Source organism: Balaenoptera musculus, chromosome 1 (genome assembly GCF_009873245.2).
Source record: "Balaenoptera musculus isolate JJ_BM4_2016_0621 chromosome 1, mBalMus1.pri.v3, whole genome shotgun sequence".
Lineage (NCBI taxonomy): Eukaryota > Metazoa > Chordata > Mammalia > Artiodactyla > Balaenopteridae > Balaenoptera > Balaenoptera musculus.
Window position 1 is genome coordinate 34,983,517 of NC_045785.1, and position 143,848 is coordinate 35,127,364.

Genomic DNA, 143,848 nt, shown 5'->3' on the forward strand with positions numbered 1-143,848 from the left:
AGCCCTGGTCTGGGAAGATCCCACGTGCCGTGGAGCAGCTGGGCCCGTGAGCCACAATTACTGAGCCTGCGCGTCTGGAGCCTGTGCTCCACAACAAGAGAGGCCGCAATAGTGAGAGGCCCGCGCACCGCAATGAAGAGTGGCCCCCGCTTGCCACAACTAGAGAAAGCCCTCGCACAGAAACGAAGACCCAACACAGCCATAAATAAATAAATAAACAAATACTTAAAAAAAAAAAAAAAAAAAGCACTTCATCCTGCCTCATCCTGCACTCAGGCTTGTAGTCATGAAGTTATGATGACCAGTACTGACTTCTTACTTATCCCGTCAAGAACTGCTTTTCTCCTTTTCTCTGTTCAGGCCTCTAGCCCCCATAGCCAGCTTTTTAAAAGTAAACATGTTTTGGATCACACACTCTTCCTTCTTTCTTCTAGAATATAGGGCAGAAGCCCAGAGGAATAAAAAAAAAAAAAGCCACCCTTTTCTATTTCCTTGATGCTGTTTACAGCATAGTTTGGTGACATTCAGTGCTAATGTACATGTTTTCAAAGCTAACTTGGTGATAACCAGGTATGGGGACTTTAAACGTGGTAGCCGTAATCCTGAAAAACCTCAGGAGCGCAATCAGGAAGCTGGGAGGTATGGCTTCAAACAGAGCAGCTCAGCTGTGTGTGGCCTTGAAAAGGCAGCAGTGGGTTAGGCCATCTGTTGCACTGGCCTTTTTGAATCCCCTCTGGGATTCAGAGAGGTCCAGCTAGAAAAAGTGGCAGTTTTAACCACCAGTGTAGAAGCTTTTGTTCTATAAGACCATAATATTGGAAAACTTGACTATTTGTGAAGCAAACAGCCTCTTAGATCAGAGAGTACTGATCTCACATAGGAAGTTGGTAGACCAGGTGTGAGGATAAAATAATGAACTTGCTTTTTTGGTGTGGGTTTCAGAAAGAAACCTAATCACTCACAAGTCACACCACATATGTGATCTGACCTCTTTGTGGTGATGTAAGCTATCAGTTTGCAGATGGGTACACAGTTCTGCCCAACAGAAAGTGGATCTATCTGGCTGTCAGAAGTTCTCTTAGTGCCTGTATTAGGGTTCTCCAGAGAAACAGAATATATATTTTATATGTGTGTATACAGACACACACACACACATACACACACACACACACACTCACACAGCAGGAAGAATATATATATTTATTTATTATAAGGAATTTGCTCACACCATTATGGAGGCTGGCAAGTCCCAAGATCTGCAGGGTTAGTCAGCAAGTTGGAGGCCCAGGTGAGCCAATGGTTTAGTTCCCATCCAAGTCTGAAGGCCCAAGACCCAGGAGATCCCATGGTGTAATTCCAGTTTAAAGGCTGACAGGCTTAAGACCCAGGAAAAACCAATATTTCAGTTTGAGTCTAAAGTAGGAAAAAGGTTGATGACTCAGTCTGAAGGCTGTCAGGCAGGAAGAATTCTTTCTTACTTGGGGGGTGGTCAGCTATTTGGTTCCATTAGTCCTTCAACTGATTGGATCAGGCCCACCCACATTAGGGAGAGCAATTTGCTTTATTCAATCTACCGATTTAAATGTTAATCTCATCTAAAAACCCCTAAAGAAATACTCAGAATAATGTTTGACCAAATATCTGGGCACCCTATGGCCCAGTAAAATTAACTATCACAGCTCCTGAATGGAATTTTTTGTTTGCTTTTGTACAGTCCTTAAATAAAAGTTTGTTATTCATTGTTTGGCATGCTCTTATTTTCATTGTGAATGAGAAGTTGTGGGGAAAGGCTTTGGGCTGGTAAGAGAAGAGCACGTTATGGGATTGGTTTTGAACAGCCTTGATTCAACCCATGCAAGCTTTAACTACAGTTAAAAATAAAGCCACAGTTTTATTTCTGCGTCTGCCTTCTCCGTATTTCATTTATATCAGTTTATAAAGTAATAGCGTGTATGGGGTATTTACATTTCACTCATCCATATTAAATTTCAAACATACTTTTGTGAATATCCCAGTCTTAAAACTAATTCACATTATTCACATTGGCTGCACCCAAGGAAACTTACCAGCAGGAAAGAGAACTGACATTTATGGAGACAGAAGCATTACATATGTTAACTCTTTTTCTTCTTCTTCTTCTTTTTTTTTTTTGGCTGCAGTGCACTGCATTGCAGGCCAGACCAGGGTTCGAACCCATGCATCCTGCAGTTGAAGCGTGGAGTCTTAACCACTGGACCAGCAGGGAAGTCCTGACTCATTTAATCCTTACAATAAGGAAATAATGCTCTAAATGGCTAGGTAGTAGAACTGGGAGTATAAATCTAGTGTATCTAGCTCTGAAGACAATACCGTTTTCTCTTTGCAGTGAAATACCTCGAAGATATGAGAGGCATGTAGAATTTTAGCATACATATTTGATTAGACTTTTTTTTAAAAGTTAAACCTGAAAAAAAAATCCTAATCCTGGATATGCCTTAGTGGTCTTGTTGTGTCTGAACTGATGAACAACAGTCAGGTTTAATTAAATAGCACTCAGAAAAAACCCTGCGCAGGGGCTTTGGGAAACCGGAGGTGGTTCCTTGGACAGAGAACGTTTAGCTTCTCTGACAAATGTATTGGATTAGTTGATCTTTGAACTCCCTTCCAGGGGGAGGGACAAATTAGGAGTATGGGATTAACAGATACAAACTAGTATCCAAAAAATAGATAAGCAACAGGGATTTACTGTATCATACAGGGAATTATACACAATATCTTATAATAACCTATATAATGGAATATAATCTGCAAACAACTACCCCAAATCACTATGCTGTACACCTGAAACTAACACAATATTGTAAATCAACTATACATCAATATAAATAAATAGACTCCCTTCCAGTTCCACAATCCTTTGGCTTTAAATTATAAACCTCCAGTGAGGCGCGGGACTCTGGCTTCGCGGGATGTCTACAGGACCATCAAGGGTCGCCAACTCAGAGTAAAGAAGCAGCTCTGAATTCATAACCCCTTGGAGGTCATGTGGGTTAGCTCTACATATTCTACAACTTCCCAGACCGGTGGCCCTGCACGTTGGGCTTTTAACGCCAGAGTGCAGAAGGAAATCCGACGACCTTAGAGGGAATCCAGTCTCCACCACTAAATTCTAAACTCGAATTTCTTCTCTGCGGCTACCATCTTCCACAGGACTACAACTCCCAGCAGGCCACGCCCGAGGCCAAAGCTTACTGGCGGCCCTGCCCGGGTTTCTTGCCTTGTGGCAGCCAGTATAGCCAATAGCAAGGAAGGGCAACCCTCAGGAACCAGTCCTGGAGAGGCAGGGCGGATCCTATCAGGGTTCCGGTTCCGACTCCTTCCCCCGGCCTTCCGAGGCGGTGCTGTCCCTGACCGTACGGCTGGAGCTAGGTTGGTCGGCGTCGGGCCCGGGGTGGCGGTTCGGGGGAGGCGCGCATGGCGTCGCGGGGGACTCTAAACGTGGCCCCTTCCCTCTCACCGGGCAGCTGGGGCTGTGGCTTTGCTCCCCGGACCCAGTGGGGAGCAAACGGGGCCCTGTGGTCTCTCCGCCCTAACTCCTGACCCCTTCCCCCGGCCTGCACGACCAGGCTGCTGGCCCCAAGCCCCTACCTTCTCGCCCTTCTGTTGGCCTTTGAGTAGTCCAGCCCCGCTTCCACTGACCACACCTTTGGGGTCAGCTTCTCCTTTTCTCCCACCGCTCCGGCCCCAAGCCCGCCGGCAAGTCTGAACCCAGCTCCTGTGCTCTAGAACGCTCGTGCCCTCAGACTCAGACTCCGCCCCGCTGCACACGACCCAGCCTCTTGGGCCGGGTCCCCTGACCAGTTTCCTCGGACCCTCTGACTCTTTTGGTCCTTCTCTATCTCTCACCCCTTATCCACCTCCCCTGTACAATTCCCAGTTCTTTAACACAGTTTCCCTGATCTTTCCAAGCTCCTCTCTCCCCTTCCTCCCCCCCAGCTCTCGACTTGATCCTAATGACCCCGAACTTCGGCCCTTCAGACCGCTTTCCAGCTTGGCCTCTTCCCTCTAACCCAGGCCTTTGGTCTTCAGCATCTGTGATCAACAACCCCACCTTCTTGGCGCTAACTTCTGAGACCTGGCTCCTATTCCACTGCCTCAGGCCCTTCCACCTTTGGTCCTCCCTGTACGTCTGAGCCTCCTGGGAAGACAAGCCCCATGGGCCCCTTTCTCCTCTGAAATCTCTGAAATGTAATACGTACGAGCCTCTTTACTTTACCTGCCACTGTCTTCTCAGTAGATGGTGGGCTCCCCGTCTCGGTAAGTCCCAACGTTGCTCACCCATCCTGCAAGTCCTAGCTCAAAGACCACCTTTTCCGTCAGGCTGCTCATCCCTGATCTCTTCGGGGAGATATGCCTGTGTCATCAGAACTACCGTGGCCCTGTTCCTTCTTTCCTTCCTTCCTTCCCTCTTTCTCTCCTCTTCCTCCGATACTGGTGTAGTGCTTAAAAGCAGTGGCTTTGGAGTGATGGGCATGGCTCCCAGTTCTGCCCCTCACTTGCTGTGTGCCCTTGGACAGATTACAGTTTCCCTGCTTCCACTGGAACTTAACCTTCTACACTGTATGAGTTTCTGGAGTTCATGGCCTATTTCACTGCACTGTACCATAAACTCTTTTAGGGTGGTGACTATAATCTTAAATCTTTTTGCTCTTTTTTGACCCAGCATTCAGCCCTGGGTAGAGTCAGAGCTTGGTATATTGTGGGTTCTCAGGATAGCAGGATTGGTAGTGACTAGAGGCCACGTAGCTCATTGCATAAAGACAGATGTTGGAGCCCTAGGTGGGATGGGCAGCGGTAGGAAGTAAATTAGATCATATCCATTCACTTGTACTTAAAAAAAGTTTTGAGCACCAGGCCTTGTGCTGGAGAGATTACCAGAATGACCCAGTCCCTGCCCTCAAGTTGCTTATAAACTAATAGTGGAAATAGACATGTAAACAGATAATTGCAAATCACTGTAAAAGCAAGTACAAGATTCTGTGGGTGCATAAAGGAGGAAGTGGGCAGGAATTAGGAGATTGCTAAGGAATAGTGGGTGAGAATAGACACAAGTAGGCATGAAATGGGTTCTGGAGACAGGCCCGGCCTTCATTCAATTCATTCAGCAAATATTTATTAAGGATCTACTAGGTATGACTGCCACTGCTATAGGAGTTGGGGTTATATTAATGAATAAAGCAAAGAACCTGGCCCTCATGGGACTTATGTTTTGCAGGGGGGAGGCCGATACTAAATAATAGACATAAAAAACAGACTGTTAGGAGGCGAAGTGCTGTGGGGCAGGGGGGACTGAGTGAAGGGGAAGGGGTCGTAATTTTTAAATTTATTTTTTTGGAGGGGTTGTAATTTTTAAAAGGATGGTCAGGAGACAGTGAATAAATATCGGAATAAATTGTTTCTGATTTTTTTTTGCATTTTTGAAAGTGAAGCAAGCCTATTATTTTTCACATCACTTATCTAGATTCTTGAAAAAGCACTCTCTAATAGAGATTGGTAAATTATACTTCACCTCCTTTTTTTTTGTTTGTTTGTTTGTTTGTTTTTTTGGTTTTTTTTAATAGATCTTTATTGGAGTATAGTTGCTTCACAATGCTGTGTTAGTTTCTGTTGCACACCACAGTGAATCAGCCATATGCATACACATGTCCTCATATCCCCTCCCTCTTGAGCCTCCCTCCCACCCTCCCTATCCCACCCCTCTAGGTCATTGCAAAGCACCGAGCTGATCTCCCTGTGCTATGCAGCAGCTTCCCACTAGCTAACTATTTTACATTTGGTAGTGTATATATGTCAATGCTACTCTCACTTCGCCCCAGCTTCCTCCTCCCACCCCGTGTCCTCAAGTCCATTCTCTATGTCTACATCTTTATCCCTGCCCTGCTTTTAAATAAAGTTTTATGAAAACAGACACACCCAATCATTTACAGATTTTCTGTGGCTGCTTTTATGATACAATGGCAGAGTTGAGTAGCTGCAACAGAGATCCTATGGCCCCCAAAATTTACTAAATATATACTCTCTGGTCCTTTACAGAAAGTTTGCTGACCCCCCACTCCTTAAAGATTTAAGGTACTGTCCGTATTTCACATTTTAGATTATATGTACTGTACCATTTTTTAATTGAATTTTTTTCTTCCCTAACAAGATCATGTAAGGGATCTTTTTCATTCTTGCGTTCTTTACAGGGCTAGCATGTAGCGTCTTCCACAATTATAGTAGCAGCTGTCATGTACTGAATGACTAGTACTGCCACACTTTACACTGAGCATATTATAGGCATTTTCTCTAACAAAGTCCTGCTGTGTCGGTCGGTGTCACAGTTTTAGTGATGTGGAGGTTGAGGTCAGGGTGGTTGAGTAATTTGCAGAGTTGTAAAGACAGTATGTGTCACTATAGGAATCCAACCCTAAATTTAGTCGGTGTCCCTTCCATTACCAGACCCCACCTGGAGCAGTTATCAAGCTTTCATTTTCTATCATCAATGCCCCATCACAGTCTGTGCTTCCCTCCCTCATCCCTTTGTTCATGTCACTCTGTACAGTATCTGCACCAGCCCACTCTGCCTTTTGAAATGCTGTTATTTCTTCAAGGTTCAGAGGACATACCACTCTCCTCTTATCAGTACTTTCTTCCCCTCATTCCCTGTCCTTGGCTGTCAGAACTCAAAGTAGTCTGTGCAGCTTAGCAAGCATTTGCTGATGTTTGCATAAGTAGGCCCTGTGCTGGGCACTGTGTGTGTGTGGGGGGGGGCAGGGAATGTGTGTCTGGGAGACTGTGTGTGGTGTGTGAGTATAGCTGGATGTGTGTATGGTGTGTAATTGTATAGCCATGAATGTGGCTGTGTGTGTGGGAGGGCTGTATGTGGCATGTACGTGTGTGCCTGTGTATGTGTGACTGCGTGATATGTGTGTGTGTTGTGAGAGTGGCTGAGTGTGTTTGGTATGTGAGTGTGGCTGTGTGTGGTGTGAGTCTCTGTGTCAGACCGTCTGTGTACGCACTGCTGTGTGTGGTGTTTGAGTGGAAGTGGGCACTGACCAATCAGAACAGACACAGCCCAGGCCCTCAGTGGGTCTTGGAGGACCCAGATGTTAAGCCTTTATTGGCTAGACTGTGGTGAGGTCTGGGGAAGGGAAGGAGTGCACACGTAAGAGGATTCACAGCTGGGCCTTGTAAACGAGTAGGAGAGCCTCAAGAATTCGAGATTCTGTTATCTTCATTTTGAAAGCAGGCAAATAGATGGATACTTTTAAGGAAGGCTTTTCAAAAAAGATTAAACATAATGGGAATTTCAGTTAACTTACAGTTAGGCAGAAAAATTGAACTCATCCCCAAATGGAAGCTCCTTTACTTGTAGGTGAATTAGAGTCTAGACTGTCATTGTTTAGTGGTATTAAGAAAAGTGACATTATGCAAATCATACAAATATCTTTTGGGGGTGGACAAAGCTGGGGCCTTCTTTTTGCTCTGGTGGGTGGCTTTAAATATCTGTGGAAGTTTGTCACTTGGAAGTAAGTAAAGGCATTCTATCCAAGTATTCCAGTTAATTGAGGTTATTTCTGACGAATGGTTCCATAGGGATGGTGTATACCCACCCCTTCAACCAGGACGAAAGATTCCCTGGGGTCTGGCCTGACCCAAGGAATAAAGGTGTTGGCCGTTTGTGTTCATTCTCAGGGTTCAGAGATGGGCAGTGAGAAGGAGCAGAGCCCAGAACAGCACCTGCCTGAGGAAGGGGAACGGGGTAATAAGCCCTGGAGAGTGGATGACTCAGAGGGTTCTTGGATCCCAGATGGGGAGAAAGAGCATGGGCGAGCAAGCCTGTCAGAGGGGCCACGAGGGCTCTATCCAGAGAAGCCACCGCAGGATGCCACCGTCCCCGCTGGAGAGCCAGAGGACCTCTCTGCTCATCCGAGGCCTGAGGCCGATGAGAAGCCCTTTATATGTGCCCAGTGTGGCAAAACCTTCAATAATACCTCCAACCTGAGAACACACCAGCGGATCCACACAGGCGAGAAACCCTACAAGTGTTCTGAGTGTGGCAAGAGCTTCTCGAGGAGCTCCAACCGCATCCGGCACGAGCGCATCCACCTGGAGGAGAAGCACTATAAGTGCCCCAACTGCGAGGAGAGCTTCCGGCGGCACTCGGACCTCACCACGCACCAGCAGGACCACCTGGGCAGGCGGCCCTTCCGCTGCGACATCTGCGGCAAGAGCTTCAGCCAGAGCTCGGCGCTGGCCGTGCACTACCGGACCCACCTGGAGCCGGCGCCCTACATCTGCTGTGAGTGCGGGAAGAGCTTCAGCAACAGCTCCAGCTTCGGCGTGCACCACCGCACCCACACGGGTGAGCGGCCCTATGAGTGCGCCGAGTGCGGGCGGACCTTCAGCGACATCTCCAACTTTGGGGCGCACCAGAGGACCCACAGGGGCGAGAAGCCCTACCGGTGCACGCTGTGCGGGAAGCACTTCTCCCGCAGCTCCAATCTCATCCGCCACCAGAAAACTCACCGAGGAGAGCAGGCTGGGAAAGATGCCAGCTGAAGAGGGCAAGGAAGAGAGAGAGCAGAGCGTGGGACCCCAACCTAGTGCAGAAAGATCTGTAGGATCTCCTGCTGCCCCCTTGACCTCAAGCCCTTCCTCCCACTTTGGAGAATGGTTTTCTGTTGCCTCTGAAGCCAGGATCTCCAGGAAGTCCTGAGAAGGGACTCTTGAGTAAAAATCTTCACTTTTTTCCAGGCCGATTTCTTGTGGTAGAAAGTCAGAGGACCCCGTCTTGGCTTCACCTCCTTGGGGTGAAAGAGAAATAAGGTAGGCTTAGGACATGCTCGTATCATTTGGGCAACCGTCCCCTGGCCTTTGAGGAAGTGCCTGTGAGGTGGGCATCCCTGTCTGGAGGTCCTCTGTGTAGTATGTGGACCGCTTAGGGCACACTGCAGTGGGCCACTAGTTCCCACCTGCTGTGCCTCAGCTGGGCTGGGAGGAGCAGGGGAGAAAGGGGCCCCCTTGGCCCAGAGAAGAGGTCTGAGGTCCTACTTTCGGAATGAAAGGGAAGCCCTCAAGGAGCCATGATCCAGGGACCCTCACACTCCCTCATGTTTGTGACTTGTCACCCCCGCCCCAACGTGCATCTGTTTCCCCAGGGTTAGCAGTAAAACCCTTTAATGAAAAGGACCCGTGTACTTATTTGGGGGCATCGAAGAAGTGGGGAGGTGGTTGCACCACAGCCACTCTGGAAGGGAGCTGAATTCCAAGAAAGAACGGGTGGCTGCTCTGAAGAGCAAAAGGAAGCAGCTGACTCTGAGGTCTGTGAGGAGGAAGGGGAAAGGGAAGGCAGGAATATTAACTGCGCATCCACTCTATGCCCTGGATTCTGCAGGTCACTTTCACATTCTCTATCTCATTTAGTTGTCGCAGCAACCGCAAGGGAGTAAGATGAGACAAGTGAGGAAAGGTGAAGTCACTCGCTGTGAAGTCGCACAGCAGGTATGTGGCGGAGCCAGAGTTCAGACCTGGGCCTCCCTTGATTCTGAGCTGATGCTCTTTCACTACATTCACCTTGCTGGCTTCCGAAGGAGGAGCCACGTAGGGGGCTGGCCTGGGACCAAGTGATTCCCTGCAAGTGGGAGTTAGCGTGGCCTCTTGATACAGCCCTGGACCCTCTGCCCTGTGGGATGTCAGTGCCAAGCATGAGAACCTTTTCAACTTTAGATTGATTATTGATTGACACTTATTCGGTGCCTAGGAAAAATGACAGTGACAGGGAATAGGGGGTGAAGGGTGGGACAAGATGAACCTAAGGCCTTTGCCCTTAGTAGCAGTAGTTCAGTTCCTAACGGAACTACTTGTTAGGGATCATGCCTGGCTTTCTGCCCTTCTGAAGGCCTGGCTCCACATGGCAGTGTTCAGTGTTTTCTGCATGGAAGTTTAGTGTTCATCCAAATTTCCTCCAACAAATACAAAAGACCCCTCTCTCTCTCTCTTGCCAGTCTGGAGCCCTGCTCTTCCAGAGTGAGGGGCCCTCCTCATTTGTAGCCAGTTGGCAGAATGTGACTCTGGCACTGCTGATGACCTGACCTATCACACGGGATCTTGCCGCCTCCCCAGGAAGGGATATGCCAGTCATCATCCTATTCTCACAACAACCCTGTCAAGTAAGATTTACCCACATTTGACAGATGCAGAAACAGGCTTACATGGCAAGTCAGTGGCAGGGTCAGGAACCTAACCTACTTCTACCCAAACCCAAAACCTGTATTTTTTCTAACCATAAAAGACGACTTCCCAAACAATTCCCTGACATTTTGTAGGATCCTTTTCAGTTTACAAAACACTTTTATTTCATATACATTTTCCTGCTCCTTGAAAATCTCCATACAAAATATTTTAAACATATAGTCACCCAACTTGCATGTATGAATTGCTCCCTAATAACAGAAGTTGCCAGGGACTTCCCTGGAGGTCCAGTGGTTAAGACTCCATGCTTCCACTGCAGGGGGCACAGGTTCGATCCCTGGTTGAAGAACTAAGATCCCGCATGCCATGTTGCCAAAATAAATAAATAAAAAAAACTTTAAAAAGTTGCCATCTAACAGCTACTGAATGCCAGTTATTATACACCATTATTTCTGATCTCCATGACTAGTCTGCAAAGTAGTAGTATCCCCATTGTCAAGATAAGGAAGTTCTGAGGGGTTAAATGACCTGACCTAATGGCTGAGCTGGGATTCCAATCAGGTGTGTCTGATTCCAAGGCCAGCTCTTCATTTTGCTCATTACCAAGCTAGGTCTGCTGTTCTCCTCTCAGTCTGGGGAGCTTGGTAATCCTTCTAGACCCAGAGCCTTAGTGACACCTGCTGTGATTCTTTTGGAGTCTGCTGCCAGTGAGACCCAGGACCTGCTTTGATCTTGGGACATAACTTGCTGGCCGATCTCATTTGCCCTTTTTTGACCAAGTTCATAGGCTAGGTTTTCTGTGTTGGTCCAGGCTATTGAGTCCTGACTAGTCCATTTATTTGCTCTCTGACTTCCTTTTTTGCTAGCTTCCTTTATTTTCTCCTTCATTCCCTTTTCCTCTTCCCTTTCTTCTCCCTTTCCTCTCCCCTTCTTTCTTCCCTCCCCACTTCCTTCCTCTCTCTCTTCCTCCTAGTTACTAGGAATACTGACAGTGAAGTTGTGGCTCCTGTGTTCTCTGATGTGGAGTGGCTGTCAGGTTTCAACAACAGGCAAACCTGGAAGGGTGGGGCCCTCATCAGCTCCTGGCACTTGATCCTGGTGTGGTGGCCACCCGCAGGCTCCCTGCCCCTAGACTGAATTCACATGAAGCCCTTTCCCTCCCGTCAACCTTATGGCCTTCATGCAATTCAGTTCCATCCACCAACATTTATCAAGCGGCTGTTATGTGTCAGGAAGCAGGGGGTTCTCCCCGCCTCACCTAAGGGAGTTTTAACTGGATGCCTGACAGGGTCCAGAACAGGGAAGGGAGGTTGGGGGTAGGCAGGGAGAAGGGAAAAGCTGTGCACACTTAGCCTATGTTCAGGCCCTCTTTCTTGCCTCAGCACTGGAGGAACTTGACCCCTGAACTCTATCCCCCGTGATAGGAAAGGTACAAGGGACATCAGTACAGCCATAGGCAGAGCCCCTGGACCCCAACTTCTGTTGGAACAGGCAGTCATGCCTGGTCTCTTTCTGCTCTGAAAGTTCTGGGTTCCTTCTGCTATGAGATCCCAGATGAAAGGAGAGACCCACGTGCACTTTTACCCACAGGCCTTGCCACCTACCATCCAATACTCACTCCTTGGAATCAAGGCATTTCCCCAGAGTCTCTAGTCAACAGGGAGACATTAACCCATTACTGTTTGGGTAACAACTTCTTTCCCATTCACGATCACAATACAGTAGTGCAGGCAAATTACAGGATTGCTTTTGTCAGAGCCTGGAAGAGAGGCCTGGAGCCAATCCTACACACGTCTGGGTATTGGAAAATAGTGATTATAACAGCATTTACTATTGAGCCTAATTTCTAAATCTTCACAATTCTGCAAGGTAATTATTGTTTCCATTTTGCAGATGATGAAATTGAGGTTCAGTTAGATCAAGTGACTTGCTCATTTAAGGTCACATGGCTGCTAGGTGGCTCACCTGGGATTTTAACCAACCCAGGTCTCATACTAATGCCTTCTTAATGACTGCATGGTCGTTAAGCCTTGCTCCCTGGACCCCCGCTCCCTGTCAGTTCCCGCTACTCCTTAGAGTGGTCCCATCCCAGAAGGATGTAGTTCTGTCACATCTCTCTCATGGTTGTTTGGCTGGACCTAGGCATTGATGCTCCTGGGAAAGATGGGGTGTACAGAGCCAAGGCAAAGCTGCTGAGGGTAAGGTCTGCTGGGGAGAAGTCTGGACAAGGACAGAGGGATCGGCTGGAGCCCTGTGAAGCTCCTTCTTGTTCTCCCTCCCCATAGGGCATCTCCAGGGCAGTGCAACGTCCTGCTCTTGTCCCCAGGGTGTTTCGGGACCCTAGGACAAACGGGGCTTGCTCTTCTTTCTCCTTATCTCACTCTGAGAAGCTGCAGGACTTTCTCTTCCCCCTGCTCTGGGACACTGTCCAGGGCCTCAGCCTACTGGCCTGAGGCTCCTACCCTGGGTTTAATTTCCACCAATAATGCTCTCAAGTCCTGAGTTGAGACGCCAGACCAGGGTACAGCCCACAGAGCTCCTTCACCTGCAGTAGCGGGCTAGTGACAGGTGGGAGAGGGGGGAGCCTCTCGGCCCCAGGTAGCTGTCCTCCTTGTAGGGGGTGAAAAATAACTGTCCCTTTACCCTTCAGAGTTCTTGGCTGAGACCCCTGTAACAAGAGACAGATTAACAAGAGAAAAACAGAAGTTTATTCATGTGTATACCTCACGTATACCTGGGAGACACCCAGGGAAAATGAGTCAACTTGCCCAGGTGGCCTAAACCATCTTTAGCCAAATATGCAATAAAGAAAGGTGAGGGTGGGAGTGGAAGCCAGTTATGGGAAGTTACCAGGAAAAGCAGGGTAAACAAAGGTCAGATTTGCTATGCAGATTAAGTCTCTGCCTTCTCCATTGATAACATTCTCCTATGATTTAGTCATCTTCTCCTCCAAGTGCGGCGAGGTAGACACCCTTAACAAATGGAGATTTCCTTTTTAAGTATAAATTTCCCTCTCAAAAAAGTAATTTCTACTCTGTTTTCTCGAGTTTCTCCCTTTGAGTGCAGGAGATTGGCACTTAAACCCGGCGTTCCAGGGCAGGATGATAGGTGTCATTACAGTTGTGCCCCGGGGGCTGTGGGAGCCCCGGGGAGGGCACTAACCTGGCCTGTACTAGTCATTGGGCCCCAAAAGTGAGAAAGACACAGTCCTTCCTGCAAGGAACTCAGAGGAAGAGAAACTCCCCTCTGATCAAGGTGTTGGGGGAACACAGGTGGGATGGCTAACTGCAGGGGAGGAGAAGGCTGAGAGAGGGATTGAATTTGGTCTTGGAGAATGAGTAAGTGTTTACTAGGTAAAGAAGAGGAAGCCTATTGCCGATGGAAGGGAAGCCTTAGTGTTTTAGGGAACGGTGAAACATTTGAGATAGTGAAGATTGTCCTGTGTGAGGAGGCGATGAGGCTTGTTAGGTAGTTGGAGGCCGGGTCATGAAGGGTGTTGGATGCCAGGATAAAGAATTTCAAATTGTGGACCGTAGAGAATTTTAAAGCCGAGGGATGGCATGATCGCATTCACCCTCTAGGAGGAACACCAGGCTAGTGTGGAGTATGAACTAAAGGGGGCAAGTAAGTCGGGAACGTGTATATAGAAGCCAGGTGCCAGCTGGGGCCTCCCAACCCACAGAGAGCTCTCTGATTGCCTCAGAGCCTTGCCAAAGCCACAGCACGGGAGAGTCCAAACCCGCCACAATTTCTGCAGATTCCTGGCCCTTAAGCTCTCATGGTCTCTTGCCTGAGGTTCCTGTGGTCTGTGCAGTCCTTCTCTGTGTTGACAAAAAATTAATCAGTCGATCTAAGAAAGAAATGGAAAATTTTATTAGAGCCAAACTGGGTATTATGACCCGGGAACAGCCTCTCAGAAAGCTCTGGGAACTGTTCCACCCGTTAGAGGTCAAAGCTCAGTTATATAAGTTTCTGAGACAGAGGGCTGTACATTAAGTGACGTATTATTGACAGTTGACACAATCCAGATCTACGTGTACAAAGCAAGTAGTGGGTCATGGGTCATCATGGGCCCTTCCAAGATTAAGAAGGAAGGTTATCTCCCAAGGAGTTATGACCCTTAATGAGATTAACAAGGAATGTTATCTCCTAATGAGGTCTGGTTAGTGCAGGTGCACAACACACACTAAAGGGGAGGGAGGAGGAAAAAAGAAAAATGTTATTTTAATTTTTCTTGTCTTACCATAAAATATGAATTTTATTTCATCATCTATTTTGTCCCCATTTGCCTTATCACAGAACTAAGCACCTTCATGGGTTCCCTGAGAAGTTCTGTCATACCAAGCATTTTGTACGTTTAGAATCCCTTGAAGAGATTGGGAATCTTGGGGAGAGGTCACACCATGGTGTGTGACTAACTTGCTCTTCTTTTTTTTAAAAAAAAAAAAGTTTATTTATTTTGGCTGTGCTGGGTCTTAGTTGTGGCATGCAGGGTCTTTGTTGTGGCATGCGAAGGCATGAGAACTCACAGTTGCGACATGCGGACTCAATAGTTGCAGCATGCAGGATCTAGTTCCCCGACCAGGGATTGAACCCGGGTCCCATGCATTGGGAGTGCAGAGTCTTACCCACTGGACCACAAGGGAAGTCCCTGCTCTTCTTTCTTCCCATCGCTGTCCTTACCCCTTCTCCCCCAGATTGCCATGGAAATTCCAGGTTGTTTTACTCTATTATAAAAAGCTGTTTAGCTTTCCTCAGCCTCTGATACTAATTTGTATACAAAAACACATCAAGGGGCTCAGCAGAACAAGGTCTCACCACTTAACGGTGGTACACCCACCCCAAAAAAAGCAGCTGTAAAAAACCCAAACAAATAAATGCCCTTGAAGATTTGCAAAGCATGTAAACATATTAAAGTTCAAGACAGTAGTGTGAGCACAAGTGGTTGTTTCCCCTTCCTTCTGAGACCTTCATTAAAATGACAGAATAGGAATATTAACACATAACAGCAAAGAGAATGGCAGGGAAGAGGGGTGGCAAGTGTAGAGACTTCAACAAATTTCTAGAAGTAAATGACAGTACACTGGTTGCTCAACAGAGTGGAGGAAGCCATAGCCCAGAAGGTAGGCAATGGGAGTGAGAGCCAGTCTTTCTGGCAAGATCCCAGAGAGGCTCTGAACTCATAAGCAGCACATGCTGAGACAGACATGAAAAGTGGGCCTAAAAACAAGGGCGTTTGTAGAAAGTCTGTCTATGCAGAAGCTTGTACCCGTCACCCCCTAACCCCTTTACCTTCAAAATGGAGAGTGATTGGCACTTACTTCCAGACAAGCAAAACACACACACACACACACACACACACACACACACACACACACACACACACACACACACACACACACACACACACACACACAGCAAAACCAAGAAGGCTCATTCTATAGAAATCCAGTAAGTCCCCAGGAGAAATCTAGGGTGTTTAATGTGTTGACATACCAGAATAAAACTTTTGTTATTGTGACATTTGTAAACCCTCCCCCCACCCTTTCCCCCAACAATCACCCACACACTCACCCTACAGTAATGCCTGCCAGAAAACCCTACTGCCAAAAGTCCTTCATGTTCTGTCTCAGGGAAACAGATACAGGGAAACAGAGGAAATATACAGCAACAGAAGACACCAGCTCAGTTACTAAGATTGTTGGTCTGTTATTCCATAAACATGCAACCAGGAGGACCAGAATTTTATAAAGACAACTAAAAGCATAAGAGAGAGACAAGATAAACAGAATAAGTGACTCTAGGCAACAGAAAGTTTTAATGGCACAGTAGAATCTTTTTTTAAAAATTGAGGTATAGTTGATTATAATATTATATGAGTTTCCAGTGTACAACATAGTGATTCAGAATTTTTATAGATTATACTTCATTTAAAGTTATTATAAAACATTAGTTATATTCTCTATGCTGTACAATATATCCTTGTAGCTTATTTACTTTATATGTAGTAGTTAGTAACTTAATCCCCTTATCCCTATCTTGCCCCTCCCTCTCCCCTCTCCCCACTGGTAACCGCTAGTTTGTTTTCTGTATCTGTGACTCTGCTTCTGTTTTGTTATATTCATTCATTTGTGTTATTTTTTTAGATTTCACATATAAGGGATAACATACAGTATTTGATTTACTTCAGTAAGTATAATACTCTCTGAGTCCATCCATGTTGCTGCAAATGGCAAAATTTCATTCTTTATGGCTAATATTCCATAGTATATATATACCACATCTTCTTTATCCATTCATCTGTTGATGGACACTTAACTTGTTTCCACACCTTGGGCATTGTAAATAATGCTGCTACAAACATTGAGGTGCATGTATCTTTTTGAATTAGTGGGTTTTTTTTTTTTTTTCAGCTATATATCAGGAGTGGAATTGCTGGGTCATATGGTAGTTCTATTTTTAGTTTTTTTGAGAAACCTCCATATTGTTTTTCACAGTGGCTGCACGAATTTACATCCCACCAACAGTGTACAGGGTTCCCTGTTCTCCACATCCTCACCAACATTTGTTATCTGTGGTCTTTTTGATGATAGCCTTTCTGACAGGTGTGAGGTGATATCTCATTGTGTTTTAATTTCTTTGATGAGTAATGATGTTGAACATCTTTTCATGTGCCTGTTGGCCATCTGTATATCTTCTTTGGAAAAATGTCTGTTTAGGTCTTCTGGCCATTTTGAAATTGGGTTGTTTGTTTTTTTGATATTGAGTTGTATGAGCTGTTTATATATTTTGTATATTAACCCCTTATTGGTCATATCATTTGCAAATGTCTTCTCCCATTCAGTAGGTTGTCTTTTCATTTTGTTGAGGTTCCCTTTGCTGTGCAAAAGCTTTTAAGTTTAATTAGGTCCCATTTGTTTGTTTTTGCTTTTGTTTCCTTTGCCTTAGGAGATCCAAAAAAATATTGCTATGATTTATATCAAAGAGTGTTCTACTTATGTTTTCTTCTAGTAGTTTTATGGTTTCTAGCCTTAAATTTAGGTCTTTAATCCATTTTGAGTTTATTTTTGTATATGGTGTTAGAGAATGTTCTAATTTCATTCTTTTACATGTAGCTGTCCAGTTTTCCAGCACCACCTATTGAAGAGACTGTCTTTTCCCCATTGTATATTCTCACCTCCTTCGTTGTAGATTAATTGACCATGAAGGTGTGGGTTTATTTCTGGGCTCTCTGGCACAGTAGAATCTTTAAAAACTTTAATGATATCCTCAGGAAGATCTGGGAAGAGACTACCTCCATAGAACAAGAAAGGTTGCTAGTGGAAAGAGACCAATTGGAAAATTAGAAATAACTTTTGGATATTAAGCATATGATAGCTAAAATAAGATATTCAAGAAACCACTTGGGAGATAACATCAAGAAAAGCCCCTAAAATATAAGGCAAAAATACAGAGATAGGGAAAGAAGAAATAAAGGACACAGAAAATCAACTTCTTATGATGAAGACTGCTGGTTGTCCTCCAAAATCCGTTCACCTTTTTTATTGGGGGCACTTAACTAACTAACATTTCCTAGTCTCCTTTGTAGTTAGGTATAATCCTATAATTTAAGTTCTTGCCAATGGAAAATGAGCAGAAATGGTATATGACATTCCTGGGCCTAGACCCTCAGGAAAGCAGGCATGCCTTCACATTATTTTCTTTCCCCTTTTTACCAGCTGTAACCTGCAGGAGCCCAGCTTTGATGGTTGCAGACTATACAATGTCCTAGTGTAGACTTGCCAGATAAAACACAAGGTACCCAGTTAAATTTGAATTTCAGATAAACAATGAATCATTTTTAGTATAAGTATGTCCCAGATATTGCATCTTAGTGGATGGCAGAGCAACAGGATAAAAAGAACTGGGTTTTTGAATTTAGCATGTAGCAATGCTACCCCATTCACTTGGATACACATTTCAAAACTGTTAGTGAGAGAGAAACACACTTTTTTTGTACTCCAAGCCACTGTGTTGTTTGGTCTCTTTATTACAGCACCTTAATCTTTCATCCTAATACTTAGAGGTGAATTTCTGCCATAACAAGACTGTGGCTCATCTTACTATATATGATGTCTTACTCTTGCCATTGGTCATTTTTCCTCCACATTTTAACATCTCCAAAATTAGATGCTGTTTTAGATAAAATACCATATTACAAGAAAGAGATAAGGCAGTGATTTCAGCAAGATAGTGGAATAGGAAGTCCCAAATGTCAGTCCTCAACAGAGATGCCAGCTTAACAACAATGTATGGACCAAAATACCTTTTCGAGAACTCCAGAAACCCACAAGCAGGCACAGCTCAACTTGGGTTGTTTTTCAAGGGGTTGGGGTGAGGGTGGGAAGAAGAGTGGGATATGCATTCAACGTTCTGGCTTTTCAGAGGGTTGCCCGAGGGACTGGTTTCTGTCTCTCTTGATTTGCAGTACTGATGGGGAGCCAAAATACTTCGGATGCCACTAAGCACAACATACTTTGGGATGCTGCTGAGTGAGGTGGCTTGACGCTGTAGCACCAGAGAACTTTCAGTACCACAGACAGACACAAGAGGGAGCAAGAGATTATGAAAAAGAAACCTGAAAAAGAAACAAGCAGACCTCTGTAATTGGAAAATTAGCTGCACAAGCTCAGAGAAGTCACATCCACCAAAAAAGTTTTCAGAGATTCCCCAGAATCTCTAGTCAGGTTAATTATTAAAGGTCTTCCCCTGACAGAAGCCCGTCCAAATGAGGATATCAACGAAGAGACAGAAACTATAAAAAAGAACCAAACAAATTCTGGAGGTGCAGAATACAATAAGTGAATTGAAAACTTATTAGAGGGGTTCAACAGCACACTTGATCAAACAAGAAAGAATCAGCAAACTCAAAGAAGGTCATTTGAAATTATTTAGAGTCATAGGAACAAAAATTAAAAAGAATGAAGAAAAGTGAAGAAAGCCTAAGGGACTTATGGGACACCGTAGAGTAGACCAATATATGCATTATGGGAATTCCAGAAGGAGAAAAGAGAGAGAACAGGACAGAAAGCATATTTAACGAAATAATGGTCAAAAATCTCCCAAAACTGAAGAAGGAATTAGACATCCAAATTCGAATATGCTCAAAGGACTCCAAGTATGATGACTCCAAAGGGGCTTACACCAAGACACATTATAATCAAACTGTCAAAAGTCAAAGATAAAGAGAGAATCTTGAAAGCAGCAATAGAAAAGCAACTTGTTACATACAAGGTAGCTCCCATAAGATTACTGATGTATTTCTAGGAGAAACTGTACAAACCAGAAGTGAGTGGAATAATACATTCAAGGTGCTGAAAGAAAAAAAGAAACCTGCCAACCAATAATACTGTATCTGGAAAAACTGTCTTTCAGAATGAAAGACAAAGACTTTCTTAGATAAACAAAAGCTGTGGAAATTTATCCCTACTAGTCCTGCCTTATCAGAAAAGCTAAAGGGAGTCTGCAAGTTGAAACAAAAAAGCATATAAAAATATACAGCTTGTTGGTAAAGATAAAAATATAGACAAATAGAAAATTCTATAATACTGTAGTGGTGTTATGAAAAGCACTTTTAATTCAGTATAGAATTTAAAAGACAAAAGCATAAAAATAACTGTAACTATAAAACTATGTTAATGGATACAATTTATATAAAGATGTAATTTGACATCAGTATAAAGTAGGGGTGGAGAGATGCAAAGGAGTTTTGTTTTTGTTTTTTTTGAATTTTTATTTTATTTTTTTTTCAGCAGGTTCTTTTTGGTTATCTATTCTATACATATTACTGTATATATGTCAATCCCAACCTCCCAGTTCATCCCACCACCACCACCCCCCCACTTTCCCCCCTTGGTGTCCATACGTTTGTTCTCTACATCTGTGTTGCTACTTCTGCCTTGCAAACCGGTTCATCTGTACCATTTTTCTAGATTCCACATATATGCGTTAATATTCCATATTTGTTTTTCTCTTTCTGACTTACTACACTCTGTATGACAGTCTCTAGGTCCATCCATGAATCTACAAATGACCCAATTTCGTTCCTTTTTATGGCTGAGTAATATTCCTTTGTATATATGTACCACAACTTCTTTATCCATTTGTCTGTCAGTGGGCATTTAGGTTGCTTCCATGACCTGGCTATTGTAAATAGTGCTGCAGTGAACATTGGGGTGCATGTGTCTTTTTGAATTATGGTTTTCTCTGGATGTATATGCCCAGTAGTGGGATTGCTGGGTCATATGGTAATTCTATTTTTAGTTTTTTAAGGAACCTCGATACTGTTCTCCATAGTGGCTGTATCAATTTACATTCCCACCAACAGTGCAAGAGGGTTCCCTTTTCTCCACACCCTCTCCAGCATTTGATGTTTGTAGATTTTCTGATGATGCCCATTCTAACTGGTGTGAGGTGATACCTCATTGTAGTTTTGATTTGCATTTCTCTAAAAATTAGTGATGTTGAGCAGCTTTTCATCTGTATGTCTTCTTTGGAGAAATGTCTATTTAGGTCTTCTGCCCATTTTTTTATTGGATATTTTGTTTTTTTTTAATATTGAGCTGCATGAGCTGTTTATAAATTTTGGAGATTAATCCTTTGTCCATTGATTCGTTTGCAAATATTTTCTCCCATTCTGAGGGTTGTCTTTTCATCTTGTTTATAGTTTCCTTTGCTGTGCAAAAGCTTTTAAGTTTCATTAGGTCCCATTTGTTTATATTTGTTTTTATTTCCATTACTCTAGTAGGTGGGTCAAAAAAGATCTTGCTGTGATTTATGTCAAAGAGTGTTCTTCCTGTGTTTTCCTCTAAGAGTTTCATTGTGTCTGGTCTTACATTTAGGTCTTTAATCCATTTTGAGTTTATTTTTGTGTATGGTGTTAGGGAGTGTTCTAATTTCATTCTTTTACATGTAGCTGTCCAGTTTTCCTAGCACCACTTATTGAAGAGACTGTCTTTTCTCCACTGTATATCCTTGCCTCCTTTGTCGTGGATTAGTTGATAGGTGCATGGGTTTATCTCTGGGCTTTCTATCCTGTTCCATTGATCTGTATTTTTGTTTTTGTGCCAGTACCATATTGTCTTCATTACTGTGGCTTTGTAGTATAGTCTGAAGTTAGGGAGTCTGATTCCTCTAGCTCTGTTTTTTTTCCCCTCAAGATTGCTTTAGCTATTCGGGGTCTTTTGTGTCTCCATACAAATTTAAGATTTTTTTGTTCTAGTTGTGTAAAAAATGCCATTCGTAATTTGACAGGGATTGCATTAAATCTGTAGATTGCTTTGGGTAGTATAGTCATTTTCACAATATTGATTCTTCCAATCCAAGAACATGGTATATCTCTCCATCTGTTTGTGTCATCTTTGATTTCTTTCATCAGTGTCTTATAGTTTTCTCAGTACAGGTCTTTTACCTCCTTAGGAAGGTTTATTCCTAGGTATTTTTTTCTTTTAGTTGCAGTGGTGAATGGGATTGTTTCCTTAATTTCTCTTTCTGATCTTTTGTTGTTAGTGTATAGGAACACAAGAGATTTCTGTGCATTAATTTTGTATCCTGCAACTTTACAATTAACTTTATTGATTAGCTCTAGTTGTTTTCTGGTAGCATCTCTAGGATTATCTATGTATAGTATGTCATCTGCAAACAGTGACAGTTTTACTTCTTCTTTTCCAATTTGTATTCCTTTTATTTCTTTTCCTTCTCTGATTGCCATGGCTAGGACTTCCAAAAATATGTTGAATAATAGTGGTGAGAGTGGACATCCTTGTCTTCTTCCTGATCTTAGAGGAAATGCTTTCAGTTTTTCACCATTGAGAATGATTTTTGCTGTGGGTTTGTCATACATGGCCCTTATTATGTTGAGGTAGGTTCCCTCTATGCCCACTTTCTGGACAGTTTTTATCATAAATGCGTGTTGAATTTTGTCAAAACCTTTTTCTGCATCTATTGAGATGATCATATGGTTTTTATTCTTCAATTTGTTAATATAGTGTATCACATTGATTGATTTGCATATATTGAAGAATCCTTGCATCCCTGGCATAAATCCCACTTGATCATGGTGTATGATCCTTTTAATATGTTGTTGGATTCTGTTTGCTACTATTCTGTTCAGGATTTTTGCATGTGTATTCATCAGTAATACTGGTCTGTAATTTTCTTTTTTTGTAGTATCTTTGTCTGGTTTTGGTATCAGGGTGATGGTGGCCTCGTAGAATGAGTTTGGGAGTGTTCCTTCCTCTGCAATTTTTTGAAGAGTTTGAAAAGGATGGGTGTTAGCTCTTCTCTAAATGTTGATAGAATTCACCTGTGAAGCCATCTGGTCCTGGACTTTTGTTTGTTGGAAGATTTTTAATCGCAGTTTCAATTTCATTACATGTGATTGGTCTGTTCATATTTTCTGTTTCTTCCTGGTTCAGACTTGGAAAGTTATATCTTTCTAAGAATTTGTCCATTTCTTCCAGGTTGTCCATTTTATTGGCATAGAGTTGCTTGTAGTAATCTCTTATGATGCTTTGTATTTCTATGGTGTCCATTGCAACTTCTTCTTTTTCATTTCTAATTTTATTGATTTGAGTCCTCTCCCTCTTTTTCTTGATGAGTCTGGCTAAAGGTTTATCAATTTTGTTTATCTTCTCAAAGAACCAGCTTTTAGTTTTATTGATCTTTGCTATTGTTTTCTTTGTTTTTATTTCATTTATTTCTGCTCTGATCTTTATGATTTCTTTCCTTCTACTAACTTTGGGTTTTGTTTGTTCTTCTTTCTCTCATTCCTTTAGGTGTAAGTTTAGATTGTTTATTTGAGATTTTTCTTGTTTCTTGAGGTAGGATTGTATTGCTATAAACTTCCCTCTTAGAACTGCTTTTGCTACATCCCATCGGTTTTGGATTGTCATGTTTTCGTTTCGTCGTCATTTGTCTCTGTGTATTTTTGATTTCCTCTTTGATTTCTTCAGTGATCTCTTGGTTATTTAGTAATGTACCGTTTAGCCTCCATGTGTTTGTGTTTTTTACGTTTTCTTTCCCTGTAATTGATTTCTAATCTCATAGCGTTGTGGTCAGAAAAGATTCTTGATATGATTTCAATTTTCTTAAATTTACCGAGGCTTGATTTGTGACCCAAGATGTGATCTATCCTGGAGAATGTTCCATATACATTTGAGAAGAAAGTGTAATCTGCTGTTTTTGGATGGAATGTCCTATAAGTATCAATTAAATCTCTCTGGTCTATTGTGTCATTTAAAGCTTGTGTTTCCTTATTAATTTTCTGTCTGGATGATCTTTCCATTGGTGTAAGTGAGGTGTTAAAGTCCCCCACTATTATTGGGTTACTGTCAATTTCCTCTTTATAGCTGTTAACATTTGCCTTATGTATTGAGGTGCTCCTATGCTGGGTGCATATATATTTATAATTGTTATATCTTCTTCTTGGATTGATCCCTTGATCACTATGTAGTGTCCTTCCTTGTCTCTTGTAATGTTCTTTATTTTAAAGTGTATTTTATCTGATATGAGCATTGCTACTCCAGCTTTGTTTTGATTTCCATTTGCATGGAATATCTTTTTCCATCCCCTCACTTTCAGTCTGTATGTGTCCCTAGTTCTGAAGTGGGTCTCTTATAGACAGCATATAGATGCGTCTTGTCTTTGTATCCATTCAGGGAGCCTGTGTCTTCTGGTTGGAGCATTTAATCCATTCACATTTAAGGTAATTATCGATATGTATGTTCCTATTAGTATTTTCTTAATTGTTTTGGGTTTGTTTTTGTAGGTCCTTTTCTTCTCTTGTGTTTCCCACTTAGAGAAGTTCCTTTAGCATTTGTTGTAGAGCTGGTTTGGTAGTGGTGAATCCCCTTAGCTTTTGCTTGTCTGTAAAGCTTTTGATTTCTCTGTTGAATCTGAATGAAATCCTTGCTGGGTAGAGTAATCTTGGTTGTAGGTTCTTCCCTTTCATCACTTTAAATATATTGTGCCACTCCCTTCTGGCTTGTAGAGTTTCTGCTGAGAAATCAGCTGTTAACCTTATGGGAGTTCCCTTGTATGTTATTTGTCATTTTTCCCTTGTTTCTTTTAATAATTTTTCTTTATCTTTAATTTTTGTCAATTTGATTACTATGTGTCTCGGCGTGTTTCTCCTTGGGTTTATCCTGCCTGGGACTCTCTGTGCTTCCTGGACTTGGGTGGCTATTTCCTTTCCCATGTTAGCGAAGTTTTTGACTATAATCTCTTCAAATATTTTCTCGGGTCCTTTCTCTCTCTTCTCCTTCTGGGACCCCTGTAATGCGAATGTTGGTGCATTTAATGTTGTCCCAGAGGTCTCTTAGGCTGTCTTCACTTCTTTTCATTCTTTTTTCTTTATTCTGTTCCATGGCAGTGATTTCCACCATCTGTCTTCCAGGTCACTTATCCATTCTTCTGCCTCAGTTATTCTCCTGTTGATTCCTTCTAGTGTATTTTTCATTTTAGTTATTGTATTGTACATCTCTGTTTGTTTGTTCTTTAATTCTTCTACGTCTTTGTTAAACATTTCTTGCATCTTCTCGATCTTTGCCTCCATTCTTTTTCTGAGGTCCTGGATCATCTTCAGTATCATTACTCGGAATCCTTTTTGTGGAAGGTTGCCTATCTCCACTTCATTTAGTTGTTTTTCTGGGGTTTTATCTTGTTCCTTCATCTGGTACAAAGTCCTCTGCCTTTTTATTTTGTCTGTCTTTCTGTGAGTGTGGTTTTCGTTCCACAGGCTGCAGGATTGTAGTTCTTCTTGCTTCTGCTGTCTGCCCTCTGGTGGATGAGGTTATCTAAGAGGCTTGTGCAAGCTTCCTGATGGGAGGGACTGGTGATGGGTAGAGCTGGGTGTTGCTCTGGTGGGCAGAGCTCAGTAAAACTTTAATCCGCTTGTTTGCTGATGGGTGGGGCTGAGTTCCCTCCCTGTTGGTTGTTTGGCCTGAGGCAACCCAGCACTGGAGGCTACAGGCTCTTTGATGGGGCTGATGGTGGACTCTGGGAGGGCTCCTGCCAAGGAGTACTTCCCAGAACTTCTGCTGCCAATGTCCTTGTCCCCGCGGTGAGCCACAGCCACCCCCTGCCTCTGCAGGAGACCCTCCAACACTAGCAGGTAGGTCTGGTTCAGTCTCCTATGGGGTCACTTCTCCTTCCCCCTGGGTCCTGATGTGCACACTACTTTGTGTGTGCCCTCTAAGAGTGGAGTCTCTGTTTCTCCCAGTCCTATCGAAGTCCTGCAGTCAAATCCTGCTAGCTTTCAAAGTCTGATTCTCTGGTAATTCCTCCTCTCGTTGCCAGACCCCTGGGTTGGGAAGCCTGACGTGGGGCTCAGAACCTTCACTCCAGTGTGGACTTCGTGGTATAATTTTTCTCCAGTTTGTGAGTCACTCACCCAGCGGTTATGGGATTTGATTTTATTGTGATTGCGCCCCTCCTACCATCCCATTGCGGCTTCTCCTTTGTCTTTGGATGTGGGGTTTCTTTTGGTGAGTTCCAGTGTCTTCCTGTTGATGATTGTTCAGCAGTTAGTTGTGATTTCGGTGCTCTCGCAAGAGGGAGTGAGCACACGTCCTTCTACTCCACCATCTTGATCCAATCTCAAAAGAGTTTATATATGCTATTAAAGTTAAATTGTTATCAGCTTAGAACAGGTTATTATAAGATGTTTTGTGTAAGCCCCATGGTAACCACGCACACAAAACATACCTATGGAAGATACACAAAAGAAAATGAGAAAGGAATCAAAGAATGTCAATGCAAAAAATCAACAACACACAAGAAAGGCAGAAAGAGAGTAAAAGAGGACAAAATAGTCACAAGACAGGCAGAAAACAATGAACAAAATGGCAATAGTAAGTCCTTTCCTTTTAGTAATTACTTTAAATGTAAATGGAGGGACTTCTCTGGTTGTGCAGTGGTTAAGAATCCACCTGCCAGTGCAGGGGACACGGGTTCAATCCCTGGTCTGGGAAGATCCCACATGCTGTGGAGCAACTAAGCCCATGTGCCACAACTACTGAGCCTGTGCTTTAGAGCCCATGAGCCACAACTACTGAACCCATGCACTGCAACTACTGAGCCCGTGTGCTGTGACTACTGAAGCCTGCACGCCTAAAGCCCGTGCTCCACAACAAGAGAAGCCACCTCAGTGAGAAGCCCATGCACTGCAACAAAGAGTAGACCCCCTGCTCGTAGCAACTAGAGAAAGCCCACGCGCAGCGACGAAGACCCAGTGCAGCCAAATCAATCAATAAATAAATGTAAATGGATCAACTCCCTAATCAAAAGACATGGAGTGGCTGAATGGATTAAAAAAAAAACAAAACCCTGTACTCATTGTATGCTGTCTACAAGAGATTCATCTTATGTGTAAAGATACACATAGGCTGAAAGTGAAAAGAAGGGAAAATATTCCATGCAAATAGAAACCCAATGAGAGTAGAAGTGGCCATACTATGTCAGACAGAATAGACTTTAGTTAAAAACTGTCACAAGAGACAAAGAAGGACATTATATAATGATAAAAGGGTCAATTCACCAGGAAGATATAACAATTATAAATATACACACAGTTAACATTAGAGCCCTGAAATATATGAACTAAACATTGGCAGATCTGAGGAGAAAAATAGAGAGTAACACAATAATAGTAGGATATTTCAATACTCCACTTTTGATAATGGATAGAACAATCAGAAGATCAATAAGAAAATGGAAGACCTGATCAACACAATAAACCAAACAGACCTAACAAGTATAAACAGAACATTCTATCATGTTCTATCTATTCAACATCAGCAGAATACACATTCTTCTCAAGTACACATGGAACATTCTCCAGCATAGATCATGTTAGGCCACAAAACAATCATACCAAGTATCTTTTCTGATTACAATAAAATAAAACTAGAAATCAGTAACAGAAGGAAAATTGGAAAATTCACAAATATGTGGAAATTAAACAAACCACTCTTGAGCGACAAATTGGTCAAGGAAGAAATCATAAGGGAAATCAGAAAATATCTTGAGGCAAATGAAAATGAAAACACAACATACTAAAATTCATGGGATGAAGAAAAGCAGTACTAAGAGGGAAGTTTATAGCAGAACATGTGTATACTAAGCAAGAAGAAAGAGCTCAAATCAGCAACCTAAATTTATACTCTAAGGAACTAAAAAAAAAAAAGAACTAAACCCAAACTTATCAGAAGGAAGGAACTAATAAAGATTAGAGCAGAAATAAGTGAAATAGAGATTAGAAAACAATAGAAAAAAATCAACAAAACTAAGACTTTTAAAAAATATTTATTTAGTTGTGCTGGGTCTTAGTTGTGGCAGGTGGGCTCCTTAGTTGCAGCACGTGGGCTCCTTAGTTGCACCTCACTGGCTTCTTAGTTGCAGCTTGCGTGCTACTTAGTTGCAGCTTGCTGGCTCCTCAGTTGCAGCACGCAGGCTTCTTAGTTGTGGCATGAGAACTGTTAGTTGCGGCATGCATGTGGGATCTAGTTCCCTGACCAGGGATCAAACTCTGGTCCCCTGCATTGGGAGCGTGGAGTCTCAACCACTGTGCCACTTAGGGGAAGTCCCTAAGAGCTGGTTTTTGAAAAGAGCAACAAAATTTACAAAACCTTATCTAGACTAAGTAAGAAAAAAAGAGAGGACACAAATAACAAAAATCAGAAACGAAAGAGGAGACACTGCAACTTCTGCCACAGAAATAAGAAGACTCATACGAGACTTTTGTGAACAATTATATGCCAACAAATTGGATAACCTAAAAGAAATGGATAAATTCTTGGAGACATACAATGTACCAAGAATGAATCATGAAGAAACAGAAAATCTGAACAGACCAATAACTACTAAGGAGATTAAATCTGTAATCAAAATGCTCCCAACAACAAAAGGTCCAAGACCAGATGGCTTCAAAGGAGAATTCTACCAAATATTTAAAGAAAAATTAACACCAATCTTTCTCAAATTCTTCAAAAACTTGAAGAGGGAGGGACACATCCAAACTCATTTTATGAGGCCAGCATAACCCTGATACCAAAGCCAGACAGGCATTACAAGAAAACTATAGACCAATATCCCTCATGAATTTGCTGCAGGAATACTCAACAAAATACTAGGAAACTGAATTCAACATCACATCAAAAGTATTATACATCTTGACCAAGTGGGATTTATCCCCAGGATACATGATGGTTCAATATATGAAAATCAATAAATGTATATACCACTAATAGACAAAGGACAAGAATCACATGAGCATCTCAGTTGATGCAGAAAAAGCATGTGACAAAATTCTACATCCTATCGTGATAAAAACACTCAACAAACCAGGTATAGAAGGAATGTACCTCAACAGATTAAAGGCCATATATGAAAAGCCCACAGGGAACATCACACTCAGTGATGAAAAACTAAAGCTTTTCCTCTTAAGATTAGGAACAAGGCAAGGACGCCCACTCTGAACACTTTTATTCAACATATTACTTGAAGTCCTAGCCAGAGAAACTGGATAGATAGATAGACAGATGGATAGATAGATAGACAGATATAGATAAAAGGCATCCATTGGAAAGGAAGAAGTAAATTTATCTCTGTTTACAAATGAACTGATCTTATATGTAGAAAACCCTGAAGACCACAAAAAAACTGTTAGAAGTAATAAATTCAGTACAGCTGCAGAATTAAAAAATCAGCATACAAAAATCAGTTGCATTTCTAGAATAATGAACTAACTGAAAAGAAAATTAAGAAATCAATCCCATTTACAATAGCATCAAAAAGAATGAAATACTTAGGAATAAGTTTGACCAAGGAGGCAAAAGACTTATACACTGAAAAAAACAAAACATCACTGAAAGAAATTAGATGCAAATATTGATAAATGAAAGACATCCCATGTTCATATTGGGGAAGACAATATTTTAAAGATGTCTATACTACCCAAAATTATACACAGATTCAGTGCTTTCGCCATCAAAATCCTGACATTTTAAATAGAAATGAAAAAAAAATCCTAAAATTCACATGGAACCACAAAAGATCCCCAAAAGCCAAAGCAATCCTGAGAAAGAGAAACAAAGCTGGAGGCATCACACTTTCTGATTTCAAAATATATTATAAAGCTACAGTAATCAAATAGTAAGGTATTGGTATAAAGACAGACACATGGAACAATGGAACATAATAAAGAGCCTAGAAATAAACCCACACACATACAGTCACCTGATCTTTGACAAGAGAGCCAATAATACCCACAGCCAACATCATACTTAATGGTGAGAAGCCAAAAGCATTCATTCTAAGATCAGAAACAAGACAAGGATGCCCACTCTCACCAATTTTATTTGACAGTTTTGGAAGTCTTAGCCACAGCAATCAGAGGTGAAAATAAAAGGAATCCAAATTGGAAAAGAAGTAAAACTGTCACTCTTTGCAGATGACATGATACTCTACATAGAAAATCCTAAATGCAACTAGAGATTATCATACTAAGTGAAGTAAGTCAGAAAGAGAAAGACAAATACCATATGATACCACTTACATGTGGAATCTAAAATATGGCACAAATGAACCTACTTACGAAACAGAAATAGACATAGAGAACAGACTTGTGGTTACCAAGGGGGAGGGGGGGAGGGAGAGAGATGGACTGGGAGTTTAGGGTTGGTACATGCAAACTATTACATTTAGAATGGATAAACAACAAGGTCCTAATGTATAGCACAGGGAACTATATTCAGTATCCTGTGATAAACCATAATGGAAAAGAATATATAAAAAGCACGTCTCTATGTGTATAACTGAGTCACTTTGCTGTGCAGCAGAGATTGGCACAACATTGTAAATCAACTCTACTTCAATTAAAAAAAAAGGAAAGAAAAGAAAATCCTAAAGATGCCATCAGAAAACTACTAGAACTCATCAGTGAATGAGGTAAATTTGTCAGATACAAAATTAACATACAGAAATCTGTTGCATTTCTATACACTAACAATGAAATATCAGAAAGAGAAATTAAGGAAACAAGTCCATTTACCACTGTATCAAAAAGAATAAAATACCTAGGAATAAACCTACCTAAGTGGGCAAAAGACCTGTACTCCAAAAACTGTAAGACACTGATGAAAGAAATTGAAGACAACACAAACAGATGGAAAGATATACTGTGTTCTTGGATTGGAAGAAACAATATTGTTAAAATGACCATACTACCCAAGGCAATCTATGGATTCAATGCAATCCTATCAAACTACCAATGGCATTTTTCACATAACTAGAACAAATAATTTAAAATTTGTATGGAAACATGAAAGACTCCAAATAGCCAAAACAATCTTGAGAAAGAAGAACAAAGCTGGAGGAATCACTCTCCCTGACTTCTCCCCTATTACAAAACTACAGTAATCAAAGCAGTATGGTACTGGCACAAAAACAGACATATAGATCAATGGAACAGGATAGAAAGCCCAGAAATAAATGCACACACTTATGGTCAATTAACCTATGACAAAGGAAGCAAGAATATCCATTCGAGAAAAGACAGTCTCTTCAGTAAGTGGTGCTGGGAAAACTGGACAGCTACATTAAGAGAATGAAATTAGAACATGCTCTAACACCATATACAAAAATAAACTAAAAATGGATGAAAGACATAAATATAAGACTGGATACTATAAAACTCCTAGAGGAAAACATAAGTAGAACACTCTTTGACATAAACCACAGCAATATTTTTTTGAATCTGTCTCCTAGAGTAATGGAAATAGAAGCAAAAATAAACAAATGGGACCTTATTAAACTGAATAGGTTTTGCACAGCAAAGGAAACTATAAACAAAACGAAAAGACAACCCTCAGAATGGGAGAAAGTATTTGCAAATGATGCAATCGACAAGGGATTAATTTCCAAAATATATAGACAGCTTATATAGCTCAATATCAAAAAACCAAACAATTCAATCAAAAAGTGGGCAGAAGGGACTTCCCTGGTGGTGCAGTGGTTAAGAATCCACATGCCACAGTGGTTAAGAATCTGCCTGCCAATGCAGGGGACGTGGGTTCGAGCCCTGGTCCGGGAAGATCCCACATGCCGTGGAGCAACTAAGTCTGTGTGCCACAACTACTGAGCCTGCGCTCTAGAGCCCATGAGTCACAACTGCTGAGCCTGTGTGCCACAACTACTGAAGCCTGCGTGCCTAGAGCCTGTGCTCCGCAACGAGAAGCCACCACAATGAGAAGCCTGCGCACCGCAACGAAGAGTAGCCCCCACTCACTGCAACTAGAGGAAGCCTGCGCGCAGCAACAAAGACCCAACACAGCCAAAAATAAATACATAAATAAAAATTAAAAAAAAAAATGGGCAGAAGACCTAAATAGATGTTTCTCCAAAGAAGACATACAGATGGCCAATGGGCACATGAAAAGATGCTCAACGTTGCTAATTATTAGAGAAATGCAAATCAAAGCTACAATGAGATATCACCTCACACCAGTCAGAATGGCCATCATCAAAAAGGCTACAAATAATAACTGCTGGAGAGGGTGTGGAGAAAAGGGAACCCTTCTACACTGTTGGTGGGAATGTAAATTGGTGCAGCCACTATGGAAAATAGTATGGAGGTTCCTCAGAAAACTAAAAATAAAGATATCATATGATCTGGCAATCCCACTCCTGGGCATATATCTGGAAAAGACAATTCGAAAAGATACATGCACCCCAATGCTCATAGCAGTATTATTTATAATAGCCAAGACATGGGAGCAACCTAAATGGCCATCAACAGATGAATGGATAGAGAAGATGTGGTATATATACAATGGAATATTACTCAGCCATAAAAAGAATGAAATAAGGCCACTGCATTAATATAGGTGGACCTAGAGATTATCATACCAAGTGAAGTAAGTCAGACAAAGACAAATATCATGTGATATCACTTATATATGGAATCTAAAAGAATGATACAAATGAACTTATTTACAAAACAGAAATAGACTCACAGACATAGAAAACAAATTTATGGTTACCAAAGGGGGCAGAGCGGAGGAGGGAGGGATGAATTGGGAGTTTGAGATTAACAGTTATATACTACTATATATAAAATAGATAAACAACAAGGACCTACTGTATAGCACAGGAAACTATGTACAATATCTTGTAATAACCTATAATGGGAAAAATCTGAAAAATATATGATATGAATATATGTATGAATCACTTTGCTGTACACCTGTAACTAACAACATTGTAAATTAACTCTACTTCAGTAATAATAATAAAAAGAGAGAGAGCTAAGAATACACGATGGGGAAGGATAGTTTCCTCAACAAATTGTTTTGGAAAACTGGGTATCCACATACAAAATAATGAAATTGAACTTTTATGGATTAAAGACTTAAATATAAGACCTGAAACTGTAAACCTCTTAAAATAAAACATAGGGGAAAAGCCTCTTGGCATTGGTCTTCGTAATTTCTTGGATATGACACCAAAATCACAGGCAACAAAAGCAAAAATAGACAACTGTGACCACATCAAACTAAAAAGCTTCTGAACAGCAAAGGGACACAGTCAACAAAATGAAAATGTAACCTACAGATTGGGAGAAAATATTGCAAACATTATACCTGATAAGGGGTTAATATCCACAATATATAAGGAAGCCCTATAGCCCAGTTGCAAAAAACAAAAACTCAATTAAAAAATGGGTATGGACTTGAATAGACATTTCTACAAAGAAGACATACAAATGGCCAACAGGTATATGAAAAGGTGCTCAACAACACAAATCATCAGGGAAATGCAAATCAAAGCCACAATGAGATGTTACCTCACACCTGTTAGAATGGCCACTATAAAAAAAGAAAATGAGGGACTTCCCTGGTGTCAGAGTGGTTAAGAATCCGCCTGCCAATGCAGGGGACACGGGTTCAAGCCCTGGTCCGGGAAGATCCCACATGCCATGGAGCAACTAAGCCCGTGTGCCACAACTACTGAGCCTGCGCTCTAGAGCCTGCAAGCCACAACTACTGAGCCCGCATGCTGCAACTACTGAAGCCCGTGTGCCTAGAGCCCATGCTCCACAACGAGAGAAGCCACCACAATGAGAAGCCTGTGCACCACAATGAAGAGCAGCGCCCGCTCGCCACAACTAGAGAAAGCCCGTGTGCAGCAACAAAGACCCAACGCAGACAAAAATAAATAAATAAAATAATTTACATTTAAAAAAAAGTGAGAATGTGGAGAAATTGGAACCCCTGTACACTGTTGGTGGGAATATAAAAATGGTGCAGCCACTGTGGAAAATAGTACAGAGATTCCTCAAAAAATTAAAAATTGAACTATCATATGATCTAGCACTCCCATTTCTGGGCATATATCTAAAATAATTGAAAGAAAGATCTCAAAGAGATATCTACACTCCTATGTTCATTGCAGCATTTTTCACAATAGCCAAGATGCAGAAACCACTTAAATGTCCATTAATGTAGCCTAGATAAAGAAAATGCAGTATATAATACAGTGAAATATTGATCAGCCTTAAAAAAGAAGAAAATTCTGCCATGTGCAATAATATGGATGAACCTTGAGGACATATGCTAGGTGAAATAAGCCAGTCACAGTAGGACAAATACTGCATGATTCCATTTATCTAAAATAGTCAAGCTCATAGAAACAGAGTAGAATGGTGGTTCCTAGGTGCAAAGGAAATGGGAGGTATTGTTCAATGGGTATAAAGTTTCAATCATGCAAGATGAACAAGTTCTAAAGACAAATATAGTGCCTTAGTAACAACAGTACAACATAGTACCTGTACAACACAGTGCCTATGGTAACAATACAATTTGTAAGCTTAAGATTTAAGAGGGTAAATCTCATGTTAAATGTTCTTACCACAATAAAAAATAAATAAGATGTACAGATACAGAAAGATTGAAAGTAAAGGAATTTAAAAAGATACCCCAGGCAATTACTTACCAAAAGTAAGCCAGTGTGTAGCTACATTAATATGCGAAATCACAGACTATAAGGGAAAAAGTATTATTAGGGTTAAAAAGGACCACATAATGATGAATTATAATTCATCAGAAACATATAATGATCCTGATGCTATGAGAACCTAGTAAAGCCTCAAAAGTTAGGTGTGGCCTTGTTACTTCTGGGTGGAAGCTCTAAGAATTAGTATGTGCTTTGCCACATGCCCTTGTTTTCCTCCACCATGGCAATCAGGACTGTCCAGATGGTACCTTCTCCATCAGCCTGGGTCCTAGAGTGAGGATAATGAAAATACTACTAGCAATTCATGATGCACATGGAGCATGAGTAAGAAATAAATCTTTAATGGGCTGCTTGTTTTTGACAGCTTTATTGAAGTAAAATCAGCACACAATGAACTACACATATTTAAAGTCTACAATTTGTTAAGTTTTGGCACACATAAGCACCTGTAAAGCCATCACCACAGTCAAGATAATGAACACATCCAATATCCCCCAAATTTCTTCAAGTCCTTTGTGATCCTCCCTCTCATCTTCACCCTCTGCTTGCTTCCACGTGACCACTGGATCTGCTGTGGTCATTGTAGATCACTTGCATTTTCTGTAATTTTATATACATGGAATCATACAGTATGTACTCTTGTTTGTCTTTCAATCAGCACAATTATTTTGAGATTCATGCATGCTGTAGGGTTCATAAATAGTTCATCCATACTTATTGTTGAGTTGTATTCTGTCATATAGCTGTACATTTATGTATTTATCCATTCACCCATTGATAGACATTTTGATTGTTTTTGATTGAGAAAGCATAAATAATCCATAAACATTTGAAAAAATTTTCCAGTTCATCTGAAATCAGGGAAATGAAAGTTGAAATCATAATAAAATCCAATTACACAGCCACCAAATGCAAAACTTAGATAATAGTGAATGTTAGCTAGAATATGGACTAAAGGGAACTTTCACGTGTTGCTGATATTGGTGTAAACTGGAAAAGTTCCCTAGGAAAATAGTATGTCGTTACCTTAATAAGTTGAACAGTGCATACACTCTACAAGCTAGGAATTCTACTATGAGGTATATTTCCTAGAGAAACTCTTGCACGTGGGCAGCAAGAGACTTGTAGAAGAATGTTTATAGCTGCATTGCCTATAATAGCAAAACATACAAACAAATGTAACAAAAATGATGGCTTCACCGTTTTGAGATTTATTTATGTTATTGCATGAAGCTGCATTTGATTTTCACCACTCTATTGTATGAATACTGTTGTACTGGGGGAATACCACAACTTATTTACCTATTCCTTTCATTAAAAACACTAAAGCCAGGGCTTCCCTGGTGGCGCAGTGGTTGAGAATCCGCCTGCCAGTGCAGGGGACACAGGTTCGACCCCTGGTCCGGGAAGATCCCGCATGCCATGGAGCAGCTAAGCCCGTGAGCCACAACTACTGAGACTGCGCTCTAGAGCCCATCAGCCTCAACTACTGAAGCCTGTGTGCCTAGAGCCTGTGCTCTGAAACAAGAGAAGCCACCACAATGAGAAGCCTGTGAACCGCAAAGAAGAGTAGCCCCCACTCACCACAACCAGAGAAAAGCCCGCGCGCAGCAATGAAGACCCAACGCAGCCAGAAACAATAAATAAAATAAAATAAAATAATAAAAAAAACCACAAAAAACAAAAAAACACTAAAGCCAGACTGTTTTACTGGTGAATCTTTACTAAACTTTCAAAGGAGCAGATAATTCTTATCTTATACATGTTATTCCAAAGGGGAGAAATTATCCAACTCATTTTTAAGAGGTTAATATAATACTGATACCAAGACCACTTAAGGGCAGTAGAATGGACCTTATTTGTGAACATGGAGAGAAAATTCTAAATAAAATATTAAAATTTAAACCCAGTAGTAAATTTAAAAATAATGTATTACATACAACCAGAGTACAGCTTATTCTAGGAATGTAAGGATTTTTGAAAATTAAAAACTATCGGTGCTTTTGGCTTCCTAGCCTAGTCCCACTACTTCTTTGTAGGCAATAAATAGCACAGGCAAGGAGAACAATCCAAGCAGTAAGCCACTACAGTTACTGTGATCCAGGCCAAATTATATGGAGGACCAGGGAATGAATGTCTGGGGTTCATTCATACAGCAAGGCTAATGATTTCAACATACGGATAAAACAGATGTGCAACTGCATGATTTATTAACTTTAACTAGGTTGAAGTTGACAGGAAAAACAGCTGTCTTATGGATCCAGAACCCAGAAGCTCTCCTGGGTGTAAAGGCTCAAGATAATGTTTTTCTTTCAGGACATCATGTCTTTGTCTTCTGCATAAATCCCTTGTAGGTGCCTCCCCAGATCTTCCCCCAAGGTAGAGTTAACATCTCTAACTTCCACTTATTTCATTTGCAGGTGGTATTATTGCCTTAGAAGATCACAATTTTACAACCATCATGTAATGAATAGATTCAGGTAAGGATCATCAATGTATACTAAAACTATTGGGTGAAAGATTGTTGCAGAACAGGAAACTTACATGGTTTCAAAGTATCATTCCATAGGTTAATTGATTAACTATAAAGAGGAAAAGGTAACTTTAAAGTAGAATTCTGATGGATACCACCTGAAACAAATGATCAAATTTACCATCACCAATAACAAGGCAAACTGACATTATGTGCCTCTTGATGTGATGTGATGGGAAGTACACAACATCACACATATAGTATTTTTGCCAAAAATGATTAACCTAAATCTAATTGTTGGGGGGAAGGTGACCAAATCCAGATTGTGGGACATTCTAAAAGACAACTTCCCTGGACTCTTCCAAAACAGTAGAGTCATGAAAGACCACCTATGTGTGTGTGCATTGCATACATGCATGTGTATGTGTACTGTTCTAGATTAAAGATAAAGATGAAAGGATACTAAAAAGGCTTGACAACCAAATGCACTGTGGGATCCTTAATTGGATCCTATATCAAATAAGAAAAAAGTTATAAAGGAAATTGGTGATAATTGATGAAATTTTACTATGTTATTGTATATTAAATATATTAATGTTAAATTCCTTGGATGTAATAATGGTATTGCAGATATTTAGGAGAATGTTCTTGTTAAAGAGCTACATGCTGAAGTGTTCAGGCATAAAGCGTCGTCATGTCTGGAACTTTCAAATGGTTCAGCAAAAAGAGAAAAAAGTACATATATGGATACCCAGATAAATAAAACGTGGCCAAACGTTAACAACTGGTGAATCTAGGTAATGGATAAGCTATTAATTCATTATACCATAAGTTCACCTTTTCTGGGGATTATTTTTCAAAATAAAAAGTTGGGGGAAAAAGCAAAAAGAAAAAACTAAAAAAAAAAATGCACCTACTACAGTTGGCAAAAGGCAAGGGCAGCAAGGGAGAAAGGATATGCAGTGCAAAATTACAGAAACTTTAATCTTACTTGGTTAATCACCCACTGTGTTCTTGAAACCCTCACTTTTGTGGTCACAAAAATGGAAACATTCCATACTTTTTGTTTTTCTCCTCTCTCTTCATAAGGCCTGACTCATCTGAATAGCTTCTCCTGAATTTACTTAGTGAATTTATTTCTTGGTAGTTAACCTTGATGCTTTTCCCACCTCCTATATAATAAACTCCCCTTCTCAATTTCCCCCCATTGATCAATGCTGTCCTTTCAACAAGTGAAATTCACCTTAATAGCTTAAAGGAGGAAAACTATATGATTGTTGCCCTCAGTGCAAGGAAAGCACACAGTAAAATTCAGTGCCTCTTAAAAAGTGAGAAAAGAATTTCCTTAATATGAAAAGGAGCATCTGTAGCAAAACCTCCATCAAACTTCATACATTAAAGTACAAGTATGCTTATGAACCTTAGAAGCATTTCCTTTAATAGTGGTAATGAAGTAGGCCAATAAGATGCAGGGTACTTCTATCACCACTAATGTTCAGTGTGATATTGGAGGTCCTGACCAATACAATAAGACCAGAAAATGAAAGAGTAACTCTAAGGATTGGAAAGGAAGAGATTTATTTGCAGATTATATGATCATTTGCATAAAAATAATCATAATAAGAATAGCTAATGTGTATTGAGTACTTAATATATGCAGGAGCTGTTCAGTAAGCATTACATGTATAAATGCCACTTAATCCTACTTTAAAACAACCCTAGGAGATAGGTATAACTATTATCCCCATCTTACAGATAGTGACACTAAGGCACAGAGAAGGTAAGAAATTCGCTCAAGATCAACCAAAGCAGTCTAATTCTAGGCCCTTAAGTTTTCATCACTCTTCTATATTATAACTTTACTGTCATCAACACAACTTGCGACAGACAAAGAGAGGTATGAGAGGTAGTCAAGAGCCAATGCAATAAAATTAGTACGTCTTTAGAGCTAGAGGAGAAGGCGTAACAGTGGTTCTCAATGTTGGCTGCATACTGGAATCACTTGGAGAGCTTTGAAAAATCCTGATGCCCAGCCTGCACCCAGACCAATTACATCTGAATCTTGGAAGAAGGGTGGAAAGGCCTCAGTAGTTTTTAAAGAACAGTTGCATTAAAATGTCTTAAGAGAACTCAAGAATCCATTCAAATTGTGGTGTAAGTTTCCTTTCTTGAAAGCTGGGTGAGGTTGCACACTCTGAGCAGATGAATTACAGAGGGTGTAATTTGAACCCAGGAGAAGGATAGGGACTAGAAGTCCCACATTGTGGTGGAGACAGTAAAAAGGTCTCAGTGTATCCACATGTGGCTCAGATAGAGTCATCCTGAAGCCTGCAAAGCTCAGGTGTCAAATCTCTGACTGATAGTGACTTATTGTGCTAATAAACTGTCAACCCAATAGCCTCGACTTGTTTAATGTGTCAATCTCAGCTTTCCTAAGAAGGTAACTATATCACAGCCAGGAACTGTTAAGCTGGTTACCTCAGTGTGGCCTCCCTAGATGGTAACTCTATCATGATTGTGAATTGTTGACCCAGTAATCTGAAATCCCTGGAGATGGTAGAACTTCTTTCTCAGTGCGTAAGTGGCTTTTCAAGTCTGAAAAGGCTTAGAATTAAATACAGAAATGGGGACTTCCCTGGTGGTCCAATGGCTAAGACTCCGTGCTCCCAATGCAGGGGGCCCAGGTTTAATCCCTGGTCAGGGAACTAGATCCCACATGCTGCAACTAAGAGTTCTCATGTCGCAACTAAAGATCCCACATGCCACAAGTAAGACCCAGCGCAGCCAAATAAATAAATAAATGTAGAAATGTTAAATAAATCAAACCTATCATATAAATACTTTTGTGTTTAAAATAATTGTGTGTATGTGTTTGGTACTTAAAATGTAATTTTGAAATAATATGGCATATTGAAGAATCTAAGAGATTAGCCTAGTTTGGTAGATTAGACCTATGAAATGTAAGGAAATTTAATTGTTTGTGAATAATAATATTATTAAAAAAAATTTTTTTTTGGCCATGCCGTGCAGCTTGTGGGATCTTAGCTCCCCGACCAGGGATTGAACCCAGGCCCTTGGTGATGAGAGCACAGAGTCCTAACCACTGGACCGCCAGGGAATTCCCATGTAAATAATATTAGAATACTAGATCTACTAGATCTATATGTTATTTATTTTAAAATTTATTTATTTATTTATTTACTTGTGGCTGCTTTGGGTCTTCGTTTCTGCGTGCAGGCTTTCTCTAGTTGCAGCGAGTGGGGGTTACTCTTCGTTGCGATGTGCGGGCTTCTCATTGCCGTGGCTTCTCTTGTTGTGGAGCACGGGCTCTAGGCGCACGGATTTCAGTAGTTGCAGCACATGGGCTCAGTAGTTGTGGCTCGCGGGCTCTAGAGCGCAGGCTAGTAGTTGTGGCACATGGGCTTAGTTGCTCTGTAGCATGTGGGATCTTCCCGGACCAGGGCTTAAACCTGTGTTTCCTGCATTGGCAGGAGGATTCTTAACCATTGCGCCACCAGAGAAATCCTGATCTATATGTTATTTATATATATGTAACAAATTTTTATTAAGTACTTGGGAAGAATTTGCTCACTAGAGATGAAACTTGATTGAGCATGCATATGATGGGTGTAAAATGAAAAGAGAATACATGAAATTTATATTCAGTTTACAATGTTTAATGAAATTACATTTTATAAATTTAAAAATGGGATTGTTTAACAGAGTTTAATTGTTCTGCCTGAGTTACCCGAACAATAATAAAAGATCCCCTTAAGCCTAATCATTATTTTTATATAAATATAATCAATTTATAAATAGAATAATATATTTGTAAGTTGAACTTTTAAGTTTTAAATAAAGCCAAGGTTTTGAGTTTGTAGATGAAAAAATTTAATATTAATTTAGAACTTAAAATGCTGTAGTCTTTTGTGCTCACAAAAATCTGCCCTCAGACATGAAAAAAAATCACATCAACACTATTATTATCTGCATTTAACTGATGAAGAAATGGAAGCTCAGAAAGGTTAAGAAAACAGGAATCAACTCCATGCGTGTGTGGCTTTTAAAGCCTGTGCTCTTAACCAGTGTGCATGTGGTTTCCCTGATGGATCAACCTCCTGAAAAGTCAAATGACTTCAGAATAATTAAGTAAACTATTTTGAAGTGACTTAATCAATGTCTGCTCATATGCATTATAGGTTGACTTCACAGCTAAGTGGTCAATTTCAGCTCAAGGAAAGAGACTTTACTGGCTCATGTGACAGAAAATTCTGGCTTCAGGCAGGGTTGCTACAGACTCAAACCCTGCTTCTCTCTGTCCATCTGTCTGTGCTGACTCCATTCAGACACGGGCTTTCTTGTGGTGCAAGATGACTGGTGCTATCCCTCTGGGCTCAAGGACAGCTAGAAAATGTGGCTGCCTCTCTCCCAGTGTTCCCACAAAGGAATCATTGCATCTCACTGACTCTGATTAGCTCATGGGTCTATTCTGGAACTAATTACTGTGACCGAGGAAATGTGATGTTTTAAATGGCCATGCCTGGGGTCTCAGGTTGACCCCTAGAGTTGGAGGTGGAGTCAAATCCACCACAAACACGTGGGCTGAGAGTAGGGAGGGAGCAGTCCTAGAGAAGGGTGATTGGATGACAGGCAGCAAAAACAGATGTCCACTACAGTGGGCAAACTTCTCTCTTACTTAAGTACCTCACTATATCATTCACATGTACTGCTGACATAGTCTCTTCCTTTTGGCCAGGAATCACGATACAACACTATAACTTAACTGTGTATCCTTTATTCTTCCCATTATTGCATTTTGAGAGCAGGGATATCTGTCTTTCCTTTCATCAGTGACCAAAATAAAAGCTGTTCAGGCATTCATCTAAATGAATGAAACCCAGATTACAGGAGCCTGGGTTACCTCAGAAGAGAAATAAGGAAGATGGGCAAGTGTTTTTATGTTTTTATGGTATTGTGGGTGGTAGCTATGTAGTATAAGGAGGGTAAGTCAAATTCACCAGACACTTATTGATAACTTCTTTGTGTTAGGCTGATTCCTGTTGGGGACAGTGTTCCAGTGGCCTTCAAGGAGCAACCAGCCTAGAGGAAGAGACAGATAGAAGGTGTTGGTTAATGTGATTTGGTTTCGGCCCAGATCCATGTTAGAATGGGCCACCATAGAGCCCTTGGTAATGGGTTGAGTCCTGGAGAGGCTTGGGGTTATCAAGTGTAATGTTGATTGGGTTTAAGGTTTTTAGTTTCCATTTATTGAGCACCCCTATCAAGTTACTTATACCCAAGGCCTGGGGCTTGGGGAGTAGGCAGGTCAAAAGGCTCCCAGAGTAGGCCCAGGTCCTGGCTCAGGGTTAACACCACCACTTCAGAGTGTGAAGAACCTAGTCACAAACAGACCCAGATACCCACAAAACCACAGACATATGGGGCAAATTGGGACAAAGCAGAGACCATGCTTCCAGACACCCAAAGGAATGGAGCATTGTCCCAGAAACAGCATGTCTACAGACATGGAAAGGGTACTGCTTAGTTCCAGAGGGAGGGTGTGCAGGGTGCCTGAGCTTGAGACTTTGTGAAATAGAGTTGATCACACCTTTTACTTTGGCTGTTCAGAGGAAGGACATCTTTATCAAACTTCACCCATTCTGAAAACCTGACTGTGGTCATTCAGAAGCCAAGGCTTGCATAGGAAGTGTGGGAAAACAGGAGTAGAGCTGGAGAAGGAGCCATTCAGGCTCTATGAGAGAACAGCTCATTCCTTTTCCCTCCTACCTTCCTGGAGGGAGAGGCTAGTGATAGAAGGCAGCCCACCATGATACTCGTTTCTCAGTGTATGTGGGTCTGAGGTAAACATGGAGAGCTTCTTGAGGGTGAAGAGGGAATAGCCTGCCCTCCTGGTCAAATGGTAACCCTGCTGCTGTTACATATGGGCCCAGGACGGCTGCCCATCACTCATCACTCAAGGCCTGCCAGACAGTTCCCTTGACCCAGATGCCCCAGTTAGGGGATGGAAGAGAACCTGAATAGGGAGCTGGCACCCTGTCAGCACAACAGGGGCAGAGTTAGAAAACACAACCCCAAGGGAAGCCAGAGGAATACTAATCTGGACCCTCCAGAAAAGTTGTCTTCAAACTGGGTATGCATACCCCTGGGGGTTCACAAAAACTTTCCAAGAGGTATGTGAGCATATTTAGCTTAAAGGGAATCAATGTAAAGATCCTCAGCTTCCAGGTGTAGTCTTTACAAAAATTAATCTGACTAAGAGGAGTGATGACAGCAAGATGGTAAAATAAGAAGCCCAGATTCCCTTCCCCAACAGAGACATTGACTTAACAATAATATACAGTCCAAAAAGCCTTTATGAGAATTCCAGAAACCAGTTAAGAAACTCACAGTACCCAGGCAAACTAAAAGCCAAGAACAGCTACATTGAAACAGATAAGAGGAACCATTTCATTTCACTCACAATAGCCCTTCTCCCAAGCTGGCACGGCTTGGAGCACTCAGGAGTAGAATAGAAATCATAGAGTGAGTGCTCTCAGACCACAGTGGAATTAAACTAGAAATCAACAACAAAAAAAATGGCTAGACAATCCCAAAATACATGGAATTTAAAGTATTAAATAAACTTTAAATAACACAAAACTTCTAAACAACACACAGGCCAAAGAAGAAATATCAAGAGAAATTTTAAAATGTTTTGAACTAAATGAAAAACACAACTTATCAAAATCTGTGGGATAAAAAAAAAAAAAATTTGTGGGATGTAGCAAAAGAAGGGCTTTGATGGCACTGAATAGCATATATTAGAAAAGAGGAAAGCTGTAAACTCAATAATCTAAGCTCTACCTTTGGAAGTTTAGAAAAAGAAGAGAAAACTAAATCAAAAGTAAGCAGAAGAAAAGAAATAATAAAAATTAGAGCAGAAATCAATGAAATTGAAAACAGGATATCAATAGAGAAAATGATCAAAACCGAAAGCTGGTTCTTTGAAAAGATGAATAAAATTGATAAGCCTGTAGCTAGGCTAACTGAGAAAAAAGAGGACACAAATTACTAATATCAGAAGTGAAAAAGGGGGCATCTGATCCCATGGACATTAAAAGGATAATAAAGGAATATGAGCAACTCTATGCCCACAAATTTAATAATCTAGATGAAATGGGCCAATTCCCTGAAAGGTAAAAACTATCAAAACTCACATAAGAAGAAACAGGCAATCTGAGTAGGCTTATATTTATTAAAGAAATTGATCAATATTTAATAACTTCCCCAAACAGAAAGCACCAGGCCCAGATGGCTTCATTGGTGAATTCTACCAAATATTTAAGGAAGAAATTATATCTATTTTCTACAATTCCTCCAGGAGACAGAATCAAGAAGGACTACTTCCTAACTCATTCTATGATATCAGCATTATGCTAATACCAAAACTAGACAAAGACCTTACAAATACAGAAAACTACAGAAAAATATCTCTCATGAACATAGATGCAAAAATTCTCAACAAAATATTAGTAAATGTAATCCAATGATGTATTCAATATAAAGAATTATAGAGGGAGGATTCTGGGAAGATGGCAGAGTAGAAAGCACCTGGAATCTGTTTCCCCACCAAGACAACAATTGAACTGGCAGAATCTGTCTGATGTAACTATTTTGGAGATCTGGCTGGAGTCTACTGAAGGCCTGCAACTTCCAGGGGAAGGCTTGGATGATAAATAGCAGTTAATTTTGGTCAATTTCAGCTCTTAGCACAGTAGCAGGTATTCATCCTCCACTCCAGCCTCATGGCAGGCAACACACACATTTCTTGGAGTAACCTACACAGAGCTAGTGGGAGCCATGGTGAATAAAAAGGACACTGTCCTCCAGATATTGGGGATCTGTGCTCTGATTGCTGCTGCTTCTTTCTTTTTTTAAAATAATTTTTATTGGAGTATAGTTGATTTATAATGTTGTATTAGTTTCAGGTGAACAGCAAAGTGAATCAGTTATACATATACATATATCCACTCTTTTTTAGATTCTTTTCCCATATAGGTCATTACAGAGCATTGAGTAGAGTTCCCTGTGCTATACAGTAGGTCCTTATTAGTTATCTATTTTATATATAATAATGTATATAGGGGCTTCCCTGCTGGCGCAGTGGTTAAGAATCCGCCTGCCAATGCAGGGGACACGGGTTCGAGCCCTGGTCCAGGAAGATCCCACATGCCGCAGAGCAACTACTGAGCCTGTGCTCTAGAGCCCGTGAGCCACAACTACTGAGCCCGCGTGCCACGACTAGTGAAGCCCACGCATCTAGAGCCCGTGCTCTGCAATAAGAGAACCACTGCAATGAGAAGGCTGCGTACCAGGACAAAGAGTAGCCTCCGCTTGCTGCAACTAGAGAAAGCCTGTGCACAGCAACGAAGACCCAACGCAGCCAAAAATAAATAATAATAAATAAAATAAATATTTTAAAAATCTTAAAAAAAATACTGTGTATATGTCAATCCCAATCTCCCAGTTTATCCCTTCTCCCCTTTTCCCCCTGGTAACCATACATTTATTTTCTATGTCTGTGACTCTATTTCTGTTTTGTAAATAAGTTTATTTGTACCATTTTTTTTAGATTCCACATATAAGCAATATCATATTTGTCTTTCTTTGTCTGACTTACTTCACTCAGTATGACAGCCTCTAGTTCCATCCATGTTGCTGTAAATGGCATTTGATTGCTGCTTCTGATCACAGAGGTGCAAACAAAGAGAAGGGCAGCTATTGTTGTATCTTCCCCCACTGTCACAAGCCACTCCCCCTCTCGTTCAAGTGACTTCCAGGTGACTTAAAGGACCAGCACCCTTTTCCTGCCCTTCATTTTTCTTTTTCTCCTTTTGGAGCCCAGACATTAAAGACTAGGAGATTCAAAAACAACTGCATATATGGGGAAAATTAGAATGTGACTGTACATACCCTGGGAAAGATGCAGGTCCAGAAAAGACCTGAGGAGACCTTAAGTTTACATCTCAGGCTGATCACTGGCACAGAGACAGCCTACAAGAATAAAACAAAAAAAACAAACAAATCCATCAAGTCCTGGGGATGGGAGAGAATATGATTTCCAAAGTTACCACATTATTAGATTCAAATGTCCAGTTTTCAACAACAATAAAAAAAATCACAAGGCATACAAAGAAACAAGAAATCATGGCCCATTCAAAAAATAAAAATAAAAAAAATTTTAAAACCAACAAAAACTGTCCCTGAAAAAAGCCTGATGGCAAATCTACTAGAAAAGACTTAAAACATTTGTCTTAAAGATGCTTAAAGAACTAAAGGGAGATGTAGAGAAAGTCAAGAAAGTAATCTATGAACAAAATGGAAATATCAATGAAGAGATAGAAAACCTAAAAAGAAGCCAAAAAGAAATTCTGGAGCCAGAAGGTATAATAACTGAAATGAAAAATTCACTAGAGAGATTCAAAGGCACATTTGAGCAGGCAGAAGAAAGAATCAGTGAACTTGAAGATAGGACAATAGAAATTGTTGAGTCCGAGGAACAGAAAGAAAAAAGATTAAAGAAAAGTAAACAGAGCTCAAGGGAACTGTGGGACAACATCAAGCAGACTGATTATATGCATTGCAGGAGACCCAGCATGACAAGAGAGAGAAAGGGACAGAGAGAATATTTGAAGAAACAATGTTTGAAAACTTCCCAAATTTGATGAAAAATATGAATATAAACATCTAACAAGCTCAATGAACTCCAGGTAAGATGAACTCAGAGACTCATACTGAGATATAAAAGCAGCGGAACAGAAGCAAATCATCACACAAAAGTGAGCCTCAATAAGATTTCTGGCAGATTTCTCATGAGAAACTTTGGAGGCTAGAAGGCAGTGGGCCAGCATATTCGAAGTGTTCAAGGGAAAAAACTGTGAACCAGAATCCTATATCTGGCAAAACTGGCCTTCAAAAGTGAGGGAGAAATTAAGACATTCCCCAATAAACAAAAGCTGAAGAAATCAATCTCTATACTTGATCTGCAAGAGATGCTCAAGGGAGTCCTGCAATGTGAAATGCAAGGACATTAAACAGTAATTTGGAGCCATATAGAGAAATAGAAATCTCAACAGAAGTAAATACGTGGGCAATTACAAAAGCTAGTATTATTGTAACAATGGTTTGTAACTGCATATTTTGCTTTCAACATGATTTAAGAGACTAATACATTTAAAGAAAAAAATCCAATTAGTCTAAAAGCTAGTATTCTTGTAACTTTGGTTTGAAACTCCAAATTTCGTTTTTGACATAATTTAAGAGACTAATGAATTTAAAAGAATTATTAGTTTATGTTTTGGGGCACACAGTATATAAAGATGTAATTCTGTGGCATCAACCATCAAAAGGGGTGGGGATGGAGATGTAAAGGAGCAGAGTTTTTGTATCTTATTGAAGTTAAGTTGTTATAAATTAAAATTAGAATGTTATAAGTTAAGGATGTTAAATGTAGTTCCCATGATAATCACAGAGAAAAGAACTATAGAATATAAACAAAAGAAAATGAGAAAGGAATGCAAATGTTTTGCTACAAATAAATCAACTAAACACAAAAGAAGACAGTAACACAGGAAATGAGGGACAAAAAGCTATGGGGCATATAGAAAACAAGTAGCAAAATGACAGAAGTAAGTCCTTCCTTATCAGGAATTACTTTAAATGTAAATGGATTAAGTTCTCTAATCAAAAGACAGAGACTGGCAGAATGGATAGAAAACACATAATCCAACTATATGCTGTCTACAAAAGACTCACTTTATTTATTTTTTATTTTTTTAAACTTTTTATTTTATATTGGAGTACACATATACATGTATCCATTCTCCCCCAAACTCCCCTCCCATCCAGGCTGCCACATAACATTGAGCAGAGTTCCCTGTGCTATACAGTAAGGTCCTTGTTGGTTATCCATTTTAAATATAGCAGTGTGTACATGTTGATCCCAAACTCCCTAACTATCCCTCCCCCCCCCCGTTTCCCCTTTGGTAACCATAAGTTTGTTTTCTATGTCTGTGAGTCTGTTTCCATTTTGTAAGTAAGTTCATTTGTATCATTTCTTTTTAGATTCTGCATATAAGGGATGTCATACAATATTTCTCTTTCTCTGTTTGACTTACTTCACTCAGTATGACAATCTCTAGGTCCATCCATGTTGTTGCAAATGGCATTATTTCATTCTTTTTAATGGCTGAGTAATATTCCGCTGTACATATGTACCACACCTTCTTTATCCATTCCTCTGACTCACTTTAGATCCAAGGACACAAATACAGTAGATTGAAAGTGAAAGGATGGAAAAAGATATTCCATGGAAATAGTAAGCAAAAGAGAGCAAAAAGACAAAATAGACTTTAAATTTAAAAAGGTTACAGATTACTAGGGGTATTAGCAGAGGTAAGGGTGTAAGAAAAAGCAGGCCAGAGAGTACAGAGTTTTAAATGGCAGGCTAGGTATTCTTTCTGCAGTGTGCAGTCATCAAGGCCATCCAGCAGGGAGGAGCCATAATCCCAGACCTGCGTGTGAAGGATGAAATGAGAAGAGTGTGGAGGAAGTCAACTTGGTTGAGGAGTTATTTCAGTTTACTCAGAGAACAATACACCTTTTTCCATAAATGTCCTGATATAAAATACCCCTAATAGGGCCTGCCTCTGAAAATATGTCTCAAAGAGTTAGACATGATTTTTTTCTTATTTTTAATTAATTAATTTATTTTTAGCTGTGTTGGGTCTTCGTTTCTGTGCGAGGGCTTTCTCTAGTTGCGGCGAGCAGGGGCCACTCTTCATTGCGGTGCGCGGGCCTCTCACTATCGCGGCCTCTCTTGTTGCAGAGCACAGGCTCCAGACGCGCAGGCTCAGTAGTTGTGGCTCACGGGCCCAGTTGCTCCGCGGCACGTGGGATCTTCCCAGACCAGGGCTCGAACCTGTGTCCCCTGCATTGGCAGGCAGATTCTCAACCACTGCGCCACCAGGGAAGCCCTAGACATGATTTTTGAAAGTATAAAATGAAAGGCTAAAGCTTGCCCAAGCTCTAGCACCTATTACCCCCAAATAAAAGAACAAATGTACAGATTTTGACCAAGTTGCTTTTGTTCTAATTGGTTTTTAAGAGAGCCAGCATAGGTTGGCTGTATAATAATACTATAATAATAAAACTAACACAACATTGTAAATCAATTATACTTCAATTAAAAAAAGAATTAAAAACAAATAAACAAACAAAATGATTATAGTAACCATTGAATGAGCACTTGCTATGAGCCAGGTACTGTACGTCTTTCCTCATTCAATACTCACAAACCTGTGATGTAGATTCACTTATTATCATCATTTCATAGATAAAGAAACTGAGTCTAAGAGAGGTCAGAGTCAATATGCAGCATTACTTAGATTAAAATGCTGTGCTTTCTATTTCAAAATCATGTCTTTACCCATTGCACTTCATGTGCTTAAGCAGTTGTGCTTGGCAGACAGCATATAGCATTGCCCCTGGGGATGATGATGTGACAAGAAAAGAACTGCTTGACTTCTTTGTGTCTTGATTTGTTCAGCAATAAGTGGAAATAATAACTGCCTTTTTATCAGGCAGAGTAACGGGAGATAAGACTGTTTTTCTCTCTTGGTTTGATTGCAAAAGAGGCCATGTCCACCCATAGGTGTGAATGGAAATAAGAGGCCACTTACAGAGTGTGGTTTGTGTTGGTGGCCCAAGTGCAGCTGCCTCATCTATACAATGGGTATAATAGTGTCCACCTCCTAGGGTGTTTGTAAGGATCCAATGTATTCATACATGTCACAGATTTAGGACAGTGCTTGACAAATAGCACTCACTATCTAAATACTAGCCATTACTGGTATTAAAGATAGAAACTTGGCTACCAGGGATCACTGTGGCCATAAATATATGTAACCTCCAAGCAGAGATAGGGGAGAAGCCTCACTCACCCTGGCTTTTTCCTAGTAGGCATTTAGTTAGGAAGATTAGCTAGCTATAATCTTGGCCAATAGTAAACAGAGCTCAAAGAATGTGACAGGGATGGAGAAATAACATTATCAGAAAATAAAAATAGCTCCTAATTTTTACCATTTCTATAATCAAGCACCACATTAAGAGTATACCAACTTGGTCTTGCCTAATCCTCACAGTTCTGTGGGGTAGGTGTTATTAACTGTGCCCTCTGTCAGCCTCCACTCCCACCTCTGTAAAAAGACAATAGAAGGTGATGGGAGAGGTGGGGTGGAGGGTGGTCCTGCTGGGCTCCTGGCCGCGCAGCTTCTCTTGGCTCTCTCCGAGGCAGGAAGCGCCTCTTCCACAGGACATCAGTGTAAGCCTGAATAAGAAAAAGAATTTCTCCCTCCTAAGCCATGGCACATCAGTTGTACAGAAATACCACTTTGGGAAACAGTCTTCAGGAGAGCCTCGATGAGCTCATACAATCTCAACAGATTACCCCCCAACTTGCCCTTCAAGTTTTACTTCGGTTTGATAAGGCTATATATTCAGTGTTGGTACAGAAGGTCAGGAACAGAGTCAATTCCAGGCCTATGTATGTTTGGCTACCTTCCCTAAAGAGTTACTGAGATTTCAAATGTCTGAAACATTATCTGCAGGATTGAAGGGCTCTCTAAATACGTACAGATTCTGCGATAATGTGTGGACTTTTGTATTGAACGATGTTGAATTCAGAGAGGTGACAGAACTTGATAAAGTGAAAATTGTAGCCTGTGAGTGGGACCTCTCTGGTGGACAAGTGGCTAAGACTCTGTGCTCCCAATGCAGGGGGTCTGGGTTCGATCCCTGGTCAGGGAACTAGATCCCACATGCCGCAACTAAGAGTTGCGCATGCTGCAACTAAAGTTTCCGCACGCCGCAACCAAAATAGATCCTGCAGGCTGCAACTAAGGATCCTGCATGCCGCAACGAAGATACTGCACGCGGCAATGAAGATCCCATGTGCTGCAACTAAGACCCGGCGCAGCCAAATAAATAAATAATTTTAAAAAGTGTAGGCTGTGATGGTAAAAATACTGGCTCCAATACTACAGAATGAATAGAAAAAAATTGGCTTTTTAATGCCATCCTGTTATTGTTCATCTCTTTTCGAAGAGAAGCATAGGAGACTTTTTAAAAAATTTATTCTAGCATTGCAGAAATGACTACACTGTGCCGTACTATCAGAGAATTCCAGTAGAAAGAAGCTTATAACTCTGTACCCTCTTACATTACATTTATTATACATCATGAAGAAACAGAGCTTTCTTTTTAATGACAAATCAAACACTGTTGCCTTCCTAAGACTATTCTTTAATAGATTCATTTTAAAACAAACAAACAAAAAGTGATGGGGATTCTTGCCTGAGCAATATGACCCCAGAGCCCACACTTCTAACCTCTACCCTCAGCTTCTTTGAGGGTTTACCACTGGGAACCAGACGTCAAGGTGGGGGGTCAACAGGCTGGGGTGGAGGTGGGGGAACTAAGACACGCCATAATTACACCACAGTCTGCAGTAGGGTTTAAGGAAATAAATTATAGGCCCCGAGTACTTTGAGTTTCCTCGTTTAAAGTTAGATTTTAAACTCTAGGCCACGAGTATCAATGGTACTTTCTGAGAAACTCTGAGTGAAGCCTGTTGACACAAGTGCTTTTGAAAGTTCAAAACACCAATAGATCTTGTACCCTCTGCTTAGAAAGAAAGGAGGGAGGAGAGAGAATATCTACGTCCCAGTTCTTATAAAGGTTAGGTTAAATTTATACTTATTCTTGTTTTTTGGGGTTTTTTTTTTTGCTTTTTAATTGCTTTATTAACTTCACATTTTCCATGCAAATGGGTGAAACTCTACTGTTGACAGAAACTTAGATTGGGTGCCAAGGCAATCTCCAATTAGAAGCTGGTAACACAGAACCCACCTGACATGGAAATTACGTAAGGTTCACAGCAAATGGATCAGAAAAGGCGTATCAGGAAAATGCAAGAAAAAAGAGAACAACAGTGGGAATCACAGTATTAATCTCATGGAAAATGGCAGGAGTCAATGCATAAGGCAAAATTCATCATGATGGTCATGGTGATTAGAGAGCTCCCCCATAAGGATATGTAGACAATTCCTCAACTGCAGCTCCCTAAGTTTTCTCCTGATTTCGCTCATCTCTTCATGAACATTTCCATATAATCTCCATCTCCACCCATCCCATCTTTGACCTGCCTATTGGGTATGGCCCATCAGAAATTAGGGGCAAGTTGGCGAGCCTGTCCCCGTCTATTACTTCCTGCTGGCTGGTGGCCTTCGCCCCCTCCCAAAGGGCGGTTTTCCTTTCCTTTTTGCACAAGCTGCTCCATTTCTTCGTTTTCGTGGGCCTATCCTTGCTGTCTCCTGCTCCTCCCGATTCCCGCCACAAGTGCGCCGCTGTGAAACTTAGTACTTATTCTTTATACTTATTTCTATCTTGCAGAGCAGTAGAAATTTCCAAGACTCGTTACTGGGAAAGGCAATGAAATTTCTGTAAGAGTCAGAGGTTAGTTTTCATAATTATCTTCCGTGGGTTGTTTTCACCTTACAACTATATTTTCATTATAGAAAACTATATGTGTTGCAATATAGGTCCCCTCCAAGTTGTAAAGTATGTCATAGGAGGGTGGATTTGCTCACTAACTCTATGATAACTAACCTGCTGAGCATAACTGCATATTATAATGAACACAAACAAAATATCAAAACTGGGAAGTTTCTTCTTACATTAAAAAAAAACCCAAAACAAAACCCAAAGTCCTCATGTGATATATGAGGCCCTACATGATCTAGCATCCTGCCACCTCTCTGCCCTCATCTCCCTGTCGCCCTGGTCCAGCCATCCTGGCCTCCTTGCTTGTCCTTCAACACACCAGACATGGTCCTGCCTTTGTACCTTTGGACTTGCTGTTCTCTTGGCTTAGAAAAGCCTTTCCCCCAGATTATGTGTACGATTTGCTCCCTTACTTCATTCACATTTGTTCAAATATCACTCCCTCAGGGAGACCTTCAAATTATCTCATCTAAAATCAAGCCACCCACCCCACCCTCACATCCATCATCTTCTATTCTTTGGTTTGCCTTTTCTTCCCCATAACACAAATCACCATCTCATACTTTATTTTACATTTGTTGATTGTTGATTGCTGGGTTTTCCCCACCAGAATGTAAGCTCCATGAAGGCAAATCTCTGTTTTGTTTGCTGCTGTATCCCCAGCCCTAGAACAATGCCTGGCGCCCAGCAGGTGCTCAGTAAATGAATGAAGTGAAACTAATGAAAAGATATGGGTTCCATGACAGGAAAGAGCTTGCACTGGGAACCCTGCACCAGGCGGTTTAGGAGATGCCGACCATCAGAGCCAGAGATGACCTTGAGAAGGGAAGAGATCCCTGGGAATTCACAGAAACCTGGGGGGTGAGTACCAGACTTTATGAAGGGGGTGGAAGGGGGAATATGGAGTAACTCTGACACCTGCATCACACACACATTATCTTATTTCATCTTAATATCACAACAGATGAGGAAATTGAAGATCAGAAAGGTGAAGTGACTTACCCATGGTTATTCAGCTAAGTAGCAGAGCCTCGATCTGAAATCAACTCTGTCTGACTCTAGAAACCGTGTTCTTTTCAAGACACCACACAGCTGAGGAGAAAGTTTGGCAAAGAGTGTGTGTTCAGTTAAGTAACAGTTGAAGGAATGAACAAATGCTTCATAGAGAAAGTGACTGTTAATTTGGTCTTTTTTGAGATCAAACAGCCTTATGGAGAGACCAAAGGCAGACCTGGAGAAAGAAGGAGATTGAACAAAAAGTTTTAAGATTAGATAGTTAGGTGAGGAGCTGTCCAGGGACCGCTGAGTACATCAGCTTAGCTGGATCTTAGGGTGTTAAAGGAGCATTTTGGGAGATAAGGTCTCCAAGGACCCAAATGTGAAAGATCTTGACTGCTTGGTTATGGAATTTGGACTTTACCATGAGACAGTGGGGAGCATTAAGCTGTAGAGTAATGTGCTCAGACACTGCTTTAGGAAGTCATTCTGGGGTGCTGGGGATGGGATTACCAAATGGATTTATTGTAATAGTCCCAGTGAAGGGTTATCGCCAAAGCAGTCAATTCTCTCTGAACCCATGAAAGGTTGAGTTTAAACCAGCCCTGACCTAAACATTCACACAACAGCCACTAGTTGGCAGCAATGTCCCAAGAAACAGGTGGGCCAGCCCCCAAGTAGGAGCTTCCTCAGCCAACTCCTTGGGCTGTGATGGGGTATGGTCACCTGGTGGAACGCAAGAGTAGCTGGGAGAACAGCCTGTGCGGAGGGAACCCCAAAGACCCACAGGGGAAGGAGTATGTGGAGGTCAGAGGACAGGGTGATCAATGCCTGGAGGATGGTTGCGGTGGGGTGGGGGGCAGGGCTGAGAGGGGAGGCTGCATCTGAGAGCTAGAAACTGATTGCAAATGGCCTTGAATTTCCAGGCTAAGAAAGCTGGACATTATCCTGAGGGAAATGGGGACCCAGGAAACTCATGTTTAAGTAGAAGAAAAACATGACTAGACTTGCCTTTTAGAAAGATCACCAAGATTGCAGTGTGGAGAATGAGGGGAAAGAGACAAGAAGCAGAGAGAACAGTGAGGAGGTGCTGCAGTGATCCCCAGAGAGATGATGAGTGGTCTGAACTAGGGTCAGCGATTGCAGTGGACAGAAGGGGTCAGATTTGTAGGAGACTTAAGAAATAAAAATCATAGAATGAGAAAGAGGGCATTAAAATGTAGTTTTCACAGAAGAGAATGAATATTCTCTCTCCATTATTAAGAACACTTACTGAATTGTTGGATATTCTCCCTAAAACTGCAGTGGAAGAGCTCAGATCGTGGAACTTCTTTAGGTCTAAATTCACTCAACAATCCTATCAGTCTGTGGTGGGAACTGGCGACAAAGGAATGACTTAGCAGTTGCCTCCCCACTCTGGTGGAATAACAGTCAACTGTACAGTGTGGAGAGGGCTTTGATGGAGGAAATACAGGACAGTGTGGGGTCCAGCGGGGGAACCTGATGCAGGTTTCTAGGGAGAGGAGACTTTTGAGCCCAAGATATGCAAAGGATCTCACAGAACTGTCAGTGAGCTAAGCACTGGAAAAGAAGGGAGTCTGGGAGCAGCCCCGTTACCTATTTACCCCTTTTCGTCACAAACCGTAGACGTCACCTTATGCGCGATAAGGTGTCCCAGGTGAGCTACATTCCCCAGGATGAAAGCGCTAACCCAGCCACGGTCGCCAGCTCCTGGAGCAAACGCACTTCCCAGAAGACAGACATGCTTAGTGTGCCTCAGAGGCTCCTGGACCGCCGCCCAGGGCAGACAGGCTGTGATTGGTGGGAGCCTGGGGCCCGCCCCTCACCAGCCCAACACTGCGGTTCTGATTGGTGGAGACACCGCGTGGCCCCGCCCCTCCCGCCAGTCGGCAAAGGAGGCTAACCAGGTGGGTGCGCGACTGCTGAGGGGGCCCTGGAGCACCGCTGTTACGGTCTGGGGGAGCTGGAAGGTCGCCCCGGCCCCAAATCTTCTATACCCGCGATGGACTGCAGTCCCTAGAGAAAAGGCGTCAAGGGACCGGAAGCTGTACTTCCCGGAGCATTGTGGGCCCAGGCTGGGGTGGGCCGGGTCTTCCGGCGCCTGCGTGCACCTAGCAGTTTGGGAAATGGTGGCCCCCGGCATGTTGGTGCAAGCCCTGTGAGGGGCGGGAACCCGGGAGTGGGTTCTCGGGCATTTTCAGACCAGGGTGTGGAGCCCAGGGCTGGGGTGGGGCCGGGATGCTTCCGGTCTCCGCCCCGCTTTGGGGCCTCGGGCGCCATCTGCTTTGCATCCTTAAGCTCTGGCCTCTAGCGTGCCCCTTCCGCCCCAACCCCACCCCTAGTCCTTTACCTTACATCCGGAGGGAACAGCAGCCAGAGTGCCACCATAGGATTTTAAGAGCCCTGAGTGCACACCTGGCATCCTGGGCCCCTGACTCCTCTTTGCATTACCCCTCCCGGGGCCCCTGCGAAGCTTAAAGAGCTAACTCCTTTCAACAGAAGCCTGCTGGGGTCATGTGATAAGGCCTCCTCCATCGCACCTGGTCCCAGCCCTTCATCGGTTAACCACCCTGCCCCCAGGCTCAGGAGAGGCACAACCCTTCTCCGAGCCTCACTCCTGATTTGTGAGATGGGGATGGTTAACTCCTCAGATTCTCTGTACCTAATGATAATACACACAGGCGCTGCCAATTACGATGTACCCGTTTTCCCTTCTCATCCTCTCCGTACAACCCCGCTTCATGGCAAGCAGATTGTAGAGTTTAACCTGTGTGCAGTTATGAAGGCTTCGACAGGCATATCCACCCCCACCCCCCCGATTTTGTCAGCTGAGCCTCTAGGGACAAATATCCTTGGTGCTTTTATTTCAACTGTTTTCTGAGTGCCTGCTCTGTGCCAAGCACTGTATTTAGTACTGAAGACCCAGATGAACCAAATTGACTTCTTTCCATGAAATTGAGACTAGTGGGGGAAATAGGAACTTGTGATAAAGGTGGTCATAAAAGACGTGATAAATCTACAGTGCCACAGGAAAGGAACAAATGAAGTGCTCTTGAAATTCAGGGATTGGGAGAAGGGGGTTAGAAGTCTTTAGAGAGTGTGCAGTAGCCTATAAGCTGGATCAGAGGGGGCATTCTGAATTAAATAGATGGGAGAAGGCAGCTTGACAGCTCACTCTGCCCATGCAGTGAACATGGTTCATTTTGCTTTGGATGGGCTGGGGGTTTGGGGGGAGGAGTCGGGTATAGGGTGGGGGGTGTGCAGTATAATTTTTTTTTTTTTTTGGCCATGTGGCTTGCGGGATCTTAGTTCCCTGACGAGGGACTGAACCTGGGCCACCACAGTGAAAGCGCCGAGTCCTAACCACTGGACCGCCAGGGAATTCCTGCAGTATAATTGTTAAAAGCAGGGGTTTTAGCATATTTGCTGTGAGGCTTCAGGCACATTAACCTCTTTGAGCCTGTCAGATGTACAGAGATAGTACCTACCTCACATTCAAGATAATGCATATCAAGGCCTGAGCATCAAGGTCAGCACATAGCTATCATTTTTTTGAATACCAGCTATCATACGTGAAGGAAAATGGGAATGCCTCGAATACCAAGATTTTTAGATTTTTCTCTAGGTACTAGAGATCAAACAGATTTTTAAGCAGTAGAGGGTGTTGATCAAAGGTGCTTGGAAGTGACTGAATCTTGGCATCAAAAAGTCTGAAGCCGCTCTAATAGTTGCTTCTTTCCCATTCCCATCCAAATCTGCCTACCCTCAACCCATATGCATTTCAGAACAATGTTTCTAAAAACCAGCCATTTATATCTGCTTAGGTAAGTTACAGAGGGAGTAAGGTGGTGTATTTACAAGTTGGTTTGTCCAGATATACTATAACTTAGTGTCTGTATTTAATATTGACAACCAAAAAATATATATAAATATCTTCCAACTATACACAGCAGGGCAGGAGTGTTCACGTCTTCTTGAATAGTGAGTTCTCAGTTTCCCATGGCCCTCCTCTCTTGGTGATCGTCTGGCCCTCAGTGCAAAGGAGACTAGCACCTGGCAGCCCAGTCTGGCCCTTCCCCTCTCCTCCCTGTACTCCAGTGCTCCCAACTGGTCTCAGGCAAGGGAAGATGAATTTGAGTGGTTGGGTAGGAAGAGACAGGAATGGGCGAATCCTAATGGAGCCTGATCCCTAGGTGGGGAGACCCAGGCCCACAGAAGGAGTGGCCAGAGCCACCTCTTGGGGTAGAAGACTCATGGTTCGAAGTTCGATTAGTGTGTCCTTGGGTCATAGGTCCGGCCCTACAGATTAGCTTGGCAAAGAAGGCAAGTGTCTAGGCAGGGCTTGGTCCCCACCCTCAGGCACTGAGCCACTCAGGGTGAAGCCAGGGATGTGGATAAAGGAGACTCTGGCTGATAAAAAAATAATAACAAAATCAGTAATAAAAAAATTATAAAACCTGTTGCTTGTCTGAATAGACCTGAGCAACAGTCTTTTGTTAAAATCCTGGAGCCGTTAAAAGTCCTGAATATTCTTCTGGACATCACTACTGGCTGAAGGAAGGAGCCCCAGGCCCAGCTCTGCTGAGATCTTGTCAGTTTGAAAGTCTCCTCCAGCTGCCTGTGCTCCGAGAGATCCTTGGGCTGCTGGGAGCAGACCGGGCTGGTGGTGTGGGGCACCTCACACTTGTGAATCAGCTCCCAGGGGGTGGAACAGCTCCTCGGGTGTCTTGTCACTTTGGCTCGCTCCCCCCTGCCGGAAGCCGGAAGCAATCTCATCGAAGGTCCTGCCTTTCGTCTCGGGAACTTTGAAGTAGGTGAAGATGAAGAACAGAACCAGGAGCACGGTGAAGATGATGAAGACATAGGGACCACACAGTTGCTGAAAGATACACAGAAACACTTGGTTGGAGACCTGACCCTACATCGGGCCGTAGGACCTTGGATAAGTCACTTTACCTCTGGGCCTTTGATCTGAAAAAGGGAACACCCACCTACAACCCAGGAGCACTGGGATGTTAATGTTAGACTCTGCGGCACCTGGCATGTGATAGGAGCAGGTTCCCACGGCAGAGCAGAACAGAAAATTCAAAGATAAGGAAAGAACCCTGTGTGACTTGGGCTTCTGAGCCTGTTTCCTCCCCAGCATGATTCCCGTAAGAACGGCAGGGACAGCATTTTGCACAGTACTATAGGGTCCTGCATGCAGGAGAGAAACGCTGAGTGTGGGGACTCTGGGAGTTCTCACCTCCACATACTGGAAGCACATGCCCACAATGAAATTTGAGGTCCAGTTGGAGAAGCCAGCGACAGCAATGGCAGCTGGGCGAGGGCCCTGGCTGAAGAGTTCAGCCACAATGAACCATGGGATGGGGCCGGGGCCCACTTCAAAGAAGGCCACGAAGCCAAAGATGGCCACGATGCTCAGGTAGGACATCCAGGGCAGCTGCTCCTGTTGAGGACGAGAGAGGGGAGGAAAGTTAGATTGGGCTGTGCTGGATCCTCAGAAGAAACAAACTGCATAGGCAGCCCAGGGCAGGCCTAAGAGCTGTAGGCTGGAAAGCAGGAGGCCAGGGTTGATCCTGGATTTGCCGTGTGACTTAGCTACCCTGTGCCGGGTCTTGGATTCCTCATCTGAACAAAACAGTTTAAGTCCTGCATGGTCTGCCCTCCCAGAATGGTCATGTAGTTGCATGTGGAAGGTGCTAAGAAGAGGTCCCTGAGGTCCCCTGGCTCTGGCTGCGGAGCAGTCTGCTTACAGTAGGAGGATGTGGAAGAACATTCCTGGGGGTGGGTGTTAGAGGGCTTGTAAGGTGCCCTACTCAGGACTGGCACAGAGCAGGCATGTGGTTTTACGTATAATCATTCTCGAGGAGGCTGCAGTAGAAAAGTTATATGGGCTTTGTTCCAGATCCCAGATCCGCTGCTCATTGCCTATGTATTGCCAGGCCTCTCGGCCATCACCGCGCTCTCTAAGCCTTGGTTCAACTGTAAAATGAGTGTACTGGTGCTTTCCTTGCCCAGATGTTGGATAATCAAGTGTTGTGTGTGAAGTGCCTGGGACAGGATTATCACAGAGATTACAGTCACGGGCTTGGGGCCAGCAGACTTGAGGTTGATTCCTGGCTTCGTCCTTTATCTGCTACATTACTAACCTCACTGGGGGAGGTTTCCTCACCTGAGAAATGGGAATATTGACTGAACTACACCTGTGCGTCGTGAGGACTGAGTGAGATGAGGCTTGTTTCCACGCCTCTGTGATGAGGAGGGCATTACTTTCTAGGGCTGTTCCGAAGATGAAATGAAGATGCAGAGGAAGACTTTGAAAACTTTAGTATCGGGCAAAGTAGCTCCTGGGGGGAGGGAACTTGAAGTCTGGGGCTGGAGGTGCGGTGGTGAGAAAGCACCAAGCAGCGAGGAGCCGGCTGAAGACAGGACGGGAGTGGGATGGAAGGAGCCAGCCTAAAGAGGCAGAAGGTCAGGCCCAAGCCCGGGATTCTGAGGGGTGCAGAACCAGGGCGAGGGCAGCCCCCCCACCCCACCTGGCCTCCAGTGCTGCTCGCCAGCCTGGGGCTGAGACAGGCACTTTGGGGTCTGATGCCCATGTGAGCTCCCCCCACCTGCCGCCTCGCCCCCAGAGTGTGGCAACTCACCAGCAGCGCCAGCGCGATGGTCATGAGCACCGCACAGCCTGCCATACCGGCCAGGCCTATGAGGTGCAGGGTCCGCCGGCCAGCTCGTTCCACCACAAACAGCTGTGGGCAGAGAGGATGTCAGTGCAGCCCGCCTGGTGCCGCTCTGAACACACCCCTTCCTCCAGGAGGGTGGCCCCCAGTGCTGGGAAAGCCACGTGGCACTGCAGAGATGGATGCCTCCTCCCTGGGGCTCAGCTTGGGGACTACATAGGATCTGAGGGAACGAGAGCTGGCCCCCGAGAGCCAGACAGCTGAGCATTCTGGCGGTGGCCTTGGGCCAGCCATTGCACTTCTCTGAGGTCAGTGTCATCAGCTGTTTGATAGAGTAATGAACTTGACAAGTTGTCGAAGATGAAATGAGAGAGCGCTTAGGGAGCCCGTGATGCGTGCCTGGCTCGCAGTAAAGGCTGCTGTTTGGTCATGAGGCCCTGAGGCCCCAAGCTGGACCCCAGCTGCCACCTGGCTGTGAGCAACGATGCAGAAGACTCACCGACACGACAGTGAAGGCTGTGTTGACGATGCCGGAGCCGATGGTGGCATACACTGGCTGCTGCACCCCCGCCTTCTCGAAGATGCTTGTGGAGTAATAGAAAACCTACGGGACACAGAAGTCGCGGGGCTCGGCCAGGTGCGGTGGCTCTTCCCCGGCCTCTGTCCCAGTGGGGGCAGGACACACGGTCAGTAAAGAATGAAGGGAACACTGCACCAGTGCCCTCATGGGTTTTGGTTCTAAAGGAGAGCTGCTCCTCTGGCAGGGGTTCGTCTGTTGTTTTAAGTGTGGGACCTGTCCACAGCACACACTTGACCGCAGGGTTTGGCTAGGGCCACAGGAAAGGGTGGGTGAGGGCACTCACAGCATTGATGCCAGACAGCTGCTGGGACAGCTGCAGCACCACGGCAATGAGGATGGGCTGACGGTAGGCGGCCGAGCGGAACAGCTCCAGGATGGTGACCTTCTTCTCCCGCATCATCTGCCGGCTCTCCTCCTTCATCTCCTGCAGGTCGCGGGTCACATCCGAGGTCCCGCGCAGCTTCTTCAGCACTGGGGGGGCCGGAGGGAAGGCGGGGGTGGCTCAGAGCAGGGAGGAGGCCGGGGCCGGGGGCGGGGAGGGGCAGGGCCCGCCGTACCGCTCTTGGCCCGGTTCTCCTCGTTGCGGTTGATGAGCAGGAAGCGGGGGCTCTCAGGGCAGAAGGGCAGCAGGATGCACTGCAGCAGGGCTGGGATGAAGATGACGCTCAGCAGCAGGGGCCACAGCTCCTGGTTGCCCATGATGGAGTCCAGGCCAAACACCTGGGGGAGGCAGGGCCAGAGCAGCGGCTGTGAGCACCTTGCCCTGGGCCCGCTCGCGGCCCCAATCCACCCAGGGGCCTTCTTCGCCTGCTTTGTGGCAGCTGCTGCTTTCGAGAGAGGGCTCTAGTTCTCAGTCTAGTTCTGCCACTAACGTGAGGCTTAACTTCTCTGAATCTCAGTTTCCTCATCTGTGACAAGGGGGAAGTAGGACCTACCTCATGGCATTAGTGGGGGATAAGATGGCAGGGCTACAGACATGTCTGGCAGGGGGATGGGGGCTGCTACTTTGCCACAGGACGATTTAGGGATGGGGCAGGGAGAGCCTCGAGAGAGGGGAGTGCATATATATATATACAGGCATCAAGGTGTGGAGGTGTGAGAGAGTCGGCATGTTGAGGAACCAGTGGGCTGCCCTGTGGTTGGATCCCCACGGTGAGAAGAAAGGACGCAAGGCTGAGTGGGCTGGGATGAGAAGGGTCAAGGCCTCTGGACTTGCTCTCCCACCGGGGGGCCCCGGGAGAATGGTGAGCAGTGTTGTTCTCGGGACCTGCGCCTAGGATGTGTCTACGAGGCTGTCCTTTGCAGGGTTGTGGAAGGCCAGGTGAGGAGTTGAATCTGGACACACACCTGAGGCACTGGAGCCATGGGTGGGGGCTTACCTGGGCGATGAGGATGCCGATGACGATGCCCAGCTGGTGCAGGGTACCCAGGGCCCCACGAAGGTCCGTGGGAGACACCTCCCCCACGTACATGGGCACAAAGCCAGTGGTCAGGCCGCAGTACACACCAATGACGAAGCGACCCAGGATCAGCATCTCAAAGGACTTGCCCAGTTTTGAGAAGCCCATGAGCACAGCGGACACAAAGGTCAGCAGGTTCATCATCAGCATTGAATTCCGCCTGGGGGGCAGGACGGGGAGGAGGTCACAGGTCAGGCAGGTCCCTGGACCCCCCTGGAGGCCCCAGGGGCTGGGTCATAGGTAGGCCCTAGGACAGCCAGGGAAGGCCCCCCACCTCCCACTCCCTGGGCAGGGCCAAGACCCCTTCTGCTCACCGGCCAAAACGGTTAACGAAAAGGCCCACAGAGAAGGAGCCAATCATGCCCCCCACGGAGAAGATGGCCACAGAGAGGGACCAGAGCGTGGTCAGTGTGGCGGGCAAGATGCCCTCCTTATAGCGGTGGATCCACGTCTGGTTGTAGAACTCCTCAATCACCTGCAGGAGGAGAAGCAGCCTGATGGGCAAGGCCAGGACCCAGTCATCCTTCTCCCTTGCACTCCCCGCCTCAAAGAGGACCATTTTATCACGGGATGCTAGAGGGGGCCCAGGGGCCCAGCACCAGGCCCAACCCCAAACTCGCTGCTTTCTTACGCCGGGTGCCGCCCCTTTTGTGGGCCTCAGCCACCCACACCACCGAGGGAGAGTGGTGCCGGCTCTCATACCTCCCCCAGGGGTGGTTTCCAGTGCCCTGTAGTTTCAGGCGCTCAACAGGACTTTCTGGGGATGATGGCAAGTGAATAGTGGTGGAAGTTCAGGCATAGCAGAGGGGCTCAGAGAGAGAGTGCTTCTTCCCGCATGCCCCTCCCCAATCCCCCTTGCTGGGGAGGAAATACAGCTGGACAGAGGCCCTGCGAGGGAGGGAAGGGCAGGCTCACTTTGCACTCAGGCCTGGTGTGAGCAACTTGCACACAAATGCTTGTGAGACCCATGCTGCCACTTTCTATCCCCCAGGCCCAGCCCCTCCTGGCTGGCCTGGGAGTTCCCCTCTGAAGGACCCATGGCCTCGTCCCCTCTCCCAGGTGCCCAGTTGGGCGGTACAGGGAAAGCTACAGACAAGGAAGCAGTTCCAGGAACTGGAGACACCTGTCCTAGAACAGGCCTCCCGCTAGCCCTGCCCCCACCAAAGGGAGGGTCTGGCTGGCCCAGGCCCAGGAATGTGGCAGGCGGGCAGCACCGGTTCTGCCTGCTCACACTCAACCCCTCCTCTCAGGCGACGCAGATACATGCCCAGTGCCTCGGGACAAGCCAGACCCACCCAGCCACATGCGTAGCCACAGGCCCAACGTACCCAGAAACAGCTTCCTGTGTACACATGCCATCACACACACGTACTCGCGCTCATGTAATCTGAATAGTCTCGGCTTCAACCAGTCACAAACCTGCATGCCCCTCTTCCCCTACCCACTTGCAGCTCGAACTCAAATCCACGCACCCATCTGGCACCCCTCCCCACTGCAAGTTTGTGTGCACCGGGCAATATGCAGCCTCTCATACAGTACGATCTCCAATGGCACTGCTCTTGGCCCCCCGTAAAACCCTCCCAAGCTCCAGGGGTCTAGCAGAAGAGGAGGCTGCGGGTAGCCACAACAGCCAAAGGGGGAATCAAGGCCCACAGTCCCAGGAATGCCCACTGAGGTATCTACTTGTCTGTCCCAGGGAAGCTGGACAGCTCAGGGGTGAGGAACCTGGACGCAACCAAGTTCAGACCCAGCTCCACCACTCCTCTCCAGTGTGACCGAGGACAAATGATTTCATCTCGAATGACATTAGCAATATCCACTTCATAGTGTTGCGGGGAGTTAATGAAGTACCCTTGGCAGTGCTCACATGGTGCTTGGTACCACCACTGAGCTGAGGGACCCCACCACGTTCCGGTACTGACCCAAGGGCAGTGCAGGCCACTGACAAAGGCTAACAGAGCCTGCGTCCCATAATTCAAAGTCAAGGCTCCTGCCAGATATCAGTCCCACCTCCCCACCTCCCAGCATCTCTACCTTTGCCCTATGCACCCTTTCCCCCACTTCCACGGTTACTCCTCCTGGAGGGCCCACCTGCCTTACCACGCTGAAACCTTTTGAGATCCAGCTCAGAGGGTCCCAAGAGTCTGTCCTCCCTGAGGGCAGGGACCCCAGTGGATTCACCCCAGGGCCCGTCCCAGAGCTGCTGCAGGGGTGCCTAGCAAGTGGATGGAGGAGGCAATGAAAGGGGCTTAGGCTTCCCTCCTAGCCGCCCTTGCTTCTGCCATGGGCAGAGAAGGCAGATTTCAACAAAACAAACACAAAGTGCTTGTGTTCTTCACGGGACAAAACCAACCCCAGAGGAGGACTGGCTGGGAACAGTAATGCTCCACTTATCAGGCTCTGCAGAGAGCAAGCTGTCCTGGATAAGGGAACTGCCCAGATAAATGGCCCTCACCCCTTGGAGGGCCCATCATCTGGCTGGAAATCTTTCTCCCTCCTGTGCCTCACACTGCCGCTCTGAGCAACCAGACCTACAAGCAGGGCTCCGGGGCACTGATGTCCTTGGGGCTCTCTGCAGGGGCAAGGAGAGGTGTTTGCCCCAGATGACACTTAATTTTTGCATGCTGTAGTTCTCAGGCTCACCCCCTGCCCCTTGTGTTTCAGATGCTTGTCTCACAGAACTCTCCACATCTCGTTTTAAAATTTGCCAAGTCAGCTAATGGAACTTGTCTGAATTGTACGCAGAGCCAATACGTGTAGTATTTAGGTAGTAAGTGCTTACTACCTAAATGGGTTTAAGGGTGTGAGGCTGAGGTCTTTAACCCTCTCCTTGGGATCCGGCTGGAGATGTTGAAGAACCATGTGTAAGTGAGGTGTTACCAGATCCTCCCCAGTTAAGTCTCCTGCATGTGGTAACAAGTCAGAGGGGCCAAACCCTGGCCACGGCTAGCTCCTTTATGGCTCCTGAGCCCCTTGCTGCTTAGACCACTTTATGGGGTTGAGGGACGGTGAGCAGCCAGCACCCTCCACCTTGGCCCCAGGCTCATCCTCTTCACCCCGCAGCAGCACTTCCTGGCCAAGCCGAGGTTGCCCGCTGGGTTCCTCCCTCTTGATCTGGTGCTTGAGATTTGTGGGAAGAAGCTAAGCGTGGTTTTCCTTTCCTGCGGGCGGTGTGTGGGCTCTCTGTCCTCTCCCCTCGGGTCCATGCCCTATGTGGGGGGTGAAGCTGGCCCTTGGCCCAGGAAAGGCGGTGGGTCCCTGGAGAACAGGAGAACCCTGCGTGGGGAGAAGTTCTGGGGTCACTTCTTCCACCCAGCCGCCGCCTTGAGCATCATCCAGCAGCGGCTGGGTGCCTGTCATGGAAGAAGAGCCGCCTTACTGCTCTGCTCCTTTAACAGGATCCCACAGGCCCAGTCTCCACAGCGAGCTTCCTGGCAGCCTCCGCAGCCCCGGCTCATGTTTGAGGCGAGGCCTCACACATGCTTCTTCTGAATGCTCTTTCCTCACATTCTGGTTACAAGCCTGGGAGCTACCCTTGATCCTGCCACTGCCCCACATGCAGTCACTCACCAGGTCCTGTCCATAAAATTCTACCTCCTAATCAGTCCTCCTCTCTACTCACGCAGCACCTGCCCGAGGTCTCACCTGGATTCTGCTCCGGACTCCTCCCATCCACCGAAGCCAGATTCCCATTCCCACCATTATTCCCTGACTTGGCAGTCGAGCCCTGGACATCGAGTGGACCAGGCTCAGCCCTCCGTTTGTCTCTGCTTCCTTCCCAGCCCATTCCCAACCCCTCTCCCTGCCAAGGGTCGGTGTGAGTGCATGCATGCTGGGGCAGGTCCTGGTCAGCCATGGCATCAGGCTGTTGGAAGTTGAGGGGCTATTAGAGCTCTCTGTCCAAGCATCCCCTCATTGAACCTAGAGGGCAGAGGCTCACTTGACGACACTGTAGGGGCCAGCATGGAGAAGCAGGATGGCCCTGGGCAGCTGCCATCCCTTGGACTGACTGGTTTCCAGTAAAAAACCATTCCTCATCCCAGCAGTTCTCCTGCGGGTGAGGGTGGGGAGAGGCTTGGGTCATGTCTGTCATCCCCCCTCCCTTCCCTGCCTGGGTAACTGTGGCTGAAGGACCACACGTCTGCCTGTCTAGAGCGGAAGTTCTGACTTCCTCTGTGTCAGGGCAGCGTCTGTAGTGAGGCTCTGGGTGTGAGGCGGAGCCCACTGCCTGGCACATGGAGTAAGCTGTTCCTTGTGTCACTGTTCTCTCAAGAAGAGAAGCCATCTCCTTGAGAGGAACATTAAGGACAGAGTTTTCCATTTTTTTTTTTTTTTAAACTTATATAACTGTGCCTTGATTTCTTCTTCTTTTTTTAAAATTTATTTATTTATGGCCGTGTTGGGTCTTCGTTTCTGTGCGAGGGCTTTCTTCTAGTTGTGGCAAGCGGGGGCCACTCTTCATCGCGGTGCGCGGGCCCCTCACTGTCGCGGCCTCTCCTGTTGCGGAGCACAGCCTCCAGACGCGCAGGCTCAGTAATTGTGGCTCACGGGCCCAGTTGCTCCGCGGCATGTGGGATCTTCCCAGACCAGGGCGCGAACCCGTGTCCCCTGCATTGGCAGGCAGACTCTCAACCACTGCGCCACCAGGGAAGCCCAGAGTTTTCCATTTTTAAATTACTGCAAGACAAAGCATTAACCTAGGAATGTATAGTACAAGAAAGAACCTGAAGGAACTAGAGGCTTGCCTTGGGGAGTAAAGCTCTATCTTCAGACCGTGCTGGCTGCCCCAGGCTGAGGGACCCAGCAGGTCTGCAGAGCCCCAGGGCACAGACTTCAGCTCAGGGGAAAGAAGAGCTTTCTAGGCGTCAGAGGATGAGATGACCCATGTTACAGGTAGTGAGTCCCCTGTCAGCAGGGAGCATACAAGTCAAAGTTTGGATCAGGGATTGATATAAACAATTTATGTAAAAGGCTAGATAGAAAATATTAGAGTTTGCTGACGACATATGGCCTCTGTTGCTTATTTTTCTTCCCTTCCCTCCCCCAACCACCCTTTTAAACACGTAAAAGCCATTCTTGGCTCATAGGCCATACAAAAACAGGCTGCTGGCTAGATTTGGTCCCCCTGCCAACCCGTGTTCTAGAATTCCAGACCACTGCCAAGAGAAGGGGTATATGTTTTCAAATTTCTGGCTGCTCTCCACATCTTCCCTGGAGAGGCCTGGTCTCCTAGATCAGCTGTCCCCAACCTTTTTGGCACCAGGGGCCGGTTTCGTGGAAGACGGTTTTTCCACGGACCGGGCGTGGCGGCGGGCGTGGTTCAGGCGGCAACGCGAGCGGTGGGGAGCGGCTGATGAAACGTCGCCCAGTACCGGTCCCTGGCCCAGGGGTTGGGGCCCCCTGTTCTAGATCATCCTGAGAGGGAATCAGCTCTCTCTCAACCCTTTCTTCTCTCTCTTAGATATACTGTGGGGATGAAGGGGTTAAACAGCCGCCCAAGCTTTGAGGTCCAGTCGGGAGGAAGTAAGGGCTAGCTTATCCAGTTCAGCCCCTCAGCCTGGCTTTGACCCCTATTTCCTGTTCCCTACCTACCCCTCCCCCACAGCTGGGGCTGCCCCCGCCCCTCAGCCCAGATGGTATGTCTCCATAGCAACTCAGCCACGCCCCAGGGTCAGCTGGGAGTTCAGAGACAGATGCTACAGGTGGGGCTGGACAGATAACTTCTGGGTTCCTCAGGGCCTCTCCCTGGGGCCTGGTGAAGAGGCCCAGGCAGCCAGATGGAGCTAGAAGCTGGGCCCCAACCCCAGAGCAGATGATCGGACCACCCTGGCTGCTTTGGCTGCTTTTCTGGAAGAGCCCTGATATGGCTTCTCTCCAAGCCTTTGCTCTGACCTTCTCACTGGTCCCTGGCCTCTGGGGTCTCCCCTGCAAACAGAAGAATCTTCATTTCCCCTGCTCACAGCTTTTCTTGTCTCCCCACCACCCTCAGGATGAAGTGTCTCTTCCCACCCCACATGGCGACGCCCCCACGCTGCCTGGGCACCCCACACCTCTGCACCTTCGCTTTGCTGCTGCTTCGCCACCTGCCTGGTGAGCTGTTGGTCGCTTTCCAGAGCCATCCCTCCTCTGGAGAGCCTTCATAACCTCCTCTTCATTACTGCAGTGGTTCCCAAACGGGGACAATTTGCTCCCCCCCCGTGTCTGGAGGCATTTTTGGTCATTACACTGGCAGGGGTAGAGGCCAGGGATGCTGCTAAACATCCTACAATGCATGGGACAGCCTCCGTAATGCCAAGGAACTATCTGTCCACAAATGTCTATGGTGTTGGAAAAAACCCTCCTCTATGGGCCAGGTACCCTCTCCCTCCCCCTCGTGGGCTTACACCAGCCTGTCTGTGTTTCCATCACCGCCCCGGACAGCTAACTATGAGGCACTGTGTGCTCCCTCTAGACTAAACTCCAACAGGGGGACAGTCTGGTTCATCTGGGTCCCAGCACAGGGCTGGAGGCAGAAAGCTTTGTCACTAATTGATAAACAGGCCATGAACCGGAAAGGCTTAAGAGATGACAGAGCTGTGGCAGGGTGTTGTGGTGTAAGAGGCTGTGCAACTGTGTGTGGGAAACTGAGATGTCTGTGCGTGACTCAGCTTGAAGTAAGAGCAGGAGAGAGCAGCAGGGTAGCAGTTGTTGGCATGTAAAAGGGTGTTTCGGTGCCTGTAAGTGTAACTGCCATTTCTTCTGTGGTGGTCAAGGACGCAGACTGGAGCCAGACTCCCTGGATTTAAATCCCAGCTCTGCCACTTACTAGCTGTGTGTCCTTGGTTTAATTGCTTAACATCTCTGTGCCCTAGTTTCTTATAAAACAGGGATTATAGTGTCTCCCTAATGGGGTTATATTATATGGAACAATTGAATTATTGTTTCTGATGCATTTGGAACAATGCCTGGCACGTGACAAGTGAGCTGTAAGCTGTGAGAGTCCGTATAAGCGGAGATGGGCGAAGGGGAGAGGGGGCCCAGAGCTCTTTGGATCTAGGCAGAGATAAGGAGAGGCTGCCTGGAGCCTGGGCTGGGAAGCCCGTCTTGCCTCCAGTACTTTCACTCACCAAGCAGGTCGTCCTGGGCAGACCTCGCCTGCTCTCTAGACCAAGTTCTTCCTTTGGCAAACAAGGAACGTTGAGCCAGCGGACTGTCAGGCCCCTTCCAGCCCAAGCGGTCTGGTTTCTGAGGATCCCTCAGACATGCCTGACACTGTCCCTTGGCCAGTAACTCATGGTTCCTCAATGGCCTTTAGTCACCTCTGTTGGCAGCTCAGCCATTTGGGGAGGGGAGAGGTAGTTCTCTCCACTCAGTATGATGGTCAGGATGCCCTTGCTCATTTATGTGCTCTCTGTGTGGCTGGGCTCCCCTCCTCCCCTGGAGAGGCCGGAGGCCTGGCAGGGATGTCGTCATCAGGCGTGACGTCCATCAGGCCTGGCGTCCATCTGTAACTAAGCCTCTCTCTCCAGGTGACCTTTCCCAGCCTCGGTGCCTCCTTTATGAGGGGGAAGATAACCCCGGCCCTACCCACCTTGTGGGGCTGCTGTGAGGAGGTAACTTATTAGGAGGTGCTTTGTAAACATTTAAGATAATGTTATGATTAATTAACCACTTCCAAGAGGAAGCCCTTTGGGGCCTGTTTTATGGAGGAGACCAAGTTTCCGGTAATTAACAGCAGTACTGGCACCCTCACCTCTAGTGGGGCAAAGTCTCCATTGGCAAGCAGGCCAACGTGGCCAGTGCAGTGCAGTTTCCTAAGGGAAGTGCCTCTAGACAGACAAGGGGGGTCGGCCTGGTCGGTGTGGGCCGTTAGCAATTCCCCATCAGTGGAACACTTCATGCCACCGCATCTCTGCACAAGCCTTTCCTATTGCCTGGGATACCTGCCCCTCCTTCCCTCTGGGACTGATTTGCCCTCGAAGGTCTAGCACAGCTGCTAACTCCTTCGCAAAGCCCTTTCTGTCTCTCCCATCAGCCCTACCTCCAGCATTAGTCATTCCTTTCTCTTCGTTCCCATAGCACCGGGAAGCCCTCCGTTAATAATACTGTGGCTTTTCCCAAGGGGTCTCCCCTCCCCACCCCGCCCCTGCACTCTGGATGGTTGAATCTCTGGAGGGCAGGGACAGGGCCCAGCTCTGACCATGTGTCAGGCAGCTCCCTGAGGGCCAGGGTGAGCCTGCTGCGTTCTCGGCTCTATCCCTCTCCACCATCTAGGGCAGTGCCTGGCACAGTCCACGATGAGTGAAGGTGTTGGCACAATCACTGGGCCGTCCCAGGACAATGGCTTTGGTGCCTCCTGAGGCACGGCCGTTGGCTCTGAGACCCGCTTTCATCTCTTCCTCTAGTGTTGTCCTCTCCCCTCTTCACATGTTAAGTTTATCACGTTTTTTCCCGGTTGGAAAAACTACGGCCAGGCTTATGAGAAGTGTCTGTAAAGTACAAGAGTAAACAGGCGGAGTGCCTGAGCGCGCGCCCCCGGAAATGCCACGCAGGTCTCTCGCCTCAGTCCTCAGAGGCCGGCTGCCCAGGTGACCTTTGGACAGGTGCCCGCAAATGCTCCTATAAATGTTTACCGCTGGGCCCTCTGTGCTGCCCGGAACCGCTGCCCGCTGCCCCGCCCATCTTCCGCTGTAATTCTCACCTTTCGCCTGTTTCTGATTAGATGGGAGGTCCCAAGAATTAGAGAACACTCTGGGTTTGTCCACATCTGCACCCTTGGAAGTGTCTTAGTCCCTTCCGGCCAAATGCAACCCCTTTGCCTCTGCTCCACCACCACTGGCCTCCTGAAGGACCACCCCCACTCCTTATCTTCACCCTCTCCTCCTCTGCTGATTCCTTACAACCCATTTAAAAATGAAGTCTTCAAAAAAAAAAAAAAAAAAAATGAAGTCTTCGTATTAAAAAAAACCTTAGCCAGACAACCCCTCTGGCGACCACCCTTCTTTCTTCCTTTTCTACCGAGTCCCTTGGAAGGGCTGTCTTTGCTCTCCCCCATCTCCCTGTTCAACCCACTGCAGGGAGGTCTCTACCCACAGGACTCCACTTGGACAGCCTTTGCCACGGCAGGGTCACCGGAGGGTCTTTTGCCTTCGGCAGTATGGAGCTGATCTGCCCAGGTCAGCCTCCGGAGCACCGGATAGCATCGCTTCACTCCGTCCACATCCGAGTGCCTGTTCCTATGGGCGGGCACTGCTCTAGGGACGAAGGACATGGCCATGGACGCTCATCCTCAGGCGCTTCCATTCTTCCTCTGGCTCAGAAGGGTCTTGTCTCCTGGCGTAGAGATGCCAGCTCTCCTCCTCCTTCCCAGGATCTTCTGTCAGTGGGTGTGCTCTCCAGGGCTTGACCCTTACTTCTCTTTTTACTACTCTGCAGTTCCTCTGGGAGATCCTTCTCTATCACTATGGATACCGGTGACCAACCTATCGGTCTTCTCCCGCTGACTACCCTCCAAAGAAACAGACCCCCGTGTCCAAGTGCTTATCCGCTGTGTCACCAAACCTCAGTTCCTGCATATCCCATGGCACCTCCCTGCTCCTCCTCCAGACCCCACGTCGCCCAAGCCAGAAACCTAGAAGCCAGTTTTAAACCCTGCTCTCTCATCCTCAGGCTGAACTGATGACCAGCTCCTGCCCATTCTTCCTACTCAGTGTTGGTTTTTCTACCCCTATTACAACAGCAGCCTTCTCACTATTTCCCTGTCTCTAGTTTCACATTCTCAGACCCATCCCACTGCACCAGACGCCTGAATCATTTCCCCAAAATGCAAATCTGATCCTATCTATCCTCTTCGACGGGGCCCTACTGTCCTCATTCTGAAGTCCACACTCCCCAGCTCGGCCTACGCATTGGTGCCCACGTGCCCATTCTCGCCGTGCCATGCCCTGCCAGTGGCTGGAGATTCTGCAGATGAAACTACCGACCACAAGAGCCCTTTGTGGGCAGCTTCTGGCTTACCTCGTCGCCCTTCCTTCTCCCTCCTCCCATTTACCCTAGTGACACACAGACTTTCTTTCCTCTGGGCATTTTATCCCCACCTGTGGGCCCCTGCTTACCACAACCCCGTTCTGTTTCTGGAAAACACCTCTATTCTGTTCTTAGAGTCCTAGTTCTGTCACCGTGCGTAACTCACTATGTGATCACAGTCAAGTGATCACCCCTGACTGTGATCACTTAATCCAGTGCTTCTCATCTTTTGACTGCACATTAGAATCAATTGGGGAGCTTTAAAAATTTGATGCCCAGACAGCATCCCAGACCAATGAGGTCAGATTCTGTAAGTGTCAGGGGACACTTACTGACGTGCAATCAAGTGGAGAACTCAACCTCTCTCTAAGACTGTACACACTTTGCATCTGTAAGGATTCCCAAAGGGAGCCAGCTCCAAGGCACACACCTTGGCAAGATCTGCTCAGAGCACTTAGCGAAAGCAGGGCTTGGAACTGTTTCAAGCATGGGCCCACGGTCGCCATTTCCCACAAGCTTGGAAAAGCCCCGTCACGTCCGCTGCAGCTGAGCATGACTCAGCAGGCCTGGCCGCTCTGGTGACCTGCTCCCCAGCATTGGGCGTGGCCCCCACGGCCACCCTCCGCCTATTTGGAGGAGGCCCAGCTCCCCCAGACAGGCCCCAATCCTCGGAAAGCAGCCACACTCACTTCCTGGCCTCACCTGTCTGGACCATGAATGTGGCCTTGACAGGACGGTCCACTCTCATTTTGTCCTGCCCGGGAAGGTACAGACTTTTAAAATGACCAGGTGGCTGGTCCGGAAGACAGCCTGAGGTTGTGTAAACAACAGAGTTTGGCTTCTGACTCCACCATCCCCTAGCTATGTGACCTTGAGCCCATTGGTCATTTCACCTGCCCTGGGCCTCGGTTTTCGGGTGTATAAAATGGAAATCACCGCCCGACCTTATGAATGTACACAACAGGCCTGGCGTAGAGGAGGGACTCGTTACAGTCTCCTTTCCTGCCCCCGTCCTCTTCTCTCCTCCCCAGAGCTGTGGGCTGGCTACGCTGGAGGCACTCACCGGGACCCCTCCCAGTCCCGACACTCAGGTGAACACGTGAGGACAGATCTGGGTTGTGCTGTGGGGGGAAGGGAATAAGCGCACACTTGCACCCCTCCAGTTCCCTAGGGCAAGACGCTGTTTTTGCTTTGCCTGGCCCGGGGCCTCCAGGGAGACAGGCAGTTTCAGCCTAGAATGGGCTCCCTTACAAGGGAGTGTGCTGCGTGTGGATGGGTGAGAGCACGGGCTCGGGGACCACCTGGCAGGGAGGGCGCCAAGGCAGACTGCTGTCGCATACCAGCTCCATCCCTGACTAGCTGGTCATGCTGGGCAGGTTCTGGCCATTCCCCGCACCTGCAGGGTAGGAGTGGGCACAGCTGCCTGCCTGCCTTAGGGCTCGGTGTGAGCAGCAGGTGAGAAAAGCACCACGGAAGCCCTCTGTAGCCCCAGAGGGCCGCACGAATGCAGCATCACTACACCGAACACGGCTTCAATTTTTACAAATGTTTGTGTCGGGTGGGAGGTTGGTCGAGATGACCTATAAAGATCCCATGGTTCTGTGGGCCCCAAGATTCCAAGGCCAAAGCTAAGAGTCTCTAACCCGTTCAGGGCCAGAATATTGGCTGGTAAGGCAGATGGTGAGTTGATGTAAATGACTGCAACATCCAAGAGGCAGGGTGAGCGTGTGTGTGTGTGTGTGTGTGTGTGTGTGTGTGTGTGTGATGGGGGCAGGGGTGCACAGCAGAGCCCTCTGGTCTCGAGAAGCCTAGGACGGCACAGCACTCACCTTCTGGGGGGCATTGATGACTCCAGTGTTGTAGCCAAACTGCAGGGAGCCGAGCACTGCCCCTCCCACAGCCAGCATGAGGCGGCCCGTCAGCTTCTGCAGAGAGAAAACCCCACACTGTTAGAGGCACGTCAGGCCCAGGTTACTAGAGGGCAGGGCCTGGGCTGGCAGGTTCCCTTGTTCAGATAGCTTGCCTGACTCCTGGCACCACACCAGCCCTTCTCTGAAGAAACCTGGCCACTTCCCGACCTCAGGTGCCCAAACCAGCCCTGCCAACTTCTAGACACTGGGCTGGCCAGACTCATTCCTGGGGAGAGAGGGTAATTAGGGTCTTCCCCCTCTCTGTAGCCAGGGCTTGGCAGTCTCTGGGGTCTCATTCCCCTGTTGAAGCCGTGCCTGGGGTTGAGGTGGCTCCAGACTCTCTGACTGGGAGGCCCAGGAACCAATGCAAGGGGGGCCAAATTACGTGGGAGGAGCGGCATAGATGGGCGAAGTGCCCTGGATTTGGAGCCCAAGATGCTGGCTTCTAATTCCAGCCCATCTGCCTCCTTGCTCTGTGAATTCCAGCAGGTGAGTCCCCTTCCCCACTCCTCCCGGACCGTCTGTTTGCTTGTCTGCAAACCCTCGCCTCCATTCACAGGGCAGATACTGAGGCAGAGACAAGTTCCAGCTCACTCAGGGGTCTGCAGAGAGCCAGGCTGAAGCTCGGGGCAACCATCCCCAGACCACGAGCTTCCCAGGGTTGTCAGGACACAGATGACATAGCAGCCAGGAATGTGCTTTGGAAAAGTACACGACACAAGGCGAGTAAGAGTGCTGGGTCAAGGTGTTTCCAATGGGCAAAGGGCTGGGGGAGAAAAAGGGCAGTGGGATTCTGTCTCCTGGAAGCCAAGGGCCGGAGGCAGCAGGAAGGGAGGAGGCCAGCAGGCAGGAGGGCCCAGGGAGAGCAACGTGCCTTGCTAGGGAGAGGACTTTTGTTTTCTTTTAAAATGAAGAAGCCAAGATGTATGACAGTTAAGGCAGGCCCTTAACTGACCGAAAGAACGGGGCCTGGGGGGAGGGATGCCAGAGAAATGACGGGCGGGCATTCACCAGGTGCACCACACCGGGCTGGGCACTGGAGGGGAGGGGTGTAGGCACAGATCCTGAGCTGCACCTACCTGTGGAGGGGAGAGCCTCAGCTTGGTGATGGCCTTGGTCTCCCCCCCACCCCCACCCCCACCCCTGGAACCCAGAAGCAGCCCTGACTTCAAGATCCTCACAGATAGCGCTGGGCTTAGCTGTTAATCAGACACATTCCTAGTATGGTCTTTTCATTCTCTAGAAGCCTCAGGCCAACGATTGCGAAAGCTAAGGTTCTCACTTCAGAGGCTAAGAGGAAGGTTTCAGCCAGCAGGAGTTCAGAGCCCATTCCTTGTCAAGGGAGAGCTGGATCCTCCCTTCCCATGGGCTCCTTCCTGGCCAAACTCTGGACATTCATCCTAGACGCTGCGGCTTTCCTCCCAGCGGGCTGCACTCCCTGTAAATCCTGTCTGTCCCGGCCCACCCTGCCCAGCACCCCTCAGAGCCTCCCTCTCAACTCCTTAGGGAGCCTTCAGACCCAACGCTGTTGGTTCCGAGTGGGTGGTGAGCACCTGACAGACCTCCTCTGGTGGGCCCCGGCCAAGCCCAACTCCTCGGGTGACCACTGGGATTAAGTAAGAGGATGTCACAAGGACGGCACGACAGCGGCTGTTGAACCCCCATGTGGGGGCTTTCTGCCTGGTGAGTCACAGGCGTCACAGCTCAGGGTTGGCTTTGAGGTTGGCCATCGTCTGATACTAATGGTATACAAGGTATATATTTTTCTAGTACACACTCGAATAAATATAAAACTAGCAATGCAAACCTATGATTTGAAAAAATGTGGCATAACTATACAATGGAGTACTTAACAAAGAAAGCTCTTTAGGTACTGATTTGGCATACTCCCCAAGTTATATTAAGTAAAAAGCAAAGCTTCAGAACAGTGTGTTGTATGCTACCTTTTGTGTGGGGGGAAAAAAAAAGCTAGGATGGGGGGAGAATATACACATCTACTTCCTTAAAAGAATGCACAAGAAAGGTAACAGTGTACCTTGGGGATCTGGGTGGCAGAGGCAGGGTAGAAGGGAGAATTTTAATTTTATATCCCTTTGTACATTTTTGAATTTTGAACCACATGAATGTATCACCTATTCAAAATATTTTTTACAAGCCCTGTGGTTTCATATTATTTAGAACACAGCAATTTAAATAAAAATAGAAGTGAAAAATGATACAGATGATATGCGGATCTGGTAAAAATCGTGCCCTTGCATGAATGCCCTCGCAGAAAGGGCTCTGCTGGGGGGCAGTACTATTACTACAGTCCTGTCTCCAGTCTGGCTCTGGTGTGCCAGGGGTCTCTGGGCCTCTGAAGTCAGTCTTGGGGCCCTGCTGAGCAGCTGTGCCTCTGAGAGCAGGGGCTGCTGGGACCCAAGGACAAAGCCCTCTGCTGGACTTTGCCACTTGGCAGGTCAAGGTCAAACTCTGCTTTAGAAAACCTGCCTACCCACCCGCTGGGTTATATCCACATCCACCCAGGCAGGCTGCTGCATCAGGACCTACTAAAAGGCTCAGTGACTCGTGCCCCGGGCCCCGGTCCTGATATCAAGGAAGAGGCATCAGGTCCATTGGGAAGGGGAGGCTAGGTGTGGTCTGAGCTTCAACCGGGGCACTGCGGGAGCCCTGCAGGGACAGACTTGTAATTTTGCCTGGGACAGTCAATCAAAGGTGGGTTCCTGGGAGTTGATACTGGAGTTGGGCCGTGAAGGACATGCAGGGAGTCTGCCAAGTGGAGAAGCGGTGGCAAGACTGCATTCCAGGTAGACAGAACAGTACGTGCAGGGGGAAGAAGGGGGGGGCCCTGCAAGGCCGGATCTAACGGGGTGCTCAGTGTGGCTGGATGCTAGATCCAGGGGAGGAGCATGGCCCCCGCTCCTGGGTAGGCAAGCGGCACCCACCACCTCTCGCCCCCACCGCACCCACCGCACCCAGCATGCTCACGACAGGACTTGGAATCAGGAGGCCCAGGCTGAAAGGCATCGAGCTGCTTCCCTCACCTTGGAGTTGGGATATGTGGTAGCCCTGACTCTGGGTCTCAGTTTCTTCACATAAGAAATGGGGATAAGAGTGCCTTCCCTTAAGGCTTGCTGTCAAGCTCTGCGTCATGGAGCCGGCAGGGTTCACTCGAGAGGTGTTCGCTGAATCAAGGAGGGATGGGAAGTCCCCATGGCGCCATCTGCCCCCACCAGTCCCATGGCTGGAACTGAAAGGCGGTGATGAAGTCCATTCACTCAACATGTATATATGTAGGTGCCAAGCTGATGGACTAGTTGGTGATGCCTTAAAGAAGGGGTACAAGCCCCACAGCTCACGGCTTTCTTGTGGAAGCCTTTTATAGGGGTGGAGGAGCAAGGGAGAGTCCAGAATCTGGGACCACGGCCGCCCATCACCACCCCTGGGGATGGGGCTACCTCCTAGAACATCCCTTGCTGTTCCAGGCCTTTGCCCTTGCTGTGTGCTCTACAGTCTCCAGCTTCTGCTCCAAGCAGTTGGGAATACCCATCTGCTGTCTACCCACCACACTGGGAACTCCTTAAGAATGGCACCTAGGGTGCCCAGAGTAGGGTGCAGCGCTGAATATTTGTACAAAGCAAACGTGTCACTTCTGAAATTAGCTTTTTGGGCAGAACTGGCTCTGCGTGTATCTGTTCTCTGAGAACAGTGTCCATCCTAACAGATTCGAACTCGGCCATGTAGCAAAGCCACGAGGAGTACTGGGACATCAGCTCTGAGAGCTGGAGACAGCCTAAAAGTCACTCTCCAGGCCCCCACCCCAACCCACAGGGCTGTGGAGGAAAGACCTCTGACCCGAGTTCAAATCCTGATTCTCCTAGGGGTGCCCCAGGCTTCACAATTCAGCAAGTGCTTGGGCTCAGGGTCCTGCACAAGGAGGCTCTCACGCCCTCACCCCTCACCACCCCATCCCAATTCTGGGGGTCCTGAGGCCCACTTAGAGCTCTCCTTCTCCCAGGAAGCCACTGATGAGGTGTTGGCTTCAGAACCTCTCCTCCCACACACGGGGATGCTGGGTGGCCTAGCCAGGTCATGTAACTTGCCAAGCACCGTGTGTGGCCTTTCGACCTGCGTCCGTGGGCCGGGCCTCTCCCTGGCACGCACTCCGGCTCCGGGCTCTCCCAGTCAGTACTGGCGGAGGGAGGGCATGTGGCCACGCCACTCAGAGGTAGGTCACTCCCAGTGGGAGGAGGGTCCGGGAGGAGGGTCCTGGAGGCGGGATGAGCCAGATGTCACTCACATCCTTTCCTCCTCCCACAGCTCCTGAGTAGCCCTGGGTGCACTGGAGCATGGGACAAGGACCTTGTAACTGCGTGGTCCCCAGTTCTAAGCAGGGTGGAGCAGGGGTTTATGGGATCCATGACAGCTCCCTTTTTATTTATTTATTTATTTATTTTTTACTTTAATTTTCTAAGATTTCATTTGAACAAAATTCTGGGAGATGAAAAAAGAAGCCCAAGAAACTGCAGAATTGCTGTAATACCCTCATGCGATTGATGGGGAGCCTAAGGTCAGAGGGTAGGGGCCCAGGATACTCGGCAAACAAAAGCCAGTTCTGGGACTTGAGTTCTTTGGATTCCTGGACAAGGCGTTTTACCCTCTGAACTCTTCCAGCCTGTCAGGTCTTTTCAAGAAGAAGAGTAATAACCATGTGAAGCCTGACCTTCAGGTGACCTCAGGCATTTACTCCTCTCAGCCATCTTCTTCAAGTCCTCCAGTGATGTCAGGACTTCTGCATGGCTGAGCCTCCCCTGCACCCCGCAGTGGCCCTGGAGGCAGAAGGTGCTCATCAGTCTTCAAAAGCAGAGAGGAGAGGGAGCTGCCGCTTTTATCAGCACCAGCAGCACCGGGCAGGCCCTAGGCAACGTGCCAGGGGCTGCATCCACATCCTGATTTAATCACCATCACCAGGCTCTGGGGGAGAGATGGCTCCCACTTCACGGATGAGAAAACGGGAGACTCAGAGAGGAAAAGGCGGATGATCAGGAGGCCTTCGGCTGCTGGAAGCTTCAAGCTGAGGGGTCTCTGCTGCCAAACCCTTCCTGCTCACGTCCTCCCCCTGCTTCCGGGTACTGGTCCCCAAAGGAAGCACGGTTTCTATCTGCTCCTTCCTTCCTATGTAGGTCAAATTCCATTCCAGCAACTCGCTGGGCCTTGCCCAGTTTGAGCCAGGACAGCCCAGGCCCAAGCTCAGAAACCTCTCGGTCGCTTGGGTAGATTTTGCTCTAAGCCCAGGTTGGTCAACTATGGTCCGTGGCCAAATCCAGCCTGCCAGCTAAGAATGGGTTTTACATTTTTAAGTGGCTGGGAAAAAAAAAAAAGGAAGACTAATATATTGTGATACATGAAAATTGTATTAAACTCAAATTTCAGGGGAGTTCCCTGGCAGTCCAGTGGTTAGGACTCAGTGCTTTCACTGCTGTGGGCCTGAGGTTCAATCCCTGGTTGGGGAACTAAGACCCCACAAGCCGTGTGGCTCGGAAAAAAAAAAAAAAAAAAAAAATTCAAATTTCAGTTACCATTAATAACATTTGATTGGAACACAGCCATACTTGTTTGTGAAGACTATATTGTTTATGGCTGCCTTTGTGCTACAACAGCAGACCATATGGCCCACAGAGCCCATGATATTTACTTACAATTTAGCCCATTACAGAAAAAATTTGCCCATCTCTGCACTCCCAGGTGCTCTGAATTGCCAAGTGCAAACCCAACACACGAGCTGCACAGGACTTTTCAAAGCCTTCCAGGCAAAACCAAATCATCTTCCAAAAAGGTGTTAAATGCAAACAAATGACTCCCTGAGTCAGCACCCGGGCATCTGGAGAAGCTGACACCCCAGAGAGGTACCCATTCAGTGGAGAGGTGGGCACCAATTTGACTATGATAAGAGTAATTTGATAAGAACATGGGAATATGTAAAGGTCCCCAACACTCTCAGCAGACAAGTTGAAGTACCCCACTTGTGTGACCTTGAAAAATCCTCTTCCCCTAAGACCTCCTGTTCTCCATAAGAGAGGTTTCCTAAGAATAAGAAATTATATTACTAAGGAAAGACAATACCTGAGTGCATGTTCCCAACACTATTCTAGTCAATGGGGATTCAGCAATAAACTCAACCGAATCCCTGCTTCATGGAACTTGATATTTTAGTTGGGGGCTGGCAGCAGGGGGTAGGGTGGAAGAGTAGAAAATAAGTACCTAAAATACATCAGGTGGTGAGTGGTATGAAGAAAGAAAGTGATGAGGACAATCACTTAATTCTTAATCACGGTGGGACATCTTGTAATGGAATATATGCAGCTATTGGAAAGAATGCAACACATCTGTATGTACTTGATATGAAAAGAGTGCCAGGTAAAAAAGCAAAGTACTAAACAACGTATAGAATGTACATTTTGTGTAAGGAAGGAGGAGATAATGAACTTGTATAATGGCACTTCCTCATATGTGCAGAGAGAAACACTGCAAGTATTGGTAGGTGACCAGCATGGGCTGCACTGGGCTGCACAGAACTATGTAGAAAGTGTGATCCAATTACACTAAATTCCATTTACAGGCACACAAATACACATGCACAAAAAGAGGTCTGTGAGGGTAAACACCAAACCATTGCAACTGGGAGAAGATGTTTACTCTCTTACTTTGCATGCTTCTCTATAGTTGGCTCCATTACAGTACTTCTGTAATTAAAAAAAAAAAAAACCCTGCAACCTGACCTAGAGAGGTAGGTATTATCCTTGTTACAGTTGAGGAAATTAGCTCCAACAGGAGCTGTGGCTGGTCTGAGGTCAAATGGTAGAGCTGTTTCTGGTGGAGCCCTTTCCTCCTCACTCCCCAGTGCCAAAATAGTGGGGGTGAACTCTGGGCTAGGCGCTCTGGGCAGATGACCTGTCCAGCAGAGCCCTCAGTAGCCAAAGGCTCGATAAGCTGGGGTCTGGCGACAGCTCTCTCCCCTTCCAGGGTACCAAGGCCCTGGGGAGGCAAAAGCCAGCAAGGTGGTGGTGCTGAAGTCTTAGAAAGGGTGAACACTGCCCTCATTCTGCACGAGTTCAAGGTCTGGGAGCCCTGCTCCGTTACTGCAAAACCCCAATGTTTATGCATTAGCTATTGAGCTACTCCCTCCCTGGCCTGGAGGCTGGATGGCAGAGCCTTAGGCTCCACTCCATGCCTCCCACGGAGGAGGCCGGAGGCCGGTAACAACTGGAGGTTTGTTTTGGTGACCAGGCCTAGACACAGCCTCTCTGAGCCCGTAGGTCCAACCAGGAGCCTTCTCAACCTCTACCATTCTGGGACGCAGGTTACCAAACTGAGTGGCTTTGTCACCTCTCTGCCCAGGAGTGAGGTGGGGGAGGGGTGAGGTTGCAGGTCCCAAGCCAATGCTGCACACCTCCCCTTTGTCCCAGGCCTCCCCAGCTCTGCCAGCTAGGGTGGGAGGGGAAGACAACTGGATGCCTGTACCGTTGGAGCTGGAGCAGAGCTCTAGGCCCTGACATCCTGTGACCAGGAGGCACTGAGTAAAGCTGAGCTCCTTGAAGTCACAAGCTGATTACAGGGGGATTGGGGGTTGACCCAGCTCCAGGCCAGGTAGGGTTGGTCCCGGAACGGCTCAGCATGGGACAGGGATCATCATGGAGATGTTTACGATGTCCGTACACCCAAACTGGACGTGCAAAGGGTCCTTCCACTGAAAATAGCCGCCACCCTGCTTGAGGGCACTGGGCAGTCTCGCCACAACCACCATGCGGAGTGAACCTCCATTTTACAGGGAAGAAAACCGAGGCTCTGAGGAAGGCCACTTCCCCAAGGTCATAGTTTTATGAGGATGTGTTTTGTTTCCATTCACAGAAGGCTTTCAGTTGTCAAATTATATCTAATCCAACTATTAGACTGCACCCAGAAAGAGGCTGGAAAGTCTGGGAGTCTGGGAACTCCTGCTCATTTGGGGTGAGTGGAAGGTGGCACATAGGACAGGGGTGTGCAGAAAAGAACATGTTTTTTAAAAAAATACTGAAGAACATCTCAAATTTTTTGTGACAGCCTTATCTTGGCTAAGCCTTTTTCCTTCTCTGGCCTCAGTTTCCTATTTGTCAAACAGAGGGCTGGGCCATGCACAGGAAGGTCCCTTCCTGCTGGGGACTTTTCCTTTATCCTCTTATGCCATCCTAGAAAGGCTGGCAGGTGTTTTGTGGTGGGAGGCTAGTATGTGACCTTGGAAAAGTCATTTTCCATTGGACTGTGACATCATCATGACTTGTTATCACCCTCACAGGGGAGGCAGGGCAGCCACATCGGTTGACCCATCTCTGGGCCTGGCACTCTCACCCACGGGCTACTCTGCAAACCAGCTTCCTGACAAAACCCCTACTGGAGAACTAGCCAGCGGGAACTTTAATGATTTACCCAACCAAGCGATACAGCCCGGGCATCCTGGGACTCCCCAAAAGCTCATGTTGCCCGAATGCCAGACTTCTGGACAGAGGCTGCAACCCAGGTAGCAGGTCACCTGGGGCCCAGGTAGGTGCAATGCATCCTGGGAATCCAGAGAAACAAGGGATATCTATGGAGCATCCATGGGGACAGACACATTTATTTCTGAATTCTTACAGACACTCTAATGACGAAAATGACATCATTCTGCAGACGTGGCAACTGAGCTAAGCTGGAATTCAAAACCACAAATGCAGGACTTCAAAAGCCTATGCTCTTCCGTACCACTGAGGGGCTGAGGAACCCCACGGGTTTCTCATTTCTCCTTTGTCTGGAGGGCGGAGCGGCAGAGTCCTGGGGCACCACTGGGGCGCCAGGAGGGACTAGTTGGGAGTTCTTCACAAAGGGCTGGGTGAGACATCTGGGGGCAGGGCTCACCCTCATCTGCTGCCCAGGACGGAGCATGAGCAAAGCGCTGGCTGGGACAGGAGGGTCTTCAACCTGTCTCCTCCCTACTTCCTACTCAGTTAAACTCAGCACAGTGAGCCGCAGAGGAGCACGACAGAACGCAGGAAAGTCAGCTGAGTCAACTGAGAAGATGAGGAGGAACATAGCCGAAGGAACTTCAGAACTAGACACACCTGGTTTTAAGACCTTGGGCAAGTGATATAACTTCTCCAGGCCTCAGTTTAACCTCTTGCACAAAAGGGCTGGGCTTGCTGAGTGAATCAGCAGCTCCAAAGGGAAGGGCTTTTTTCTAGAATGTATACAGGATGATTCATAGAAAGTTTAGCAAAAAAATAAAATAAAATAAAAAATAAAAATTTTTTACTGTAACTGTTATCTGTATTTGTCTTTTGAAATTTCTACTTTATGTAGACATATAATCTATTATTATAACAGTGCACATACATGAATTTATAAATACAGGTAAACCACTGGGAAGGAGGTGCTCCAAAATTATTTATTGATGGAGCCGGCAATCAAAAGTTTGGAGGGTACTGCATGAAAAACACCTACCTGCTACAGAAATGGCTGGCACATGGGCACCCTGGAAGTTAGGCAAACTCTCTCCCCTCGGCTCAAAATTCAAGAAAGTCTGTGGTGAAAAGGGATAGTGTAGACTGAAAGCCCTTTCTGATTGGCCTGGGTTCAAATCCAGTTCAGCCACTTACTAGCTGTGTGACTTCAGGTAAGTTACTTCCCTTCTCCGAGCTCTAGGCCCCCGAACTAGCAGAGCTATATATGGAGGGTCAGTGACACTGAAAAGCATTTGAGCCCAGAGCCTAGTGAACTACAAGTGACTGTTGACTTTCTCCTCCACTTTTCTGTCTCCTCTCAGAATATTCACTTATCCACTCAACAGATGAACACCCAGGTCCTGCATCACATGCTGAACAGACATTTCTTACCCTTGAAGGAGTGAAAAAAGTTTTCCCTCTCTTACAGTGAAACTGAGGCCCAGAGAGGTTAAGTGACCTGCCAGAGCCCTGAGGTAACACAGCAAATATTTAAGCTTTGCAGTGGCAACGTTCTTACCACTGGCTAAAATAGCTTCTCATCTTATTTTTATTTTGTTATATCCCAGCATAATGGCTCACCTATGACTGTCAGGAAATGTGTTCTGGGCTCAGGGTCTCCCTTCAGGCCAGGGCGGGGTGGTGAAGCAAGTTGTTTGGATTCATCAGGCATAAAGGAGCCTTTTCCCGCTGAGGGTACAGCCTGGCGTCACTGTCACGCACCTCACCGCCCAGCCAAGACCTTGCTCAGTTCCACCGGACACCTCCACAGCCCATAGAAAGGGCAGTGCAGAGTTCAGCGCTAACCCCCCATGCCAGGTGGAAAAACGGACATCCTCGTGCCTTCCCTGCCGAATTTCAAAGAAAAAAGTCACTTGAAAATATTCTATAGAAAGGGGAGGAAGGGAGGGAGGAAAGAAACAATGCCCTACAACACACAAGGTGGGGTCCAATAAATATTTGTTGGAAAGGAACCGTTCTGGGAAACTCACAAAGATCCCCTGTAGGACAAGTCCGTTTACAGATGAAAAAATGGGATCGTATCTAGGCAGTTGTTTGCTCCCGGGGGAAGGAAGAGTCCTCATATATTCAGTCCCGCGTCCCTCAGCTCCCTGGCCCGCGCTACTCCCACTCCACTCCAGCAGGGGCCCCATCCCGACCCTCCGCCCCCCCGGGATCGCGTCTGCGGCCCCTGGGGTCCTCTCTCCGTCAGGCCCTCACCAGCTCCGCCCGAGCAGGGAAACGTGCCACCTCAGAGCACATCTCCCCGGGTCTTGGCAAAAGCTCTGGGGCCTGCACTACGCGGAAAGAAGGGCCTCGGAAGTCAGGCTTTTCGCCTCAACCCTGTAGCCAGGCACCCTGGGGTTGGAGCCCGGGCCTTAAGAGAGTGCCCTCCGCCTTGGAACCCCGGAGGACCGGCGCGGGGACTGCGCGAGGCCGCGGAAAACGCCCAACACCAGGCCGCGCGCCCAGTGTGGCGCCCAGGAAAAGGGAGCATCTGTTCCGAGCCGGCCGAGCGGGGGCGGGTCCCTCCTCCTCAGAGCGCCCGGGCCGGGGCCCGGCCGGGGGCTCGGCCGGCTCAGCCAATGGGCGCCGCGCTCGGGCCCCCTCCCCCGCCCCGGGAGAAGTCGGAGCTGGGCCGCTGCTGAGGAGATCGTGAGCGACGTGCCGCGCCCGGGCCCTGGGTCCCCCGGCCCTGCGGGGCCGCCTGGACGGCGCGGCGCCCCCGGAAGGAAGCCAGCTACTCAGTGCGGGCGCCAACAACGCACGCGGCGCCCACGCGCCGGCCAGATCCCTACCCCATCCCCGCCCGCGTCCCCGGCAGCGGCAGGGCGCTGCGCTCCAGGCCCGCGCAAAGCATGGCTCTGAGAGGCGCGCCGCCGGCGCCGGGCGCACAGAGCGTCCGGGCCGCCGGGGAGGCCCGGGGAGGCCTAGGCCGGCGGAGGGGTGACCGGGGGTCCGCGCCTTTGTTCCAGGCGGGGAGGGCCCGCGGGCGCGCGACTCACCTTGCTGCTGGGCTCCATGGCCGCGCTGTGCCGGTGGCTCTGGCAGCGCTGGGTGCGCGGGCGGCGACAGGCGGGCGGGCTGCACTCTGCGGATCAGGCTCCGGCTCCGGTCCCGAGGCTCCGACTCCGACTCTGACTCCGACTCTGGTCGCTTGGCCTCCCGCTCCCTAGCGAGCTAGCTCCTCGGACCTGCGGCCCACGATCTGAACGCTCGCTGGGGTTACCTCTGAGCGTTGGGACGTTCGCGTTTATAGGACCCCAGCCATTGGCTGGCGCGGCTGGGGTGCGCGGGGGAGGAGGGTTGGGTAGAGCCTTGGGGGCGGGGACTGGGGCACGTCCGGGGCGGGGCTCCGCGGGGAGGGGGCCAGGGCCGGGGTAGGGGGGCGGGAGGGCAGGGAGGAGGGCGTCCCGCGGGGACCTGTCTGTGGCTGAGCGTCTCCCCTGCTCTCTGGGTCCCGGGAGTTCCCTCGCTGTGTGACCCTCAGCAAGTGTGCGCACCTCTCTGAGCCTCGGCGGCCTGTAGCAAAATGGAGGAGCTCGTACCGGCTGTGAGACAAAATAGGAGCGGCATAAGGTAGCGCTTAAGAGCAAGAACTGGAGTCCTCACTCCGCCACCGGATAACTTCGGGAAACTAGCTGTAATGATAGAACCACCTCATAGGTTTGTTATGAAGATTAAGTGAGTTAATATTTGTGAAGTGTTTAGAACAGCTTCTGTTACGTGGTAAGTGGTATTTAAGTATTTGTTAGACTACGGGAGGTCTCGCTCCGCGATTTTCTCCCTTCCCCTCTCCATCCCCACATTCCTGTTTGTAAGCCAAGCCTTGCTTTAGCACAGGCTGGGCCCTCTGCCTGGAAATCTATGCCCACCTCTTCTTTGCACTTTAATATCACCCCCTTTGTGAAGCCTTTCTCCACTCCTGACAGTACATGTGACTCTATGGTGACAGGTACGTGTGAAAAATATGAATGGTAGGAACATAGGAGAACTTGGGTTTGAACCAGCTCCACTGTAGACCACCCCTCAAGTGATCCTAGGCAAGGTGCTGGCCTATGAGGCTCAGCTTTCTTCTGGGTTAAACGGAATGAACATGACCACCAACTTCATGTGCTATCATGAGAGATACAATGTCCAGATAAGCTCATGAAATACGTAGCACATGCTTACTCACGGTAAGTCCCCCTTTAGTGGTAGTGGTATTATTTCACCTTATTTCATCTGATTTCACCTCTTTTCTTCTTCTAGACCCCTTTAGTGGTAGTGGTATTATTTCACCTTATTTCATCTGATTTCACCTCGTTTCTTCTTCTAGACCCGTGTCTTACTTGAGATACAGTGAAAGGAAAGACCCCCCAGTCCAAAGGTCTGGACAAAATCCTGAGGTTGGTTTGAGGGTCCCTTTCCGTATGGAGGGGCCCAGGGAGGGGCTACTTTCTGTTGGGAAGGAGGAGCCTGAGCTGACCCCATGACCCCTGGAGTCCTCTGTCTGGGCTGTGGGTCCAGTTCTGGCCTTGGGAGGGGGCACCCTGGCTGACCAAGAAGCCCTGGAAGGGAAAGCCTGCCCCTTCTGGGCACACCCCTGCCCATGGCTCCTATTTCTGTGGTCTCCCAGCTGCTCAGCCTGGAAAGCTGAGGTCCACCTCTCTCCTCATCTGGTGCCAAGGGCCCCTAAGTCCTGTTGATTTCACCTTCTGTACCACCTCATCCTCCTTCCCTTCCTTCTGTCTGCAGGGCCTCCAGCGCCTCTGGCCTCGTGTCCTCTAGTGCTGACCCTCACTCTCCTGTTCGTATGTCCCACGTTGCCATAGAGGCAGCAGGGTCCAGCCTGGCTAGCAAGGCCCTCAGGGCAGCAGTTTACAGGCTCAGCCTCACCCCTCACACCAGCACTTTCTACATCTGTACCTTTGCTCAGATTGTTTCTTCTGCCTGACTCCCTCCACCTCACCAAGCCAAAATGCTTCTGATGGCACAAAGCACCCCTAGAATGGGGCCCCTTCCGGGAAGTGTCCCTGAGTCCTCCAAGAGCTTGTTCTCTCCTTTACCCTTTGATGCTTCTTAGTGTGCTGCAGTCCTTTCTGTCTCCCTCCAGGCAGAGCATCTTGAGGATGGCTTCTGTAGCTGAGACACAGGGGTGAAGGAGTGAAGGAAGAAGGCAGGAATGAATGAACATATGAGCAGCTAGTCTGCCTGTTTCCTGCCAAGACCAGTGTTCCCTTAAGTACCTTTTGGGTTTTGCCACGTCCCTGCTCAAAGTCTCTCCATCGCTCCCTGTTTCCGAACACATCCAGTCTACTGCGTATGCCTCCTCCCAGCTGTGGGTACACCCCACCCAGCTCATGGGGCACACTCACCATCAGGCTCCCTTTCCTTCTCCAGGCCAGCCCTGTGCTGGCCACTTCCCCAGGGACAGAGGCAGGCAAGCCTATTGCTAGCCTTATGGAGCCCCCAAACTGGAGAGGATGAAGCGGCGAGATGCACAGCAACAGTACCAAGTTGGGTGTGCATGGTTAAGAATGTGTATGGGAGAGAACTTGTACTACAAAGGAAGGAGAGGGAGTGGAGAGAGCTTCAGGAAAGGGAGAGGGCAGGCTGAGCAGGGTTTAGAAGGCTGAATATGAGTTCACCAGGTGGGTCAGAGGGAAGGCCATCCTTGGCAAGGGGAAGAACATGTGCGAAGACAGTAGACGGGCAGAGAGTGACTGCTGAAGGGGAGAAAGAATCTCTAGACCACACTCAGAGACTGATGGTGGAGCCCTGGATTTGGACTCCTGAGTCCCAGCTCTGCTATTTACTTGTCAAACATCACCAAGCAAATCCTTTCTCTTTTCTGAGCCTCAAGACTCACATCTGTAAAATGGGTGTAATAGTCCCCTCCTGACTTGGCCAGAGGAAAAATGGATTGCGTATAAAAGTTTATCCAAATAAACAGTACTAATTCATGATGTCAGTAGTTCAATCAAACCCCCTTCCTATGGTCAGGGTGGGACTTGAAGACAGAGCAGAGTGGCTAGAAAAACAGCTTTACCTTCGCCCTACCCCATCATACCTGCCCCAATAGACTCCCATTATCTGCTTGAAATTGCATTTCTAGATGTTCTTTGTGTAAAAGCTTTATGATCCCTGGAAGGCACAGTATAGAGGTAAATTCATCAGAAGTTATTGACACTGATCAGATATTAGATTCACAAATGGGCTAGTTTAGTTTTTGGATGGCTGAATCCTGGGCAACCGGATTTAACTGCAACCAGAGAAGGAACACCAGAGAAAGCCTAAGGAAGTGAGCCTGGAAGTTTGGGATGCCTGGGAAGAGAGAGCAAATGCCCAGAGCGGGCTCATGGAGGTGCAGCTTAAGCCAGAGAGCCAGACTAAGTAGCCCCTGCGGTGGGAGTGCAGGGGATTGGGAGCAAGAAGAGATGAAGTTAGGGGGAATTTGATGGGAGAAGAAGCTGAGGAGGGGTCCAATGCCAGGTATAGGAGTTAGGGCTTTATTCAGTGGGCAGTGGGGAGTCATGGAGCGTTTTTGAGCAGGGAAGGACCTGAGGAAGTGTCAGCCTCCTCTCAAGCCTTCCCTACCCCGAGGCTTTAAAGGGGAGTGTGAGGAGGCTGGGGTGGAGCCCTCGGGCTCCGCTTGGAAGGACCAAGTGCCCACCTCGCCAAGCTGCTCTCACACTGGCAGCTTTGTTCCCTGGAGGCTGCCTTTAGCCCAGGAAGGAACTCGGACTTTTGGATTCCAAGCAGTTCTAGCCCTAGCCAGTCGGAGGAAAAGAGCTCCCTGGGACTGGCGGGGCGGTGCCAGGTGGCCAGGCGGATGCCGGCAGCCTGGTGCGTGCCTGCACGCACGCTCGCACGCTCCGGGTCCCCAGCCGTGCTGGGCTCGCTGTGCGCGCTGGGGGCGGGGCGGGGTGAGGGGGGTAGGGGGTGGTAGCAGCAGCTCCCGAGTCTGGAGTGAGTAAGGGCTGCCGGGGGAAAGGCGCTTTTTTTTTTTTTTTTTGCCTTTAAAGGCAAGCGTCTCTGGCAGCCAGGAGAAAAGGCTTTGCTGAGTCAGCTGCCGCTGATGCAAGTGGGGCTGGCAGGGACTGGGGCGGGAGAGCCCCTGATCCGCAGGATATTCTGCAACCCTCACAGGCTGCAGGTACACCCTGTGTTGGACTCCTGGAAGTCCTGATGGGCCAGGGAGGACAGTTTTGTATGTTTAATATTTTCATTCTGATCTGTGCACCAGATCACACCACCTGCTCTCAGAGAACTTTTCAGCTTCCCTCCTTTATCCTTTCACAAGCTCCTCCCCGGCCCTCTGCACACGCTCTCATCAGGGCCACCACCTGCTCGCCCAATGCTGGGGGATATTGAGGGAACACTTCCTTCCCCCCATTCTCTCCCGCACCAGGCTTGTCTGTCCAGCTGCCTCCAGGACAGCCCTCTGAATGCCCCACAGGTACCTGGCCTTCACCATGTTTAAGTCTAAACTCATTATCCTCTCCCATCCCTCCTGGTTCCCACTGCGGAGACGGTTCCTCTATCCACCAAATAGCCCAAGCCAGAGATCTGGCATCTTCCTTGACTCTTCTCTCTCCCTCATCCCCAATATCCAGTCAATCCTGTGGACTCTGCCCTTCCAAAATAGCACTGGACTCCATCCCCTTCTCTCCGTTCCACTGGTCCTGTGCTAGCTCTGCTCATTCATCCTCCCACCTGCCACCTCCATGGTCTCTCTCAAACATCCAGCCAGCACATTGTCATTTCCTTGTTTAAGCATCTTTCCCTGGCACACAACAACGTGGCTACAGCTCACAGACACAATGTTGCGTGAAAGAAGCCATATGCAAAGGAGTGTGATTTCATGTATGCAAAGTTCAAAAACAGGCAAAACTTATTTATAGGATTAGAAGTCTGGGTATTAGTTACCCTTGGAGGGATGAATGACCCTCAGGAGGTCTGGTAATCAGGGCTGGGACTAGGGTGAGGCAGATGAGGCAGGATCAATATTACTGATATTTCCCTTTTGCCCTGAGCTTTAATGTGACTCAACACAGCATTGTTCCTAATCCTGTCTTTATCTAAAAGTTTAATATTTTGTCATCATGGATTTTCTTGCATTAGTTTTGATTTTTAAAAAATATTGCATTAAAACGTTATTTATCTTGATGGCTGAGCTTTTCGGTACCCCCTTAAATTTTACTCAGGAGGTGAGTGTCTCACTTGCCATGTCCTAGTCCTGACCCTGCTGGTGATGTTTTGTTATCAGAGTGCTGGTTACATGTGTGTGTTCAGTTTGTGAAAACTCATTGGGCTGGACAATTCCTGTTTTTACACTTCCCTGTGTGCATGTTATGCTTCAATTAAAAAAATTTTTTTTTACTTAAAAAATTCTTTCTGCGGTTCCAAGGGAATGACTGCTGTCTGCTTCTTCCAGCATCCCCAGCACCCAAAATGGTACCTGGCTTCTTCCAGTTAATTTAATCCCCACAACACCTCAGTGAGATGAGTCTTTTTCTCTCCATTTTCTAAAAGAGAAAACTGAGATTTAGGGAAGTGAAGTGATTTGCCCAAGATCACACAGGTAGTAGGTATGAGTTCCAGCACCTTGATTAAAAAAAATAAACAAGCAAAAACTCTGACCTGCAGCACCTGGTTAGGCACCTGGCCCAGCACCAGCACCAGCAGTGCACCAGGGCCTGGCCCTTTACCGCTGAGATTACAGTTATTTGAGCCGTATCTTTCTCCCGATAATGACCTCCTTGGGATAGGGGCTCAGGCATCTCTGTCTTCCCTCTGTCCAGCTAGTTACTTATAGCACAGAGAAGAGGCTCTAAATGTTTAATAAATGAATGAAGCAAAGAACGAACGAGTGAGGAGGCCGGCAGTGATATACGGTGGGTGGAACACAGGCTGGGGAGGCAGATCTGCTAGCTGTGTGTCTTTGGGCTTATTGCTCAGCCTTTCTGAGTCTCAATTTCCCCAACTGTAAAATGCGAATAATATCAGTACTTACCTCAAAGATTTAGTGAGAATATGAAGTGAGAAGATGACTGTCAGGTGACTGGCATATAATAAATTCTTGAAAAATGGTAACTATTGTTATTCTTTCCAGTGTTTCACATTCTCAAAGCCTGATTTACTTTAGGGTGGCAGGGATCTACCTCTTTCGATTTCCGTGTATTGTTGGAAGGAGGGGACCTGATGCAGACCCCGGGAGCTTTCCTCCTTGAACCCACAGAGAGGACCAGTGCCGGAATAGTCTGCAAGTCTGGCTTTAGGGCCCAGCTCTACCCTTCCGGTGGTACCATCTTTGATGAGTTGCTTCTTCTTTGTGAGCCTCACTTTTCTCTCTGTAAAATGGGGCTCAGAATAATCTTGACCTTGTGGGGCTCTGGGGAGGGTTCAGTGGCTTGTCCCTGGGCCTAGTCCACAGTATGCCCTCCATTAAGGTTGGCGCCCTGGGGAAGAGCAAGGAGACCAGAGGCTCTCAGACCCTAAGAAGTCCAAGGACTGATGGGAAAAGCAAATAAATAGCCTGGCTGGGCTCTGTTTTGTTCTTAGAACTTTATTTCTCCCGAGAAGTGAAATAACAATGCCGTTTATGCTGGTGCAACTTTTTAACTGTGCAAAACACCTTCTCAGTGTCATTCCTTGGGTCCTCCCCACACCTTGTGCGGAGGTCAAGACCAGATTTATTCATGTGCCCATTGGACAGGTGAGGAGACTGAGGCACACCAAGGTTAAAGCCATTTGCTTGAGGTCACACCAAAGGAGGAATTGGGTAGCAAATGGAAGGTGTGAGACCTGGACCTCTCAACCTCCAGATACCACCATGCAGCAATTTGGAGCCAAAAGAAAGCACAGACCTCACCTCCTGAGTGAGCGGCCATGGCCCAGCCGGCATCCGGCTGTGCCCACTTCCCCCACTCCCAGCCCCACCTGGTTGCCACCTGGCAGTCACATGTACATTCATCACGGAGGAGCCGGCTGACTCACCGCATTGTACCGGAGCTGACTCACGCTTTAGAAGATGGAAAGTGAGACACTGAAAGCCTGTAGAAGGCCTCCCTTCCTCACTGAGGCTTGAAATTAATGCCCCAATCCCACAGCAGTTTAGTCCTTAAGAAAGGGAAAGCACTGGAGGCGGACATCCCTGGACTCAGACGGCAGTGGTTCTACTCCACTCTGGGCGGTTACCGGTTTGCTGGGTGACTTCAGGCAGGTCACTGTCCCTTTCTAAGCCTCAGTCTCTTCAGTTTCGTAATGAAGGGGTTGCAACAGGTGACTTCCAAGACCTTTCTAGCTCTGGGTTGAGAAGCCTTGTCATAATAAGTGCTAGACCTTTATCCTGCTAGACCTCAGCGTCCTCATTTTAAAAAACTGGGATAAAATACACATAACATGAAATTTACCATTTTAACCATTTTTAAGTGTATAGTAGTTCAGTGGCATTACATATATTCACACTGTTGTGCAACCATCACCACCATCCATTTCTGGAACTTTTTCATCTTTCCAAACCGAAAGTCCTTACCCATTAAGCAATAACTCTCCACTCCCCCTGTCCCCAGCCCCTGGCGGCCACCATTCTACTTTCTGTCTCTTTGAATTTGACTACTCTAGGTGCCTCATTTAAACTGTCCTTGTCTTTAAACTGTGATAACAACAACAACAAAACTGTGATAACCAATGTCGAGGGTAATTTGATCCTTCTCCCAGTGGGCAGTTGGCTCAGACTTGGATTTAAGTTTCAGTTCTTCCTTTCAACAGCTGTGTACCCTCAGGCAGGTTGCTTAACCTCTCTGTCTCTCCCATTTCCACATCCCTAAGATTGGCCTAATGAGTCCGGCCTTGCAGAGCTGTTGGCAGGCTCACAGGAGACAGTGGATAGGGAGGTGTTTGGAAAGTCCAATGCCCCTTCTAGAGCTTGTTATATATGCCCTCTTCCTGGCATGCTGGGGCTGGGACCCTGGCTTAGACTTGTAGGTGTGAGAGCTGGAAAGACGTTAGAATTGTGCTTTTCAACACATTTACAGATGAGAAGACTGAGGCCTGGAGAGGCGGATATGACTTGCCTAAAGTCACACATGGAACTTTATACATCGTGTGCATCTATGCCTCTCGCACAGTGCCCTGCATGTGGCAGGTGCCCAACAGACGTTTGCTGCTGAGGCTGGAAGGCGGGGGCCGTGTCATCGAGGGAGGGCCCTGACTGCTTGGCTCTAGAGCCCTCCCCTCAAGCAGCTGGCATTCCAGCCTGTGTACCCAGTATTGGAAAGTGGCTTATAGAAGGTGCTGGGGCACTAGTCTTCTATCTTGGGTGTTCATTTTATTGGTTCCCAGAGGCCTGGCCTTGTGGCTGAGAGTCCCATCTGTCTTATTTCCTTAATGTAATCATTGCTAGGAATTTTTTGGTTGCCAGTGTCAATATATTTAAGCCAACTTCAGCCAATAAAGGAGACTTCATTAAAGGCAACAGAGGTGTCCGGCAAACAGTGGCAGGGGTGCAGTCAGATGCTGACTAAGCTTGGGACTTAGTAGAGTGCCACCAGGATGGTCTACATCCCTCATCCTTGCTTTATTTCTCTTTCTCTTCACAGACAGGCATGTTCTGCTCCACGTGGTAGGCTATAACCACCACACAATGCCAGAATTTACCTGGGACCACTTCAAGGCTGACTTGACTCTCTCCTGGTCTGGATACCAAGTTTCTAGACGAGAGAAGCGGATTGGCCCAGTTTGGGTGAGATGTTTGTCCTGGGTCCTATTGGCTGTGGTTGGGCGGTGGGGTCATAGAAAACGAACAAGGCTGGCAGGGCTTACATCTGTTGTGAGGTTGGGGTGGAGGAGGGGTGTGTGACTCCCCGATGGAGTCACACAGGCAAACACTGCATGCGTTAAAAATGTGGAACAGAGATATATGTTCATTGACATGGAAAGAGAGTCAAGATATTTTTGAATTGAAAAAATGGGTTACAAAACAGTATGTTTATCACATTTAAAAAAGTAAATATGCATATGTAATGTAACTGAATTTCCATACATAGATGCTAAATGTTAATTGAAATTACGGGTAGTAGAATTAGGGGTAATTTTTCATTTCTTCTTTTGTAATGCCTGCATTTTTCTGATTTTTCTCTAATGAATGTCAGTTGAGTAATAATAAAATGATCACTTTTACCACACAGGGCTGCAGTGTGTGTTAACTAAGACATTTATTCACTTATTCAATAAATATTTATTAAGCATCTAGTACGTGATGGTGCTTGTGAAAGCTGCACAATGACTGGCCAGCAGTAGAGGTTCAGCCATTGGGGTCACCCAAGGCTCTCCCTCCAAGGTTTGCACAGCGGGCTGGGTGCTCAGACACGGGTGCTTCTGCTCTAATGGTCTGTATGCGTTCTGAAAATCTAGGAACTGAAAAACGGGGTGTTTCAGCTATCTACTGCTGCCGAATAACCACTCCAAAACTTAGTGGCTTTAAACAGCAATGATGTATTTCTCTTGATTTGGGGGATTGGGCAGTTCTGTTCCCCGTGATGCAGCTGAGGTTATTTATGCAGTTGCATTCGATGGGGTACTTGGCTGGGGCCATTCTCCACACATGGTGTTGCATCCTCCTCTGTCTCCAGCAGGATAGCCTGGACTTCCTTACAACATGGTGGCTGGGGCCAAGAGGGAGAATTTCTCAAGAACAAGCCCAGGTGTGGAAAATCTTATCAAGCCTGCTCATATCAATGCAAATCATTCTGGATATGACTTGCTTTGTCTCTTAATCTATAATGAGCATTTTCTCTTTGAGTAAATATTCTTCCCAGCCTGATTTTTAATGGCTGACTGATAGCCCATCATTGATTTAACCAATCCCCTACTGACGAATATTTAGGTGGCTTTCATTTGGGAGCAGTTATAAACAACACCGTGAAGATCAACTTTGTACCAAAAACTAGGTACAAATCCTTGTAGGAGAGGGATTACAGGGTCAAAGGAGACAGGAATTTTAAAAACTTTGCCAAATCGCCCTTCAAAAACATAGTATTTACTTGTTGCATTTCTACCGGCTGTAAAGGGACCTGCCCTTTTCACAATCCTCTGGCCAATCCTGGGTGTGGTTTATCTTTTTAGTCTTTGTCAGTTGGATGGGTGAGAAATGGTATCTCATCTTTGTCTTCAAAGGGTGAAAATTAAAAGTAAGTTGCCCAGAGCCAGATGCTTAAGAAGAGTTTTTATCTTTCTCTGGGAAAGCGCCCTAATAAATCAGCAGGGAGAAGGCAGTGCTCTGCGGTGTGTCTCTGCACGCTGACTCAGGCTGTTAAAAGGAACACAGGGCTGACAGCGAGCTCCTGGCTGTGGAGATGAGGTCACTGTGTCCTCACAGTGTGGATCAATTGGGACAAGCCCGCTGCTTTCATTTCCTGTGTCTGCGGGTCTTCCGGTGTGCACAGGGCACACGGCCCCACCTGCCATGCCCGCCAAGTCCATCTTGACTCTGACCCTGTCCACTCTGACCCACTCTGGAGGGCCTGATGCTGAGGTCTGGAACCTGGCCAGCTATGACTAATGACGGTTGTAAGGTGAGGTGTATAAAGCAGGACCCTGAGATCGGTCCTTGGCCTTGAGCATCCAGAGCCATACCTCCTGGCCTCACAAATTCATGAACTGGGGGACACCTTCCTGTGTGGAAGCAGGGGTCCTGGACTCAGAGTCAGCCCTGCTTCTTACTAGCTGTGGAACAAACAATAGAGCTTTTCTGAGCCTCAGTTTCTTCATCTAGAACATGGGGGTAGTAGAGCTATAAGGATTATTACGTATTTCCTCTGTGCCTGATCCTTGTAACTCTCACAGCACCCTCAAAGGTTGGGAGTATTGTGCCCACTTTGCAGACGAGGCAGAGTGAGGCTCAGAGAAGAGAAATAACTTTCCCAAGATCATGCAGCAAATAAGTGGCAGAGCTGGAAATGAGCTCAGGTCAGCCTGGAACCAAAGCCCACGCCAGCTCCTTTTACAGGCTTTGTAAAGGATTGGAGGAGAAAAGGGCATGTGAAAGAGTTCTGCAACGTGTGTCCAAAACAGCTGCAGTTACAACCTGCCGTCACCCTCTGGATGGTTAGAGTCATGCTTAGTGGGTGGGATGGCTGCGCTGGGGACCGACCTTGGAGAGCCAAGTTTCCCATCGAGTTCTCCAGAAAGGTGCCTGACTGCACAGCTATGCTTCGGCTTTAGTCTGCTCTCTCCACAGAGAGAGGCAAGGCCCTTCATTTAATAACTGCTGCTATTTACTTATGGAGCTATTACTCTGTGAAGTACCCTTTACATGCTTTGGTTGTGATCCTGTTCTTTAGCAGGGGCACGGGGACGTTAGGAGGGCAGGTAACTGCCAGGGCGGCGGAGGTGGATTCCAGGCCAACAGGGGATGCCACCCTCCTATCCAGGACTCAAGAGTGAGGCAGTCAGGGCTGGACCACCAGTGTTTACCAAGCCTTTTACCCCAAGATCATCAGAGCCTCCTTTCAGCCCTGCTATTTTCTGCCCAACAGATGGAGAAACTGAGGCCCAGGGAGAGGAGGGGCCTTGCTCATCCTACCGCCTCAGCCTGCTCCATCTGGAATGCGGATGGGGAAGTTGCAGGGAAAAGCTTGCCAGCAGGGCTGGACCTTTGCCTGCCAGCTGAGTCGTGACCTCCGCAAGGGCTGGGTGTTCCTTCCAGGGAACTCAAGGTGGGGCAGGCTGGGTAGAAGTGAGATCAGAGGGCAGGCCAGTCTGGGAAGAGGAGAGGACAGATCTCTGGGGGGTTGTGGGAAGAGGAAGGGAGCCTGGAACAGGCCAGGAATGGGGCATGGTCTGGGGATTGCTTAGCAGAAGGTTTAAACAGGGGCCATGTGGGAATGTGGAGCTCTGGGTCAAAGGCTCCTGGGTGCAAATTATGATTGTGCTGCTTATGAGGATGGTGTGTTGGGCAAATATTTCCCTGAGCATCAGTGTCTTTATCTGTAAAAGGGCTGGAACATTCCCTGAGTTAGATCCTGGCTCTACCACTTATCAGTGTGACCCAGGGCAAATGAATTCACCTCTCTGGGCCTCAGTTTCCTCATGTGTAAGATGGGCCTAATAATAATGGTACCTACCTCACCCAGTTATTGTGAAGGTTTATGGGTCTAGCAGCATTTGTAGGCTTCCAAGCTTTTCACCTAATCAATCTTTGCTATCATCGTCATCATCCTCTACCTCAAAGGATTCCTGGGAGGCTTAAACAAGGCTGCTGATGCAAACTGTCTGGCAGACGCATTATTAGGTACATCGCCCCTTGGTATCCGCAGGGGACTGGTTCCTGGACCCCTGTGGATACCAAAATCGGAGGATGCTCAAGTCCCTTATACAAAATGGCATAGTATTTGCATATGACTTACACACATCTTACCACATGTTGTAAATCATCTCTAGATTACTTATAATACCTAACACAATATAAATGCTATGTAAATAGTCGCTAGCATGTGGCAAATTCAAATTTTGCTCTTTGGAACTTTCTGCCATTTTTTTTCCGGAATATTTTTGATCCACTATTGGTTGAGCCATGGATGTGGAGCCCATGGATTGGAGGGCCGACTGTAATTACGGGGCAGAGTGACAGGTGCTACGATGTAGATGGTCGGAGGTGCTGTGAGACTCAGGAAGAAGAAGAAAGTTCTGCCTGGCTGGAAGATAGGTGTGGAAGGCTTCCTGGGAGAAGTGGCATTTTCTGGGACTCGAAGAAAGGACGTGTAGAAGTTCTCAGGTGGAGGAGGGGAAAGGCAGAGAGATGAACTTGAGTGAAAGCTTGGTGGTGAGAGAGCCTGAGCATGTCTGGGAACGTGGAGCCTTTTCATTAGGCTTCGTGTCTGGGGTGAGGGGCAAGGCATGAGGCTGCCCGGGGGAGGGGGTAGGTGCTGGGTGCAGAATGCCTTGCCTGGGGGTTTAAACTCAGTCCAGTAGGTGGGGAGTTCCTATGACTGTCTACATGGCAGAATCACCTGAGACATTTAAAAAGCACAGAATCCGGGAATTCCCTGGAGGTCCAGTGGTTAGGACTCCGCACTTTCACTGCTGAGGGCCCCGGGGTTCTATTCCTGGTCGGGGAACTAAGATCCCGCAAGCCAGGTGGCGTGGCCAAACAAAACGAAACAAAAAACAAACACAGAATCCATGGTCCCACCTGGCAATATTCTAAGTAGCAGGCCTCATCTGGGACCCAGGAGTCTATACTGTTTAAAGCTCCCCAGGAGATTCTGATGCCCACCCACGTATGGGGACAGGGTGTCTTTATGCAGGGAGGGGCCCAATTGGAATACCAGATTTGAGCAGAGAGCTTGAGAAGATGCGGAGGGGGTGTGAGAGACCCCTGACTCTGACCCCCAGCCTCCCACCCCTCCCCAAGGAAGTCCACACTCTGATGGTCACATTTGCCACCAGGGATGGACCCTAGAGATGCTACTGCCCTATAGCCCTCTAGCTCCAGGAAGGACACCCTTCTTTCTCTCTGCCCATCTGTCCATCTGTCCATCCATCCATCTGTCCATCCATTCAATACTGTTTTTGAGTTCCCCACCCTGCCATTTTCCAGGCATGGTGCTGGGTCATGGAGGTACAGGGTGAATGAAGTGGACACTCCGTGCCCCCCTAGAGAACCTCCCATCAGTCCTGACTCCCTCAGCTGGCTAGCCTGGAGTGCACTGGGAATGTGGCTGAGCACGAGAGAGCTGGGACAGGAAACCCACCCGGGGGCTCAGACAGTAGCAGCAGTGGTCCATCCTCCAGGCCCCTTGGCTTCCTGGTTCCCCTCGTCTCACAGGCCCAGTCTCCTCTCCCAGGTGGCTCAGGCCTTGCCTACCCAACTCCCAGGCCATCCCTGGGATACCCCCTGCCAGGAGGGTCCTGGTGGTCGGGAGAAGGGGTGATCTGTGCAGTCCTCACCTCACCCCCCCCCCCCCCCGCCCACAGAGAAGGCAACAGCCTTGGGTAAGGCCTGAGCAACTCACGGAGCATTTCCTCACAGGGGCAGCAGAAATAACAAACAGGAGGAAATGACAGGGATTCCCAGGATTTCAGAGCACGCAGCTCCGGTACAGGATGGACCCATGCAGAGAGATGGAGTTAGAACCGTGTTGCAGCAACTTCCTTGCCTCCGTCTTGGGGCCGTCTCCTTGTGGCTTCATGCTTTTGTTCTGTTCTTCTGTTTCATCATCATCCCTTGCCCACCCCAGCCCCACCCTCACCGTCCCCAGTGTGGGTGCTGCGGATGTCACTGTCACTCACTGCCATCCGTTCATTTCTTCCCTCATTCGTTCAGCACGTAGGTACCACGTGCCAGACAGTGAGGATGAAGCTGCAGGCACAATCGGGCCTCACATGGAACTCCCACCGGGTAGGGAAACAAACACAGTCCAAGAGCTCTAATACTGATACAAGGTGATTATGGCCACTGTGGAGCTGTGCGCAGGCTGCTATAAACCCAGGGAGGAACGAAGGCAAGACTGATCCTTGAAGAATGAGCAGGAACTTAAGGAGAGCGTGCCAAGCAGTGAGAATGGCACGTGTAAAGGAGGAGTGATGTTTGCAATGACTCCGGCACCGGGAAGGGTCAAGGGACAGAGGAAGTGGAGGCTGGAGAGCTCAGAGGGGCGGTCCATGAAGGGCCCTGAATGCTGGGCTAAGGAACTAGAACTTTCTGCCGTAGGCAATGGGGAGCCATTGGAAGATTGTGAGCGGGGGAGGGACACGGTCAGACGTGCATCTCAGAACGTGGTGTGGAAGCCAATTTGGGTGAATGGGCTGGAGAAGAAGAGGCCGGGCGGGGCAGCCAGTGAAGAGGACCGGACATAGTCCAGGGAGGAGCAGCCCAGGCAAGGGCAGGTGGCTCAGCAGGCGTGAGCACCTCTGGGTGGAAGAACTGAGGTGGGCATGGGGCAGATGGGCTGCAGAGCTGGCCCCACTCAGGGCAGCTGGGCATTGCCAGGGCTCGAGGTCAAAGAGAGGCTGAGGCAGGCAGGAACTCCAAGAGCTCCTGGGCTTTGGGCTTGAGCAGGCTCAAGGTCAGCAGATGCAGCTGGGTTGTGTCTAGAGACTTAAGAGGTCCACAGCAGGACCCCAGTCCACACATAGGAGTCAGGGCCAGGTCCAGCCCTAGAGAAGCGTTCCCATGAGCCAGGCTGGGTGTCAGATGGTGCCCTGGTCCTGAAGGGAGAAGAAGCTACAAGTCAGAGCAGCAGAGGATGCCTGGCTCCAGCACCTTTATTTCCTGGACCACCTCCCTTCTCTGGCTACCTGTGAAGATGGACTATGGGGGCACCTGGGGCTGTCTTCCTGCCCATGCCTGGCCCCCTCACATAAGGCTCCCCTCAGACTCCTCATCTTGATTCCAGTTACCATCTACTCCTGGCCTAGGGACCCGAAGTCTTCACGGATCTGGCCTACCCCTGGTTCCAAGGTTCTTTGAGGATGAATTCCGGCTTGGCTTCACCTGCTCAGGTGCCTTTGGGAGTGTGCCCACCTCGCCAGCCCCCCATCAGGATACAATCACAGGATGATGATCTCAGGGTGTATGGCCGGAGGAGCTCACTACCTAGAGCCCGCTTGGCCAATTAGTCACTTGTATTTTAGGCATTTATTTAAGCACCCACAGTGTACCAGTCCCTGGACTGAATCAGATCCAGTCTTTGTCCTGGCAAAGTATAATGGAGGCAGACAAACACACTAAACACAACACAACCTATTGTAACATAACAACACAACTCAACAGAACCCAGCTCAACTCAACCCATCTCAGATCTCAGGTCTGTTTTCCAGATCTCTGGGGCCTGAGCTGGAAAAACGCTCAGCTCATAGGCAAAAGGGTTGTGAGGGACAAAGATACTTGAAGGAATGCCAGCAGTAGAGGGCACAGGTAAGGAGCCTCCACGGTCAGAATACCTGGCTTCAGTCCTGCCTTTGTGATCTGGGACTGATGACTTAACTCTCCGTGCCTCAGTTTCCACATCTGCAAAATGGAGAGAATAATGTGTATCTCATAGATTTTGAGGATTAACTGAGATAATACAGGTAAAGTGCCTGGCACAGTGCCTGGCATGTGGTAACACAGTAGCATTGGCTGTGGTGGTAGTGGTTGTTGCCTTAGAATTATAAAACTGTGTTATACTCTTAGATTCTTGGAGTCATAGAACCCTAGGATCTTACAGCCTTAAGAATAGAACCTAAAGAAAACTTGGAGCCTGAATATTAGCTGGGTGGGTCTCCTTGTTCCTTCAGATGGAGGTGAAATTTCCTCTAATGCCTCAGGCCAGGGCTGTCACATTCAGTTGCTCAGGTCGCGCACTATATGCCTCTAGAGAGAGCCATCCACATAGACTTTGATAGGAATGGAGTCCCCTAGATGCCGTTTGACCCCTAGATGCCTGCCCCACCACACAGGGAGGCCCCACTTTCTCCAGAGAAGCCTGCTAAATGTCAGGGGGTTCACACTAACCCCTGTACTCTCTTCCCCCAGCAAACCATGCTGGCTTTGTCCTGAACCACACTGACTTGAATGTGATAAAACTCACACTTTTATTTGGATTTCATATAAAAAACAAAATCATTCCTCCCAAGCATTCCTGAGAGTAGACTTTACAGAGGTTTTGGAATGCTCCAGAGAAGGAGCACATCTTACGGAGCACAGCCTACTGGCATCTAGAGAGTACGATGGGTCATGTGCTCCCTTTCCCCACCTTACATCTCCCCCCCACCCCACTCCCTCTCTCCCTTCCAGTTCATTCCTCAGGAGTCCAGGCGCTCTATGGGGTCTCTACCCTTATCACATCATTGCCCCCACAAAGATAGTTCCTCCTCTTCCCAAAAGGACTTCTGGGCCATGTGTTAGGTAATAATTTTTGTATACCTCATCACATTTAATACCCCTTATGAAACCCAAGACTCAGAGAACTTTAAAATCAAATAATCTTAGAAGAAGAATCTTGGAATAATCTAACCTAAGGATTGTAAATTCTGAGACTCATGGAGAATTTTAGAATCCGCCACATCTTGCAGTTGGAAGGAACCATAGAGGGTCCTGGAGTCCACACCTTATTCGGTGCAGGCATCTCCTCTATAACAGCGTGGCTGGCAGCTGTTCTGACCGCCCGGCCGGCTCTACTGAAACACAGCTCGCACTCTCTAACCAGGTGGCCCATTCCATTGTTAGATTACGACATCAGCTGCCTGTAGAAATGCTTGCAATGAGGAGGTCCCTAATTAACTTCCTTCTGTACCTGTGATAACACAGGTGGACTCCAGCTCAAGGTGTGCCGAGTTTTTAGAGCAATGACAATTGGGAAGACCAAGATGCAGTAAACTAGCTAGAGCCGAGAGCTGGGACCTGAGTGATCCAAGGCGTGATAATCATGGTGAGCTCAGCTACGATTGGGGCAGGGCTGCAACCAGAGAATGAGGATAATGGTGATGGCTCACGTGTATTGATAAGTTGTATTTTCATTTATTTCAAAATATTTTTAAATTTCTCTTAAGATTTCTTGTTTGACCCATGTGTTATTTAGAAGTGTGTTGTTTAATCCCCAAGTAATTTGGGACTTCCCTCCCAGCTTTCTGTTACTGATTGCTAGTTTAATCCCATTGTGGTCTGAGAGCAGATCTTGTATGACTTCTATTGTTTTAAATTTGTGAAGGTATGTTTTATGGGGTAGGATGTGGTCTATCTTGGTGAATTTTCCATGTGAGTTTGGGAAGAATGTGTATTCTGTGTATTCTTCTCTTGTTGGATGAAGTAGTTGATAGATGTCAATTATATCCGGCTGATTGATGGTGCTATTGAGTTCAACTGTGTCCTTACTGGTTCTCTGCCTGCTGGATCCATCCATTTCTGATGGAGGGATGTTAAATCTCCAGCTGTAATAGTGGATTCATCTATTCCTCTTTGCAGTGCTATCAGTTTTTGCCTCATGTATTTTGATGCTCTGTTGTTAGGTGCATACACATTAAGGATTATTATGTTTTCTTGGAGAGTTGACTCCTTTGTCACAATGTAATGCCCCTCTTTATCCCTGATAACTTTCCTTGCTCTAAAGTTAGCTCTGTCTGAAATCAATATAGCTGCTCGAGCTTACTTTTGATTAGGGTGAGCATGGAATATCTTCCTCTATCCATTTACTTTTTTTAAAAAATTTATTTATTTTTCATTTTTGGCTGCGTTGGGTTTTCGTTGCTGCACACGGGCTTTCTCTAGTTGTGGCGAGCGGGGGCTACTCTTCGTTGCAGTGCGCGGGCTTCTCATTGCTGTGGCCTCTCGTTGCGGAGCACAGGCTCTAGGCACACAGGCGTCAGTAGTTGTAGCTCATGGGCTCTAGAGCACAGGCTCAGCAGTTGTGGCACATGGGCTTAGTTGCTCTGTGGCATGTGGGATCTTCCCGGACCGGGGCTCGAACCTGTGTCCCCTGCATTGGCAGGTGGATTCTTAACCACTGTGCCACCAGGGAAGCATATCCATTTACTTTTTTTTTTTTAATAGGAATTATTTATTTACTTATTTATTTATTTATATTTTTGGCTGTGTTGGGTCTTAGTTTCTGTGCGAGGGCTTTCTCTAGTTGTGGCAAGTGAGGGCCACTCTTCATCGCGGTGCACGGGCCTCTCACCATCACGGCCTCTCTTGTTGCGGAGCACAGGCTCCAGACGCACAGGCTCAGTAGTTGTGGCTCACGGGCCCAGTTGCTCCGCGGCATGTGGGATCCTCCCAGACCAGGGCTCGAACCCGTGTGCCCTGCATTGGCAGGCAGACTCTCAACCACTGCGCCACCAGGGAAGCCCCCATTTACTTTTAATCTATGTGTATCTTTATATTTAAAGTGGGTTTCTTGAAGGCAACATATAGTTGGGTCTTGTTTTTTGATCTACTCTCACAATCTCTGTCTCTTAATTGGTATAGTTAGACCATTGATGTTAAAGTGACTACTGATATAGTTGGATTAATATCTACCATATTTGTTACTATTTTTTATTCATTGCCCTGTTCTTTGTTCCTATTTTTGTCTTCCACTCTTTTTCTGCCTTTTATTGTTTCAGATGAACATTTTATATGATTCCATTTTTTTCTACTTTCTTAGCATATCAATTATAATTTTTAAAAATATTCTTAGTGGTTGCCCTAGAGTTTGCAATGTACATTTACAACTAATCCAGGTCTACTTTCAAATAATATTATTCTGCTTTACAGTAGTGCAAGTACCTTATAATAACAAATATTCCTAATTCTTCCTTCCCATCCCTTGCATCATTGCCATCATTCATTTCATATACACGTTATCATCATCAGACACATTGTTGCTGCTATTATTTTGAAACTGTTATCTGTTAAGATCAATTTAAAAACATTAAATTTATTATTATTTTACCATCACTTATTCCTTCTCTGATACTCTTCCTTTTTTAATGCAGACCCAAATTTCTGACCTATCGTCATTTTCCATTTCTCTGAAGTTCTTCTAATATTTCTTGCAAGGCAGGTCTACTGGTAACAAAGTCTGTCAATTTTTGTTTGTCTAAGAAAGTCGTTATTTCTCCTTCACTTTGAAGGAAATTTCACAGGATACAGATTCTAGTTTGTGTTTTTTTTCTCTCAGCACTCAGTTTCACCTCATTCTCTTCTTGCTTGCCTGGTTTCTGGGAGAATTTGGATGTAATTCTTATCTTTGCTCCCCTACAGATGAGGTGTTGTTTTCCTCTGGCTTCTTTCAAGGTTTTTTCTTTATCTTTGATTTTCTGTGGTTTGAACATAATCGGTGCAGGGTTGTTGTTTTTTGGGTGGGGGGGTGTTATTCTGCTTGGTGTTCTCTGAGCTTCCTGGATCTGTGGTTTCGTGTCTGACCTTAATTTGGGAAAATTCTCAGTCATTATTCCTTCACATATAGCTTCTGCTTCTTTCCCTTCTTCTCCTTCAGGTATTCCCAGTACATGTATGTTACACCTTTTGTAGTTGTCTCATAGTTCTTGGCTATTCTGTCCCATTTTTTCCCCAGTCTTTTCAGTTTTGAAAGTTTCTATTGAAATATCCTCAAGCTCAGAGATTCTTTCCTCAGCTGTGCCTGGTCTACTAATGAGCCCATCAAAGGCATTCTTCATTTTTGTTACAGTGTTTTTGATTTCTAGCATTGCTTTTTGTTCCTAGGAATTCCAATTCTGTGTACATTGCCCATCTGGTTGTTTTTTTTTTTTTTTTTGGCCATGCTGTGGGAGCTTAGTTCCCCAACCAGGGGTTGAACCCAGGCCCTGGGCAGTGAGAGCGTGGAGTCCTAACCACTGGACCACCATGGAATTCCCTGCCCATCTGTTCTTGTATGCTGTCTACTTTTTCCATTAGAGCTCTTAACCTATTGACCATAGTTGTTTTAAATTTCCAGTCTGATAATTCCAACATCCCTGCCATGTCTGAGTCTGGTTTTGATGCTTGCTCTTCAAACTGTGTTTGCCCTTTAGTATGCCTCGTAATTATTTGTTGAAAGCCGGATATGATGTACTGGGTAGAGGGCACTCCAGTAAATAGACCTTTAGTGATATGGTGGTAAAGGTATGGGGGATGAGAGGCATTCTGTAGCCCTATGGCTAGGTCTCTGTCTTTTAGAGAACCTGCACCCCTAGACTGTGAACTTCATAAGTGCTTCTGTTTTCTGCCCTTAGGTGGGACAGGATAGGATGGCTGGAGGGGCCTGGAGTTGGGTATTGCCCTTCCATGCAGGTTAGGCTCTGATAAAACTCCAATAGGTTAGGCACTGGTAAAATAGTTTCTCCTGAGGGCAGGTCTTGTTAAGGAGAGCAGGATGTTCATTTTCCCTTGCCCTTGCCAGAAGCAGGAGGGGCAGAGCTCCGGAGGTAAAATTCACAAACACGTGGGGTCCCCCTGTGTTTCGGCACCCCCCCTGGGCTTTTAAACGCTCCATGTCTGCACGGAGTCTTCAGCAGTTCTTCAATGACAGCTTAGCTTTTCCCATCCAGTGCTAGTTTTGTGGAAGTGTCTACACATGGGTTTCTACTGGGGCAGATTGTGAATCTCTGCATTCACCTGTCTGTCTCTCCAATTTTCAGTGTATTGGTTTGCCCTGTGACCTCACTTCTCTGACAAGTCTAAGAAGAGTTGTTGATTTTTCAAAGTTTATCCAGCTTTTTAACTTGTTTTTAGTATGGAGCGATGACTTCCAAGCTCTTTGCACGCTGGACTGGAAACTTTTTTTTTGGCCATGCCCCCTGGCTTGCGGGGTCTCAGTTCCCTGACCAGGGTTTGAACCCGGGCCACAGCAGTGAAAGCACCGAATCCTAACCACTAGACCACCAGGGAACTCCAGTAAGTACTTTTCAGAAATATCTCATTTAATCCTCACCTCAATACTGTGAAGTAATACCATTATTTGATTTTGTAGTGGCGATTCCTGTGGCTTAGCAAGAGTACGTGACTTCCTCAAGTTCACACCATTAGAAAGTAGGATTTGAACTTGGGTCTGTTTGATTACAAAGCCAGTGTGTGTCCCACCCATCTCCCCCCATGTCACCTCCCATAACTAAGCAGGTTCCAGATAGGGCTTCAGGCCCAGAGGCAGACACAAGTCAGAACTAGACACAGGAGCCCAGGCCAATATGGAGGCTCTTTCCTGGAAGGCAAGACACCAGGTCTCTGGAGGTAAGTGCTAAACCGTGATTCTGCCCCTTCCAGCTATGTGACCTTAGGGGAGTCACTTTATATCCTCCAGCCTCAGGTTCTTACTAAGTAGCCCAGGGTCAGGAAAATGGCAGTTGCTTTAAAGAAGGAAATTCTTACTGTTGTTGCTAGGTAGTAGTTAATGTTGCCAGCTGGGAGGCTGCAGGTGCCAACCCCTTCCAGCCCTGGCCAGTAACCAGAGAAGAGGTCAGAGTTGTCAGAGACTCCAGCTGGGATGGCAGAAGGAGGGGAAGGCATTGGAACCTCAGTGCGGAATCATTTTGTTGACAAAGTTATAATGAAATACCCCAGCTCGACTTCCCATGGGGCATACTGGTTACCTCCTCTTCCTGGCTACTGCTCTGGTTGGCACCCAGTGCCTGAGAGCTTGAGAGCACAGTAAGATCAGCCCTTCCCTGGGGCCAGCTGTGCCACCTGGTGTAAGAGAGGAAAAACCTCCTAGATCCAGCTCAGAGCCAACCCTGACCAATTCCAGTACCAACTCTGATGACAGGAATTTCTGCTTCTGATTAAGATGGAGTAACAGAGACTAGATTTACCTTCCCATCTGAAATAACAACAACAAAAGACCCCCACACACACATACACACAAAATGGCACTCAAGACAATGCACATCAGGCAATGACAAACAGTGATCATACTGCTTGGAGAAAGTTGCCAGGCCATGGCACAGGGGTAGGGGAATTCAGGCAGAGCCTGACAGTCTCCTGAATTAAGGAGACATAACTGGGAACCTGGGGGATGCCAGAGAGGCTAGAGTTTGTAGGGAGAGAGCCTGCAAGAGTGAGGGCCCTGGAGATCTGCAGCGGGTACCCCTCCACCCTTTAGCGGAGTATTAATCAACTAGAAATTATCTGAGGCTGCAGAGAGACCCACCCAAAAGGATAAGAGGGAATAGTGCTCAGGGCTCACACAAGCCTGAGAAATAGATCCTGTTCCTCATAGCCTGATAGCCAGAGTGGAAAGTCTCATAATTCAAGGGGCATCAATTAGAGTACTAAGAAGGGTCTTGGCTGAGTACTGGGGAGTAACCCTAACGAAACACATTTCTGGTCCCACCTATCAAAAAGATGAAATTGTTTCCCAGTAACTTAATTACTTCCAAGAACAAAACTCAAGATTATTTATAGAAATACAAAACTATACAGAACCCAAAAAGGTAAGATTCTGGCATCCAATCAATAATTACTAGGCATGCAAAGAAGCAGGAAAACACCACCCATAATGAACAGATAATCAATCAATTGATATTGACCCAGAAGCAACACTGATGGTAGAATTAATAGATAATAACATTAAAATAGTTATTACAGATGTATTTCACATGTTTTTTTTTTAAATTAATTAATTTATTTATTTATTTTTGGCTGTGTTGGGTCTTCGTTGCTGCGTGGGCTTTCTCTAGTTGCGGAGAGCAGGGGCTACTCTTCGCTGTGGTGCGCGGGCTCCTTCTCATTGCTGTGACTTCTCTTGTTGCAGAGCACCGGCTCTAGGCGCGCAGGCCCAGTAGTTGTGGCGTATGGGCTTAGTTGCTCCGCGGCATGTGGGATCTTCCCGGACCAGGGCTCGAACCCGTGTCCCCTGCATTGACAGGCGGATTCTTAACCACTGCGCCACCGGGGAAGCTGCCCATTTCATATGTTTAACCAGAAGAAAGGTTGCCTATGTAGAGACATAAATCAACTTAAAAACAAAAACAAAAAAGTGGCACTTCTAATTTTAAATTAAAAACTTTTTTTTTAATTTTAAAAAAGATCCAAATAAAACTTCTAGAGATGGAAACTACAATGTCTGAGATACATAATACAGTGGATGGAAATAATGGCAGATCAGTCGTTGCAGAAGAAAAGATCGGTAAACTCGAAGACATAGTTATAGAAACTATGCAAAATGAGACACAGAGAGAAAAAATACTTTAAAAAAAACCCCAAGATTTTAGTGAACTGTGGGACAACTTTGAACCGCCAAATAGCTATACAATAATATTAAAAAAAAAAAAAGGCAACTAAGATTGGAAAGGAAGAAGTGAAACTATCTTTACAGACAATATGATTACGTTTGTAGAAAATCCTATGGAATCTACAAAAAAAGGCAGTAGAACTAATAAGTGAGTTTAGCAAGAATGTAGGCTATAAGATCAATATATGAAACAATTATATTTCTACACATTAGCAACGAATAGTCTGAAATTGAAATTTAAAAAATTTCAGTGGCATCAAAAATATGAAATATTTAGGGAGAAACCTGACAAAATATATGTAAGATCTATACACTAAAAATGATAAACTATCGCTGAGATAAATTAGCACCATCCATAAAAAAATTGACAAATTTGACTTTATCAAAATTAAAACTTACCACTTGAAAGACATTGTTAAGAAAATGAAAGGTAAGCCGCAAACTGGGAGAACAAAGACTACATATCTGGCAAAAGACTTGTTTGCAGAATACATAGAGAACTCTCACAAATCAGCACTAAGAAAACAAAAACTAAAATACGGGCGAAGATTTGAACAGACACTTCACCAAAGAAAATATATGGTTGCTAATAAATACGTGGAAAGAAACTCAATATCACAGTCATTAGGAAAATGCAAATTAAAGTACAATATGATACCACTACAGAGCTTTTAGAATGGCTAGAATCAAAAAGACTGACCATACCAGGTGTTGGTGAAGATGTGGAGCAACTGGAACTCTCAGATGTTGTTGGTGGGAGTGTGGAATGGTTTGACCACTTTGGAAAAACAGTTTCTTAAAAAATTAAATGTATACCTACCATATGATTCAGCCATTCCTCTTCCAATTATTTACCCAAGAGAAATGAAAGCATTATAAAAACTTGTGCATGAATATTCATAACAACCCTATTTGTAATAGTCCCAAACTGGAAACAATCCTTGTCCCAGGACCAGGAAGAAAGAAGGGCTAGGCCTGTGGATTACTAAGTAGAAGTTTTAAACAGGGGCCTTGTGGGATCAGCGGCTCCTGGGTGCAAATTATGACTGTGCTACTTAAGAAAATGTTGAATTTGGGCAAATTATTTCCCTGAGTGTCAGTGTCCTTATCTGTAAAAGGGCTGGAGCATTTCTTTTTTTTTTTTTTTTTAATGTTTCCAGGTATTTCTTTTCTTTTTTTAAAATTATTTATTTATTTATTTATTTATTTATTTATTTATTTATTTATGGCTGTGTTGGGTCTTCGTTTCTGTGCGAGGGCTTTCTCCAGTTGCAGCAAGCGGGGACCACTCTTCATCGTGGTGCGCGGGCCTCTCACTATCGCGGCCTCTCTTGTTGCAGAGCACAGGCTCCAGACGCGCAGGCTCAGTAATTGTGGCTCACGGGCCCAGCTGCTCCGCGGCATTTGGGATCTTCCCAGCCCAGGGCTCGAACCGGTGTCCCCTGCATTAGCAGGCAGATTCTCAACCACTGCGCCACCAGGGAAGCCCTGGAGCATTTCTTGAGTTAGATCCTGGCTCTACCACTTACCTCTCTGGGCCTCAGTTTCCTCATTTGTAACATGGGCCTGATAATAACAGTACCTACCTCATCTGTCTGTTGTGAGGATTTAAGGGTCCAGCAGCACATGCAGAAGGACTGTAGCAGGCTTTTCACCTAATCAGTCTTTGCATCATCGTCACCATGACCTACCTCAAAGGTTTCTTAGAAAGCTTAAACAAGGCTGCTGATGCAAACTGTCTGGCAGAGGCATTATTAGGTACATCGCCCCTTGGTATCTGCAGGAGATTGGTTCCAGGACCCCTGCGGATACCAAAATCAGAGGATGCTCAAGTCCCTTATACAAAATGGCACAGTATTTGCACATAACCTATTCGCAATCCTCCCGTATACTTTAAATCATCTCTAGGTTATTTATAATACCTAATACAATGTAAATGCTATGTAAATAGTTGCCAGCATATGACAAATTCAAGTTTTGCCTTTTGGAGTTTTCTGGAATTTTTATGTTCTAATATTTTTGATCCGCTGTAGGTTGAGCTGTGGATGCAGAGTCCGGGGACAGGAGGGCTGACAGTAATTTCAGGGCAGAGTGAGTGACAGATGCTATGATATAGGTGGGGTGGTGCTGTGAGACTCAGGAGGAAGACAAAATTTCTGCCTGGCTGGGGGATGGGTGTGGAAGGCTTGGGGTAGTGGGGAGTGGCCTTTTCTGGGTCTCAAAGGACTTGTAGAAGTTCCCTGGGTAGAGAAGGGGGAAGGTAGAGAGATGAGTGAAAGCTTGGTGGTGAGAGAGCCTGAGCATGTCTGGGAATGTGGAGCCTTTTCATTAGGCTGCATGTCTGGGGTGAGGGGCAAGGCATGAGGCTTTGGGGGTGCAGAATGCTTTGCCTGGGGGTTTAAACTCATTCCAGTAGGTGGGGAGCTCCTTTGCCAGTTTACGTGGCAGAATCACCTGAGACATTTTAAAAAAACACAGATACCTGGCCTCACCACGCAATATTTTCAGTAGTAGGTTTCAGGTGGGACCATGTTTAAAGCTCCCCAGGGGATTCTGATGCCCACCCACATATGGGGACAGGGTGTCATTATGCAGGGAGGGGCCCTATTGGAATACCAGATTTGAGCAGAGAGCTTGAGAAGGTGGGGAGGGGGTGTGAGAGACCCCTGACTCTGACTCCCAGCCTCCCAACCCTCTCCAAGGGAACTCCACACTTGGAACACCACATTTACTGCCAGGAAGTTTCTTGTAAAGATATATACTAACATTACACCTCAGCAATCCCACTCGTCGGTATTTCCCCAAGACGTATGAAAGCAAATGTCCACCCAAACACTGGTAAATGAAAGCTCTATTTGTAATAACCCAAACTTGGAAACGATCCTTATGTCCACCAACAGGTGACTGGATAAACACATTGTGATATATCTATATAACAGGGTACTTCTCAGCAGTGAAAAAGAAGGAACTGTTCATATATGCAACAACATAGATAGATCTCAAAATAAGGTGAATGAAAGAAGTCAGACCAAAAAAACAAGCAAAAAAGAGAGAGTACATAATGTGTGTGACTCCATTCATATGAAATTCTAGGAAATGCAAACTAATCTCCAGTGACAGAAAGCAGACGAAGGGTTCCCTGGGATGGAGGGTGGTAGAGGGATGAGAGGGCACTTTTGGGGGTGACAGATATGTTTGTTATCTTGGTGGCGGTGGCAATGGTTTCAAGTGTGTATACGTGTGATAAAACTTGTCAGATTGTATAATTTAAACATGTGCTCTTTATTGAATATTAATTATACCTCAATGAAACTGTTTAAAAAATCTGATGCCAGTTCTGAGCAGTCACGGCCAGTCTGGTCTTTACACAGCATCCCTGCCCCTGTATCTTCATCCTGACTGCCAGTGTGCATTGAGTGGGTTATTATGCACAAGGTACTGTGTGCTAACCACTATGTGGGATTTTAAATTTTACCCTCACAGTAGTCTTGTGAGGTGATGCTATATTATTAACTCTGTTTTATATATGAGGAAACTGAAGCTCAGAGCAGTTAAATTACTTCTCCAAGGAAATGTCATCTGACTGAGTCCTCGCCCCAGCATTTACCCCTAATCTAATTCAAAGTCTGTTCTGATTGGTTCTTATGATTATACAAACATTGTGATATTTGTGGAAGACAAAATTAAAAAATTTAAATTGCTTTCAATCAACCCCTGTACATTATTGACTCTCCTTCCATGTTTTTTATCCTTATGAAAAAGTATTATTACCACCATAATTCAATAATGTACATAAAAATTTGTTTTCCCTTTCCCTGATCCCAATCTTAAATCTTTACATGTGGTCTTATATTCTTCTTCTACATAAGAAACACCACTAAGAACAGCTCTTAGGTGATGTTTTGTTTTTAGGCAAAGTCTGAAGAGTAGGCTGCAGGGTGCAAAGTGTAACATTTTTTTTCCTACTTATCTTGATCTAAAAAAACACAACCTTTTCACTGCTTTAGCGTAAGCCGGAGCCTTCCTGGAACTCCAGTCAGACCCTGAAATTCCTTGTGACATTTATCATTTTTGACCACCAAGCACCCATTCTCCCTATGTCTCTAGGAAGCAGTTCACTCCCCAGCACCAAGGATAATACGTTCTGATTGGTTTTAGCCAATCCGTATATCCACAGCAATTGTCCAGGGTTGGCCCCGAACCAAGTCAGAGACAATGAAAAACAAGGAGACTTTTTCTGATTCTTGAGAAAGTGCTACCAGGGAGACTCCCTTTTATAGAACAGTACAGGGAGGGACAAGGGGGCTTTTAGTAGAATGATGGTGGGTGGTAGGAAGGCTTTGACTGACACTGCAGAGCAGAGAGAGGGAGAGACCCCTTCCTCATTCTTGATGATATTATTTGAGCCACCTGAAGCCAACTAACAGATTCCTTTTGTTTAAACCAGTTTTCATGCATTTATTTATGTGACCAATTTATACTGACACTGTGTGTTAGACACAGTTTTAGGAGCGATATCTACTAGGTTTTCCATGAGCATAATCCTCAATTTAACCTTAACCTAATCCTCAGTCATAAACTAGAACTCTGGCCCTTTTCTAGTGAAAAGCTTTAGTGTCAAGAAACAAAGGACAAAGGGGGCATTTGTATAAGAGTATGTAAGGTGCAGTAAGTGAAATCCCCTGACTATTACAAAGACTCTATAGCATGGGCTTCAGGAGGTCTACGTGGAGGTTGGCCCCTAAAAATGAGGAATGCAGCCCCCGTCTCATCAGCAGAACTCCATGTCAGGTGCTAAACGTCAGAAATCTCAATGAATGAAGAGATTCTTAAATGACTTATTCCCTGGACAAGCTATGTGACCCCCTTTATAGATCTTTGATAGGTAATCTTCACTGGGCAAATACTATAACCCATATATATTTTACTGGAAAAAAACAGTAAACTCTTTCAAATGTACAGTATATTAGAACTCCTTTCAGATTTAAAATTTTTGATAATTAGAGTGCTAAGTGCACTTTCCTCTTCTTGGTTAAATTCCCCAAGTTGTCATTTTTCCTACCTTGGTGTTATAAGGCTCCTCCTCCACTGCTGACCCCAAGGTGAATCTTGGAGGTGGTATAAAAAGAAGCCTGTAGTTTTTAAAAAATAGTCTTTGTTTAGGTACAACTTATAGAAATAAAAATTCCTCAGTTTCAAGTATAAAATATCATGAGTCTTGACAAATGTATGTAGTTGTGTAACCCCTTCCGCAATTGAGATATAGAACATTTCTGTCACCCCAAAATATTCCTGTGCCCCTTTGAAGTCAGCCCCCTCTTTATCCTCCCAGCCCCTGGCAACTACTAATCTATCACTGTAATTTTGAATTTCCTGGAATTTCTTATAAATGGAATCATACCATATGCATTCTTCTGTGTCTGTCTTCCTTCACCCCGCATAATGATTTTGAGATTCATCCATATTCTTGAGCAGTTTGTTTCTTTTCATTGCTGAGTAAATTCCATTGTATGGATGTACCACAGATTGTTAACCCATTTACCTCTTAATTGGCATTTAGGTTACTTTCAGTTTTTGGCTATTATGAATAAAGATGCTATGAACATTCACTTGTAAGTCTTTAGGTAAATACCTCTCTTGGTAAGTATGTCTTGGGTAAATACCTAGGAATGGGATTACTGGGTTGTAAGTGTATATTTATCTTTACTAGCAACTATTTTCCAAAGTTGTGCCATTTTACATCTCCACCAGCAGCTTATGAGACTTCCAGTTTCTCCACATCCTTGCCAACACTGGTATGGTCAGTTTTTAAAATTTTTTAGTCATTCTAATGGATGTGCAATGGCATTTCATTGTGATCTAAGTTTGCATTTCTCTAATGACTTGTATCTTTCTGTGTGCTTACTGGCCATTCATATATCTTCTTTGGTGAAGTATCTGTTCAAATCTTCTCCCATTAAAAAAACTGGTCATCTTCTTACTTTGAGTTGTAAGAGTTCTTTATATATTCTGGATAAAAGTCCTTTATCAGAAATATGTTTTGCAAATGCTTTCACCCATCTGTGAGTTGCCTTTTGCTTTTTTAATGGTGTCTTTCAAAGAGCAGAAATTATTTTTTTTGGTAAAGTTTAATCTTTGCATTTTTCAAATTCTATGGTTTCTGACTTTTGTGCCTTATCTAAGAAATCTTTGCTTAGCCCAGGGTTTCTCAGTTTCGGTACTGTTGTTATTTTACGCTAGAAAATGTTTTGTTGTAGGAGGCTGTCCTGTGTATTGTAGAATGTTTAGCAGCATTCCTGGCCTTTTCCCACTAACTCAGTGGCATCACCCCTCCAGCTGTGACAATTGAAAGTGTCTCCAGACATTGCCAAATGTTCCCTGGGGAAAATTGCCCCAAGTTAAGAAACAGTGGCCTAAACTAAGATAAAACTAATTTTCTCCTACATTTCTTCTAGAAACTTTTTATAGTGTTAACTCCTATGATTTTTTGGACATATTTTGAGTTAATTTTTGTATTTGATGTGATGGTTGAGATTTGTTTTGTTGAATATGGATACCTAATTGTTTCAGGCCATTTGTTGAAAAGACTATCCTTTCCCCATTGAATTCTCTTGGTCCCTTTATAAAAAATGAATTGACTACGTATGTGTGGGTTTGTTTCTGGACTCTGTTTTAGTCCGTTGATTTATACATCTATCCCTATATCACATCAATATCCATCCCTACATCAAAGTGATTACTGTGGCTTTATATTGTCTTGAAATCAGGTAGCGTAATCCTCAAACTTTGTTCTTCCTTTACAAAATTGTTTTGGTTATGTTAGGACCTTCACATTTTCCTATAAATTTGGCAATTAGCTTGTTAATCTCTGTAAAAGTATTCTGCTGGTGTTTTATTGAGATTGTAGTGAATCTATAGATCAATCTGAGAAGTGATTTCTCAACAATATTGAGTCATCCCATCCATGAACATGCCTTATCTTTCTTTTTTATTTATCATCAGTTTTTGTTTTTTAATTTATTTATTTTTTATTTATTTTATTTTTGGCTGCGTTGGTTCTTCATTGCTGCGCGTGCGCTTTCTCTAGTTGCAGCGAGTGGGGGCTACTCTTCGTTGTGGTGCATGGGCTTCTCACTGCGGTGGCTTCTCTTGTTGCAGAGCATGGGCTCTAGGCACGCGGGCTTCAGTAGTTGCAGCACGTGGGCTCAGTAGTTGTGGCTCGTGAGCTCTACAGCGCAGGCTCAGTAGTTGTGGCGCATGGGCTTAGTTGCTCTGCGGCATGTGGAATCTTCCTGGGCCGGGGCTCGAACCCGTGTCCCCTGAATTGGCAGACAGATTCTTAACCACTGTGCCACCAGGGAAGCCCAGCATGCCTTATCTTTCCATTTAAAAATTTCTCTCAGCAATGTTTTATTGTTTCCAGTGTACTGATTATGGTGATTTTAAAAGTAAGTCCACAGATTATTTGATACACCTCCTTTCCAGAGGTGGAGATGAATTTCCCTCTCTTGGAGTATGGGCTGGACTTAGTGATTTGACTTGCTCTAACAGAATAAAGCAGAAGGGACAGTGTGGGACTTCAGTGACTAGGTCATGAAAAGCACTGTGGCTTTCTAACTGGGTTGCCCTTTCTCTCCTGGATCATTCATTCTGGGAGAAGTCAGCTGTCATGTTGTGAGCAGTCCTATGGAGCATTTCATGTGATGCAAAACTGAGGCCTCCTGCTAAAAGCCACATCAAGCCTTCAGATGACTGCAGTTCTGGCCAACATCTGGGTTGCAACCTCATGAGAGACCCTGAGCCAGACCATCTAGCAGCTAAGCTGCTCCTAAATTCCTGATCCCTGGACACTGAGATAGGAAATGTCTGTTGTTTTAAACCACTAAGTTTGGGATAATTTGTAATGTGGCAATAGATAACTAATATACATATCTTGCATCTATCTTGATAAATGTGTCAACTAGTCTTTGATGGTTTTTTGATACTATTTAAAAAGATGTTTTAAAAATTTCAGTTTCCAATTGCTTATTGGCAGTAGATAGAAATATAACTGAACTTAGAGTGTTGATGTTATATCCTGTGACCTTGCTGAACTCAGTCCTAGTAGCTTAGAAGTCTGTAGATTTGATATGTTAAGAAACTAGCGTGGTTGGGAATTCCCTGGTGGTCCAGTGGTTAGAACTCCGAGGTTTCACTGCCGCCCGGTTCAATCCCTAGTCGTGGAACTAAGATCCTGCAAAAGAAAAAAAAAAAACAAAGAAAAGAAAAGAAACTAGCGTGGTAGTCCTCAGTTCTGGTTGGTGAGCATTTCTTCCTTCTTCCCTGCAGTGCACTTTGAATAAATAGAGTTCTTACTAATTCTAAGTCTGAGGCCTTTCTCCTCCAATGCTAGAACCCTTTAGGACAGCCAGCTGTAGGAGTGCATGGCCTTTTACTTTCACAGCTCAACATTAACACATCCCAGTGTGTTAATGGGACTTAACATTAACTTGACTTGACTACCACCCCAGTTTGCTTCACCTCATTCTGCTGGCTACTAACTCACTTCGTTTAATTTCTCTTTTCAGTCACTGGCTTGACCAGGCTCGGATCTCTGCACTTCTCTATAGTGTGACGTCTTTGTCTCCATTTTCCTATCACGTTTTCCCATGTTTCCCAGTTCAAGTTCCCAAGTACGATAATGTGGTGGCCCATCTCATCTTTTCCCTCCATGTCATTGGTTGCCGGGCAGCCCCCTCCTCAGGTGCCCCCTTCTTCCAGTTGGTTCTGTCCACAGGAGACAAAGTTCCATGGTCCGAATGTAGCCACTTGGGCTGCGGGGGTTGGAGACCGAGCAACCTCCCTGGAAAGGGGTGTGACAGGGTGGGCCTTTGATGGACACCTCTCATGCAGACCTCTAACCCCAAGCGCTCCTTCCTTCCAAGCCTTGAATCCCTGTGTGACACTGCTTCTCATCCAATCCACGAGAGAAACCCAAACCCCGCTTATAGAATTGAACACGTTTACGCTCGGCACTGATTATCTTCCTCCTCCCCCAAACCCTCCCACCCCTTTCTCTGCTCATTCACAGTCAGAGCTGCACGTGCCCAGGAAAATCACGCACTTCAATCCAGGCATCGGCAGATGAGAAAACTGTGGCCCGGAGAGCTCAAGTGACTTGCTCAAGTTCATAGAGAGGCAAAATTTAAATACAGACCCCCTGACTTTCCCAAGTTAGTGGTTTTTCCCCACTAACCCATACTTGGCCCCAGGAGGCACACCACCTCCCACTCCTACTGGGGTCTGATGGCGCAGAGAACTGGTGCTGAGTCCAGTGGGTTCAGGTGGCAGCTGTGACTCAGTCTACGCTCTGGGTGGCAGATGTCCCATCCCACTTAGGATTGGGCTTTAGGGCTTAGTGGGTGAGTGCCTGGGGGGTCCAGGTCCAGGTGTGGCTAGGAGATGAAAGGTACAGAGGCAGGGGGCTGGCTGAGTTGGAGGCAGGACCAATAACCCTATCTTAGTTACCTGTGGCTGCTGTATCATAAGCTGGTTAGCCTACAACAATAGACATGTATTCTCACGGTTTTGGAGACCAGAAGTCTGAAAGCAAGGTGTTGGCAGGGCCCCACGACCTCCCGAGACGCTGGGGAAGAATCTGCTCCTGGCCTCTTCCAGCCTCTGGTGGTCGCAGGCGTTCCTTGACTTGTGACCACATGGCTCCAATCTCCCACTGTCCTCATGCTTCCTTCTCTGTGTATGTATGTCTTCTCCTCTCTCTGTCCCTCTGCCTCTCCCTTATAAGAACAGTTGGGATGATATTGAGGGCCCACCTGGACAATTCAGGATAAGCTCCACTTCCCAAGATCCTTAACTTAATCACATCTTTTGCCCAATAAGAGAACACTCACAGGTTCCAGGGATTTGATGTGGATATCTTTGGGGTACCACTTTCACCACCCGACAGCACTACCTTCCTTCCAGTGGCCTCTGAACTGTGGGGGAAGGAGCAGCAGGTTCTTTCCTTATTCCATCCTGAGAGTAGAGGGGAAACTGGAGATGTCAAGAGGGAGAACAATTATGGCCTCCTACTTATTTAGTCATTGTATTAGATTGGGCTGCCATAACAAAATACCGCAGACTCTTTGGTTTAAACCACAGAAATTAATTTTCTCACTGTTCTGAAGGCTGCAACTCTGAGGTCAGGGTGCCAGTGTAGTTGGTTTCTGGTGAGAGCTCTCTTCCTGGGTTGTAGACAGCGGCCTTGTTGCCATGTCACCCGCCACATAGCCTTTCTTCTGTTTGTACTTGGGGCGGGGGGTGGCGGGGAGGCTCTCTAGTGTCTTTTCTTTTGGCCGCACAGGCACGGCTTGTGGGATTTTAGTTCCCTGACCAGGGATTGAAACTTGGGCCCTCGGCAGTGAGAGCACGGAGTCCAAACCACAGGACTGCCAGGGAATTCCCTAATGTCTTTTCTTTTAAGGACACTGATCCTTATCAGATCAGGGCCACCTTATGTCATCTCAACTATATTGTCAGGTAGATATTAGTATTCCTATATGACAGGTGAGGGGAACTGAGGCTCATGGATGAAGTAACTTGCCAAGTCACCCCCCAGCTGAGCGTCAGAGTCAGGAGTCAAAACCAGGCTGGCCTGGCTCTGGAGTCCATGCTGATTCCACTGCCCCGGGCTCTACTGGGAACTTCCGAGCTAAGGCTCCAGTTTTCCCCTCCACACGCTGCTGTCACTGCCGCTGCCTTCCACTGAAGTGCAAACTCAGACTTCACAGCTTCTTTACAGCAGGACCTCGTCTTCAGCCCTCAAGAACCCCAGATACACTCATGACTCTCAGGTATCTGGAAGAAGGCAGTCACTGGAGGAAGGAAGACTGGGCCCTTCCTTCTGGGCTTCCCTGTGTCTGTGCTGGCTTGAGCCCAGCAGGGGAGGGGGCGTGGTCTGAGGAGAATGACCTGGCAGTCTTTTCTGGATCTCGGTTTCCTCATCTGTCTAACGGGAGGATTCAGTTAACCTGTAAGATATGTTCATGTCCTGAACCTCTATGATTTAAATTACTGTCATAATGACCAAAGCCCTCATATTTGCACAGCCCTGTCTGGTTAACAAAATGCTTTCGCTCATCACTTAACCATTCAAGGAGCCTTTTCTTCCACTCACTGTCACGTGCTTCACCATGTGTTGGGCATTGCTGGGCAATAGAGGGCCCAGAGAGACAGAGGGAGCCCCAATTCCTGTCTTCAGGGAACTGCTAGTGCAGGTACAAAGGCAGATATAAAGGGAGCGGTGGGTAAGAGGTGTGTAGGTGAACAAAGAACGCTGGGCGCTGAGTGAGGGCACTCAGAGAGGGGTGGTGCTGCAGGTGACCCCGCATCCTGTAAAGCAAAGCAAAGAAGGCCTTTTTTTATTTTCCAAAGAAGGCATCTTGTCTCCATTCTTCAGACAGGGAAATTAAGGCTCGCAGAGAGAAATGACTACCTAAGGCCACCCAGCCAGGAAGTGGCCAGGCCTGCCTTCATTCCAGGTCCTTCTCTTTTGGCACAGTTGGCCCTTCACTGTAGGGGACACTGGGGTGGAGGATGGGAAGGAACTTGAGCCGGATACTGAAGACTCCTGTGAAGAGTTCTCAGTCTGGTGGGGAGGTGGACACATCAACACCCACTCTTGATTGGCGGTGAGCACTGCTTGGCCACCTTATGAATGTCTGGCCTTAGGCTGGGGCTCAAACAAAGGGTTTTCTGGCCCCCGGGGGAGCTGTAGCCTGCTGGGGTGATGACACATACTAGGGCAAGACCAGTGACACAAACACAAAAAGTCCCAGCTTGGGCATGCCGAGGGTTCTCCACCCAAATAAATTAATGGCCTCGGACATTCATTCATTTAGCCACTGAATTCACCCACTCATTTGTTCTTTCATTCAGTCACCAGATAGTATTGAGGGTACCTGTGGACCCAGCCCTGTGCCTGTTTGGGTGGGGGGCGGTCTTCCCTCCCTCTCTGAACACTGGTCCTGAGCCCTCAGCACCTGGGTTGCAGCCCCGAGCCTGCATGTGTGTACGTGCCTGTTATTCATGGTCTAAACACCCGCAGGGCAGGGGCCTGGTCTCACTCCTCTCTAGCTGACAAAGGGGAGACTATACCAGGCTGTTTGGCGCCTTGCCTCAGAGCTTCTGTCTGCTGCTCCCAGGGTTCCTCCTCCAGGAATGGGGGCTCTAGGCCAGGTTGCAAGGGTGGGGGGAGTGTGTGTGTGTGTGTGTGTGTGTGTATGTGGGCACAAGGGCCGCACTCCCTGGGTCTGCTGATCAGCTCCAAAGCAGAAGGGCAGAAGTGGAGGGGCCCCAATCACAGGGAACAGCCCTCACCCCACTGTAATGATTAGAAAAGTGAGGCAGCCACTCCCTCCCCTCCCCTACAACTGGAAGGGGGCCTAGTCTCTTAGCTCCCTGTTCTTCTGTGGCTTTCACACCTATCCTGGGTGGTCCTCTGGCCTGCTTTGATGGGGGATGGGAGGTCCCTCTGCACTGGGCTGGTGTGGTGGGGGAGGGCAGCCGCTCCCATCCAGGGGACATTCCCTCCCAAAGTGCTTTTGATCTCCAACTAGCCTGGCCCAATTCTCCTCTCCCATCTGCCCCAGGATTGCCTTGCATGGAGGACAAAGTGAGGGTCCGGGGAGTGAACAGGAGGGATAATCCCAAAGGATCATTCTAGGGTTCATTCTCCAGCCCTCCTTGACTTTCAGAACCTGGGTGGCTCCTGGGGAGCCCGAACGTACGCGTGCATGTGTGAAATCAGATGGGAACACGGGTCTGTGGGGACAACACACAGGCGCATGCGCGGGCGGGGCTACCTGTGTGTGTGCGGGATTGTGAGCGCCCACGAGGGAGGGCATCCTCTGGGCATGGGTACGTGCAGAGGTGGAGCCACGGATGGCTTGAGAAGGCTTTGGTCTCCCTCTAACCTCTATCGGCGCCTCTCCCTTCCTTTGATGTGGACTGGACGATCTTGCGTAAAGAGCTGCTTGGAGACAGATCCATCTGGGTTGACTCCTAGATAAGACATTCCGGAGCGCAGACTTGTGTACTTGAGTGCTCTTGTACATCAAATTCCGCGTAGAGGGCCTGGGGCACAGTCCCCGTCCTCACACGGGGGGTGGGGGTGAGGTCGGGGCAAGTACAAAGGGGGCCCTGGCCTCGCTTCTCTCCTGCAAAAGACACGATCGTGCCTTTCACTAGTCGCCTCGCCCCCACCCCTGTGGGACCGGGGCAGTCCCTTTGTCTGGGCCTCAGACATCCAGTCGGCCACACAAGGACCCCGCCTCCTTCCCGGGCCGTAGGGGCCCTGGGGAGGCCGCGGGAGGGTAAGCTGCGGGTGGAGGAGACCAGCCTGGCCCGGACGGTGTGCTCTTGGGCCCCTGCCCACCCCGCCCCCCACTTCGTTCCGTGGGGCACCCCCAACCCTGGCGGGGATGGGGGTGGGGGTGGGGCGGCGCGGCAGGTAGCGGGCAGGCCCCGCTCCGCCGCAACTCCTCCTTTGTACCTGCCGGGACACGCAGCAGACCAGCGACGAGAGCTACGTGCGGCAGCCCTCGGGGACGGGGCGGGGGACGTCGGCCTCCCTCCATCTCCCCTCCCTCCATCTCCCCTCCCCCGACCGCTCCCTCCTCCCCGCCGGCCCGGGGCCTCCCGGGCGTCTCTGGGCACCTGCTGCATCCCGCCCCTCCCCCGCGCACCACCCTCGTGGTGCTCGCAGACCATGCCCGGAGCCAGGCTTGGCCGGCCAGTCGGGGTTCAGGCGGCCCTTCTGCACGCGGTGCCCGCCTTGCCTCCCCCTCCCAGCGCCTGACCAACTCGCACCCCCAGGCCTGGCTCAAAGGCTGCTTCTGGGAAGCTCTCTCAGTTTTAGTCACTCTCCTCGGGGTGTCCTCTGGGCCCTGATCACTCAGGTCGAGGCTCGTCTGACTTCAAGATCCAGGGTGGGGCCCGGCCCAGGCCCGACCGCCGTACATACAAGTGTCTTCCCGAGGGGAGTGAAGGAGTGAAGTTGGAGACGGGCAGGAAGGAAAACCGAGGTTTCCCGAGCCAGGCGTGGCCTTCTCCACTGCCCGAGCTGAGGTCTGAGCTTCCCTGTGAGCCCCGACTACTGACCCTGGGGCCTCCTCGGTGCCCTGAGACCCTCCACTTACATGACCTACTCAGCCCCACCTCTGGCCTCCCAGCCTTTGTTCAAGCTGTTCCTTCTGCCTGATACGCTCCCTCTCCAGCCGCAAGTGCAAACTGGACCCTTCCAAGGCCCGTCTCTCCCGGAGCAGCAGTACCTGATCCTTGGGGTTTGTCATCAGCGCAACCGACTTTTGTGCCTGGTGCTGTACACATCATGTTGCATTTTCCCCTCGTTGTGACCCTGCAAGATAGTGAGTTGACAGACTTCAAGTGGCCGACCTGGGGTTTGAGTTCTGTGCTGGAATGACATGGAACACCAAAAGACATCCAAAGCATGCTTTCTCCCACCCCACACCGTTGCTTTGCTCTCCCAGGCCTTCCCCTGGGGACAACTGTTCCTCTGAACCGCTCACCATCTCCTTGTGTTCAGGCCAGAGCAGAGCAGGGCTGGGATGCTTGTTCTAGGGCTAAGTCAGTCTGGATGCCCTGTGGTTTTGGGCCTCCTTGGGGAATTTCAGGGGTGAACGCGCTGGGCTGCTGGACATGGTGAGAGGTGAGCTGGGAACCGAAGGCATGTGGGGCTTGGGGGGTGGGGGAAGGCAGCAAAAGGTGGTGGAGATGCTTTCCCAGGGAAAGCAAGGGCTAGTTTGAATGACAGAGGTTCCCTGGGGAGCAGAGGAAAGCTCTGAGGATGGGAATGTGGGAAGAGGAGGGTGAGAAGGGCGGGGAGGAAACTGCTCGTGGGGCCCCATCTGCAGCAGCCCTTTCAAGTCCTGCTAAACCCATAACAATGAAAGGAACTGACCTGGGACACCACAAGCAAAGGATGATTAACGTAATTCACCGAGGAAATACAAAAACCTTATGAAAATGTTAGAAATCCCGAAGTAGAAATGAAAAGGAGATTCCGGCTTTTCTTACCTATAGAATTGGTCAAGACAAAAAAATAATGAAAACACCAGATGTTGGTAAAGCGTGGGGAAGTCAGTGCCTTTTTCTCTGCTGAGGAGATAAATTATACAGCGTTTCTGCGGGAACTTATGCACATTTTTTTATATACAAAAGCTTTTTAAAAGAGTTATGCTTTGACTTAGCAATTCTACTTCCAGGATGTACCCTAAAATCAAAGCTTTTTTTCATCCCAGTCTTATTTATAACTGGGGAAAATGGGAAATTCCTGAAATGTTCAATGAGAGGGAATTGGGTAAATAGGTGATGCCACATTCACAGGTGGGAGGCTGTGCAGAAATTAAATATCATGCTCTTGAAGGACATTAAAGATACGAGGAAACACTCAAGATGTGCTGGTAGGTGACAAGGGGAAGTTATAAAACAGCATGAATCCAATTTCATCCAATGTCTATATAAATATGCACAATATGTACCGTTGATAGTGCTGGACTGGGTGCTCTACCCTGTGCTAAGAACTTTACCCAGTCTCTCAGTCAAGCATCACAGCAGCCTTGCAAGGGAGATTCTAGTAACTGCAAGGGGGGAAAAAAGAGACTAAAAGGAAATTCACTAAAATGTTAACAGTAAAATAAGAGGGCATGTGTATACCCCCCCCCCCAAGAATTCACTTCCAAAGAGAGCATGTGGTTTTAATTTTCTTCTTTATACTGTCTGATCCTTTCTAAATTTTCTTCAATAGAAATATAGAATAATAATTAAAACATTAGCAATTTAAAAAATCACAACAATCATGTGTTCCAAAATTTCTTCAGGATCTCTTCTTTTTGGGGTGGGTAGCAGTTTTCTCTTAGTGTTCATTTCCTGGGGCTGCTGTAATGAAGTACCACAAACAGTGGCTTAAAAAAACAAACAAGCAAAACAAACCCCAAATCTTTTGTTTCACAGGTCTGGAAGTTAGAAGTCTGAAATCAAGGTGTTGGCAGGGTTGACGGCTTCTCAGGGTTGTGAGAGCAGGATCTGTTCCAGGCCTGTCTCTTAGCTTCTGGTAGCCTCTGGTGTTCCTTGTCTAGTTTCTCCTTGTGTGACTTCACATCATCTTCTCTCTTGGTATATCTGTCTCTGTGTCCAAGTTTCTCCTTTTTATAAGGACAACCAATCATATTGGATTAGGACCCACCCTAATGACCTCATTAAAGTTGATTACCTCTTTGAAGAACCTACCTCCAAATAAGGTCACATTCTAAGGTACGAGGGGTTAGGACTTGAACATATGAATGTGGTGGGAACACAATTCAACCTATCACACTGTTCAGCTGGCATTGCTCCCTCTGAGATGAGTGTGGTAGGGAAGTGGGGGTGGGGAGCCCTCCCTAGGAGGGAGAGTCTATGTTCCTGGACATTCTGGGTCCCACTGGACTTGCCCCACTGTGTGACCTTGGAAAGGTCATTGTTGGGTTTCAGTTTCCTCTTTTGTAGACTCTGGCTGGTATTTCTTACCTTGCAGGGCTGTTGTGAATGGAGTGATAGTTGAGAAGCGGCTTCCATGGGGCCTGGCACATAGTCTTTCCAGGAAGTGTCCTCTTTCTCCCTTCTCAGTGAAGGTAGCTGGGTGAGCAGGGGCCCAGGGACAATCATATAGGGCTTGGTTCAAATTCTAGTCCCGTCCCTCACTAGCTGCATGGTCCCTGTGAACCTCAGTTTCCTCATTTGTGAGATGGGAAAAATATCTATTCCCATTGAGCTGTTGTACTTTGCTGTCTCTGGACATGGGAGCCTCATGGCAGGAGATGAATGAAGACTGGTGGAGAGAAGATTGGGAAAGCCAAAGCAGGTCAGGATGTTGTGGAAGGCAAGGTGAGAGGAAACGTCAACTGGTTGGGTCCAAGTTGGGTGTCATCTCCTTTAGAAAGTTTTCCTTGAACCTCACCGCCTGGATTAGACCTCACCTCCACTCCATCTAGGCTCCCACAGTCTCCTTGGCTGCCTTCTGTCATGGCATGATAGCTGCCTCTCTAGGACTAGAGAAGGCTCCTTGAAGGAAGAGACCATCACCAATCATACCTGTTAAAGTAGTAAATATGAATGAAAATAGTAAAACCCAGTGCTGGCAGTGTTTCAGGGATCCATGCACACACTTAGTAGTGATATATATCAACACAATCTTTCTAGAGAACTATCTGGCAATGCCTATTAAAAGCCACACCCTTAAGTATAACCTTTGGCCAAGTAAAAGCAGTTTGGGGAATATATTCCAAGTAAATAATGGAAAGGGAAAAAAACCTGTATCTGTCTAAAGATGTTTTGAGCTGACTATGCGTCGTGGGGAAAAGTGGCAATAACAGAGCAATGAGTAAGTGAACGACAAAGTATGGTAGATCGGTATACACTGTGACAATCAACACAGTCCAGCCAATGGTAACTGAGCACGAGCATGCTTCAGGTCCTGAACTCTCCCCTGGCCACCTGGGAATCTCTGTCACATCTGATGGGTAGACAGGCAGGGAAACAATCACTGTATAGTGTGAGAGTGTGACAAGAGGAGTGGGGAAAAGTGCACGTAGAGGGGTTAACCCCATGGGATGGAGGGTCAGGAGAGCTTCTTACGGGAGTAGATACCTGAGCTGGCTTTAGGCAGATGGTGGTGGGAAGGAGGATCTTCCAGGAAGTAGAAATAACCTAGACAATGGTGTGGAACATTTGAAAAATGGCAAGTTGTAGGTGTGGCTGGAGGGTGGGATGTGTTCAGAGTTGATGAGGCTGGAGAATCTGGCAGGGGCCAGATCATAAAGGGCTTTGAATGCTAGTTTGTGCTCTACCCAACAGAGGTAGGAAGCCGGCAGAGATCCTTAAATGCCTGAGCAAGAACCTCATTATTGTGATTTAGGAGGCTCAGGCTGTAGCAGTCTGGAGGATGGACTGGGGAGGCCAAGAGTCAGGGCTCAGGCAAGACAGGGCGAAAAGGCCTGGGGATGGAGAGAGCGGGCAGGCTCAAAAGGTATTTAGGAGGCAGAAGACACAGCGATTGGTGATTGGCAGGATGTTGGGGAGAGGCAGAGGCAGATTTGTGGCTGGTGGTGCCAACCACCAAGTAGGGAACACGGAAGGAGGAGTCTGGGGTGGAATAAGGTGAATGCAGTTCTGGATCTGTAAATGGTTGGAGGGAGAAGCGGTACTCTGCAAAGTCTCTTGAGAAAGATCCAAGAGGTAGAAAACCAGGAAGACTATCTCAGAAGCCCAGGGAGGAGGGTGGAAAAAGGGCAACTGTATAAAAGAGTGCCCACTTCTGGGCGGGGCCTCAAGGGCGTCTCTTCATGTGTCCAGATAGATGATGCCCCAGGCCCTCCCTGGGCTCCCTGCCTCCTCACCCGGGGGCTCTGTGTGTCCTTTGGTAACCTCAGTCACCTGTGTGTCATTCAGTAACCCTAAGGCCTTTCTGGATCTCAGTTTCTTCCTCCACGCAAGGCGCATCATAATTCTGCCTGTCCCCCAGCAGCAGTCAGAGCTTCAGATGAGAAGCTGCAGAAAGTGCCTCGTCAGCTGCCCAACGGATGATGTCTGACTCAGCCCTTTTAAGTCTCAGGCTCTTCCAGAGGCTTGTTGGTTATGTTTTCTCTTGTCTTTGGTGGTTCCTTGGCTCAGCCTTTTCTCCTCCAACGATGTATCTGTTCTGACTTGTTCTGTGACTGCTGTCAGTCTGTGGCTGACCCATCCCTGGATTTACTGAGTCATCCGTTTAGCCTTGATGTGTTGAAGGTGACCCTGTTCTGGGGCCTGCTCCTTGCTCCACTGTCCCTCCCCTCTCTTCCCTGTGTCTTCAAGGTCTTCCCCTTTCTCTGTTACCCTTCCCTCTCCCCCCACCTCGACTCAAGTTTCTACCACATTTTAAAATAGGAACAAAAATTCCTCTTCTACTTAGCCCCCCTCCAGCTCCCTCTCTATTTGTATTTTTTCTTTGCCAAATCTCTGTCAATAATTATCTACATTTCTTTACCCCCCACTCTGTCTTGTTTTTTTTTTAACTTTTTATTTTATATTGAAAAACAGTTGATTAACAATGTTGTGTTAGTTTCAGCTGTACAGCAAAGTGATTCAGTTATATATATACATGTATCTATTCTTTCTCAAATTCTTCTCCTGTTTAGGTTGTTATGTAATATTGAACAGAGTTCCCTGTGCTGTACAGTAGGTCCTTGTTGGTTACCCATTTGATTTATTTATTTATTTATTTTTAACATCTTTTTTGGAGTATAATTGCTTTACAATGGTGTTTAGTTTCTGCTGTATAACAAAGTGAAACAGTTATACATATACGTGCATCCCCATATCTCCTCCCTCTTGCATCTCCCTCCCACTTTCCCTGTCCCACCCCTCTAGGTGGACACAAAGCACTGACCTGATCTCCCTGTGCTATGCGGCTGCTTCCCACTAGCTATCTAGTTTACGTTTGGTAGTGTATGTATGTCCAGGCCACTCTCTAACTTTGTCCCAGCTTACCTTTCCCCCTCCCCGTGTCCTCAAGTCCATTCTCTACATCTGTGTCTTTACTCCTGTCCTGCCCCTAGGTTCTTCAGAATCGTTTTTTTTTTAGATTCCATATATATCTGTTAGCATACGGTGTTTGTTTTTCTCTTTCTGACTTACTTCACTCTGTATGACAGTCTCTAGGTCCATCCATCTCACTACAAATAACTCAATTTTGTTTCTTTTTATGGCTGAGTAATATTCCATTGGATATATGTGCCACATCTTCTTTATCCATTCATCTGTTGATGGACACTTAGGTTGCTTCCATGTCCTGGCTATTGTAAATAGAGCTGCAATGAACACTGTGGTGCATGACTCTTTTTGAATTATGGTTTTCTCAGGGTATATGCCCAGTAGTGGGATTGCTGGGTCATATGGTAGTTCTATTTTTAGTTTTTTGAGGAACCTCCATACTGTTCTCCATAGTGCCTGTATCAATTTACATTCCCACCAACAGTGTAAGAGGATTCCCTTTTCTGCACACCCTCTCCAGCATTTATTGTTTGTAGATTTTTTGATTATGACCATTCTGACCAGTGTGAGGTGATACCTCATTGTAGTTTTGATTTGCATTTCTCTAATGATTAGTGATGTTGAGCATCCTTTCATGTGTTTGTTGGCAATCTGTATATCTCCTTTGGAGAAATGTCTATTTAGGTCTTCTGCCCATTTTTGGATTGGGTTGTTTGTTTTTTGATATTGAGCTGCATGAGCTGTATATTTTGGAGATTAATCCTTTGCCAGTTGCTTCATTTCCAAATATTTTCTCCCATTCTGAGGGTTGTCTTTTCGTCTTGTTTATGGTTTCCTTTGCTGTACAAAAGTTTTAAAGTTTCATTAGGTTCCATTTGTTTATTTTTGTTTTTATTTCCATTTCTCTAGGAGGTGGGTCAAAAAGGATCTTGCTGTGATTTATGTCAGAGAGTGTTCTGCCTATGTTTTCCTCTAAGAATTTTATAGTGTCTGGCCTTACATTTAGGTCTTTAATCCATTTTGAGTTTATTTTTGTGTATGGTGTTAGGGAGTGTTCTAATTTCATTCTTTTACATGTAGCTGTCCAGTTTTCGCAGCACCACTTATTGGAGAGGCTGTCTTTTCTCCAGTGTATATTCTTGCCTCCTTTATCAAAGATAAGGTGACCATATGTGCGTGGGTTTATCTCTGGGCTTTCTATCCTGTTCCATTGATCTATATTTCTGTTTTTGTGCCAGTACCATACTGTCGTGATTATTGTAGCTTTGTAGTAGAGTCTGAAGTCAGGGACTTGTTTACTCCAGCTCCATTTTTCTTTCTCAAGATTGCTTTGGCTATTTGGGGTCTTTCGTGTTTCCATACAAATTGTGAAATTTTTTGTTCTAGTTCTGTGAAAAATGTCATTGGTAGTTGGATAGGGATTGCATTGAATCTGTAGATTGCTTTAGGTAGTGTAGTCCCTTTGTCTTTTTAAGAAAAATCTGTTTTCTCTTCTCTCCCTTTCCCCTTTGTCTCATTTCTTTGCAATCTGGCTTCCACTCCCACCCCTCCCCTGGAACTCTTTGTAATGATCATTGTGGAAGGTTGAATGCTGGCCCCTGAAACGATATGTCCAAGTCCTAAACTGTGGAGCCTGTGAAAGTGAACATATTTGGAAAAAAGGGTCTTTGCAGATGTAATTAAGTTAAGGCCCTCAAGATGAGATCAGCCTGGATTTAGGGTGGCCCTTACATACGATGACAGGTATCTTTACAAAAGGAAGTCAGAGGGCGATATGATGCTGGGGTACAGAAAGGAAGGCCATGTGACTGCAGAGGCAGAGAATGGACTTATACACCCATAAACCAAGAAACTCCAAGGATTGCTGGCAGCCATAAGAAGCAAGGGTGTTCTTGGGCAGAGGCTCAGAAGGAGTCAACCCTGAAGACACCTTAATGTCAGCCTTCTGGCCTCTAGAGCTGCGAGACAATACACTGCTGTTGTTATAAACCCCTGTTATAAGCTGTGGCAACTTATAGGCAGTCCAAGAAACTAATTTAGTAATGATAAGAGCTCCCAACCTTATGGAGTGCCTACCCTGTGCTGGGCACAGGTTTAAGTGCCTTACATGTATTACTTCATTGAATTCCCCAACCCAATGAAGTAGATGTGCAGTAATAAAAGCAATGTCAACATGTAACCAGATACTGAGGGTTTGCCATGTCTCTGGCATTTAAAAATTGAACCCTCCACCTGAGCAGTGCGTTTTATTGTTTTTCTCTTTTACAGATGAGGAGCCTGCAGATCAAAAACTTATGTAATTTGCTCAAGGTTACACAACAAGCATGTAGTGGAGCCAAGATTCCAACCCTGATAATTCCTGTGGGTGCCCTTAACCACTTTGCCCTTCTTCTCAGGCCACTGGTGGAGAGGGAGCCAAAAAGGCTGAGGGGTGAACTGACCCAGAGCTGTGTTTTGTACAATTGGAGGGGTGGAAGGGGCCAAGGGACTGGTGAGTTTGGGGAAAGACTTATGGGGTTGGTAGGGTAGGTGTGGCTTGGAGGAGCCAAGAGACAGGGAAGAGGAGATTGGAGAGCTTGATAACCTCCTAGAGCAGATGCCTCTGAAGCAAGAGAGTGAGAAGTGTCTGTGGTCACCCTGGGGACACTGGAGTTGAAGATCCCAGAGCCTGAGCCATTCTGGGTGATGATAAGGTCTAGTTGTGACTGTGGAGTAAGCCACTGAACTAAAGTGGGGCAGTGGGTGTAGGGGGTGGGGGGGGCGGGAAGATGGTCGGTAGACTCCACTTGGTCAAGAGACCTGGAGGGCAAATTGCATACTGAGGGACCTGAGAGACTGCTCCTGACTTCAAAGGGTTAAGCAATCACTCTTTGTGCTTATCGTAGAATCAATGAAACCCTACCTGGTTCTTGAAAAATAGATAGGGGATGACAGCCATGGAAAGCAAGAAGGGCTTCTAGGTAACAGGCCCAGAAAGAAGAAAGACATGGAAGGGTGAATGTATGGGGCATCTAGTTTACAGTTTAAGTTGGCTAGAGTTTAGGGTGCATGAAAGGGTGTGATGGGACTTGAGCTTTGAAAGTGTCCTAATTTGGGTACACTCGAAAGCTATTGCTGAATCAAGGATTTAGGTGTAAGTACTGTATTTGAGAGGATGTCTCCAGGAATTCCCTGGCAGTCCAGTCATTAGGATTCAGCGCTTTCACTGTTGAGGGCCCAGGTTCAATCCCTGGTTGGGGAACTAAGATCCTGCAAGCCGCGAAGTGTGGCCACAGAGAAAAAAAAAAAAAAAAAAAAAAGAAGTGTCCTACGGAGGCATGAGGAAGCTGGAGTATTTGTCTATCAAGTCTGATCAGTCCCATGATCCTACTCAGATGGTTGAGCCTATTCCTGCTGCCACAGAAAGCTTTTGGGCAAAGAGGTGTGGGTGCTTGACATAGGACACCACCAGTGTGTACAGGAGCTCCTCACCAAATCTGTAGGCGATGTTCAAGATGCACTAAGGGGATACAGGTGGGGTACCAATAGCACCTGTTGTAGAAAGAAAAGCTGAAAAGAGTTCATGGGACCCCTGCAGTCCCTACTAGAGATTTGCTGTTTACTTGTTAGGCAATGGCAAGCCATGGGAGTTTTCTGAACTTAGGGGGCTGCTCCCCAAAGCTGCTGCCAGCCCCACAATGTGCTGCAGGGGAGAGGGAAGAGGAAGATGGTCGGGAGGAGCTGGCCTGGTGAAAGGGTGTTGCAGAGTCTAAATGGACAGAATTTGGCAACTGATTGGATTGGAGTGGAGCAGGGGAAAGAGAGGAGGTTATCAAGACGATGCTCTGCCTCATAGAAATAGTAACACCTTCGGGACGTGTCTTGTTCAGGAAGCATCAAAAGAGGAACATTGTTCTGAACACACCAGAAACCTTTCCTGAGTTAGTCAGCTGAGTTTCACCTACATTTGGTGTCCTTAAAAAATTATAAAGTCCATTTTAAAGCACCTACTATGTGCCATGTGCTTTGTCTACATTATCACTTGCCTCTCACAGACATACTGGCAGGTAGGTACTATTATTACTCCATTTTATACATGGGGAAACAAAGACTTAGGGAGGCTGAATCATGGGCACACACGGCGTCACACACAATAAGTGGAGATCAGATCTTTTTGACAAAGCTCTTTCCCTACACTCTATCTACCTGCACATGTCATAATGGCCTCAGGGAAATAAGTAAAATGCCAGCAACAGTCCTGGGTCAAGGCTCAGCCTTTAAGCTTCTAAAGGATGTTTGCTCATGAGTGTGCCAAGTTCTGGAGAGAACTTTGAGAGTCTGAGACAGACAGCATCCCCACTGGACAGATGAGAAGGCCAAGGTCCAGAGACATGACACAAAGCTTGTCCCTACCTCTTGACCCAGATTGCATTCTCGGACCTTTCCCATCCTGGACGCACATGTCAGCAGGGAGGTCAGAGAGGAGAAGGAGAGCCAGTGGAGTCTGACCAAGGGCAGTGACCGGGAGAAGGAGAGGAGGGGCTGTTGGAAGCTCATCTGGGTCCAGGCATTCAAACACTATTATCAGGAACCTTTCTCTCCAACTTTTGGCTCAGCTTTCTTCTGTCTTGGCTTCATTTTTAGAAGGGCTCTCTTTGCACTTAGCAGCCCACACAAAGAGAGCATTTCTCCCTTAACACATCCAGCAAGGGATCCAAGATAGACTTTCAGTGGCTCGGTTGGGGTATGTGCCCATCTCTGGACCAAGCATATTGTACGTAGGGTGATTGAACCTGCTAACTGGTCACACTTAGGTTATGTACCCAGCTCCGAAACCAAGAGAAAAGGTAAGCCCACCCAAACCCAAAGGGAAGTCAGATGCTATCTTTGTCCAGACACTGAACAGAAAGAAGCAACAGATATCTTCTGTACTATGACCCCACCCCCATTCTCCAGATAAAGAAACTGAGGCTCAGCAAACAGAAGTGCCTTGCCAAATGTTATACTAGTATCTGGTATGTTATGGCAGAATTTTTTTTTTTTAATAAATTTATTTATTTATTTATTTATTTTTGGCTGTGTTGGGTCTTTGTTGCTGCGCGCGGGCTTTCTCTAGCTGCGGCGAGCGGGGGCTACTCTTCGTTGTGGTGCGTGGTCTTCTCATTGCGGTCGCTTCTCTTGTTGCGGAGCACGGGCTCTAGGGCGCACGGGCTTCAGTAGTTGTGGCACGCAGGCTCAGTAGTTGTGGCGCATGGGCTTAGTTGCTCCGCGGCATGTGGGATCTTCCCAGACCAGGGCTCGAACCCATGTCCCCTGCATTGGCAGGAGGATTCTTAACCACTGCACCATCAGGGAAGTCCCTGGTATGGTAGAATTTGAACCCAGGTGTCTTTCTCTGTAGCCTGTGCTCCTCTAGGGCAGCGAACACGGTCTTTCTCGTTCTTGGGTCTCCCCCTGCACTCCCCCTCCAGATCTTAGCCCATAATGGGTCCTCTATTCCAGTGCTACTCAAAATGTGGTCCATGGCCTATGCTGGTCTGCACACTCTTTGTTACCAGTGCATTGTGAGTTAAGTACCAACATTCTGAGTAAGCATTTAGAAACATTTTGCAGCAATTTGACATCCAAGTGTGGTAGTACAAAAAGATAGGTCTGAGGTACATTGTAAATAATTTGGGAAGCATCGATCTGTCTGGTTATCTCTTTTTAAAAAAATATTTTACATTCTCCTCCATTATAGGTTATTACAAGATATTGAGTAGAGTTCCCTATGCTATACGGTAGGTCCTTGTTGGTTATCTATTTTATATACAGTAGTGTGTATATTTTAATCCCAAACTCCTAATTTATCCCACTCCCCCTCCCCCCACTGGTAACCACAAGTTTGTTTTCTGTGTCTGTTAGTCTATTTCTGTTTTGTAAATAAGTTCATTTGTATCTTTTTTTTAGATTCCCCATATGTGATATCATATGATATTTGTCTTTCTCTGGCTTACTTCACTTAGTATGATAATCTCTAGGTCCATCCATGTTGCTACAATGACATTATTCCATTCTTTTTTGTATGGCTAGTAATATTCCATCGTGTGTATGTATATATATATCTCACATCTTCTTTATCCATTCATCCATTGATGGACATTTAGGTTGTTTCTATGTCTTGGCTATTGTAAATAGTGCTGCTATAAACATTGGGGTCCATGTATCTTTTCCAGTTATGATTTTCTCTGAGTATATGCCCAGAAGTGAGATTGCAGGATCATATGGTAGCTCTGTTTTTAGTTTTTTAAGGAACCTCCATACTGTTCTCCACAGTGGCTGTACCAATTTACATTCCCACCAACAGTGCAAGAGGGTTCCCTTTTCTCCACACCCTCTCCAGCATTTATTATTTGTAGACTTTCTGATGATGGCCATTCAGACAGGTGTGAGGTGATACCTCATTGTAGTTTTGACTTGTATTTCTCTAATAATTAGTGATGTTGAGCAGCTTTTCATGTGCCTTTTGGCCATCTGTTTGTCTTCTGTGGAGAAATGTCCTGGTTATCTCTTGTATTAAAGCATGAGCAAAGGAAACCATGGTGGCATTAGTGGGTCCTACACAGGGAGGCCCCGGTGTGTAGAATGTCCATCCCACCATTCCGATTGTGGTTTTGTCATCTGCTGGCAAGGGAAACCTTCCTAGGAACCCCACCCTTAGTGCAGGCCACTGCAGCCGACATGCCTCTCCTGCCTACCAGAGGGTGAGCAAGGAGGCTCAGGCCCAAGCAGCTCCACTGCCCAAGGGCTCTTGGTTCTACTCCAGTTGGAAAGTGGCTGATTCTGTCCAGAGCCCGTGGGCACCTACCGCTGTCAGTCAGGGCCCCACCTTCCCTGTGCTTCCACACTGTGCCCTGGAGGGAGGGTGATGGCTGGCACAGGCTGTCCTTGAAAAGCCACCCTAAGACCAGACGGTTTATTTTTAAGTGGAGGTGGAAGGTCAGCTCCAGGATTGTGATGTCACCTCCTGTCTTGACACTGGGCCCTCCTTGAGTTGGCACCAGGGATGGGGCATGGCTCCTACCCTTGCTTCCCCATCGATTGGAAACTCTCTGATGCCTTGAGTCAACAGAGCAACTGTAGGCATGAGTATTTCTCAAAGCCAAGATGACTCAAGTTGGCAAGTGTGAACCAGAGAAGAGGCGCAGAAGCCAGTTTGGTCCTTCAGTGGGAGGTTACAGGTACTCCATCCTGGCTATGCTTTCCCTTGCCTGTTCTGTCGTGTCTGGTGCAGTGAAAAGAGCCCTGCTACCCCGAGTTAGAAGCCCAGGTCTGCTGTTCTGCTGAGTAATTTTGGGCTGTTCACATAACCTTTCTGTACCTCAATTACTGCATTTAGAAAAGGCTAGAACACCCACCTCAGACTGATTCTGAAGATGAATGGAGATAATGCAGCTGGTATGCACAGGCCCTCCGAGTGTGGGAGTGGATATGAGAATGTTTCCTCCCTTCCAGGCAGCTGGGGAAACTGACGAGGACTCTGACTTGGAGTTGGACAGACCTGGTTCTTGCTCAGGCTCAGTCACTTCCCACTGTGTGACCATGGCTAAGTTTCTTAGCTTCTCTGAGCCTCAGTGACCTCATCTATAAAGAGCAAAATATCCACCTGCAAGGTTGTTGTGAGGATTGAATGCAATCAAACATACAGAAGAGCATGGCACACAGTAGATGCTCAGCAGATGCTCATTAATTTAACACATTTTTCTTACTAATGCTGGAGACTGGGTCCACCAGGTCAGGCATCGGGAATACCATGGTGAGCAAAGACAGACTCCCTCCCTTGCCTAGGACTTTAGTGAGGGAAATGACATTGTAAGGGAAACAGATATGCAGACAGATAATCAAGTCACACCCAAGTGGCATATATTACAGAGAAAGGTACAGAATGCTAAGTGAAGATGTGACAAGATAATTTAGCCAACTTAGGGGCATCAAGGATGGCTTTCCTGAGGAGGTGATAACTGTGCCAGGGTCTGAAGCATGAACGAGAAGAGTTCCGGACAAGAAACAACATATGCAAAGCTCTGTGATGGAGTGAATCCCAGTAAATTAAAGGGACTGAACAGAGGCCAGTGTGGTGAGAACCCAGGGACCGAGAGGGCGTGGGGTAAGGCGAGGGTGCAGAGGAAAGGAGATGCCAGACCTTGCAAGCCTTGTAGGTTGTGTTATGGATTTTAGTCTTTGTATTTTAAGTGGGGGAGGGGATCACATGATCATTCTTGCTTTCAAAAAAGATCCCTCTGGCTGCAGCTGGGAGGTGAAGTGTGTGCACCAACGTGGATAGAGTTGGCTCTTGGGAGACCCTTGCTATGGTGCGGGACTGAGGAAGGAGTTTTGGGCTAAGGCAGTGATGATGGAGATGGAGAGGAGGGGACAGAGATAACTGAGGATGTGAAATGGATGGTACTTGGTGCAGCATTGCCCAAGTGTGTCGAGGACACTTCTAGGCTGCTGCCTCACACTAGCACTTGACTGGTGCTACCAGAATAGGAGCAGGTTTGGGGGAATAAGCTCATGAGTCTGGTTTTGGATGGGTTGTATTTGAGGTATTTCTGAGATGTCTAAGGAGTAATTACATTCTTCATTGGATCTGGTGAGATACAGCTCACAAGTACCTTTATCAAGAGCATTTTCAGTGAGTGATGGGGCAGGAAGCTTGTAAAGGGGCACAAAGAGACTCATGGGGGTGATGGAGGTATTCATTATCTTCACCGTGGTGGTGGTTTCATGGGTGTAGACATATGGCGAAACTTACCAAGTTGCACACTTTCAATATGTGCAGTTTATTGTACATCAGTTAGACCTCGCTGAAGCTGGCAGGAAAGGTGAGTGGAGCTGAGAAAGTGGAGACAGAGGTCTGTGGTGGAGGTTAGAAACACAGAGGGTGGTTGCTGGAGAAGATGTGAGGTTGAGGGAGTTGGCTTTTGTTTTTGTTTAGCAAGGTGATTTGAATGTGTTTAAAGGCTAACAGGAAAGATGTGATGGAGAAGTAAAGTTAGAAAATCCAAGAGAAAGAAAGGATAATAAGAAATACTAGGTCCCCAAGAAAGGGGGAAGGCAGGGCACCAAAAGCCAGTTGGAGAACTGGGCTTTGATGAGAATGTCAGCTCCTGTGCTGAAATAGAAGGGGAAAGTGAAGAGGATTGGTGTAGGGTTGCGTGTGTGTGTGTGTGTGTGTGTGTGTGAAGATAAGGAATAGTGTTTTCTTTCTCTGTCAAGTAGAAGGTGAAGTGGCCACTGAGGATGAGGAAGCAGGTTTCAGGAGCACGGTGAAGGTGTGAGGTGGCCATTGGAGGGTGGTTGGTTATGGGCAGTGTCCAAGGCCCATTTGATGTGAGGGTCCCAGAGTTACAGGGAAGGCCTCTGCCCTGTGGTGTACAGTTTGCAGCAGTGTTTGGCTGCCAGGCAGAGGAAGCCACAGGAACAGATAGGGAGGGTTTTTCTCAACCAATGAGATCAAAAGACAGAGGGGCAAGAGAATTCATGGCATTAGCAAGACTGTTATTGAAATTTCGGACCTCAGACTCTGAGCTGTAATAAAGAAGGACATGACTCACAAGTGTTAGAATCTATCCTCAAGTAGATAAGAGATAACAAGCACTGGTGAGGAAGTGGAGAAAAGGGAACTCTTGTCCACTGTTGATGGGAATGTAAATTGGTGCAGCCACTATGGAAAATAATATGGAGGTTTCTCAAAGAATTAAGAATAGAACTACCATATGATCCAGCAATTCCACTTCTGGGTATATATCCAAAGGAAATGAAAGCAAGATCTCGAAAAGATATGTTCACTCCTGTGTTCGTTGCAGCATTATTCACAATAACCAAGATACGGGAAGAACCTAAGTGCCTGTCAATGGATGAATGGATAAAGAAGATATGGTAGGGCTTCCCTGGTGGCGCAGTGGTTGAGAATCTGCCTGCCAATGCAGGGGACACCGGTTCGAGCCCTGGTCTGGGAAGATCCCACATGCCGCGGAGCAACTAGGCCCGTGAGCCACAATTACTGAGCCTGCGTGTCTGGAGCCTGTGCTCTGCAACAAGAGAGGCCGCGATGGTGAGAGGCCCGTGCACCGCGATGAAGAGTGGCCTCCACTTGCCACAACTAGAGAAAGCCCTCGCAGAGAAACGAAGACCCAACACAGCCATAAATAAAATAAATAAATAAATTAATTAATTAAAAAAAAAAAGAAGATATGATATATATACAATGGAATATGATTCAGCCATGAAAAAGAAAGAAATCCTGCCATTTGTGATGACATGGATGGTCCTTGAGGGCATTATGTTAAGTGAAATAAGTCAGGGAAAGACAAATACTCCACAATATCACTTATATGTGGAATCTAAAAACAGAACAAAACAAAAAAGTCAGACTCATAAAAAACAGTAGAAAAGTGGTTGTGAGCAGCTGGGGGGAGGGGAAGGAGAAAGACATGAGGAAGAAGAGGGTGAAGGACTGGAAGAGCAAAGAGGGCCAGTGGCTGGAGATGCCTGTGTGATGAAGAACAGGTGGATGGGACCTGTGCAGTACATGTGGTGGGAGAGTGGAACTGTGGTCAGAGGGTGGGATGTCCGAGTTGTGATTTTTAGAGCTGAAGCCATTGTAGTTGTGGCAGGTGGGGACGTGGGAAGTGGTGAATGATTGAGCAGGTGAATGAGTGAATATACGTATGTGTTCACCTGAGCCATTTTCTTTCTCCAGTTAGCCCAACAGCCTGTCTTTTTTTTTTTTTTAATCCTTTAGTTCTCAATAACCTGACCCCAAACCCCTCAACTTTTTCAGTCTTTCTTCATGTTTCAGCTCAAATTGTCCCTTCCACCAAGAAGCCTTCCCTGATTCCTACTCCAGGAGCGGTATTTGTGAGAATTAAACACCCTCTGAGGTAGAGAGACACCTTACACCATAATCTCCTCGTCTGTGTTCCTATATGTTCCCCACCCTGGTTGAAACCCCATGGCAGGCACTCGTTCTAATTATTATAAGTAATCATAAATGGCAGCTCATATCCACTGAGTGCTTATGTGTTGAGCTCTGTGCTGAGCTGTACCATACATTTCCCTACCTTATCCCCATTTCACAATAGGTTTTTGGGTGTGATGACACCCTCTTTATCAGATGAAGAAGTTAATACTACAAGAGGGAAAGTGCCTTGCCCAGGGTTGTGTTACCACAAGTAGTGGTTTTGCTTGTCTTTGCATCTCTACTCCCAGAGCAGAGAGGGCTGATGGGTGAACCACCCAGGTGTTCTGCCTGGTTCTCTCATCCTGCCCAATTCCAGCTGCCTGAGTCACACCTGACCCTCAGCACAGGGCCCATATGGCCCTCAACTTCCACAGAAGCATAGAACTAAGTATAGAAGGGCTCTCTGCAGTGAGCTAGTCCAGTTGCCCTGTTCATGCTGAGACCCCTGTTATGGATTGAATATTTGTGTGCCCCCCCCACCGATTCATATGTTGAAGCCCTAACCCCCCAAGGTGATGATATTTGAAGATGAGGCCTTTGGGAGGTAATTAGGGTTAGATGAGGTCATGAGGGTGGGGTCCTCATGATGGAATTAGTGCCCTGATGAGAAGAGACACAAGAATCAGAGCTCTATCTCCCTCCCCCACACCCCCTCCCTGCACATGCACTAAGGAAAGGACATCTGAGAACACAGCGAGAAGGTCACCATCTGCAAATCAGGAAAGGAGGGCTCACCAGAAACCAAATTGACTGGCACATTGATCTTTGACATCTCAGCCTCCAGAACAGTGATAAATAAATGTCTATCATTTAAGCCACTCAGTGGTATTTTTTTTCTGGCAGCTTGAGCAGACAAATACAGTCCCTCTTCCTTATCCTCTCAAAGTGCTCACACCTCCTTTCCCCTTGTGCCAGGGAGCTTACTACTTCCCTGAGGCAGCCATCCATCTTGGAAGAGCTCTGCCTGTGGGCAAGTTCCTCCACCTTCAGGGAGGAAATCTGCCCATCAAGGCATCCACACAACAATGCAAGCTCTGTCTCTGGACCCCCACAGAACAAGGCCATTCACTCTTCCCCAGTACCCCTTCAGATATTTGCAGGCAGAGACCTTGACCATCCCATCCATTTTAGGTTTCCACAGGGACAGAGGCCATGTCTGTCTTGTTTACTTGCATGTCCTCACACCTTACACAATGCTTGCCCCAGAAGAAAAGCCTGTCACATATTTGTTAGTTGAATGATCAAAACTACTTTTCTCCTGGTTAAGCATTTCCAGTTCCTTTAACTGTACCTCCAAGAACTTGGTTTCAAGCCTTTTCTCCATTCTCTTTCCCCACCATGCTTCTATGCTCATTTTTCAGAAACTGAATTTTTGTTTCTATCAAAGAATGGGGTGTTGATTCTTGCAGCTTGACAAATTGTCAAACATTCCTCCTACATCTTCCCTCTTGCTGTACTCCTCTACCTTCTTTATCTTTCCACATTACAGACTCCTCAAATGTTGTAAAAAGCAGGGAAAAGGAAAAGAAGAGCTGACACTTGTTTATGTTCCCTAATGCTACCCCTAAAGTGCTCCATGCTGTTCAGAGGAGTCTAACCTAAGATAGGAGGAGAGGCAGGCAGTGCGGGTGTTCAGGACCAGAGCTCTAGAACCCAGAAGGACAGATTGCAAATCTCAGCTCCACCACTCCAGAGCTGTGTGACCGGGCAGGTAGAAACCTGTCTGAGCCTGGGATTCATCACTGGTAAATACCACCTCCCTCCTGCTTCCACCTCAGGGCAAGAGTAAATGAGAAAACATCTATCACTGAGACAACGCCCTTAGCAGGGCGCCAGCACATGGTCTCCAGAATATTGACGATAGTGAAGGAGAAGTGAGGGAGACAGTGGGTCCTGCAGTAGAAGGATGATGGCGTCTCAGTCGGAAGGAGCTAGATTCAAATTCCAGCTCATTCACTGACTAGCTGGTCTCCTTGGACAAGCAACTTTGCTTCTCTGAGTTTCAGTGTCCTCATCTGCAAAAATGGAGATGCACGGTGGATGGGAGGACTCATTGGGTGGCATGAAAGTCCCCAGCATGGCGAAAGATCCTCAGCAGATGTTTGTTCTTCGTCCTTTCCCATGTGGTATGAGCTCCTGTATCTCCCTCTCAAGGAGTCATTCAGGAGGGAGGCCTGATTCCCTTGAATAGACAGGGGGCTACACCACCTTGGAGGAAAAAGCGCAGGCTCTCTGGGCTGTCACAGGGAAGGCATGTGTCCTTTCCAGCACGAGACCAATCCCCACGTGTGTTCCAGCACCCCTTTTCCCGGTGCTTCCCACCATCTACTCCTTCACAGCAGTGTTATTCTGGACCGACTGAACTTGCTGCTGAACAGAAGCACGTAGTACATACTTGAATATTTATTGAGTGAATAAATGAATGTGAGAGAATAAAGCTCAGTCTTTTTTTTTTTTTAACTGGTAGACCTAAGTCACTAATCATCTTGCATTTGTAAATATTTTTAAATTACAAAAGAAATATATGTTGCTTCTAGAAAAATAATTAGAAAATACAGCTGATCAAAAAGAAAAAAATAACAACCCCATGCAATCCTACTGTCCAGCCATACCCACCGGTGTTAATAACTTGCCATATCGATCCTTCCAGGCATTCTTCTAAGCAATCGCATTTCAACATCAAATGTTTTGGGAATTTCATATTGTTTGAGAACAGATCTTATTTTTCTTTTCACTTTGTAATATTGTGGATGTCTCTCCATGTCATTGCAAATTCTTCTAAGACATCTTTAGATTTTACTATTTGTGTGGTGTTGCATTGTATGAATATTCCATAGGCAAATCTTTTATCATTTAAGAAGCAAACATTAAAAAATCCCTCTCGATACTTGTATCTCTAGCTCTGTCCCCCAGTATTTGATATGGCTCTTAGCAAGGCCAGAAGGGCACTAGCATTGATGGATGCCGTGTGTCACTTTACACACAAGCCCCTCTTTGACCTACCCTGCAGGTGCTGAGCGCTGGGCGGTGTGTGTGGTGGCGGAAAGCAGGGCTCTGATGTCAGGCTGCATTCCCTGTTAGGGAAACTCTTCAGTTTCCCCATTTGTAAAATGGGAATAAGAATACCTTTTTATGAACTTGCCAAGAAGATGATATGAGTTAGTATATGAAAAGTGCCGGGGGCTCCCCTGGGGCTCCCCTGGTGGCATAGTGGTTGAGAATCTGCCTGCCAATGCAGGGGACAGGGGTTCGAGCCCTGGTCGAAGATCCCACATGCCGCGGAGCAACTAGGCCCGTGAGCCACAATTACTGAGTCTGCGCGTCTGGAGCCTGTGCTCCGCAACGGGAGAGGCCACGATAGTGAGAGGCCCGCGCACCGCAATGAAGAGTGGCCCCCGCTCACCGCAACTGGAGAAAGCCCTTGCACAGGAAATAAGACCCAACACAGCCATAAAATAAATAAATAAATAAATAAATAAAATTAAAAAAAAAAAAAAAAGGTGCCGAGCACAGAGAATGCCTGGCACGTAGTATGTAATCAACAAATGGCAGCTATTATTATTAATATTGTAAGGAAGTCATGTTTAGCTCCAATTTGTAGATGAGGAATCACCTAACAAATAGCTGGAATGACTTGCCCATTGACACAAGTTTAAGAGAGTCTAAACTCTGGCTCCGAAGGGAACTAGAATTTGTTTAGCATCTGTAAGGAACCACACACTACAGTGGGCGTTTTGCATAATTTTGGATAATGTCACCTTGCACCATTTAGGGTCCAGCAAATATGGCATATAGAATATTCTAAATCATACTATTGCATCGATATTGTTGTCCTTGTTTGGTGGAAGGAAACTTGAGACCTACAGAGGTTGAGGGACTTACCCAAGTTCACACAATGAGCAAATGGCAGGGCTGGGACTGGAACCCTTAACTGCCGTGCTTGCCGGTCTCTCAAGCAAGTCTCAGAAGTGGCTTGCTCAAGGTGTCACCATAGTTTTTACTCTGCCATACTACCTCCCCAAATAGTCTTGTGGAATTTTCCAGGAATCTGGGGCTGGAAGTGACCTCTGTGGTCACTAGACACTTGAGGAAGATGACCAGGACAGC

General features: G+C 46.5%; 2 protein-coding genes and 1 pseudogene across 3 annotated transcripts; 1 reads left to right on the plus strand and 2 right to left on the minus strand.

The window, feature by feature from the left end:
• The first annotated feature begins 3,355 nt into the window (after positions 1-3,355).
• On the plus strand, positions 3,356-83,266 carry ZNF691 (zinc finger protein 691). Of its 2 annotated transcripts, XR_005021565.1 has the most exons (6): positions 3,356-3,408; positions 36,684-36,743; positions 52,247-52,309; positions 53,104-53,218; positions 68,087-68,187; positions 82,342-83,266. XR_005021565.1 is itself a non-coding variant. In XM_036866817.1 (2 exons), exon 2 carries the CDS (start codon positions 7,723-7,725, stop codon positions 8,578-8,580), a length of 858 nt encoding a protein of 285 aa, XP_036722712.1. In that variant the 5' UTR covers positions 3,976-4,296; positions 7,714-7,722; the 3' UTR covers positions 8,581-9,207. The 2 variants fall into 2 exon arrangements, 1 of the variants encoding a protein (XP_036722712.1); XM_036866817.1 differs by lacking the exons at positions 3,356-3,408; positions 36,684-36,743; positions 52,247-52,309; ... (1 more) ...; positions 68,087-68,187; positions 82,342-83,266 and adding exons at positions 3,976-4,296; positions 7,714-9,207.
• LOC118902478 lies at positions 50,924-53,089 on the minus strand (annotated as a pseudogene).
• On the minus strand, positions 57,167-85,791 carry SLC2A1 (solute carrier family 2 member 1). Its single transcript, XM_036866805.1, has 10 exons — positions 85,525-85,791; positions 73,932-74,027; positions 62,412-62,572; positions 62,017-62,257; positions 61,195-61,357; positions 60,921-61,108; positions 60,557-60,661; positions 60,025-60,126; positions 58,620-58,823; positions 57,167-58,253 (listed from the first exon to the last, which is right to left on the minus strand). Exons 1-10 carry the CDS (start codon positions 85,540-85,542, stop codon positions 58,053-58,055), a joined length of 1,479 nt encoding a protein of 492 aa, XP_036722700.1. The 5' UTR covers positions 85,543-85,791; the 3' UTR covers positions 57,167-58,052.
• Positions 85,792-143,848: the final 58,057 nt, after the last annotated feature.

Coding starts and splice junctions, on each gene's coding strand:
- ZNF691 (XM_036866817.1), top strand. CDS start 7,723: ATGGGCAGTGAGAAGGAGCAGAGCCCAGAACAGCACCTGCCTGAGGAA.
- SLC2A1 (XM_036866805.1), bottom strand. Junction 60,662..60,920: donor AGCTGTCTGGCATCAATGCT/GTGAGTGCCCTC, acceptor TGTGTCCCGTAG/GTTTTCTATTACTCCACAAG. Junction 60,127..60,556: donor CAGCCTTCACTGTCGTGTCG/GTGAGTCTTCTG, acceptor CTCTGCCCACAG/CTGTTTGTGGTGGAACGAGC.